At 31.9% G+C, this 109,649-nt stretch overlaps 5 protein-coding genes and 1 long non-coding RNA gene across 19 annotated transcripts; 4 read left to right on the forward strand and 2 right to left on the reverse strand.

Moving 5' to 3' along the window:
* Window positions 1-14,011: 14,011 nt before the first annotated feature.
* LOC148275728 (uncharacterized) lies at window positions 14,012-21,673 on the forward strand. The gene is made up of 2 exons (XM_088235284.1): window positions 14,012-14,598; window positions 20,792-21,673. The coding sequence occupies exons 1-2, from the start codon at window positions 14,153-14,155 to the stop codon at window positions 21,468-21,470; spliced, it is 1,125 nt and encodes a 374-aa protein (XP_088091410.1). The 5' UTR covers window positions 14,012-14,152; the 3' UTR covers window positions 21,471-21,673.
* Window positions 21,674-27,359: 5,686 nt separating this feature from the next.
* LOC148275729 (uncharacterized) lies at window positions 27,360-29,567 on the forward strand. Its single transcript, XM_088235286.1, has 3 exons — window positions 27,360-27,758; window positions 28,201-28,301; window positions 29,049-29,567. Exons 1-2 carry the CDS (start codon window positions 27,417-27,419, stop codon window positions 28,261-28,263), a joined length of 405 nt encoding a protein of 134 aa, XP_088091412.1. The 5' UTR covers window positions 27,360-27,416; the 3' UTR covers window positions 28,264-28,301; window positions 29,049-29,567.
* A 13,975-nt stretch (window positions 29,568-43,542) lies between these two features.
* LOC148275730 (uncharacterized) lies at window positions 43,543-50,220 on the forward strand. The gene is made up of 2 exons (XM_088235285.1): window positions 43,543-43,798; window positions 48,968-50,220. Exons 1-2 carry the CDS (start codon window positions 43,747-43,749, stop codon window positions 49,399-49,401), a joined length of 486 nt encoding a protein of 161 aa, XP_088091411.1. The 5' UTR covers window positions 43,543-43,746; the 3' UTR covers window positions 49,402-50,220.
* Window positions 49,022-83,871, reverse strand: LOC148275731 (putative multidrug resistance-associated protein lethal(2)03659). Of its 13 annotated transcripts, none has more exons than XR_015823951.1 (24): window positions 83,748-83,871; window positions 81,301-81,417; window positions 79,522-79,607; window positions 77,173-77,317; window positions 76,453-76,660; window positions 74,907-75,129; window positions 74,667-74,835; window positions 74,387-74,589; window positions 73,984-74,305; window positions 72,206-72,348; window positions 71,980-72,132; window positions 71,206-71,399; window positions 70,994-71,125; window positions 70,571-70,740; window positions 70,281-70,484; window positions 69,930-70,156; window positions 69,062-69,212; window positions 68,739-68,966; window positions 64,546-64,663; window positions 64,041-64,467; window positions 62,430-62,599; window positions 59,315-59,414; window positions 56,337-56,468; window positions 49,022-55,662 (listed from the first exon to the last, which is right to left on the reverse strand). XR_015823951.1 is itself a non-coding variant. In XM_088235275.1 (24 exons), exons 2-24 carry the CDS (start codon window positions 81,372-81,374, stop codon window positions 55,627-55,629), a joined length of 3,987 nt encoding a protein of 1,328 aa, XP_088091401.1. In that variant the 5' UTR covers window positions 81,375-81,417; window positions 83,748-83,871; the 3' UTR covers window positions 49,022-55,626. The 13 variants fall into 13 exon arrangements, 11 of the variants coding, with proteins under 11 accessions (XP_088091401.1, XP_088091399.1, XP_088091400.1 ...); XM_088235275.1 differs by having other exon boundaries at window positions 70,285-70,484; window positions 71,980-72,120; window positions 74,679-74,835; XM_088235273.1 differs by having other exon boundaries at window positions 70,285-70,484; window positions 74,679-74,835.
* Window positions 63,484-68,643, forward strand: LOC148275732 (uncharacterized). The gene is made up of 2 exons (XR_015823952.1): window positions 63,484-64,987; window positions 67,693-68,643. It is a non-coding gene; the product is annotated as an uncharacterized LOC148275732 (long non-coding RNA).
* Window positions 83,872-87,307: 3,436 nt separating the features above from the next.
* Window positions 87,308-107,476, reverse strand: LOC148275733 (ATP-binding cassette sub-family C member 4-like). Of its 2 annotated transcripts, XM_088235287.1 has the most exons (24): window positions 107,271-107,476; window positions 105,421-105,506; window positions 105,045-105,189; window positions 103,078-103,285; window positions 102,327-102,549; window positions 102,087-102,243; window positions 101,776-101,978; window positions 101,279-101,696; window positions 101,052-101,194; window positions 100,345-100,497; window positions 99,453-99,646; window positions 99,008-99,184; window positions 97,574-97,764; window positions 96,356-96,783; window positions 95,860-96,086; window positions 95,094-95,244; window positions 94,273-94,503; window positions 93,011-93,128; window positions 91,090-91,329; window positions 90,774-90,960; window positions 89,320-89,492; window positions 89,100-89,199; window positions 87,543-87,683; window positions 87,308-87,434 (listed from the first exon to the last, which is right to left on the reverse strand). In XM_088235287.1, exons 1-24 carry the CDS (start codon window positions 107,345-107,347, stop codon window positions 87,405-87,407), a joined length of 4,401 nt encoding a protein of 1,466 aa, XP_088091413.1. In that variant the 5' UTR covers window positions 107,348-107,476; the 3' UTR covers window positions 87,308-87,404. The 2 variants fall into 2 exon arrangements, with proteins under 2 accessions (XP_088091413.1, XP_088091414.1); XM_088235288.1 differs by lacking the exons at window positions 87,308-87,434; window positions 87,543-87,683; window positions 89,100-89,199; ... (4 more) ...; window positions 94,273-94,503; window positions 95,094-95,244 and having other exon boundaries at window positions 96,052-96,127.
* Between the last annotated feature and the right edge of the window lie 2,173 nt (window positions 107,477-109,649).

A 109,649-nucleotide genomic window follows, 5' to 3' on the forward strand; every position in this document is an offset into this window, starting at 1 on the left:
CTGGACTGCTACCTGGAATGATGATCGGTACATCATCTAACCTTAACTCAAAGCCCTTATCACTATTGCCTACTTTACAAGGCATCAGGGCCGCGATTACGATGAGAAGTTAAGGACGTCATACCTTTACCATGATGGTATAGTTGAAGTATAATCTCGATTACGAAAATACACCGATATTTTGTCTTTGAGTTTTGAGGTAGGTATGTACCGATGGCTCTAGTACCCCACGGTAGACACATCTACGCATTAAAAGTGAAAAAAATATATTCCACTGAGCAATTTTAGTTTTAATTACGATTTATTAAACATTTTATCATCCTGAGGTAGACAATTTTTATCTTAAAAGCCGATAGAGAAATAAGTCAATCTTGAAGTCAAATAAAGTTCTGACGTAACAGTCAGTTTTAAAAACGAACGGCTATATGCAAATATAGTGTAGCTAGATGCTGCCCTATTAACGTATAGCAGTACCTAGCCGTAAAAATATTGGCATTTAAAAAAATATACATTATTATGTTTTTTATATATATTTTCATGTCTTTCTGAGACCACATATAGAGATTTCAATGGAGCCGGCTTTGTTTGAGATACAGTCGAACTCGGTTATAACGATCACGGAAATAGCGAGATCTCGGATGTAACGAGGAAACATTAGTTGACATTTTAGTTTATGGTTTTCTCCATACAATTCACTGCTATAACGAGCTACTTCTCGGACATACCGAACAAAAATATTGTCAAAAATTACACAAAAAATCTTCAATTGTTGAAAACATTCTCGAAATAAAAACCTAAGTGGTAAAATTTAAACGGTCAACGTAAATGATAAATACACTGGGATAAAAGCATTGGGATCGGATTATGTTTATGATAGCTATGTAAGTGTCTAGGTACCTAATTGGATTTTTCGCCGACAATATTGAAAAATGAACACACATGGTTTTTAAAAAATCCAAGCTTTGTGAACTTAGTAAGTGCCGGTTGGGCACATTGCTACAATTTACAGCTGCTTTTGTAGTGTTATTTTGGGGGTTTTTACAGGGTTTTTAGATTTTTTAATGTTCCATGCTTATTTTAATACACAATAAACATTACAAGTGGGTGATGTCAAATGAGTTCTAGAACAGATCAGTTGAAACTTAACCCCTGAATTATAAACATGTCTACTAACAAGAGGAAGTGTCTCTCAATTCGTGAAAAAGTAACAATTATTCGTGAAATCGAACGTGGCGCAAAAAATGTGGAATTGTGTACAAAGTTTTCTCTATCTTCATCCACAGTGTCAACATTGTGGAAAAATAAGGATATTTATTTGTCTGCATTTGAAAAGAATATCACGGACACGAAAAAAAATTAGAAAGTGCGATCGTACTAATGTCGATGACGCATTGCTCTAATGGTTTTGTACCCGAAGAAACGCAGGATTTTCCATCAATGGACCATATTTACTTGTTTACTTAGTGACAATGTGCAATAGCGATTGTATAAAAAAAAACATTTCTCCGGTATAACGAAAAACGAGCAAATTCAATCGCTCCCATCTTCCTCGTTATAACCAAGTTCGACTGTATTTGGAAAGCCGATTATACTCGTACCGTCTTAGGAACTGTCAAATGTATAAAAATCAAGTTCAAGCTAATATTTTTTGTTTTAATTGAGATTTATATAAATTTTAATCGTTTTGATGTAGCTGTTTTTTATCACACTATTTAAAATATAAATAAGAACTATTTAAAAATTTTAATAAGTACGGAACACGGACTAAAGTTTTGGCCTCACTTATTGGTTGAATTCGAATTTCAGAGGTTTTTGACGTCAAATTTATATATCATGTGTATGTATGTACATATCCTTCACTAGGAGTAGTACGTATGCGTCCATGGGTGTAGGAAATGAAATATAAATAAAAATATTAAAAATATATTCAATGAAAGCGCCCACCTCTTTCTTGACACTGTCTTCATTTTAAAATAATACATTATAATATATGCCACTATGCCTGCAAAACTAAGAATGGGAATACCATCCTTATCAAACTTCTGTTATAAGGATGATATTCCCACCCATATTCTACTATTATGCCTAGGCGTAACTTTATACCAAGTTTATGAGTAAAGCCCATTATGTATGTGTAAATTATGTAAAGTTGTAAGATCATGGTATTGTCCCAAAATGAGTTTTTTTTATTATTTTATACTAATTGGGAATATTTTAAATATGAGTATAAAAAAAATATATTTCTACGAACAAGTATTATTATAAATATGTGTGAATATTTTTGCCTCGTATTCGCGAGTATATTCGCACTGGATATTTAGTATGCGAGTTACTAAGGTATCCTCCGATGGTCTGCTCTCTGCTCTTCATACAGAGTACTGATATTATTGTTCTCGGGTTGCATCAGTAACTCTGATTTATGAACGCATTGTTTAGAACGTTTAAGTAAGCAAAAAATCTGCATCCTGTATTTTTAATATGTACTACCTAGATATCATATCATTAATTACAGTGAAACGACATATTCATAAGATTCTCATTAAAATACCATATTATACACATATTGTATTGTATGTACCTAGGTACAATACAAAGTAAATTATTTATTAAATTATTTTTATGTATATTTATCCGCATCTGCTGGTGGTGCATAGAACAATGCGACATATCTTGATAATTTGTTACACGGTGGTAAAGTGATGAATCTTATGCGTTTTTTATTTTAAAAAAAATCTAAGGAAGTTGCATTATTTGTTACCTCGCTTATAATGTACAAGGTTTCTATTTACTTTGATAGGATAGTTATTATTTTTTTACATCAAAAAACAATAATTTACTTCGATGAAAAACTTTTATTTGATTTATGAATGTCTTGATATTTTTGTGTTTTTTTTTTTTTTGGAATTATTATTTAATTTAGTACTCACTGTTATTTGGCATATTATTTATTACTCTCATTTCTTACTACAGTATAAAGTGAGTTTCTAGAAACCATATCTCAATTATCATTTCAATTGTGTTTTTATTTATTTTTTTCTATTAATTTCTATGATATTATTATTTTGTATATTCAATTATGTAGGAATCTAAATTTGTATATTTTATATTTTAATTTCTGACTATTTTTTTATAATTGTCCTCTTTGTAATTTTATTATTTATACTCTGTTTTTCTGGATTGTTATTTTATCGCATCACATGTCATTACACGTTCATTTAATTGATTTTACTATGTATTTTTATTGTTAATTATTATAACTTGACACGGGCATAGCCTTAAAAGCATTAGTTCATTAATATACAAACGAGTGTAATTTTGAATGAATAAATAAATTTAGTTAATAAAATATGCTTATAATATGTAAAGATCGGGTGGGACGTTTCGGCTATGGCCTGTTTTAGGAGCTTCTCTGCATTCGCTCTGCTCTAGTGACGAGGAATCCACAGAAAATGCGTCAGAAGGCGGACTGTTTTCATTCGTCAACGGACCTTCCGATCCACTTGAAGAGTGTTCGGCGTTTGATGTCCTGCTATCATTGATACTATTTTTGCCTTTACTATGTCTATCGCGTATAAAATCTATATCTATCGTGTGTCAAAGAATTCAGAGTACTGAATATTATTCAACAGTATATATTGAGAACGATAGTGGTTACACACATAAATAGAGACATTTACTCAAGCGTCAACCACAACCATAATACAAGATACTCTAATAGGGATCTGATACTAAGTGAAGGGGTCAACACTGTTCTGGCATCGAGACAACACTATTACGTAGGCAAAAAGGTCCATAACCTTTTGCCAGAATCGTGGAAAGACGGGAGTGTTGTCAAGCTTGGAACGGGGTATGTACCCTGGTTAGCTGGGCAAAGTGAACATGGAATTGTATTTTGATAAAGAGTGTAAATAAATAAATAAATAAATAAATAAAGGTACCTTTCTTAACAAGTCCTTATGACTAATTACTACATGAACATCGTGTAAATCTTCATTTAGACTTCCGCATCGCGTCTCCAGTTTGATGATGTTACTCTACAAGATGTCTCCCATCTGTTGATGCATTGCCCCTTATTTAGTTTAGAGAGAATGTTATGCTTATGGTACCCACCCACCCAGAGACAGAGAAATGATGAAAATGAGGGAGAAAACCCACGTCCAACCCCAGCTGTTATAGTTCTAAGGGACAATTTGTTAGCCACGCTATCTTTTCGATTGTACTTTATTATATCTATGTATGTATATTGTTTGACGCCGCGCAAAGGTGGTTTACATCGCAGAAAGCGTGGGAAGACAAAAAATGACAGTTGGTGGGTCATGTGGCGAGACAAGTAGTCAACCTCGAGAATACTAAATTGAAGATCCTACGAAAATAAAAGGAAAGTAGGGAGACTCCGCAGCGATGAACAGATGACATCTTTGAACCCGTGGGACATGGGTGGAAACAGAGTGCCTAGAGAAACATGGAAAAATTCGGATGATGCCTATATCCATCAGAGAATAGTAGACTTATTGTGTCACAATTTCGTTTCTTAAATTCGTTCGTTCGTCATATATCCATCTCAACCTAACGCAATTAAAATCATATTTCGCTCTCGTTCCCTCTCATACGATACGAATGAAATTACGAAACGAATCAGTTACAGAATAAGACCCCAGATACGGGCTGGTAAAAAAAAGACGATATTGTCTGTCGGAAGCATGCTCGGAATATTCCAGGTGAGATCAAAAAAATTACATGTGATTTACATGAGTTTGTTGTTCGTCGTAACAATTGCAATTACAATTACAATTATTGTAATTGCGATTCTAGTTCTATTTTACATACACAACTGTATTTTTGATCTGCCTGAAAACGAAGTTAAATAATTTCAGTTAGAGGAATTTAACTGTCAATATTGATAGATACTTTAATATGGATGCAGAACCTCATACGAGTATATATATTAATGAAAATTGAGGCAAAAAATGGCCATGGTTATGTTTTACTTTTATTTTATTTGAAAACAATTCCGACTGTTACACTATTTGTGAATACAGAGTTAGAACGCTGTATTTTTTATTCCATTATTTTATTTTAATTTTAAACAATTTAGGTGACATGTTTAGGTAAGCTACAAAAAGTGACTTGATGGGATTTAGTTTATATACATTATATGCCGTATGTATTTTTATTGTTTTTAAATTTGTATTTTAATGTTTAATTAATAAAAAAGTAATTGCGGGCTTATTGGCATTAACCTTTGAACACGCTGTAACATTATATCCTGATGTTTTAACATAAATATTTATTTTTAAAATACATTTAATTTTTGTGCATAAGTGAAACGGCTGGGACCATTATTGATGTTGTTGATTTTAGTAAAAAATGCTTCAAAATGCTATTAAGTTTCAATTTTTTTACAACATATCGGTTTTCGTTTGTTTTTTAATATGCATTTGTAAAATGCAATCATATTTCAATAGCCGTGTTTATTTATTTATTGACTTTTTTAGTATGGAAATACCTACAGTCTTTCAATTTCAATACGTCCATTATTCAGACAAGAAAAAATATAGTATTTATATTATCGTCTTCTACCATATCGCCATCTGTAGAATAAAATCCAAACAAATATCTTAAATTGTCGATTCGTTTGGTACTACACGAAGATATAATCGATATAATAATAATATTGTGGTTCACTAGAAATAACATTTTTCTTACAATGTTTTAAGGATAGTGAGAAAAATAAAAACAAAACGAATTAAAAATATTATTGATAAAAAGTTCATTGTGTCAATTATGGAAATAAACTCATTTAATTTAGAAAATTTTATTAAAACTATGATATATGATATTTTTGTTCTCAAAGTCCAAAATCAAGTACAGTGGAACTCTAACTATCCGAACTGAGACTATCCAAATCGCTTTCAGAATTTCTTCAAAAATAGTTTTTTCTCATATTTTCAACATACTCGTACATAAATAATAGTAATTAATTAAAATAGACCCTTTTTCGGAAAAAATCCAACTATCCGAATGGCGTCCGGTCCCAATTTATTCGGATAATCGGAGTTCTACTGTATTTCAATTGCAAAAATAAACTTCTACCTACAAGTATTTAAAATCATTCAAATTTAATAACGTTTTATTAAAACATAAAAATGTTGCTATAGTGGCATAGGTAAAATAATAAATATCAACCCTGAAAGAAACTTAGAAAATTCTCTTTAAAAAATCTGATTTATTTATAATATATTATTGTAAAAGAAACTTCTTAAAAATATTGCTATAGTAAAAAAAATAAAAAGGTTGTCAAAATATATCTATTAAATTTGATTTTGCAGTAAAATTAAATTTCTAAAATATGTAAAAATCTGATTTATTCATAACATATTATTGTAAAAGAAACTTCTTTAAAATATTGCTATAATTAAAAAATAAAAAGGTTGTCAAAATATATCTATTAAATTTTGCAGTAAAATTAAATTTCTAAAATGTGTTTGACTCGTGTGGGATTCGAACCAACAACCGCCAATTAATCTATGAAATTGGTGCTCTAACCTATTGAGCTAACGAGCCACGAACTAATTTAGCGGTGCAGTTGTTACTTATACAAATCTATAATGTAAAAAAAAACAAAAAAAAAACAGTTTTGTTTATTTGGTTTATGTACCCACGTTAAACAATAAATTCGAAATTAACTCACACGTAGGGTTGCCAGGGCCCTGATTACAATGTAAAGCTAACAGAATCAATAATTGACTATAAATTAAAATCGGTTTTTTCTGTGGATGATACGAGGCTATTAAAATTAAGTTTTCTGTATGAAAAGCAAAATAAGCACACATTTTTTTCTTCTAAACATGTTTAATTTTAGGTTACAGACGAAGATACTTAAAATGCTCATGCAAATATATTCATTTTCGTACACAAATATCGGGTTTTCTTAATAGACAGTCGAAGAAAACTCTGTTAACTTTTTATTGTAATCGAGGCCCTAGAGTGATATTCCAAACGCTCTCGCGGCCGTAGAAAACACTTTAATCTTGCGTGTTTTGTATGTAAATATTTATTACTGTATTTCAAATCAACCCTATTCATACGTAACAAGTAATATAAGTATAATTTTAACAGCAAAAAAAGATTTGTTTCGAAACTAAAGATCGTTTTAAACATGAATATATTATGCTATAAATACGAGTATTTGGAAACAGGGAATCCGAAATCTAACAGCTAATGCGTTCAGTGGCTGCAAGACGTGTTGATGTACTACTGTATCCAGGCGGATGAATAATACAGTTCTGTGTGTGAAATAGAACCAGAACACTAGACGAGTTTTTGCGACTCGATTGCTATTCTCAGGAAAAAATCCCAACTAAGGAAACCGAGTGGGGATAATTCCGCCTCATTAAGTAGTGGCTCATTAATGTCCTGGGTTCTTTTCCTAGTAGGGTGGATGTGAAATATTGATTTTCAAATGTATTTTTAGCTGAAATATTTCATTATTTCTGGATTAGCACCTGAAGTGTAAGACTAATCACCTTACCATATATGTGCACCACTGGGCGCAGAAAGGGAAAAGATTATAATGAAGATGTATTACCTACATGTAAAATATAATAAACATGTATGGGTTAATTTATTTTGAATTCAATATTAAAAATAACAGATTACCAGTTACACTTGCATAGACATAAAAAAAACAAAATATTACTGGGCCAATTAAGTCTTTTAAACTATAAATTGTCAACAGCACGCCAGTTACAATAGTGATTAAAAAGAGAAAAAACGAAGTAAATATGTATATATTATATGGAGCGGTACAGTCACTGAGTTATCAGAATCATCACTGACGAATGCCTATAGAAGAGCACAAGACCGTTCCAGATGGAGGGAGACTGTCCACAGACGAGCCATGCCTGGAGTCAGGCGTAATCACCATCCTCAGACATGAGACACGGATTGAAGAGAATTATATACAAACACAAATATTAATGTCGAAAACATTAAAGCAAAAGACACATGCAAAAGATTATCTAGGGCAAAAATTATTGTTCACTCGGAAAACCATATAATACGAGTAACACTTCAATTATTGTTTTTACTCGGCTGTACACAGAATCCACAATTTTGCCAATACAATTACAACTATTTTTCGGACCAAATCTATACCTACTTACCCGTCCTTCCCATTTCCTAGCGGACTCCATGTAACAATAATACTACGTGTGAGTGCTGGTAACAACATTAAAAATCAAGTGCTTTACTGATATTTCCACAAGCGAGCTGTGCCTGCGTCATTTTAGACCGCCAGATATTCAGACAAGCTGTGCCAGCGTCTTTAAAGCGCCTGCTTCACCAGGGTTCCAGCACTCGTCACGCCTCATCCATCAGCAGGTTAATGGAGTTGCGCAACCTTCCTTCCCTAACAATACAATTCACTCTAAATTTTCCTCCTCTGAGGACGAGGCATTCTTCACACCTCGTCCACTCCCTAACATGTTGGCACAATTACGCTATGGAGGGAAGTGTGATGCCGTTCGCAGCAGATGCGACAAACGTGTAAAGAGCGGCATTCCTTTTCGGTGTGGTTTATATTCAGGCAGTTCAAACATCTATATGTTTGTATCATCATCTTTTTACGAGTATGATATGTATTTTAGCACCTATCTACTATCTACATCTGGTGTTTTTAAGAATAGCATTATCATCTTTTATTTAACACTTTTTTTCCGTTTTATGAATGGAGATTGTATTAGAAGTATGAGTGTAGATTATACAGATGCCTTATTCTTTACCCAATTTGTTTCGTTTCGTATCGTATAGGAGGAAACGAGAGCGAAATGCGATTTTGGTTGGGTTAGAGTAAAACGGACATATGACGAACGAACGAACTTAAGAAACGAAATTGTTACAGAATAAACCGCCTGTCATAATTACTTTCTATCTATAACCGTTCACCATTATCATACAAGTAAGCTGCATTTGCGAATTGTTATACCATCTTATAAGAAAGTTCTGCTCATATGCTTTACTAAAGATTTTCGGTACAATGTTCGACATAGTATAGTTCATTTCTTATATTTTGTCGGGTATCCCTTAAAAATATACGAGGTGTCTTAGCAATAACAAATTCTCCGAATTCACAAATCACCTTATTCATTTTTGATCATGACTTTAATAAAAGTATATGAGTTTAAATCCTACATACAAATTGTAAAAGGCTAAAAGTAGATAAAATATTAATATTTCTTTAGGAAAACTTTTAAAAAAATGTTCCTTTGATCAATAATCGAACCTTTAAATATAGTCCATTTTACGATGTAATAGTCACTATTAATCATTATTCCCTTTCCACTCCCAGTGGTGCATAGGGACTGCATTGGTACACCAATCTTAGCGTATATTGATTATTTTTGTTACATAAAGGTAGGATGATCAGTCTTACACTTCAGGTACCAGTCCAGGAACTATTAAGTATTCTAATGTGAAAACACCCTTTAAATAAATATTTCATTTCAACTATGTCGGGAATCGAACCCGAGACCTCTTGAAAAGTAGTCAAACGCACTGACCATCACCACGAGGTCGACAGTCACTATTAAACTCACGCCCTTCCCTTCATCCCATCCCTCTTTTCAACTATTTCTAACACGAAATAAAATATTTTCAAAACCTAATCAGTGAATTTAATGATTGCTTTTTTAAATTCATGGCATGTTGGTTTTATATTTTTATGCAACAACTATGGTGAAGGTGCATAGTGGGTTTTTCTATGTTGATTTAATTGGTGTCCTGACGAAAAGACGGATACGTCTCAAAACTGGTAGACATGGAAAAGTCGGCCAGTGGTTATCTACAAATATTTAATGACATTTAGGATAGAAAGTTTACTATTAATTATATCAATATATCCAAAACAATAACAGGACAGCGATTTTTTTTTATTGTGACTCGCCAGTGTGCAGTCATGCAACGACAGTTATCACAGACTGACAGACTGAATGTTGGTATTCCGACCTACCACGGGGCGATGCATATAATTGCCTATTATAATTCTATGGGGCAACGTGTCTGCGGGAATATTTCAATTTTAAAAAATGATTCCTGTGCTGTACGTTTTTGCCCCGGTATACAATTTTGTACGAGTTAATCCTACGTTTATATTTTTATGACGTAATGGACAAACCATACAATAGCAACATCAATGTTATGTTTGATTAATGGTTCACGGTTTTACGAGTGTTTGAACAGTAATAAGTAGGTATCACGGCTTAAGAAGCATTATACAAAAATAAGATGGATATTCCCGTGAGAGTTCCTTGTTTGTTTAATGTGTTATTAGTATTATTTTTGCCATCGAGTCGAACACACTCGTTCCGGGGTGGTATTTTAAATTTTCTAACCCCCTAGAGAGTGCTTGATTTGAGGATTTTTTGTTTCATGTACTACACTGATTATTAAAGGCAGTCGTAATACATTGCACATTTAATTACACAAATAAAAAAATGTTTGCTATTTTGTTAACAAAGTTTTTTCCTTCATGCTACCATAAAAAAAACATCGAATAAGTTGACGTCTTGTTTTTTCCTCTGGTGTCAATTTTATTTAATATTATCATTAAACATGCCTTATAGTAAATTCCACTTTTAAAGTCCTTGTTTGTTTTTTTCTGTTATATATATTTTATTGCTTGAATTTACTTGTGTGTCTTTTATGTTGATATGTTTTGCTTTCAATTTATATTATCTACTAACCATGTTTGCCTGATGTGAAAATATCCGTTGGGCGAAAATAAAACAAATAAAAAAACATGTTAAGGAATTCACTAAAGCATAATACACAAATAGCATACTTTAAGTGAAAACTGATCAGAACAAAAAAATATAGTACAAAATATATTGCAAAGTGAGTTCTTATACCCGTATGCAGAGACAAAACTTAAGGTGAGGAAAGTACATTCTAATTTCAAATGCAGAGAATAACCCGAAGGTGAAGACAATAGAATGTACTTTCCTCACCTTAAGGTTTGTCTCTGCATACGGGTATAATACACGATTTTCATTTATTTTAAAGCTTTCTTTAACTAAAAAAAATCAAAATCTAACTACACTTAACATGTTTGTGTTCCATTTCCCTAAGATTACCCAAACTTATCTACAAACAGTGTTACAATGGGAAGTAAATAGTGTTATCTTTAATTGTGTGTAAATTTTCTGTATGAAAAATAAAATATTAATGTACATTTATTTTTAAAACATTTTAGATTACATATTACCGACCCAAAAATGTTTGAACAAATTTACATTTTTTTACATAAGATACGATTTCACGTTATAGACAATTGAAGATAGTGAAATAGAAGAGGCTAAATTAGCAGTTCATAATGGAGTTCTGGTACCAACCCTAATGTATGGAAGCGAAGCATGGAGTTGGAAAAAAAGGGACGAAAGTAGACTGAATGCTGTTGAAATGCGATCCCTCAGGCGAATGTGCGGAAAAACAATGTATGATAGGTGCCCTAATGTCGAAATTAGAGCAGAATGCAAGGCTGAGTTAAGCATTATCGACAAAATTAAGAAAGGTCTTTTACGATGGTTCGGTCATGTGGAGCGAATGAATGATGAAAGAACGGCTAAAAAGATTTATGATGCGAATGTGTCTGGTTGTAGAAGTCGAGGAAGGCCGAGAAAGACATGGCATGATCAAGTACAACAAATTCTTGAAAGTGGTCATGTGAAAAGTCGGAATAATCGACGTGCGTGCATGAGAAGATGTATGAATGTGAAGGAAGCAAAGGAAGTGTGCCAGGACAGAGTGGTGTGGCGTTCTATCCTCTCTGCCTACCCCTCTGGGGAAATGGCGTGATGGTTAGTTAGTTAGAAGATAGTTCTCCTAATTTTCCATCGTAATCGGGGCCCTGTTACTAATGCAACTAAACAAGGGGCCAACTCCGGCTTTGTGATCTCTGCATTGTATTGTTGCCCGGGTAACCTCATCACTTTTAATTCATTTTTAACTAATTTCTAAAAATATGTAGATGACAGATATTTAATGTTATTTTTATTCGAAATATAAACTTACATTAGAAAAACGTAAATATCGTGAAAATAATAATATTAAAACCTTAGAATATATACATCTGATTAAAACCAAGGTAAATTTGAAAATGAGGTAAGTACCTATTTATAATTCGAATTTTCCATCCCAAAATTGTAATTACAATAATAAATATAAGTATGGAGTTTTATTCCACTTTTATTTTTTACTTTTACCAGTGACCGGGTTTTGTCGTGATCGGTCTCTGTCTGGTTAAAATTTATAAATAAAAGTAGAATAAAACTATAAACGTATTTTTATTATCATAATTAAAATGCAGTTCCACCAAGAAATGTCAGTAGAAAAACTCAACCCAAAATTGTAATTTTCAGTTTTCATTATAAATCGCACAATGAGGTCAAAGAAGACTGTTATCTATAGTATTTCAATTTACAATAAATTAAAATTGCAGTGCAATTTGATCAGTAATAATGCTGCCGTCATTTGAAACCTATATTTGTGGTGATGTACTCATGTGTCTGTGTCATATAATTGCTCGTCCCATCTCAACACAGGACTTTTAGTCCCATGGAGTTGGGACTTATTGTCTCAAATAAATAAATTTCAGACAATAAAGATATTGAATTTACCTTCCTACCATCTACTAAGAAAATACCTTCAAGTACAAATGTACATGTTTATGAAGACTCACGAGTGAGAAATAATAGAATATACATTTAATTCAACAAAAGCAGTGAAGAATATGAATTATCACAAAATAATAATCGTTTTAATCACAAACGTATGATAATATATATTATTAAAATACACGCTGATAAATTAAACATAGGTCATAAGTATATTATGCATCCATTATGAATGGTTACACTACGTTTGAGCCTTCAATATATTTTACACTATTCCGATCACGAGAAAGAGAAAAGCATTTAATGAGATTTACATTAGCGTGTAATCAATAATTCGAATCACGATTAGATATGCTGGTAATCCCTTTCATTTATATCAATTGCTGCAATATGATAGACATACATAATATGTAAATTAATAACAAATTGTTAAATATTTAGATAAATGCTTTATTTAGTACCGAATACAATAAACAAGTAACTTTTAAAGTTGTTTTAAAAAAAAAAAGAAAAATCACATTAAAGGTAGCTATTTAAAATCAAAACAAAAACGATGCCGATACAAATCTGAATCAAATTAAATTATGACTAAAATTTTTTTTTATGAATCTCTTTGAATTTTTAAACTTAATTTTCCTCGGTACGAAAGGTCGAATAGACTCATGCTATGACAATGTATGACGTATTGTAATGAAGTAGCATATTTAAATTAAATATTTTGTGACATCAGTATTACTCAAATTGAATTTACACTCTTATTTTATATAATTTATGAAAGATGTTGAAGTTCTATAATTGAGAATATATGTAAAGAACGTTAGTTATGCTCACTTAAAAAATGTATGTATTGTATGTATTCTTGTTGAACTTCCAAATAAATTTAAAAAAAAAAAAAAAAAAAAGTAAATTTTGCATGCATATTTTACAATATAAATTATAAACTAATAGTTTCTGAAATAAACAACAGTTAAATTATTATAATTATTGGTGCTTTTAATGGGCATAAAACACGATTAAATTTCGAACTTAAATCTAAATCAGATATGTTGGATGGGTGTTTCAAACAATGCATATTTATTTTACAAAATAATGATATCATATTTACAATTTTTGTATTCTCAAAAAGTAAGTATTACTTAACCGAATCACGTTTAGTATTACGCAATATCACTCTCATTTCATCTCATTATCATGTAACGCTAAAAATACCGTATACGATGCAACCTCGCTTTTCTTTCTATTCCAATGTCCGATGGAAGGGGTTAAGGCTTCGCGCCCATTCATACTTGCACCGGGGAATTCAGAAGGCGGCTTACTCATTTCTTGGCGTCCGATGCTTGGCTTCATCATTATGGGCAGCACGGTCGGCCTCTCCTGGTCACTGGCTAGAAGACCATCGGCCTTCCACTGCCGCGTTTTATACCCTGCACGCAACGCTTTCGCCTTAGTTCCGATCCAAAGTTGTTCAGCCAGACATCGCGATGAGAGTAACAGTGATGTTCTTAGTGATAGCGGGCGTGGGGAATAGTCTACAAGCGCGTCTAGATAATGACGCGATTGTGTTTGTGGACGATACGAAATATGAAGAAAAAGATCCCATCATAACTCCACCAGTTCTTCCTGTCTTGGAGCACCTTGAACGAGACCCTAGCACGCTTAGAAAAGAGGACAATGAAGTATTACCCGCAAGAGAAAGCACTCTTAAAAAGGGTGTTAATCCTCGATTCGGCGTGACCGGCGGATTCGGAGTAGTTCCTTCTGGGAACGGAGGTTTTACAGCGTCTTTTTCTCACGGGATATCAGGTCTCGGAGGGCACAGCCAGTCTGGGAGTCACAGCCTGACAGTTGGCGGTGCTCCTCAGGGATTCCAAGTATCCCAATCTTCCAGTCAAGCGTCCAGTTTCGGGAACAACCAAGGGTTCCTCGGGTAATTATAAAATTTAGAAAAATAAATAGTAAATAATACGTGCATTTATAAAATTTTATAAGACCTTTGAATGTTTTATTCTCTCAGTTAGTTCTGGAAAAATCTTATCTGAAAAAAAAACTTAAGTTATAATAATAGAAAAAAGCTGTCGAATATGCGTATTTGTAATCAATTCATTTTATTTATATATTTTTACATACCTATGTACTTGTACATAAGTTTAAAAAAATCTGTCTATGCTTTTTAAACATTATTTCCTAAAATAGTAAGTAATGAGTAAGATTGCATGCATTTTTGAAAAATAATTTTTGCCATCTGCTTTGTAGATAATAAAATAATATACATCTTATGTAAAAGACTGCAAATTTCGTTAATAACATACGAGATACGAGTATTAACGAGTCAAGTTCATGAAAAAATTTTACGTACATTAATTTCAAAAAAAATATGTCCGTCTTCAACATTCCTTGGAAATAATGTGAATGTGTGGGACAGAAGCAAGTCTTGTAAAGTTGTTATGCAAATTAAACATTTTTCACATATACAAGGAAAAAACTTGCATAAAGCGGTGTAACAAATATTACTTAGTTTTTATACACGATTCCTTTATTTATTTTTTCTTTTATAAAAAGAAGATGCCAGTTTAGTCGCACAACGATACTTTATTAAATTATTACGGACCTAAAAAATTTCTTTCACTTGTTGGTAGGTATGCAAGTACTTATTTTTTTCACTCAATATATTTTGCTGCGCTATCCGACTGATCTGCGATAAAATATATACCTCGTGAATAATTTATTGGACAAAACATCTGTTATGGCTTCCAAAATATAACAGGGAAATATCACTTTTAAAAATTAAAATAAAATAATAAGGGCCTATGAAATATTGTCAGGTGAAAAAAACATTTTTCGTACTTATTAACAGCAAAAAAAATATTTTAAAATTTACAATTTTAAATTCCCGCGAAAACGGTTCAATGCATTGACCACGCCCCTAATACGTGACGATTCAGTTAAATTTTGAACATTATAACTGTTTAAATTTAAATAGAACATCGTCACAATTGTCAAGGCCAAACATGTCGCGTTTTTGCAGAGACATATTTTTTAACCATTTTTAAAAAAATATTGTGTATGAAACTATTTCTCCCAATATCCATAATGATTTTGAAAATACAATTTATTTTTCTAAATTCATTCTACATATTTTTTTCGGTATTCGTCGTATGTGATATATCCCCATTATAATTCGTTAAAAAATACTTATAGTTATGTAGTTTTTCATGCGTTCGCCTACCATTCTTGTGGTTCTTGGTTCGATTCCTGAAAGAGTTTGGACGTGAAAATTTGATTTTTAAAGGCTTTTAAAACTGCAAAATTTCATTATTTCTGGACTGGCGCCTGCAGCGTAATACTGATTACTTTAACTTCACATAACAGATGATAAAACTATGCTTTATTGGGTTTACTAATGCAGCACCAATGGTTATGGAAATGGGAATAGTGATATAATCAATTTGATCCAAATTGCGAATTTTAATAAATGGACCCTTGACTAATAATCTAAAATTTAACCTTTAACCAGTTTTTATCTGCCATAAAAAAACGGAATCAAGGAATTAAAACATGCCTTTACATTTAGATGATTATTTCACTAAAAACGATTTCAATTCAATGAAAACATTACACTTATTTTCGTAACAATAAAAATCGTTTAAAACTGAAAATCAAAAAAACATGAACACCAAATCGAGAATTTTCTTTCAGCCGTTTCTTTTTCAAATTCAAACAATTCTATTAAAAATACTTGCATAATTTATATTATTCTTCACGAGTCACATCAGGGACGTGACTTTATGAAAAATAATAATAATGACAGGTGCTGAGGCGGAGGTGATTAGACAGCCACCTGCAAACTGACGTTGCGGACTCGATTCCCGCCAGTTGCAAGAAAAAAATCCAAGAAATATTTTTTTCTCAATTGGTCTGGGTGTTGTGTTATATTTCCATAACTTTCTTCGGTATCCTCTCTTTCCCACCTGCTGACAAGCGTCTAAAATTAAGGCTTAGCGAGTCATTCTTTTTTTTTTAAAGTCATAACTCATAACCTACTCACTTAAAAATATGAGTAATTCATTACAATATTATAATACTGCGTATGGCACATAGTTTGCGGTAAATTTAAATACGTTAAAATATCATAGTTCAAAGAATTGTTTATAAAATATATTGTTCAATCAAATTTTAAACTTTCAATTTTCTACATAATCCTTTATTATCATTCTTCAGGTCTTCCCTAAGGGAAAGAAAACGGTTGATTCAAATTAATAATTTCGTGTATTCTCTAATGTTCTGTTACTTCTGGAGTACCTCAAGGAACCCACCTTGCTCCATATTTAATGTTTTTATCAATGTTTTTCAAAATACAAAATTCTGGCTTTTTGCTGATAACAAGATACTTAAACTTATCGAAGCTTCCAATAATTGTCTTCTTTTCCAACAAGACATTGATTGTTTTAGTAAATAGTGCGACATCAACTATCTTCAACTAAACATTGACAAATGTAAAATTATATCTTTCTCGCGACGAAAAAAACCTATACAATTTAACTACAAACAAAAAAATATTTACCTTTCAATGGTTTCTTCAATAAAATGTCTCAGCATAATAGATAAGAAACTCTCTTGTCGTAATATTTATGATGTATTCATTATTATATTGCAAAAAAATCTCTCAAACTTCTTGGTTTTATCAATAGAATGACGATTCAAAAACAATAATACCATCAAAACTCTTAACTGATCACTCTTCGACCCTATCTAGAATATGCTTTTCCAACTTGGTCTCCATTTTATAGGACTCATACTGACCATATCGAGTCTGTCTAACACCTTCTAAGGAAAGTGGCATGGTTGCTTGGATTGAAAAAGAGTCATTATTCCTATTTTGAAACAGAGCAATCTCTCAATCTGTCTTCACTGGAGAAACATAGGACGGAGATGGACTGGACCTTATATGCATTTTCAAAATACTTAATGCTATAATTGATGTCCGATCTCTGTTGCGATCAATTTCATTTCATGTTTTTAACCCTGTCACCAGACTATGTAAATCACGAATTATTATTGAAATCCCCGATACCTAAAAAGTTGAGTGAAATAATCGAATTCGGCAAACCCCGGTGAACTTAAACAAAAAAAACTTTGATTTAATATTTATTTTTATGATTAACCAAAAGCCGGTATATATATGAATCGGGTTGTGGTCCCGTGGCTAGTGTTGCGGACTCAGAGGCCCGAGGTTCGAACCCCACTCTACCCCAACTTGGTTTCCATTTTCTAATAGTGAGTTATTTACAACTCGTGGAAAATGGCCGCCAAAATTGAAATATTTGGGAAAATTATAAGAACGTTAATACTTCTTTTCCTTAAAAAAAAAGCGGTTTTTGGTTAACCAGGTCAGGTTTACAGGTCACAGGTTTGACAGGTCATAAGCTCTGTAAATGCCTAGACTTCCATATTCCCTTCTCAAAAATGTTTTCCCTCTCTGTTGTAACAAATTTAGATCTAAATAACTCCATAGGGAGGAAATCCAGCTTATCTACAAACATTTGAACATGCTCAAAACATTTTTGATTTAGCTAACTGGTATAAGAAGAAGCATAAGAATTGAAAAATTGTTTTCAAGTTTCTGTCTACTAGGTAAATCGGTTCAGCCGGATGAATCTCACCTACGTAATAAAAGTTTCAGCTCTTTTACTTCACAACAGTCAACAGAATGGAAAAGTTTAGGAAATACGGATGTTTTAGCATGGACACAATGGTGAATGTAACAGCTGTAAAGTGTTGTAAGAGTATGTAAAGTGGCCACTTAAACCAGCCAATGACAGGTCATACGCCCTGTAAATGCCTAGACTTCCATATTCCCTTCTCAAAAATGTTTTCCCTCTCTGTTGCAACAAACTTCGATCTAAATATTTCACATCGACACTGTCAGAAATCAAACTAGGGACCTCAAGCGTGGTAGGCAAACACGCCAACTACTAAGCACATTATTTACGTACGAAAAATGCGTCTTATGGTAAAAAAAAACACAATTGTGTCATATGATTGTTTTAAATATATGATTCACGAGAGCTTAGTGACAAAATCAATAAATAATGACAAGTATTAATATTATATGACTCACAATTTTGATTCATATAAAAAAAAATCTGATAAAACGCCTCCTACATGCCCAAAATGCTAAAACATTTTCAAAATAATTATACCGAGAAAAAATAGCAGTGATTTCAATGGATCATTAATTGTATTTTTGACACAGATATCAATTAGTTTATTTGTTTTGGTTAAACAATGCAAGGTCGGCGGGAAACAGACACACCTCGCGATGAATAAATAAAATAACACAGATATAAATACACTAATGGTCGCAGTTTGAATTTTCCATTTGATGCGTGCTGCCTTCAAAATTATTTCCTAAGCAATAACAGCGCAATATTCTATAGGCAGCCAACTTGCTACTTATTACTTACATTAATTAACCCTGACCGTATAGAACCAACCTAAGGATCTGTTCGTTAACGATTTACCAAGGATCTAATATTCAAATTTATGTGGGTCAATTTGATGGGTGGGCAGTTTCTGACTCGTGACTGTAAAACCAAAAAAAAACTATCGTCTTGTGAAATGAAATTTATTTTATTATTTATTTATTTTTATTTCAAGACTTTATATTTTTTCTGTTCTATAGAATTTTACATAAAAACAAAAATTGAAAAACTTACTCGATTTTACCTGTAAAATATGTCATGAAATTTGGCAGATAATCATTTTTGTTTCGTTCATTGAGAGAGGTAGTATTTTATTTTATTTTATTTTACAACTATAAATTATGAATAACCACAGAAATACAAAATAAATCAAAATGAATAAATAATTAAGAAGTGTTACGTAATTATCTAAAGAATATATTTTATTAATGAACTTTTTATAAAAAAAACCGTATCTGTCAAATACAAAACGTTTACTAACTTACTAACTACTGACTACTAACTCTAACTAACTCTTCACTGGTGACATCCATCACCTACAAGTAAAATTGATTAATTGTTACTTGGTCAGTTCTATGGATCTTAAATTTAATAATAAAAGTGACCATGTGTGTTGGTCGGTTTTACTTGTCGAAAATCTGTGAGCTTCTATAAATAGTCACATATTTTAAAAATTAAATTCTTTTTAGAGTGTCGGATTGATTTGGCATTTTTACCAGCCAACCATTATGCTAATACGATGTCAAAAACTCAATAATCTCAATTTCGTCATTTTTGCAAATGGTCACTTTTACTTGTATAACCACGATGTCTAACCATTTGAATTTTTAATTGATTTTGTAATTATTCGGTTACAAAGAAAAAAACCGTTTTTACTTAGTCTTAAGACTTTATGTAGACAAGGAAACTAACATGCATTGAGTGATACTCTCTTGCGGTAACATTGGTTATAAAATTATTTTATTCACGCTTCAACCGATTTACACTCGTATCAAATATTGTATTTTTATATCTTACATTTTTTAAAGAAATCACTTTTAATAATAAGTGAACAGTTAAGCATTTGTTTTATATTAAAGTGACGGATTTTTTCAATATTATTTACAAACCAATGTTTAAATTACAAGAGCCTGAAGCAAAAGGCTTATTAACTTAGCTACTTCTAAGAGATGATCGATACACGCTTCATTTAATCTACCAATGCTATGCATTGCTATGCATGCCATGCACTGCCCTATGCATTACCACCTGTGCACAGGGGTATAATAATGAAATCAAAAAATGTATCATTAATTTGTCGATAAAACACAAGAACGTTATGAATACTCTGTACGTGACATTGGCAACTAAAGTCGTTCACCCGATGTCGTCAGTTTCGAGGATATAACAACACTCTTGAAGCAATAAGATTAATTATTGAATACACGTATTTTATATTATAATGATCCTTGTGCGAGCAACATTTTTCCTTGAACTCTGAAAATTAATAATAATTTTTCAATCATGAAATTGATTTAGTGGACTTCAGTATTAAAAATGGCTGTTTCATTTTATAGACATTATTTCTGAATCAGCTTTCAAATTAAAATTCGGCATTCATGTTTTACTTTTCGGTTACAATAGCACTTTTGATTTTAGGTCTTCTCTATCGGGTAGCCAAGCGAACAGCCAATCATCCAGTTTCACAGCTGGTCATCAAGGGATATCTTCAGCTTCATCGGGCGCATCTTCTTCCAGTGTGGCAGGAAGTGGCTTTGGTCAAGGCTTCTCCAACAGCAACGCCCAGAGTCAGAGTTCTGCAGCATCAGTAGGTTTCAATGGCATCTCTTCCGCCTTCGGACAAGGGTCCGGACAAACGGCCTCGTTTCCCGGAGGAAGCTTTTCTAATGGCCAAAGCTCTTCGGGAGCATTTGGAAACGGAGCGATTGGACAGGCCTCTGGAAACGGATTTACCTCAAATGGGTTTGGTCAAAATTCCAATAGATTCAACCCAAATTCAAACGGGTTCGGTCAAAACTCCATAGGCTTCTCCGGCAGTGCCGCTAACAGCCAGTCATTAGTAGGTTTTAATTCCGGCAGAGCACAGAACTTCGGATCGAACCAAAACAATCGAAGACCAAATAACTACAATCCATCGCGAAATAGGTTCGGATCTTCGATAGTTTTTCCCGGACCGTCCAATAATAATATTGGAAGAAATCTGCAGTTTCAGCGACCGCTGAGCAGATTAGTTCCTCCGAGTAATAACAGAGGGCAGCAATTCCGTCAGCCGAGGAGACAAACTGGAGAATATCACATAATCAGAGTAGAAATTTAGTATAATATCTTCATTTAATGTCTGTATTGGACTCGACAAATTACGAAGTACTTTCAAAATTATTTTAATTAAATTATTATACTAGATAGGAACCAAATTAATCAACGAATAGTGAAATGCGAAGTGATGTTATTTTGTGAGAAATTATTTATTAATATTTTATTTATAATCGTGTTGAAGTGTGCCATTCCCATGATTCATTAGGTATATCATTTTAAGATGTTAATAATAAATTTTGTTTTTTGGTTTACTTGCTATGATTTTATTTGTTTCAAAACCATTTTATTTTATAAAACCCAATTCCTAATTTGCATTAAATTGATTTTATTATAGTCTATATACATCAATGTTATGTAAAAATATAATGGGTTTTTTTTATTTAATTGTTTAAAAAATAATCCATACTATTATTTATTAATATTTTAAATGCGAAAGTGTGTCTGTCTGCTTGTTTGTGTTTCGTTCACGTCGCAACGGAGCGACCGAAAGAATTTATTTTTTGGATAAGGTTTAAGGATAGCTAGAGAGCTGAGAAGTGAAGCAGGCTACTTTTTAACCCGAAAAAATACTAGAGGAAAAATGAATTCTTCTTTCACGTCGCAACGGAGCTACTTTTTATAGCTTTTTGCATAGAGAAAGCCAGGGAGCTAACAAGTGTCACAAACTACTTCTCATACCAAAAAAATCCCTTCTTCGGGAAAATTCTTAGTGGAAAAAATCATTATTCTTGGAAAATTAATTCATATTAAAACAGAATAACGATGCTACTTCGCCATAGACTAACGGATCGTCGATTTTTTGCATAGCGATAGTTAGAGGACAGGCAATCGATCAGGCTACTTTTTATCCCAAAAAATATATCTTTCCATCTGAAATTTTCTAACTGTTAAACGACAAAACTAACTGATTAACTAATTTCTCCCTAATACCATCTGCACGCAAGCAAAGCCACCGATTAAATGTAGTTTGTTTTAAAAATTAATACATTTTAGAAAGCAGACACATATAAATCGAACGTAGTTATGCAGAAAGCAGCCAGTCCACAATTTTGAAAAAATGCGATATTAATGTTATCGGGTGCAGTAAGGTCAATTCCATGTTCTGCTAAAAACAGACAGACCGCTTTCAAACAAAAAAAGTAATAATTACCTTTTGAAAATAGTGTCGATCACAAAAATGGCATTTCTCAATTGGCAGAAAACACCCACAGCACTGAAAAAATCTTAGGGTACTTTAAAAGTCATTAAAACTGGTCAAATACATAATTAAATTTTTGTTTGTAATAAATATCTAAATTTAGTAAATGGGGTCTAGAATTTCAACCGTCCATGCGCTCAGTAGCTGCAAGACTTGTTGTTATCTAACTTCCAATTTTATAAATTTGCTTTTTATTTCGTTTTTTAAAATATCACTTAAACTCTAAACTTCTTTGTCAAATATTTTTTTTAAAAATAAAAATGTAAATAGGGGCTAGATTTCTTATTGTCCATGCGCTCTGTAGCTGCAAGACGTTCTGTTATCTAGCTCATATATATCATCATTGTAATATATCATAATTGGAGACGAGGAACTAGAATCCCAACCGTCCATGCGCTCTGTAGCTGCAAGACGTGTTGGGATATTTATTTATTGTACAGCGCCCTTGAGGTGATTTTCACAAAAATGGCGCTATATAAATTATCCAAACATTATTATTATAAAAAAAAGCTAATGTATTATTTGCGTATCATTTGTTAAAGTCAAAAACATTCTAGCTGTTGTGTAGATTTGATTATTCACTCGTATCACAAAAGTGCTATTATCTCAGTTTGACTTTTCTATGGCTTTTTTTTTTTTTTTTTATATATATGAAGTTGCATTATTCAATACCTTGCTTGCAATGTACAAGGTTAATATACACTTCAAAGCGACAGCCATTAACTTGTTTACTTAAAAATATTTACTTTACTGAAAAACTTTATTTCGTCACTTTATAAAAGGATCAGTAAGATGTCTCGGCTGTGACCTGTTTCAAGAGGTAAGGACAGAAAACTCGTCAGAAGAAGGCGGACCGTTGCCATTCGTCAACAGATCCTCCGATCCACCTGAACAGTGTTCGGCATTTGGTGTCCTGCTATCATTGATACCTTTTATTGCCTTCACTATATCTGTCATGTATAATGATACCTCTCTTGACAAGTCCCTGTGACTAATCACTACATGCACGTCGTGTAAATCCTCATTTAGACTTCTGCATCGCGCCTCCAGTTGCATTCTCTGCAGACTAAAAAAGGGGCAATGCATCAATAGATGGGAGACATCTTGGAGAGTAACATCATCGCATGGGCAAGTGTTGATCTCAGATATTTTGAATCTGTGTAAATAACTCATAAATCCGCCATGTCCTGTCAGGATTTGTGTGAGTTCGTATCCTGCACGCTGCAGTTTCCTAAATTCAAAAGCATGGTAAATAGATGGAAAAAACATTTTTGTTACCTTTCCTGTGGGTTCTGCTAAATAGCGATCATTCCAGAGCTGTAAAGTTCTGCTTCTTATTTTTCTCTTAGCAAAACTTATTGGGAAGTCAGCAAAATCAGGAACTGTTTTTTTTAATGTTGCTTCCCGAGCCTTTTCGTCAGCTCTTTCATTGCCAATTATTCCGCAGTGTCCTCGAATCCAGCCAATGTACACATTTTGCGATCGATTTTTTAATATCTGGATATCAGTTCGTATACTCATGACCATTGGGTTCACCGAATTACGATCCGCAATCGCGTGAATACATGATTTACAGTCTGTCAAAATCGTTATATGTTTCCATCTATTAGGCGGTTTTTTTAAAGCGTAAGCTATAGATTCTCTAATAGCGTATATTTCAGCCTGAAATACTGAGCAAAAGTGATCGAGTTTAAACTTCCTGGCAGGCAGTTCTCTTACGCCATCGTAGGGTACAAATGCTGCACCTACTTTGCCATTTAAAAGACTGCCATCAGTGAAGATCCTCAATTCGTTCTCTTTCATGTCAGGCAGCGTTTGGTCATTGAATCCATAGTCTATCTGGTATCGCTCCGCGGGATGAGGAAGGGAGAAAAAATTTCCGGTTCCCTGATAAAACCTGTCAGTTGGCAAGTCTTGCAGAGTGAGACTCTTCTTGACCTCATAAGCTTCTGCAAGCTCCTTGATTCTAAGGTCGAGTGGCATGAAGCCGCTAAGAACCTGAGCAGACACCAAGGAGAGACTTTTCTATGGCTGGCTGCTTTCTGCATAACTACGTTCAATTTTTCTCTGGCGTATAAAAAATATAAATTTAGTCCGATCTCCGTAGTGTAGTGGCTAAGACGCTTAACTCATCCACGGAAGGTTTCGGGTTCGATTTCCGTTGAGAACACAAAAATTTAATGTGATTTTAAGTCTGAATATTCTGTACTAATCCACCACTGTCATTAGGCTTCCTAACCTGTTGTGGTGCAAAAAATGTAGGTACTAGGCACTTACTCCGAGATGCCTTCTTACGTTGTTTGCTAAAATCTCTCATCAGAGTTCAAGGACATCTGTCCTATTCTATTTCATCTTTTTACTTCTGAGAAGCGTTGTTGTGAAAACAATAATCAAAAGATCCAAGGCAACACGACATTATTAAAGGTCGACCAATGTCAAGGTCAAGGGCATAAAATGGCAGCTTGTGTAGTCCTAAACATTGCTAAGCACCTACTATATAGCTACAGCCTACAGCATCCATTAGGAGAAACAAAAATGGCCATCTCACCGAGTAAAACAGGTATCTCTTGCTCACCAATACAATAGAATATTTAAAGACGTGCGTAGTAGAATTTTTAATAAGATAATTACCGTTGATAAATATTACAACGGAGATTATGAACATTTTAAGGGGATCTAGAGGTATTTACAGGGCTTATGATCTGTCATCGGCTGATTTAAATTATTGCTTTTCACACTTTGTAATATTCAACATTCATTCATTAGACGTTACATTATATTATGTAAGTAGAATAGATGAGGTCAATAACAGGTTATGGGGCAATTTTTTCAAATAAGTTTTTTTAATTTTATAAAAGGTAATATTATTTGTGAGCCCTCTTGTTTCTCCTGGATCCCAAACTTATTACCATGTTAAAAATTTATATCCTTTTTACAAAAAGTACCACAGTAGGTTAGCATTTTTTTATAACCCATTCAATTATAAACATTAATGATCTTTATCTCTGCATTAGTCTACTATAACAATAATTTGAATAATTTATTCCTCTTATGTTCAAAAAGCAAATTGAAAACACGAATCAACTGATGAATGTAAAACTAACTCCCTCTTTAAACACGAGTTTTCACTCTATAACAGAGGTAGAAACGTTATAATTAATTATATACGCACGAAACATTTGTAATTTAATACTTACTTTGTTTTTATTAAATTCAACCAATAAACAAATATTTTTAAAACTTGTATTTTATTCGTGTTTTTTTTTTCTTATTTATATTTCCTTATTTATTCAGCAGTGTATATCCCGTTCTAAGCCATACCTAAATATTTTGGTTTTGACGCAATTTTTAATGAGTTGTAAATATCCAAATATGCATTTTGACATATTCAAAACATTGTTGAATTAACTACCTGGTAAAAGAATAAGTATAAAAAATTGGAAAATTGTTTTCAGGCGTTGCCTAGTAGGGCAATTGGTTCAGTTGGATAAATCTCACCCACGTGATAAAGGTTTCAGCTCTTTTACTTCACAAAAGTCAACAGATGGAAGAGTTGAGGAAATGTGGATGTTCAAACATAGGCGAAATGATGAATGTTACACAGTGTGTAAAATGGCCACTTAAATCAGCCAATGACAGGTCATAATCCCTGTAAATGCGTAGACTCCCATATTCCCTTCTCAAAAATGTTTTACCTCTCTGTTCCAAACAAATTTAAACGTAAATATCTCACTGATATAAAATGGGAATCAAGTTGTTTTAGAGCGGGGTTCTCAGCAATCTCGAAACTCCGATAGGAACAAGATAAAACAAAACTATAGGAACACGCCAATGGTAAATATCTACAGTGTGTAAAAAAAAAACACTGCTCTGGTGTCATAATCTTAATTAAGTATACTTACAAAACTTCTTCTCTCTTCGGGCGCGTCCTTACGCACCCAGAGCCCTCTAAAATTAAGACACTTTACTCATGCTCAAATGCTCAGTCACGCCCAACGCGCATTTAGTCGTTCTTTAACCACGAACAGGGTTTTGATGTGAGCTTGACATTAAATTCAAAACCAAAATGCCTGATTGTGTCGTGAAAGCGTGTAAAACCGTTCGGATAAACGTAAAAAAATCGTGTAAACGATAAAATAATACAATAGAAACACGTCACTAATGTATGTAAGGTAAATATCTATAGTGTGCATAAAAATCACTGCTCTAGTGTTATCGACACTCATCTCTACCGTGGAACTACAACCCGGTTCAACTAGATTTGAACGTTTTAAGTTCATCAAACATACCCAAAAATATGTCATTTTTGCGTTTTTTGTTTGTTTCTTAAAACATAAATAAAAATACTTTATTGTTAAAAAAAGGTAATATATAAATTTCTAATCCGTTTACTGATTCTAGTCTTCATCTAAAAACTTATGTAACAGGCTTATATTAACAATAAATAGTTATATGCGCGTGATGTTATATTGTTCATGTTACATTTATATTGTTCGTGTTAGTATGGATTTACGTTTACAAACCAATTTTAAGATAAAAAAAAATAGCTAAAGGTACTCGAGGTATTAAATTACTGTGTATTCTATTATTTGTATTCGTTATTTTTTGTGGTGATGCAACAAAACTAGTTTTCTCGCGTCCAGAAGATAAACACATATCTCATATAAATACAGCGATTCCAGGTAGCAGCCCGCCAGTCGCAGTCGCCTTGATTGGGAGGAGGCAAAATACGAGTACATTACAACCACAATGTTATCTTTTAAATACATTACTATCGGTCTTTGCCTGGGCATCGCGATTGCCCAAGACAGTGACGGCTTCGCCCCCGATACCCCGAGAAACGACGGAGCTGACACAGGACCGACAGATAAAGGAAATATCTACTCTATTAACATCCTGCCCTTGGTTCGACCGAGCGGACCTGGAGGGATCCAAGGGCAGGAAAGCAATGACGTAGATCCTGCTGTTTCTAGTGGAAAAGTTCCAGCGTTGTTCTTCTTCCAGAGGGTAAATAGTGATGGACGTCTTCCAGATGGTATTTACTACAGGCCACCTGAAGGAGAAGGAACTCCTCCGCCAGTACTTCAAAAGGTACATATGTAGATATATGTGAATGGTATATTTGCATGTCTTATAAAATATCGGTTAAGCTGTCCGAATAAAAATTATCAAACATGGATATTTAAATCAATGTATGTATTTTTTTACTTTTACTTGACTCCTGAAATATTTTCACATTCTGGAGGCACACATTCCGGATTGAGGAGATTATTTTGACAGAAAATCTTTACACGACGCTGCGATACAAACGGAGATTCTGTAAAAAATCATGATAAACATAATGTCATTTCATTTACATTATTTGCGAGTATGTACGATGCTTCAACCCTCTTCGTTTGAAAATACTCTCAGATAGCAAAATAATTATAACGAGTAAAACAAAAAAACGTTAATACAGAATCCATGTTTGATTTCAAATCATAGCAGTTTATTTTTAGTATTAATATATTTATGTATCGAACCTTTTTTGCAGGAAATTACCAACGTACAAGCATTCGCCCTCGCTCCTGACGTGTACAGACCTTTGAGAGCGTAGGAGCTGATTGAAAACTGTTTTTGGAAGAAAAAACCATTGTAAGTTTAAATTTCATCGCATGTATTCGATTCATGCCGAGACGGGTTATTATGGGTTTTTTTGCATATAACTTATGCCAGCTTGCGAATCCATGTTACACAAAACATATACGAACACATACATATTCCTAGAAACGCCTTACTTTGATTCAAAATAATTGATAAGACGACTCTTTTATTCACATAAAAAAACAACGTTTATTACAATATCTCCATAATTGTATTTAATTATCGAATGTGTGGATGATTTCCTTATTTTTTCAGTTAACGCATTACGGTTGAAAATCAATCGTTGTAAAATGATTGATTTCTTTTACTTAATAGTAATAAATATTAATATTTAACCACTTGCCGACTTTTTTGTGTGCCGGTTTCGAGACGTATCCGTCTCTTCGTATATTTTTCAATTTTTGTCGAAACACAAGTTTGGTGCTTTTTATATATATATATTTTTTTTTTTTCATACATACATATTTATAAAATTCAGTAAATAGCTCAAAAATGTCACAAATATACCTATAAGACAGACTGTACTAGTTTTATAACCAAACATATTTTATTTTAAATTTGTTATTTCGATACTAAATATAAATCGAACTCACTAACTCCTCGGGTTCGTTTGACCATTCCTTATACAATGTTTTTGTGGATATTTTTTGTACATTTTTATATTTTTAGTACAAGTACTTGTCGATATTCGTTTTATGAATAATTTGTTGATGTAGATTTTGAATTGGTTTATTGCAGTTATGGCCAAAGATCATCGAAATTCTCAGTAAATCATCTTCCTGACTATAGTACATCTACCATCTATCATGGATAGAAGTTGAGAGGTCACATCAGCAGGCCTCTTGTCCCGGAAGACGCTTCATGTCACTGTCTACCCAACTCTGTTTTCCCACATAAGTACATCGAATCACTGTACATTCATCATTATACGTTGCAATGACACGTAACTGTAAAAAAAACAAAATTCTCTAACAAAACTTTCACGATTCACGCAAAAAAAAAATTAAAAACATGTTCATATAATATTAATCTTTATTTTTTAACTCTTTCTATCTGTGACTACTTTAACATATTAGTAACAAATGTAAATCAAATGAAAATGCTATAAATACGAATAATTTGATGGCTGAGCGGTATTTCAAAAGTAAAATTAAATGTGTTGTGTATTTTTATCGATTTTTGTTATAAAAATGTCTGACCTAATTTCTCTTTATTCAAAACAAATAAATGCAATATTTTTCGCATTGTTTTCAGATATTTTTTTGTTTCATTTCAAAATAAATAGAACAATGATACGATAGTAACAATTTATTTTTTTACTGACATAATTGATTTACAAGATAAATAATGAAACTAAATACCGCATGCATAAATTATACAGGATGTTCATTAAACCCAGTCACATCCGAAACCACGATGATCAGTATGAGAAAGAAGACATATTGGCACATTGAAATAAATTTTTAAAACGAATACAATTTTTTTAATTTTTTAAAAAAGCAAATGGTTGCTTACTTCTGCAGGGGAGAAACGAGGAGGGGGAGAGGAGAGTCTGATTTACCACCGACCGCGCGTCCACACCCCTCTCGCTTTTGTTTTTAAAATATTTTATTTGAAAAAAAAATCTTTGTTCTAAATATTTTTTAAAAAATGCTAACATGTCTTTTGCCCATTCTGATCATCGTGGTTTCGGATGTGACAGGGTTTAAAGAACACCTGTATAAACATATTTCGAACCGACATAGGGTCGCAGTGAGTCACATTTTGCTGGAGGGTGTGATTCTATAAAATGCTGCAAACGCCAAGTTGCATTCCACCGGCAACACTACTGACTAGTCCAACTCGTTAGCGTTCACGTCGCGAACCCCGGGCAAAGGGATCACACGCATAACGGTGTGATCGCAGCAGATAACGAGAGAATGATAGGCGAGTTTCTGGCGCCTCGAAACCAGAACCAACCAGCTAAGGGAAGGTAACCCCGACAGAAAAATCTACCAGAGAAGGCAACGGGAAACCACTCTGGTCATTTTTCCCAGAAATCACTATGGCGAATACATACAATAAGCATTTTTCCTGTATACGGAATATAAGAGTAGCGCAGGACCAAGATGCTTTCGCTGTAGTAATCGCCAACGTCGGGGGGGCCTGACAAGGCACCCCAAGAAGAAGGAGAAACATATTTTTAAAATCTTATTAAGGTGATCAATCTTACAGATCATGTTATATCAGTTCCTATGTTGTTACTTTGAAATATTAAAGTAAAATTATTTTTAAACGACCTTCTCAGGTAACAAAACCAGGACTTTATGCATGGTTGCCAAACGCCCCTATAACTGCACCACAAGGTGAATAAAACATTATCTTCCAGAAATGGAAAACCATTTTGAGAAAGGAACATGAGAGTCTGGGCATTTACGGGGCTAATCTGGCATCGGCTGTTTTGTCATAAGTTTTTTTTGACACCACAATGGGCCTGGAAGGCCGGCCCAATTACAGTGGTTAATTTTAACATAAAACACGTAGGCTTGAGAAAAATCATATTTTAATTTTTGTGTTCTCATCGGAAACTTCTGTACATGAGTCAAATGCCTTTGCCATAACACCACGGAAGCCGCATTTTGGTTTGAATATTATGTCGACCTTGATAATTCCCCTTGATTCGAATTCTTATCTAAAAATATTAGGATGTACTTCAAATTTTTTGCGAAATATATTATTATAATTATACTTCACGAATACTCTTCTTCTACGTCATATTAGTATATATGTTTTCCTTATTACAGTTACTCGCATTACTAATTATTTCGCAGTGCAAAATTCGACCTTGATCATGAACTATGTAGAACATTTATTTATGACCTTTCAGCGATATGCGACGTATCTTTTTTGTAGGAATTTTTAATAATAAACTGGTTTTAGCTCATAATATATGTACATGTGGAGTGCTATTCTGTACCTGAACCTTCCCTTCTTCCCTCAAGAGAGTGGTTAATTAATCGATTTTTGTTTTTTGCCTGCTACTACACTTTGCTTCATATATGGCTACACTGATGATGAACATCAAATAAATACTAAAACGTGAAACCAAACATAATGATTTATATTTAGAACATTATTGCGACCTCAAACATTACCCAAAACACGGATTGGTCAATTAGGTTGAAGTGACGAAACCGTTTTTTTTTTTTTTTTTAAGCCAATCAATAGGTTTAAGTAAGCCCTAACAGATTGGCATTAATGAGTCATACTTAATCTAAATAGTCTTAAAATCTATTTACATTTTAAAAAGGTATAATTAACAAAAGGTATAAATATGACATAATCTAGGCGGACATGGCAAGTACGTCATCGCGAGTCAGGAGTGACAACACCGCTTGATTCTTGAATGCCTGCCCTTGCTGTAGGAACACATCGACAGTACCGTTTAATGAGATTTCGTTCACTGTTCTGAGGGTCCTTGGCAGAGGGGAAAAGAATCCGATGTTGGTTTTATAATTTCCCACGGCAGACAGGATTGGTACGCAAGTTACGGCGAGGTACATTAAGGTTTATCTGAGCGAGGATATCATACATTTTATATATTTTATACATCATTTTCCGTTTAATCATCAGTGTGGTCATGTGTCGCGAATCTGCATTTTTTCCAGTTTTGAGTTAAATATACCTAGAAAGTTTATTTAAATCGAAGCACACACTACCAAAACAGCGAATTTGAAGTTGTGTAACAAAACCGAAATCTGACCACCTACCATTTCACCAATCTGACTTAACGGCAAGTGATGTATAAAACAGTTTAAAAAACGTAAAAAAACTAATACAGTTTAGTGAATTCAACCTAATTGACCAAACCGTGTTTTGGGGGTCGCTATAATGCTCTGTTAATGAAATCTATGAAATCATCTAATGAAAAATATTGAAAATCATTATATTTAGCTTTAAGTTTTCGTATTTATATAAATACCCATCTATCCAATGCCAAATTCGCAAATATTTATTTCGAGACTATGGCACTAAATAGGTACATGTCGAATCTAATAAATCTCATCGCCTCTGACAGAATGCTATCTACGAATGTAACACTTTTTTTTCCTAAATTCTTTATGCCCCTTTTAGTAAAAAAAAATACTTTAAAAAATATAAATGCTTGACTTGACAAACATATAGTTTTAAATTTTAATAAAATAAAATATAAATATTGTTCAAAAACATTTCAAACCCCATACAAAGTATACTCCACAAATAATGCATTACTAATAATGCCAAAATCAACAATTTGATAAAAATAAAGTCAAATGTCAAACAATTTAATTTTTCAATAAGTCATTTTAATTAATTGCTTTCGAAATAATATAATATATATTTAGCTATATGAAGCTAGTTTAGTAATTATATAAATAGATTTATGACTCCTGGGCCGGGATTATGATGGGAAGCTTAAGGCGTAATATCTTCACCATGACGGTAAAGTTAAAGATAATTTCTCGAGAGCGATTACGACGATACACTACCGATCCCCCACCTTCAACTTTTGGGTGCGTACAACGATATGTAACAAGAGGAAGCGTAAGTCACGGACGTCACGGTACACATATCTAAGCACTAAAATGACATAGCTTCAGTATGACGTCATAGTTGAAGAAAAATTCTGCCGAGTGATTACGAAGATACATTACCGATCCCCCCACCTTCAAGTTTTTATGTAAGTACATCTTTTGATACCGTAGGGTCTAGTACCCCCTGATATGCATATCTATGCATGAAAAGTGACAATATTTTTACTACACCGAACAATTTAATTCGTTCTGAGGTTGGTACTTTTTCTTAAAAGCCTATTAAAATATGAGAAAGAAAAAAGTAACCCTTGAAGTTGAATTAAATTCTGACATAACTGTCAGTTTTGAAAACGACCGCCTAGATGCACAGATGATGTGACTAGATGCTGCCCTATCAACACACAAGAGCATCTAACCGTAAAATGTTACCACTGAAACAAATAAATTTAGTTATTATATTTTTTCAATCTGTTTTTCTTTTTTTCTGAGTGTACGTATCGAGAGTGACCTTGTAATCGCTCGATAGATAAATACAGACAATCGTTAAGTATACCGTCTTGGTAATTGTCAAAAGTCATATAAAAATCATGTTCAAGCGAGCATTTTTTGATTGAATTGGGATTTATTGGAGTTTATAATCGTTTTGAAGTGGCCACTTTTTATCACAGAAGACTATTTAAAATATAAAAGAGAACTATGTCAAATTTTCATTAAGTATCACGGACTAAATTTTCGAGGTCATTCATTGGTTGGATTCGATCATATGATGTCGAGATGAGAAATCGGTAAAGCATACCGAGGTAAATGAAGATAGTACAAAAGTTAAGTATACCGTCCCGTTATGTACCGATGAAGATAGCTGTTGTAATAGCGGCCCAGTTTTAAACTTCAAACCTCAATATCTCAAAATGATGTTTTTGGACTTTCGCGACGTTTTCGCGGTCTTTTATTTTATTTTATTTTTTCTTTGCATTTTACGATAGGTATAATTATACCTATCGTAAACTTAATTAAGTTACAAATAAAAAAAACTATTACATAATCACAAAAAAACCCCACATAGGCATGGTCTATATGCTACTGGAAAATAAAAGCTACTGGAAAAATACGATAGATATCAAAAAATAATAAATAAGTGCTAATATTATAAGAACACAATTTTTTTGACAATTAAAATGAGAAATTTATAATATTCGGATTTTGTCCGACGATATGAAGCAAACTGTAATCACTTGCAAAAAATAAATTCCTCAAATTAATCACTGTCACTTCAGAATACCACCCTAGTGCCTCGATTATGAACGCTATCTTCATCTGTATATCGGTAGTCAGATGGCAGAAGGGACCATCTGTAATTTCCAAAAATGTTCAGGAGAGCTGAAATACGACTCAAATTTAAGACTTCAATCCCCAAACTAAAATATTTTAGTGTTGCTTTTCAATAATGAATTAACATTCTAAATTATGCTGTTTTTTTATTATTATTTTATGTGTATTTACTGAAATATTGATTAAAACTTTTGAAAACTGAAAAACAGAAAAAAATAAAGATGGTCCCTTCTGCCATCTGACTACCGATATATCGAGACAGTATACTTAACTTCTGTACGATCTGTATCTTACCTCGGAATGTTCTACCTACTTGTCATATCGACATCGCAAACAATTAGTCCGCGTTCCTTACGTCACACTAAGGCGAAAATTCCCGAAAACCTAGTCGAAAGTCGAAACCTTCCAAATTAGTTGAAAGCAGGTGGTTAATATTTTTTTAAATGACAATATAACTACCTATGAGTGACTCGTGTGCCATTCTCCTTACACACAAACTGAGAGAGTTGCGTCAGTTCAACTGAGCAGAACAGTGACATGAGATACGGCATAGAAAACGGTTTTTAACATTAAAATGGATATTTTAAACTAGTATTGATAAAGATAAAAATATTACTTATTGGTGAAAGGTTATACTATCGCTTTTCCTGATCGATGTGTCAGTATCTTAGCGTACATATAGGCATTTTAGTAATTTCGAGGAGAAAAGCAGCCTGTAAACGCTCGCAACAGACAAAAGTCCGTTCTATCAAACATATGCCAATCGGCTGCAGGTTGAGGGAACATATTTCGAACGCTCATGTTTACTCTAGTTATATACCTCAATGTCAAAATAACGTTTTTCAAAATATAACTAATACAAAACAATAATAAGCACCCATGGGAGAACACTCTGGAGTAATTTGATTAATTATTGAATGACATATCATTCCGAACTATTTTAAAACTTTTTTATGATAAAACGACGATAATCAACATTAAAATAAGTTAAAGTAATCAGAATTCTGTAATCCCAAACCATTATAAATAAGTCATCTTCTTCTTCACGTGTCATATCGGGTCCCCCCAACGTTGACGATCACTTGCTTCCCTATCCTGAGCAGTGCGAAACAGCTCCTCCACAGTTATATGTGGAGCCGGGAGATTCTTCGCACCCCTGGTCCATTTAAGGACCGCCCGGGACTCGGGGCCATTGTTTGGTTCTCTTCATAGTGATATCCTGGGAATTATTGACCGAAGTGGTTTCCCGTTGCCTTCTTCGGTGGAATTTTCTGTCGGGGTTACCTACCCTTAGCTGGAGGGGTCCCGTTTTATGGCGCCGGTCAAAAATAAGTCATACATTAATTAATTGTACCGACTGACTATAATTTATTTATGGACAAGCCAACTCAAGTATTGATAACCATTATATTTATTATAGTCATAATCCAAAGCGAAAATATTAATTGATTTATTATTAGTATTGAAATGACCTATGACGCATTAACAATCACTGATTCGTGAGATTCGTGATGAGGTACTTTATGATTACAATACCTACTCACAGGTGCTAAAAGGAAAAATGTTAATACCGTAAATCTGATTGATCATCATTATACTATATTACTCACGAAGAAGAAAAGCTGGTGTAATAAGATTAAGTTGTTAAAACGCCATAGATATAATTTATCGTAATGACGATTCTACATAAAATATTATTGTTAAATTATTTACAGGTACGCCAAAATGGTACGACAATAATCAAGGTCAATTAAATACGTTTTTAATATATTTCTATTTAAAAAATGCTGAACAAATCTCAACAAATAATACAGTTCTTTTTAAATATTTTATTTTGCTGTTAACCGGTGTCTACTAATAAATAACAATAATTTTTTCATAGATTCTTTATTCAATAAAATATACACATGGTTACAATATTTATTCATATTTTTTTCGTACAAACTATAATTAATAATAAAAATAAAGTGACCTCACTCGGGTTTCAATACAATTAACAATATACTTTTTTTCATAACATTTGAGAATACACAAAGAAAACTAACTTAAAAAACACGAAGATAATTAACAAATATTCAGACAGTTTTAAAAACAAGGTATTTATGTACATCTATATTATTTTTATTACAAAACACACAATGAAAATAGCATAAAACATTATAAAGAAAATAAAGTATTAAAGTATATTTTGTCCCGATAACTTTTCAATAATAGTTTGTCATCGGGTGCTCAGACATTAGTTTTAATTAATAATCAAATAAAAAGAGTACAGATATAATACTGTATACGGATAAAATAATGAACAGATAAAAATACTTTGAAGAAATATATTTTTTTTAAGTAAGAAAATAGAGTAAAATAACACAATTGAAATTAAAGAATAGCAATTTATTTGAATATATTTTAAATATTAGAAAAAAAAACACAAATATAAATAGTGTGTACTCATAAATGTAAAAAAGATAAAAATAAAACAAAGTAAATTGCAAATTTCAGTTCATATCTACAGAAAAAAAAAATAATAAGAAAATTAAAAGTACCTATTAAAATTAAGATCTAAAAAATGTAAATAAAATAAGAAAGAAATAAAAGAAAAGGTTGCCCTAAGAAAATAACAAAAATGTATTCAATGAGAGATAAAAAAAAAATTAAAAAATGTTTTACATGAATAATAAATCAATAGATGAACGTTCTGTCTATTAACCACTTACGTAATAAAAACGTAATTTTATTTTTACCATGACATGTTTTCATGTCAAGTGGCAACATATTCAATATTTTTGGAACAATATAATCCAACGTACGTTGTCCATATTTGTTTTTAAATTTTGGTACAACTAGGCCATCGACAGATGTAAATCTTGTTAGATAGCTGTGTTCTGATTTATTTTTATATATCGAGCTGAACATCTGTTGGATAATAATTTTGCTGCATAAAATACCCTTAACTGGTCAAACATTTAATTTATTAGACATAAATGGAGTATTATTTCTCTGATTGTATACATAATTGGGTGCAATCATTGTTTGTGTATTTTCATTTTGTTTTCTTCAACAAGTGCATTTACAAAAGTATAAATGGAGAAAACGAAATAATTTAAATAACAAAATAAGCTTTCAAAAAAACAAAAAAATAAGATTTTTTCTAATGTTTCTCTTTTTAATTCCTGGGTGTTTCAGTCAACATGACAACAAGATAATGTTTTTTGTTTTATATGTCAGTCCAGGAAAAGTATAAATTGTGATGAAAAAACATTTTAAAAATATATTTCAAGACAAGGAATCGAATCTAAGACCTTATGAGTGGTAGACAAACTACATGGTTCGTCGGTATAGTAAATGAAATAGAAACGAAATTTATCATAAATGTATAAAATACTATCCATTAAATGATTGGTAAATATTAAAAGGAAAGTAACAAAAAAAAAATATATATTCTAGTTTTAATAAAAATACTATGTTGATAACATCCGCAAGATTCGTTGTAATTATTGAGAATCAGATTTCTCATATTGAAGCTATGTGGAAATATTTTTAATAAATAAAATTTATTGTAACATCTTATCAGCAGTAACCTTTAAACTGTAAGTAAATTATATTATGTTTTCATTATTTAAAATATAAATTTATTAAGTCATCTTGTTTATACAAATAAACATGCAGTAAAAGCCTATCTTAAATCTAATGCGCAAGAGTTTTTGAAACGCAATACTGCGGCGGAAATTTATTTTTAATTCGCCACATATATTTATCTAACATCCATTAGGTTATATTGTAGTTATTATCGTGTCATAATTGAATCTATAATTATTTCTTTTTATTTACAAAAAAGTTAAAAATCGGTAGGTATGATGCGTAAATATTGGACATTCAAAAAAATCTAACAAAACCTTCAACGGCAGGTGCCGTGGAGCAGTTGCTTTGACGGCCAACGGCGAAACTGGCGTCGTGGGTTTGATTTCCACCAGTTGAAAGAAAAAAATCCGAGAAAGTTTTTTCCTATTGTTCTGGGTGCTGTAGCATATTTTTCATAACTTCCTTCCATATCCTCTCTTTTCGACCGGCTGACAATCCCCTAAAATAGAGACTTAGCGAGTAATTTAAGGTAAACTGAAGGTTGCTCGTACTATTTGCTACCCCACATGTCTGACGTGTATTTAATGTGTTCTCTTAAATCCGCGCCTCATGTCCGAGGATGGTGATCACGCCCGACTCCAGGCATGGCTCGTCTGTGGACAGTCTCCCTCCGTCTGGAACAGTGTTGTGCTGTTCTGTAGGCAAAGTCAGCGATAGTTCTAATATTTCTGTGACCAAAGGCTTCATCTTGGCGTTTGACATCCACACGACCTTGTCCTTTCGACACTTCCCAAGAAAATAGTTTTCTCCAAACTATCAGAATTCCCTCTGGAGATATATCAAAAGAACTGCAGGATTCCATTCTGGCACATGGATGTTAGTCTTTCTCTAATGTCTAGCTCCTGGAGTATAAATGTATTCATTGTGGTACTGATACGTAAAATAAAGAAACCATATTTTTTTAATAAAAAGATATAACCGGTTACCTAATTTAGTTAGACCTAAATGGTTACATTCATTATCTTTTTGCTGGTACGTTAACCTAGAATGACTATCGCTATGCAATAACCAAATGAATATTTAGTTCGGTGTATACTCTAGACTCTAGCTCTAGAGTATGCATATTGTTCTACGTAAATAGTATATAATGTACAAGTGCATACACACGTTGTAAATGACCATCAAACACTTGTCTCCTTTACGAGCGATTTCCGTGTTAACAATGATTGTCTAATATGTTACTGCGAATTGAAGATTTATTATTTAGATTGTTGAAAATCACGTTAACGGGCAGGCAATTAAAGTTTATTATAAAGGCTCGATTTACATATTGCACCATATTTTTAGTTCAAACATTTTTGATTACCACAACTGGTCTAAAATGAAGAACCGATAAAAAACATTTTTTTCATTTTCAAGTTTGTACGTACATCAATGAGGGGATTTCAGCTGTATTACTGAAGTTTGTGAACAAAAAAGACATCAGATATTACAATGGATTAATTTAATAAGGATGATAAAATAATAGGGATAACGTGTAGTAAATATCACACAATGTGCAAACGGTGATCATCTTAATAACGTAGCCAATGGTTGTTTATACGCCCTTTGAATGACCTTCTAAATTCATGATTTAGATTTAGTATCTTTCTGCAAAATAAACCTATAACTATTTATATTGTATTGTTCAACAATGAAGTCATGACGTTAGAGCTTATTTTTTATATATATTTAATATTTTACTTTCCCTTCCTTTTCCAAATGTTAAAATTATCTGTCCTGAAATACGAATTGTTCGTTACACTCTTTCCACATCTGATAGTGCATAGGTTACTGCACGGGTACACGAATTGTGGCTTATCTCTTTATTTCATTGCATGAAGTCGAGATGATCAGTTATTATGATTCACTTACGTATATGGACTTTTATTGGTTTACAAGATCAAGTAAATTCAAGTTTAATATACTTAAGTAGAAATTATTCTCACTCATACATTTGTGTTCCATATATAATTCTCGTTTCTTCGTCGTCCATACGATTTCTTCTTCCGGCACATTTGCCCACGTGACCGCAGTTCACCTCATTCTGTCTACCATATTTTATTCTCCTTTCTTCTGTCATTCCATTTATCGATGGAAAACTGCCTTATGCACATAGAGCAAACCAATTACTTTTAATAAGATATTTTTGCAACATTGTTTTTCACATAACGTTTTTTTGTTTTCACACTTCCCAAAAAAATTTACATATTTTTTTGTGAAGTAAATACAAAAATATGACAGTTTTTAGATTTTTTTTTCAAAAGTGATTATTTTTTAAATTACTTCTTCTTTATCGTTTTGCTTCATCCTGAGGGTTGTTGATTCTAGACATTAATTGAGGACCCCGTGAATTCCTTAATTTAATCGATCCATCTTATATGCGACCGAATTCCTGGTCGCTCGTTAATTTTATAAATTCATATCGACAGTTAAATTAGCAAAGCGGCGACATTATTGAGTTTTTTTGTTAAAATCAAAAACTTTGTTCCAAAAACAGAAAAAATCTAATGTATGAAGGCTATGTAAACACTAAAATATCTTAAATGCAACTACTATGGGGAACAGGAAATCAAAATTACATAAACAGACTGCAGAGACACCAAAATAAAATTCTAAAGTTAGTATATGACCTCCCCTATCTGACAGCAACTAAAGAACTCTTTAAACAAACTAAGCAATTAAATGTAACTGAACTCTTTAAACTAGAATCTTTAAAATTTATTCATAAATTAGCCACCAATGTAATTGTAGACAATAGCAACATGTATATAATACTCGGTTCACCAGTGTAGATGGACTAGCTCTCCCTAAATTCAATAATAAATACGGGAAAAGAACACTAGAGTACAATATACCAAAAATGTATAAAATGCTTCCATTAAATATTTAAAAAAAAACAAAAAAAAATACCAGGCTTAAGAGAAAGACGTATGCTGAAAATCTGGCTTTTAGAACGTGGTTTTTTATATTTTTTTTTTTTTGTGTTTTTCTTATTTATTTGCACAAATTTTAAGTTTTCTACGTGTTACATATTTTTAATGCACACGGGAATACATATTTTCTTTTTTTTTCCATAGTAATAAGAGTTTTTTATATGTTATTTAATTACTCGTATAAGCACCTGCTGACGAACTGCATTTTATGCTGTTCAGTAGGACTTGAAAATTTATATTTTAATTATTGTATGTTTTTTTTTTGATAAATAAATAAACTCAAACTTGGAAAAAAATGTAGTAAACATAGCACTATACGATAATATCATATAAACCTTCTAAAACGAGACAAGGACAGTCGAGACTAATAAACTAGGGACTGAAATTATACAATAAACTACCAGACAAAACAAACCGAAGACTAAGACAAACTTTTCAAAGGGTGTTTAAAAATATTATTATCAACTGTTGTTATGAGTACGAATAAAAAAATAAAATTATTTTTATAAAATGAATGTAATTATTTTCAGCAAAAAAAATACGTATTGTTTGTAACAGGGGAGAATCCTTTTTATGAACGTTGTGATATAGCTTAACTTACAACTAAAATATTAGTACTTAAAGAATGTCGTAATCATTTTTCATAATCGTAAAAAGGTTAACATGTTGACTTTTTTTTTCAAAACAAAGGAAGTATAAAACATTAGGTATGAGTGAAAACTTTGTTGAAAAACCTAATTTATTTGAGAAGGTACTTTTTTAAAATCCGAAACCGTGATATTATTTTCTAAATAATATATATAAGTTACTGGGGAATACAGCGTAAGAACGAAGCAGTAATTGCAAAATGACCAAATAAGAGCAATCTGTAAGCATCTTCAGTAGCTTCTTATGTTGGAACATTGAAACAGCGTATGAAACATTTTTTGCAAAAATAAATAATAAATTAATTTTTATAAATTACTTTTATATTGCTCAAGTAATGACTTTTTGTGATGTTACGGTTTAAAAAAATGTGTTTATAAAAAAATGGTACCCACTTACACAAACATTAAATATCGTACGTCGGCATTTAGAAAGAGACCTTCGGCTATATTTGGCTTTGTAGAGCTTCGTCTTTGTCATACACGTATTACGTGTATGGCAAAGACGAAGCTCGAAAATAAAAACTATCAAACTAAAAATTAAATGAACTATCGGAAGTTTCGATAATTAAATAACTGTAAGCATTTTTATAACTGATAGCTTATGGATGCTAAACGTTAGAGAAGAACATATTACAACGGAGATAAAGAACATTTCAGAAAAGGTAATATAGATGTCTAGGCATCTACAGGGCTTATGACCTGTCATTGGCTGGTTTAAGTGGCCTAATGAAGTTAAAGAGAAGAAGTCTAATGATCGTTTATTTTTGTTCGAATTACAAATTAATACGGAATTTTTAGATTCACAAGTTGTTGGGAACAAAAAAAACCTAATTGGAGGGTAATAATGGAGTTACAAAAAACACCTCACAATTAAAGAGGTGGGTACGTTAATATTTAATCAATTTTGGGAATCCCAAATAAGCTATTATTTAAATAAATCCCCATTTAAAAGTTATTAGATTAGGTACAATATTTTAGCAGGTAGCCCTGCTTTGATTCGAATTTAAATCGTGCAAAAGAGACGACGCTCTACAATGTAAAGTTTGATGAAATTGCCGACAGACTCTTTTTAAGTGCCGATGTGCGATAAAATGCCGGGACTCAAAGGATATTTTTACGCGAGGCGACTGGTTTATGATTTTAAAATGATCTGATGTGATACTAATACAGTACCATATACACCATATATAAATAAGGTAATTTGTTAGTAATTACGCCTATGTATTATATATTTTTAAAATAAATACATTCATTTAACATATTTACGTACACATTCAGCCTTACTAAAAAAAAAACTAAACTGATGGCTTTAAATTAATTATCAAAATATTTAAACATTATTTATATATTTTGTCAACACTATTTTAAGTATATCCAAATTTTTGTAGGCAAGGCAGGATTTTACTGTATAGGGAGTTATTAAGATTAATTTTATTAATATTCATTTATTGCAATTGGGAGGGAAAACATTTTTGAGAAATAATTCAACCAGAGGAATCTCACCCACGACAATAAAGATTTTAGCTCTTTCACTTCACAAAACTCAACGGATGAAACAGTTAAGAAAATGTGAATGGTTACACATGGGCAGAATAGTGAATGTTACAAAGTGTGTAAGGTGGCCACTAACCAGCCAATAACCTGTCATAAGCACTGTAAATGCCTATACCTAGACTATTACCTTCTCAGTATATTTTATTTTTAAACTTTACAGGTTGACTTTAAAGCTGGAGAGTGAAAAGATGACCAAATACATACATAAAAATTAACAAAGTGGAATTTTTAAAATAAATATAAAAAAAAATGTTTTTGACCCCTTTTTTTTCCTTATTTAGTTCATCAACTCATTAGTTATTATTTGTTAATTACACGTTGATAAAAAAGCTTGAGTAGCTTTGAAACCGGTCAGTAGAAAAAAAAATAAGTCGCCAAAAACACAGTTGTTTCATATTTATTTTATTAATAATAATTCATAAGAATAACCACAAAGTTAGTGCTTTAAATATAAATTTTATGTTTAATACTTATTTAAAAGTGGGATTTGCGAGCTTTTGCACCAGCAGTTTCCACGTAATCTCCGCGATGTCTGTACAAAACCTGTGTTGCGGTCATCGCCATTGGCATTCTCATACCGGACGGGTTGCCTCTCGTTAGTACTGCAGGGACCTTCGCGAGTGTCAGACTCAAGCCACCAGCCACCAGCCCCCAGCGACCAGTAACCAGCCCCCGTTTCCGGTCTCCCGTCTGCCCTGCAGGGTCCTGCCAACCGAGGTGACGGAGAGAACCTTAACACTCACGGACTTGGACGAACGAAGCGCAAAAGAGCTTCCAACACGCCAGTAATTCGTCAGCAGAAATGCGTCGCTTCCTGGTGCTAACAGCAGTTTTGACGCTGTGGAGCTTATGCGGTATTTATAACGTTTACAAAAATATTTTTTTTAAATAACTATATCTACAAAGCAAGTAGATAGGAGTCCTCACCCCCCAAAATATGTGATGAGACCGGTGGCCTCCGTGATGTAGTGGTTGGACGCTTGACTCACACACGGAAGGTTCCGGGTTCGATTCCTGGTGAGAACACAGAAATTTAAAAAAAAAACTTAAGCCTAGGTGTTCACTGCTGTAAACCTCTTTACCTGTTGCGGTGCAAACTATTTTTTTTAAAAGGCCTTAATGTTTTATTTCGTACAATACACCAAGCCTCATGAAAGCTCTCTCCTGCAAAGTTAGTCATTTCTGACATCTATCATTTTGCTTTGTATGTACAGATATGATAGTAATTGATTTTTTTCAGCCCTTCCTTTTCTGTCAATATTAACCATTTTATCGATTTTATTATTAGATTACTAAATAGAGGGCAACGAAATTTTTTAATTTTCTATCTACAGTTCACGTTCATTATTGCATTTTTGCCTGGTGATTTTGACTAACAATCCGTCTTAAAAATAACCATCAACAAAAATTACAAGAAATTATATTTTTAAAACCTTTAAAGTTTTATGGGTTTTCTAAAATGTTTTTTTATTTTAAATTAAAAATACTCGTTTTCTTAATTTGTTGGTACTTAATTCTTGGAAGTTCTTAAAGTAAAAGATAAAACATTTTTATGTGAAAAAAAATATCTTTAATTACTTCAAAATTTGCATTTTTTGTAATATTAATTATTCCGGGTTCCGCTTTTTCTCTTTTTCTTTTTCCTTTTTTTCTTTCAAAGCACATTGAAAGAAATCAGAAAGTTCAGTGTTTTTTTTTCATTTGTTAATAGACTATTAAACTAAGCCTTTTTTTAGTTTTGTATTTCTGAAATAACTCCGCGTGTGACGTCAGAGGTTCTTTTCTATCAGTTTTTCGGATTGGTTCGTTTACGGTAAGCAAACCGGATATTCTTCACAGCTCTCATATCATTGGTTGGTAATTTGAGCCAGTGACGTCATTCAAAAGCAGTGCGTTTTCATTCTCAAGAAACATTTTCAAGAAACTTTGTCATACAATTAAATGCTCTAATTTTTGTCGCAATCATTTTTTGTATCCAATTTCCCGTAGGGCTGAAGTCCTCATGAAGGCAAAAAAAGTCATTTCGAAAATTAAAAACACGTTACTATACATGTTTAAGATAGCTACTGAACACAACTGTGGCCGAATAATTAACTTTTTATTAAATTAAATAATGTTTAAAAACAATTATTTTACATTTCCATTTGCTTAATTAAATTTGGAGAGGTGGGTAAAGGCCTACCACTACACTACGAGGCAGTTTTATCTCCACTAGATTTAACTTTTAAGGATTTTTACCCGAGAGCCGCCTTCGAGTCAAAAACACTCGTTCGTGACTCTGATTCTTTTTCACTGTGATTTTCATCCTTCCAAATACAAAAATATCTACCGAAAATTAACAATATTTTATATTAAAGTACTGGATCTTACCCTTTAGAGAGTTAATTAAGATTGTTTGATAAATAGCAAAAATTAAAACCATTTTTAAGAAGGAAATGTGAATTCAATAAAGATAATATGATGCCAATGAGACACGCAACAAGCTACAAGCCTTGTAGATGCCTTAACTTCCATATTCCATATTTAAGAAAACAATGTTTTCTGGTAAAATATAAGTAAATACGTTATAAATTTATACAATAAGTAAAATATTTCCTGTTTCGAACCCGGATAGCAAAATTTTAAAATACTAAAACTATTATCCATCACCCAAAATATTGGCGGTAAAAAACCACACGAAAATTGATCAAATACCTTCATACCATCATCATATTATTATACTCCATGAGATCATCTTTTGTCGTAAAAAATCCTTCTCTTATGATGACCACAAGTCATCGCCGCAGCATTAAAATGGCAAAAAATATTGTACCATAAGAATTTATTCTTTCAAGGTTAATTTATGAACAATCTGTCTTGGGTTTAAAACAAAAATTGATCAAAAAAGAGATAAATAAATTGTCTGGTGACGAAAATCACCGAATTTAATTAGCTTAATCATTAAATTTTTACACTTCAAACTGTTATTTTTTTACTCAAATACACAGTGTGTAAAGTGGCCACTTAAACCAGCCAATGACAGCTCATAAGCCCTGTAAATGCCAGCCAATGACAAGTCATAAGCCCTGTAAATGCCTAGACTTCCATATTCCCTTCTCAAAAATGTTTTCCCTCTCTGTTAAAATCAATTTAAATATGAACAACTCCCTAGGGAGGAAATCCAGCCAGTCTGCAAGCATTTGGACATAATCAAACATTGTTGAACTATATCTATTTAAATTTATTTCAACAGAGAGGGAAAACATTGTTGAGAAGGGAATATGGAAGTCTGGGCACTTACAAGGCTCATATTCCCTTCTCAACAATGTTTTCCCTCTCTGTTGAAATAAATTTAAATATGAATAACTCCATAGGGAGGAAATCCAGCCAGTCTGCAAGCATTTGGATATAATCAAACATTGTTGAATTATATCTATTTAAATTTATTTCAACAGAGAGGGAAAACATTGTTGAGAAGGGAATATGGAAGTCTGGGCATTTACAAGGCTCATATTCTCTTCTCAACAATGTTTTCCCTCTCTGTTGAAATAAATTTAAATATGAATAACTCCCTAGGGAGGAAATCCAGCCAGTCTGCAAGCATTTGGACATACTAAAACATTGTTAAATTATATATCCGATTTAATGCAAAACATAGTACCGGGTTGTGGTCCCGTGGCTAGTGTCGCTGACTCACAAATAAGACGTCCTAGGTTCGCCCCTCATTCTTCCAGAACTTGGTTCCTATTTTTTAAGAAAATTATTTAAAAATTAGTTGAAAATGGCCTTTAAAATTTAAATATGTGGGTAATCATAAAAATGCCAGTATTTCTTTAAAAAAATATATTTCAACAGAAATTTGAGTTTGTCCAAATTTTTGTTGACAAGGACCGGATTCAACTCCCTGGGGAGTTTTTAATATTAACAATAAAATTAAGACAAACTTTTGAACATACTCATACTTAAAAACTTTTGAACATACTCAAACTATTGTTGAAAAAACAGCTAAATAATTGAAAGTGTTAATAAACCTCTCAAAGTCAGTGGCCGCTTCACCATATACATTTATCACAATCATTGATTGATCCTTAAAATGAATGTAATATTAAAACTGATTTGCCAGATGTAATGGAATGAGCAAATGCAATATGTGTTACGAGAGGTCACGCAGCGGATTGGGTTATCTCAATTTACCGTTTTCAAAGAGATTGCAGTTCTTATTCACCCAAACCAAGAACTATTCAAATCATATAACTGTATAGCAATTTGAAACTTAATCGTAAATATTTATAACCCAGTAGTAATATTATTTTATAATTCAATCGGCCTCGTGGTGTAGTGGTCAGCGCGTTTACCAACGATGCAAGAGGAATAGGATTCGATTCCCAACATAGTTAACTTGAAATATTTATTTAAAAAAGTGTTTTTACACTAGAATATTTTATTTTTTTATAAAAAGAAATGTTAGCGTTTTTATGATTTACCCAAATATTTAATTTTGCGGGCCAGTTTCAACGAGTTGTAAATAACTTACTATTAGAAAATGGGAATCAAGTTGGGGTAGAATAGGATTCGAACCACAGACATTTGATACGTGAGTCCGAGACACTAGCCACAGGACCACAACCCGATTCATAGTCCCTAGACTGGTACCTGAAGCCTTTAAGAGTAATCATCTTACTTTCATGTGACAAAAAATATGTAGTGCCCTATGCACCATTAGGTGTGGAAAGGGAATGATAATAATTCTGAACATAACTAAATGTATGCATGTTATTTCATTGTGCTAATCATTTTACATATAAAAATATCAAGAAAAATATTGTTTCCCGGTAGATTGAAGAATAAATTAGACAGAATTATCACAGACAGAATTATAAAAACAATATTTTTTCCTCATATAGATTGCCGCTCTACAGTTATATTTTAGCCAATGACGGAAATCTAAATAAATTAGAAGTACAGAAGAATTCCATTTATCCGAACTCTGGTCATCCGGATTGCCAAATATGAAGATTGCTATCAGGAAATAAAAAAAAAAATATGTAAAATAGTTTAATTTTATTGTGCTAGTAACTTTGCTGGACATGTTAAAGTAAGTTTTTTTGTTTAAGTGTTTCCAATTCGCTGTATTATTTCAAAAGCAATGAAATCTGGCGCTAATTAATCCGGGTAATTGGAGTCTTACTGTTCTTCAAAATTGAGCCGCGAGAGTAGTTTTAAAGAAAGGTAGATATAATAAAATTGAAAAAATGGTAAAAATGAACTCTATTGGATATCTGTAAAAAAGAGGCTAATATTATATGAATAACACAGTATTAATTTTAAAAAGTCATTAGCATGTAACTAAAAACAAAGATAGAATAAGGCAAACAGAAGAAACATAAGAAAAACAGAATTTCAAAATTGAATTATGTATAAAGATTTTAAAATGTATGATGAGATGCCTGAATGTATGAAGAATGACAAAAGTTTGACTGAATTTAAAAATAAACGTTTTGTTTTCTCTAAGATGATACGTGTAATTAAAATTAATGTAAAAATTACTCTGTATACAAATTGAGCTAACTGAAAAAATAAATTAAAATTTAAAAACCACTTTTTGGCATTTCTTAGAGTCAATTTTACCAAAAAAAGGTTAGTTAAAAAAGTTTAAAGTTAAATATTTTTGGCGTTTTCCTCAAAATGGACAAAATGAGTTGCATAGAAAAGCTAAGATAAAACCTATCATATTTTTCGATTTTGACAAAAACGCAACAAGTGTTTTTTAACTTCAGCCTTAAAAAAAAAACATTTAACTTGTTGTAGTGTGCTACTGGCCCTAAGATTAAAAAAAATATTTTTGAAAACAAATTTAAATAATAATAATAACAAATGTAAAAAACGTTATTTAAATATAATAATAAATGTGTAATTCTTTTGATTCAATGATTCTATTTAACAATAAAAAAATCATAAAATCAAAATCACGCAAAAAAAATAAAATATTTTACTAACTGGATATATTTTTTTTTCATTTTAATGAAGTTTATTGAATGTTTTAGATGCTCGTCCCGCCAGGCAACTCCTTCCGCCAGTGAAGGGATATGTTCCTGTATATATCAGGAACGGAGACACTCCTTTAGAAGATATCAACTTAGACCTGGCCGAAGCATTCCATGCTATTCCTTCTGGCAGAAGTGCAGGCAGAGCAAGCTTGAAGGGAGGAAGATCAGAAAATTCAAAAGAATACACTAAACTAGCGAAAGTCGATTCAGCACCTCTTTCAGATGATAAGAATGGAAAAAAAGCACAGCCAATAGATATACCAGATACGCCAGAAATTGCAAGTGTAAAACACCAAGATAAAAAAGTAGAATTAAAATCTGAATTTGTACCAAACGAAGTAACAAAAGAACTAAATGACATTAAATTTGCGAAAAATGATAGTCCAATGCTTATAATCCCGGAGTTTGAACCTGAATATATCCAAAAGTGATATCTAAATCAAAACATGTACTCCCATTACTTATATACACCTATTTATTTATTTTTAGTACAGTTATGAATGAAAATATCAAATTTTATTATATTAGTAAAACGAAGAGTTCGTTACATTAGTTTAATAGAGTGATTGAATTTTAGAGTAATAACACGCCAATGACTAATAGAGTCGCCCATACGGACAAAAACAATTATATGATCATCAACCACGAAATTAGTTACAGTTTAGAGCAATACATCGGGCCGGGCCGTATGTACTCAGCTCGAGAACTGCAAGCGCAAACCGAAACAGTCCGTTACACGTTTGTTGTTAAACTAAAAACCAAATAAAAAAAAAATGAACGCTTTTGTTCTACGCAATAGAGCTAAAGGGAAGGGCTTCTCTAGTGAATTATTGCTCTGAGGATTGAATGGTTTAAAAATATTGATTGATTTGGTGTTTATTTTGTAGAACTCCATATTTAAACTTATAGTATTAGAAATCAAAAACTGATTTGAGTCTACTGAACACTTTATTTTATTTTTACAAATATAAAAAATATAAAAACTAAAATTTCGTGACATTTTCAAACGAATGTCATACGAACGACATTCCTTTGAAAATGCCCTAACAAGGCGAAACAATTGTCACGAAATTTTTGTTTTTATATTTGTAAAAATAAAATAATGTGTTCAGTAGACTAAATCAGTGTTCGATTTCTAATACTATAAGGTTTAAAAATATATTATATCATTCGTTTTTGGCATGAAGCTCTCCTAATGTATGCCCGTGAGAGCATATTTAAGACGGATGTGAACTGCTTAGCACGCAAAATATTTTTTTTTTAAATTTAAGATGTTATTAAGAGAAATAAATTAAATAAAAAAAAGTTTTCAAATTTATTTTGTTTTACCTACGAACTTATTTTTGTCTTCTTACAAATTCAAACACAATCTTTATTCTTGCAATAATTATCATCTCAGAAGACTTCTTTAATATTTGTGTATAACCATGTGAGTTTTTTTTACGCTAACCGCACTACGCCTACTGTTTTTTTTTTAACATTATTAATAAAAATCTCATAACAATGAAAAAATTTGATGCAAAAAAGCAAGACGAGTAAGCGTATTAAAGTAATTCAAACAGTAATAAAGAAATATCACTTTTTTAAAAACATTTTTAAAGTAACAATAAAAATATGAAATACTTGGGAGTAAAAAATATTTTTTTCTACTTATTAGTAACTAGCACAAAAAATATTTTTTAATTTGAAATTTTGAATTCCAGCAAAAACGGTCTTTGCGTTGGCCACGCCCCTAACACGTCACGATTCATGTTCATATTCATATTTTAACATTGTTTCTAACCGTTCAAACGTTTATGGAACATCGTTACGAATCTTGACGTCACAATTGTCAATGAAAAACATGTCATATTTTTTATAATTTATTTTTTAATGTTATGTATAAAAATATTTCTCCACAATATTCATATTGATTTTGAAAATACAATTAATTATCCTAAATCCATTTCATATATTTTTATTGGTATTCGTAGTATGTGATATTTCCCTATTATGATATCGGATACAATGATTTATCCTAGAAATATCGATTGCTTTCAGACACATTTTTTTATCAGTAGAATTTTATGACTTTTCAATATTTTTTAAAATGGCGAAATTGACATACTTCTAGTAAAAGGGTATTTTTTTTTTACTAAAGAAAAGGATATTTGCATTTCATTGTTAAGCTAAATAGTTGATTTCTCTTTTACACTTCCAATTCTTATGTTAAACTATTACATATAAAATGATTAATTCATATGGTATGTAAGTTATGCAATGATTTACCTGTCTATTTTTAAAATCCGAAATACCATAGAAAACTAGACAGAAAATAAAATCTTCAGTATGATTTCTAATTCAGATGTTGGTCAATATTACTAAGAAGATACGAAGATAGTGATTACCTTATTAGTGGTTCAAATAATGCTTTCTCATTTTCTAACGTTTCCTATGTTTCTCGTTCAAAGTTTCACTGTGAAATTTGCCCTTAATAATTTATTGCAGAGCGTCTATTCGAAGCGATGCATGACAATTAAAAATATAAAGAAATAACACGTTTATCATTCAATTCCTATCAATTTAATATAATATAAAATTCTAACAAGTTTTATGATAGTATTTTTTGAAGTGATTTATTACTTACATGAATTTTGCATGTTTTATTTGAATTTTTTTTTTCTTGCCTATTTTCGTAAACTTCGTGACAAACATAAATAATACTTTATGAATATACTTTGATTCAAATTTTATTTATTTTTTATTTATTTAACTTTTTGTACATAATGTTATTTGTACATTGGCGGGCTTATTGCCAAATGGCAATTTCTTCCAACCAACCAATAAAATAAAAGTTATATTTTTATAATTCAAGTTACAGAACATATTCAATAGAAAAAAAAAGATTAAAAATTTAAAGATATATAAAAATAGAAATAAACGTATTAGTTTATAAATTACCTTAAATCGAAACTATTACTCAATGGGAAAAAAGAGGAAAGAGGAAAGAGGAAAAAGGAAAGGAGGAGAGATTAAGGAAGAGAAAGGAGATGTTTCTTCAGACGTGATTTAAACAGAGATAATGTAGTAACATCTTTGATGGTGGATGGGAGATGATTCCACAGTCGAGCCGCATGGACACTATATGAGTTAGAGAAGAAAGAGGAATTGTGTATGGGTATTAAGAGAGTGCCTTGAGAATGAGAACGAAGAGGTAAACCATGAACTGATAAGCGTTGAAATTTTTCACACAGGTATATAGGAGCGTTAGGACTATGAAGTACATTGAACAGAAGTGAGAGGGAGTGATAGTCTCTCCGCTGTCTAATTTTGAGCCATTTCAGTTGCCTACGATAATCAGAAATGTGGTCATATTTTCTAAGACCAAAAATGTACCTTATGCATGTATTCTGAAGTCGTTCAAGTTTATCGAGTTGCTCACAGCTTAAATCAGTCATGGAAACATCAGCGTAATCTAGAATGGGTAGTAGTAATGCTTGTACAAGAGTACATTTAGTACTAATGGGTAAGAATTTTTGCAACCTTCTAAGTGAGTGTAGACTGAAAAATATTTTGCGGCTTAATTCATTAGTATGAGCTCGCCAGCAGAGATGTTCATCCATTAGTACTCCTAGATTTTTTACGGATTTCCTGTACTGAATATTGGTACCATTGACAATAAGAGGATTAAGTGAAGGTATGTCTAGTTTACTAAGCAATCTTTGACTACCTGCAAACATAATTTGTGTTTTAGACGGATTTATTAGTAAACCATACTCTTTTGTCCATGTTGACACGCAATTTAGTGTTTTGGACATCGATTCTATTGCTTTGCTGGTGTTTTCAGGTCTGCAATGAAGATATAATTGTAAATCATCTGCATAGAGATGATATGAACAATTGAGACAATCTGCAATCGGATTAATAAACAGGGAAAATAGTAATGGTGATAAAACTCCACCTTGAGGTACTCCAGCGGCAATATCGACCCATTCCGATTGATGATCTGGTGTTTTGATGCACTGTTGTCTAGCTCGTAAATACGATCCGAACCATTTTATAACCGGTTGTGTCATATTTAGTGTTTTAAGTCTAGCCAACAAAAGATCGAAATCCACAGAGTTGAAAGCGCTACTGAAGTCGAGTAATGTTATCAAGGTTATCATTTTGTTATTCATTGCGTATCTAATGTCATCTGTAACCTTGATTAAAGCGGTAGTTGTACTATGGCCCGCACGAAAACCTGATTGATTGGGATCAAGAAGATTATTTGACAATAGATAATTATTTAGCTGATTATATACAACTCGTTCAATGACTTTGGAAAAAATTGGAAGAATAGATATAGGTCTGTAATCTTTGACAGAAACTGGTAAAGAAATTTTGGGAAGTGGTATAATAAATGCTTTTTTCCAAGCTTCAGGAAAATCTCCAGTATTTAAAGAAAAGTTTATAATGTGAGTAATAACCGGTAAGATAATAGGAAAAATAAAGTGTATCAATCTCATACTCAGCTGATCACTGCCCATAGATTTGGTTTTTATAGAAAGTAAAATACGTTGAATATCAGTTTCTTGAACGGAAGAAAATAAAAACGGTGGATACTATATAATTTTACTAAAATAACAGAGATGAATAACATTTTAGAGAAGGTAATATAGAAGTCTAGGCATCTACAGGGCCATTTTACACACTGTGTAACATTCATCATTCTGCCCATATTCGAACACCTATATTCCTTCGATTTTTTAATCTGTCGATGTTTGTGAAATTAAACAGCTGAAACCTTTATTTATGCGGGTGAGATTCATCTAATTGAATTATTTCACCTAAAACATCTGAATTATTATTTTTTCAATTTTTATACTTCTTCATGGACCAGGTGGATTTATCAACAATATTTTGAGTTTGTCTAAATTTTTGTAGACAATGACTTGTTCACGAACTTACACAATTTTCAACGACTTTCAATTCTGCAGGTAAACAATCTAAAATATAAAAATGTTTATACCTAATTTTAATTAAATGAAAAGTAATTATTGAATCTAAGTGTGAAAAAATATTCAAACGGATGTATCAGATATTATTTGAAATACAAAAACTCAAGAAAATGCTTAATTGGTTATAAAGCATGGAAACAGAGCGAGTAGTTTTTGTTTTCGTAAAATTGCGTTTTTAATTTTAATGTTGTGTTCTCACCGGGAATCAAACCTGGAACCTTCCGCGCATGAGTTAAGACCACGGAGGCCGCCAAAGATATTTTTTTTCACGCATTTTGATTTCATAAAACAAATAAGTACATCATATAAAGTACTTCTTAAAATGAATAAACATGCTAACCATTATATTATTATGTACTGTGGAGGTGCAGTATTACTACGGAAAATAATATTTAAAGTCTAGGTATACCTTCGCTTGAGCATAGATTAGTCATAATATCAATAGCTATTTACTGTGCATCTTTTAAATGCTTTATGAGGCTCACTCGGGAATTAACTTCTTCTTTCTTTTTGTGGTTTGTGGAGTTTTTTTCCACTCAACTAGAGGCAATATGCTAGAAATTTGATTACAGCTTTGTCTTAAATCAACCGACAATGTGGCATTAATTGTTTCCATTATTTTATGAACGCTTTCTGCCGGTAATGATTTTATGTTATTTGATTGAATATTCAGTACAATGCCAGCTGCTAATATTCGTACCAACAAAATAACAGACGTCCCTTGTTGCAGATTAAATATGGTTCTTATAAAATCTTCCCCCAACATCTTTATCTCATTAATCGCTTTTGGGTTATCTTCTGTTATGACAAATAAACAATGAAGGATTGCAGCCACCATTTCATTACCAAAAGCCTCAATATCTAAACATCTTGTCAAGATCGATTAGTTTACTATTATTGACGAAATTTTAAAAATACATCATCGTATTTTTTATCAGATAAAAACAAAACATTTAAATATAAATGAAATACCAAAGACTTCAAATACATTGAGTTACCAATGACTTTTATGCGTTTAAAAATATAAACATCTTGAAATAAATACCATAATAACACTATAAGTAAAAACATGCGTTCCTTGGTTATATTATAATTATTTATCGTAGTTATAATTTTAAAAAAATAATTAAGTCTTTATTTATTATAACAATTTTTTTAGATGCAATAAGCCAAATAATTGACTGAACATAATTTGCAATCATTATCTATTCTTATTTTAAATATTGTTTAATTATCTACTTTGAATGTATTCGTATAAAAATTACAAAAGTAACTTCTGTTTAGATATGATACGCAGATAAAAATAATATTATTTCGTGAAATTCGATTACTAAAAGATACATTATGTGAACATATCAATACTTTTACATTTTTATATAAAATAAATTTATTTTTGAAAACTAACCCAATATACTAATCTCTTAAATTTCAAAGTAGATTGTAGTACTTAATTCAGGATTGTTAAAATTATTGATTATATTTGTTGATAACAAACAAATTGGTAAGATTATATTTTTTTAAATAGAATAAGCATCTAATCACATTATTTTGATATATCGCCATTCGGTTCACTTGTTCAGTGTATTTATTGTGACCATTGTAAATATCTTCATAAATTTTGTATAGGATTCAAATTTTTTACAGCTAAATTGTATTAACTACTTAAAATGTATTATATCACAAGTCAGAGTGAAGAGACTTTTCATCTGCCATCTGAAAAAAAAGACTGGAATAAATGTTTTAAAGTGAATTAAAGCTACATCTTAGAATGCATATATTGATACACATTATGATGTAATATAGGTTTGTATACATTTATGTATAAAATACTATTTAGTGCATTTTACATTATACAAAATTAAATGTACTTCACTGTTTTTTATAAGATATAATAATAGTGAAGGTACAGAATTAAATAAGATATTAAAACAACAACTAATTTAATATCAAATATTTGTTGAACAATACTGAATTTAACCCATCGACGACAAATTTTATCAAGATAGAAAGATATTTCAAAACAGATAATATTTTTAAGAAGAGAATATGAAAATTGGTGGTTTTGTAATTAAAAAAATACCAAAAACAATACATTGATTTTCAAAATTTGCATACATACCACGAATAGAATTGATAGGTATTTTAGAGGTGCAAACGTAGGCAGAATGTAAATTCTACACATACAAAGCATATTAAACCAAGTGATCACATTTATTTTATATGTGCAGAATTTATGACCACAATGACAAATCATAAGATATATAGTTACCATATTCCATTTTCAAGTCAGTTGTCCGTTTATATTTTAATTTCATCACTTAAAATAAAAAAATCAAAATATCACTTTTCAGTAGAGAATAATAAAAAAATATATAAAAAAACCGTACCCTTTCCTCTTCTAATACATTTAGTTCCTTTGCGCTTTTTTCTGCCATATTAGAAAACACGCTGTTTTTGTTTTTCAGAAGGTTATTTGGAGAGTCAAATTCAATGATTTTTCCAGCATCCATTACGATAACCTGCAAATTAATGATTTTTGTTTATATAGATAGTATATATGCCTATAAAACAATGAATGGCGAATACATAAAATAAAAATAGTGAAGCTAAAAACCACATTATTAAATTTACATTAGGTATATTTCTGTTAAAAGATGACTTAATTTATACCGAGTAATATATATCGCCGAATTCTTCAACAATTTTGCAGCATTTTGTTTGAACACGCGGTGGAGAAAAAAACCCTGCATGAACTAATGTTCAGTGCATCTCTTTTCAGTAGTGTGTAACTCAATGTTCAGTGGTGGTCACTCACACTAACAGAGATACACACCCATCAGTTTAACATCATTATGAGACTCTTTGAGTTCCAACAACGATGTGATTTCCCGACAAATGGTTAGAACTTTTTTAGCACAGAGGCAATACTCCTATGAAGGACAAAAACTATAAAATGTAATGCCAGAACGGTGGATTTGTAAGACCCGCAAGCTAAAGAGGTTTCTGACTGCTTTCCTCGGTGATATTAGTCGCGGAGAGTTTGAGAGGTTGATGATGGCTGTTATGTGGCAAACATATGTTCTAAGTTAAATTGCGTTTTTTAAATTATTGTTTGTAAATTAAGTTTTGGAGATCTTCATTGTTTTTACTTTGTAACCACCTTTTGTGAAAAGACTCTTCATAATTTGTTTTTTCCTTGTATGTTTTGTAAATTGTTTTTATATTTGTACTGTCTTAGAACGGAGTTATTTACCCTAGTTAGACAGTCAAAGCAACTTTATATTAATGTGTTTTTTTTTTAATTTATAAGAATTGACATATTATCATGTTTAGTCATCTTTCAACAAATTCAATAACAAGCCGTTAGAAAACCAGTAAATAATATTTAAGTCAACGAGTTATTGCAATAATTATTAATAAATTAATATGATAGTCAACATATTAAGTTCCGTATAAACATATTCAAACAGATGTAAAAAAACATTTTAGAGTAGGAAATTTGAAAATTTCGGCATTTAAAGGGCATGTGGCCACTTTATACACTGTGTAACATTCAGCATTCTGCCTATATTTGAACATCCATATTTCTTCGATTCTTCCAACTCTTGACTTTAGTGAAGTTAAAGAGTTGAAACCTTTATTGATGCGGGTGGGATTCATCTGACATAATTATTTTACCACATACTAAGCAACGTCTGAAAACATTTTTTAATGTTTATACTTCTTCTTGGACCAGGTGGTTTAGTCAACTCCTTATTGTTTTATTGACATCAAATCGGGGATTAAGGGTCATAAGGGCGAAACTACAAAAACACAGTTTTGAGATAAATGATAAAACAGTTTTCAATAAATAATACTGTCTTTTAAGGGTAACAAATAAAGAAAATAAAAAAAAAGTCAATAGAGCATAAAATATTTTAGAGACAAAAAATATGAAACTACGCTTTCGTCTATATGACCCTAAATTGCGCTTAGATTAGTAAATAACCAAATTGATGTAAAAGGTGTTTTATTCTTCTGACTTTAAACAAAACGCTTCATTTGTAGTTTCACACAAATTTATCTAGGTAACTACTTATCGGATGAGTTTCATCTTTTTGTCACTAACAGGATATTTTGTTTGTATTAGTACTTAACACAAAACAGCATTTTTTGTAGTTTCGCCCTTATGACCCTAAGCCCCCGAAATATAAAACTATTAAAATTCTTTCAAATAACATAGTACCGACTGAAGAACCTTTCCGGGCCTGAGGGTATCAAGGGTCCCCCAGGTTTCAATAACTTTTTTGTTTATCATCACATTCTGGTATTTTTTCTTTTTTTTCTTTGCATTTCACAAAAGGTATACATAAGTCACAAATGCAAAAAAAAACTTTTACATCGACACAAAAAAACCCACAAAGGCATGGCCTGTGTGTGGGTATACATTTTATTTTAAATTAAAATAAAGTCTACTGGAAGAATACGATAGATATCAAAAAGTTACAAAATGAATACTAATATTAGAGCACAATTACGTATGATAAAATTATTATAAAAGATAAAATCATAATAAAAGTATATTCTATTCATTAAAAAAAGAAGCTATTTAAATATTCCTTTTCACCCATAATTTCAACAAAAATTTAAATCGAAACAGATTCAAATAATTAATCTCCATCATATTGCCCTTGTGAAATGCATTTGACAGTTTTGGAGCTATGAAAAATGAGTGTCTTTGCCCGAGTCAGGATTCACAATAAGAAATTTCAAGTAAACTATTCAATCTTTGACTAGATCTATTAAATTTGATGAATTGATTTCATTTTTAGCACAATCTTACCCCATAATGTTAGGAATGTATCAAAATTATAAAAATATTTTTCTGCAGAATTCTTTTAAAAATAATTCGCATTTGTATTTGCTTTCCCCTCGAGCAAACATTAGGATTCGTGGCTTTACAGTTAAATATTATTTCATATCTTGGTAAGTTTACACATGTGCTTTTTACTATTTGCCTTTTTCCCAGCCGTAACCACAAAAATCCGGATTTCGTGCTTGAGATATCATTCCCTCTCCTAACTCCCCGCTGTGCCTCTACGCTAGCGGGTGGCGCGACAAAGGACGATAAGACCAGTGTTGTTGTCACAGTGAGAGTAGCGCGATGGCATACAGCATCCTCTCGCAACAGTATTTTATTTTTAAAATGAATGAATTTCCCATAAAACTAGAAATATTATGAAACAGTTGTATAACACTACCATGACTATAACAACGATTTTTATTTTAGCTGGGGTAATTTACATGTTTTATATTTTTAACAAGCTAAATCCGTAAATATTTGAAGTAAATAAATAACATATTGCTAGGTAAATCATTCACTCACCTTATCCGAATCCATGATGGTGTTGAGTCTGTGTGCTATCGTTATAACAGTGCACTCGGAAAAAACAGTACAAATAGCTTTTTGTATCGATGCATCAGTCCTAAAAGTAAACATTATACCTAATGTAGGTTAAACTGATACATGAAGAAAAATACTTTAAAATATCCATAAAAACAGTAGTTTACATCTGCCTAATATTTTGTTTTATGTAATTCAAATAGATTACTATACACTACACTACTATATAATGCACTAGTAATTCAAATAGATTACTATAAACTACACTACTATATAATGCACTAGTAATTCAAATAGATTACTATACACTACACTACTATATAATGCACTAGTAATTCAAATAGATTACTATACACTACACTACTATATAATGCACTAGTAATTCAAATAGATTAAGTCTAAGAAGGAATCGTGTGCTAGAAATACCACACAGTAAAACGAGGCTAGCTCAGAGACATGCATATTTTATAGGCCCAAAAAATTTTTATTATTTTTTTACTGATAATATTTCGTTAATCCCAAACATTCAAAATTTTCTTTCTTTTGAAAAACACGCACTATATTAAATTCAAACTAAAGATATTGACTCTTTTAATATATATTGTTAATCTTTAATAATTAAGAATATTTTAATGTTATGTTTCTTTTTGTTTTCTTTTTTAATTACCAAAAAATAAAAAAATTACCTCCTAATCTTTTACAGAATATTTTCTTGTCTCTTTTTTAAATTATACAAAAATATTATTAAGGTCCGTGGTTCGAATCCTACTCTACCCCAACTTGATTACCATTTTCTAATAGTGAGTTATTTACAACTCGTTGAAAATGGCCCTCAAAATTAAATATTTGGTTAAATCATTAGAACGCAAATATTTCTTTTTTTATTAAAAAAAATATATAAAATAATACCTGTCTATTATAGGAGCAAAAAATTGTATACCGACGAACAGGCCATGCCTTTGTGGGATTTTTCGTTTACTATTCTTACATTAATATGTATTTCATTGCCATGTGATTATTCTTTTTTTCAATACTCTGTTTTACCTTGCATGTACTCGAAAATTGTAAAAAAAAAAAAAAATTTTAATAAGAAATTTAAAAATTTAAAAATGTATTGACATCTCTGGCAACACACACAGGCTGTCCACACAACAAAACTCCTGGTAAGTTAAATTTAATCTAAATTTGTTGCAACAGAGAGGAAAACATTTTTAAAAGGGAAAAATGCCTAGACTTTCATATTCCCTTAAATGTTTTCCCTCTCAGTTGAAATAAATTTAGTTCTAAATAACTCCCTAGGGAGGAAATCCAGGCTGTCTGCAAACATTTGGATATACTCAAAACATTGTTAATTAAGTCTAATTATTTATCTTTACGCGAAAAACATTCACTACACATGTACATTTAGTAAGACAGTTTTTATCACTAATCATCATCTAACCCTTATCCACACCTGAGGGTGTATAGGGCAGTGCATTGCTAAATTAAATGTAGCATATCTTGATCATCTGTTACAGAAAAATAAGGTGATCAGTTTTACGCTTCGAGTGCCAGTCCAGGGACAGTGAAAGATTGGGATTATCAATTTCGAAAGTTAGCTCCAGTTTGCAACAAAACAATGGGCTGTTCTCTTTTTATTGCAGGTTTATTCCAATTTATATTTTTAACATTCTTCTTTCATCATGACAATAAGGACATTTCCACGTTATTTATGAGCAAATCATACACGTCCGTTGTCAAACCAAACTATAATGAGCGCCAGCAAAGTGTTGTTGTTGTTGATTCAAAATTATTAAATACAGTAAATTAATTATTAAATATATACATATATCAAAAATAAATAGATGTTTTTAATGAAAAATGGGTCTGACTTCAGACTTCAGATACCCCTACGTTAAAAAATGTTTAGCAGCTGTATCAAGCATTCTTTTGGCGATGATTTATTGCTGATTTTCTTTTCTGTAACTTTAAACCGAATTATTTTGCAAAACATTTGAACCTTAAGATAAAAGAGAACATGAGATTTTTGGAACATGAGATTTCATTACAGGTTACAGTTGATATCAGAAGGAACTGCAGAAAAAATATCTGAATCTCAGCTATTAAAATGAGATATCACACTATTACGAACGTATTTTAATTGAGTTATTTAGAAACTTGTGCGTACGAAATCAAACTAATTTTACACAGAAATGTACGTGAGTTAACAAAACATAACAATTGCTGAATTATTTCATTCCTACAACAAATAATCTTTGATACGATTTTTTAAAGTATTTTGATGTGTTATATTTAAGAAAATAAATAAGGTACAATAAATAGTAAACCATTTCATTTTTTTGAAATTCTTAATTGATTTTTATACATTGTTCTTTTAAAGTATTTGGGGTTGCGGTTATAATTTTGTGCGGATATTCTTTGACTGAATCCGTTGATCTGTGTTAAAATATGCGGGGAAATAAGAGATGCGTTGCGCGGAGATGGAAAATGCGGAAATGAACAGTATGCGGCCAAACAAACCACAGTAGACAAAAATCCTACCTTTAGGAAGACAGGAAAGGGAATCAGAGACAGGAATCCGGATGTTATCTCCAAGTCCTGGCTTCTGGGTAGTATTTTCCCTTTTGATGAGAACGGCAAAACTAAAGTTATTTGCAAAATATAAAGATGAATGTGGCGGAGCGGCTGGCAGACGATGTAAAAATGTTCAGACGCGGGCAGATGAAATTCTAACATGCGGAAGTTGGCAGAAATAAACAAGAATAAAAGAAAATGTGTAATTGTTGATGTTGGTTGCTATGGATATGGAAAATTGTTCCCATAGCAACCGTAGCTACCCATGGCCAAAGAGACAAGTGAAATAACAAACATTAAAAGTTGGGAGATCACAGGATGGGTAGGATAGGTGGACCTTCATCCACTGGTGGTCCGTCCAGCCACAAACCACTCAATCCCATCAACCACTCGCGCAATCAGTATCCTTTTTTACACGGTACTGTGTGAAACGTATCCCCGTGTAAAAGTGGATAATCTATCATTAATTAATTATTTTTAAGTTAGTTGAAATGTCGTTTCAATAAAAAAATCATACGCTTACTCATCGTCCACATTTGCCGTAGCTTCGTCCAAAACAATGATTTTGTGTTCTTGGAGAATAGCTCTGGCAAGGCAAATCAGCTGCCTCTCTCCAACACTAAAGTTAGCTCCTCCGCCCGCTATACTGCAGTCCAGTCCTCCGAGGTGAGACACTGCTTTTTTCAACTCTACCTGGAAAATTTTTTTTTTTAAATGTATACTTAATAAACTTTCACTTGTCTTTATTCAATTTCAATAAATACAACACATTTGATGTAAAATTTTAATTTACTGACTTAAGAAGTTTTTACATAAAATTCATTACAGAATAACACTTTAATCCACTTAGTTTAATAGACTAACAACCAGTTTCATCCATCTTGCGTGAATGAACTTTCAACAAGTAAATTTTTTAATAATCAATTTAAATGTTTTCTCCTGGCGAAGTGTCCAAAATACGGTAGGATTCGATTGTAACATAAATTGACAGTCGACCCAATCTTTAGTTCATTCAGTATGGACACATTAGAATGCATCGCCGCGCCATCTATGGAATCTAGAGCATTCTTCCCAGCACCACATTTCGAACGAATCAATCTTTTTTCTCTCCGACTCTCTCAATGTCCATCTTTCTACTCCGAATAGGAATATGAAGAGAAACAGAGTTCTAACAAGACGATCCATCGTATTTTTAGAAAAGCGTCCATCCTTCCATATCTTAAACGGTCTACCCAATTCAACTTTAGCCAATTCAAAGTACAGTTGTTAAAATAAGCGTAATATATTATTATCATTAATTAATGTAATCAATTTTTATTTTGTTAAATAAACATATTTTAAATTACATTTCGATTAATTATTGTTGACTGTCAATTCTTAAATTTACCTATGATATTAATTTTGATTAGCAGTGCCTATCCAAAAAAGAAAAAAACTTTTGTGCTTGAAAGGGGACATTACACTTAAAATTTTATAACAATAAATAATATGTTGAAATAAAATGATTATATATTACGTTACAAAAAAATTATAATTTTTACTAAATAATATTTGAGGACAAATTAATAATGTTTAATGAGTTTACGAAATACACATATAAGTAAATAGTACAATTGTATGCGCTACTTACCGGCTTTTTTATATCTAAAGTTTCGAGACATGCCCGTCTCTTTGTCAGGACACCAATTACACTAACATGCAAATCCCACTATACGCTTTCACAATAGTACAAAACGAACGTGCTGATATATCACATACCATTAGTAGCTAACACTTAAGTGATTTTTTAAATTTGCATGTTAGTCTAATTAGTGTCCTGACGAAGAAACGGGTACATCTCGAAACCGGTTGACAGAAAAATCAGTGGTTACTGCTTTAAATATTAATTCTAATTTATTATGTTCTTTTGTAGTTTGTTTGAAACACATATTTTTTTAGGTTCTAGTGAAAGGTTTTTGAAATATTTACATAAGAAAACATAGTTATTTTGCAATAATTAAGTATTAATTTTTTTTTATTCAATTTTTTTTGTGGTTGTCTTTAATTCTTTGAATAACACTATTTATTTTTTATATATTTTCTGCCCAGAGTAAAAGTATTATTTACTTTTAACAAATTATTATAATCTCCTAACCTGATCTAATGCTTTCCATATTCTAACATCCTGAAAATGATCGAACGGATCCAAGTTGCTCCTCATCGTTCCAGTGAAGAGCACAGGCTCCTGTGGTATCACAGATATTTTACTCCGTAAAGTGTGCAATCCTAAACACGCGGTATCTACTCCATCAACATAAATCTTTCCATCAACATGAGCCAATCTTAGGAGTGCATTAATGAGAGAACTTTTCCCAGCGCCTGTTCTTCCAACTACGCCTATCTTCTCTTGGGGAGAAATGGAAAATGAAAGATCACGCAACGAAAATGTTTCACAATTATGGTATTGTAAATTCACATTTTCAAATTCTATTCTTCCTTCGCTTGGCCAATCTTTTGAAATTTTGCAATCAGAATCCAATATTAAGGGAGCTTCATTTTCTACGTTGATATATTCTTGAATTCTGCAACCAAGTTTCAATACATATTTTTTGAATTGGTAGTAAATGATTGAAAAAATTATTGATTGCTTTTTGTGTTACCTCTCAACGCTTGTCATGTGGTTTTCAAGTTCAGCTGCTTGCCTGATTCCCCATTGAAATACAGTTGTTAGTCCAATGATTTGAGTAACAGCTAGACCAATGTTTGTATCGATGGCATCTATAATATTGTTCAAATTTTATCAATAACTAACTAAAGTACGCATTAAATAAGTATATAATATGTATCGGACATCGCCGCTCGTATGGCAAAAAAGGCGGAATGCGGCGGAATGTGCCGATCGTTTTAAACATCATCAAACCTAGCGGCCCTTGTTGGGGCTCATAAACGGAGGCGGTTTCTACACGAGAAAAAATGTTCGACTGAGCGCTGAGAAATCTTTAGACCTCGATGGCAGCTGAAGCTCCGCAAATCGTCGCTAGGGCCACACGCGGCGCTTCAACCAGAGCGGCTGGCACTCGACGCACGGCGCCACGGCGCACAGTGTTTCGTTTCATACAAGCTAGAAACTAAAAATTCTGAATGTACTTTTAACTCACGTATGCGATTCATTTAATCCTAAAAAGAGGTTTTTTTATTAAATATGTAATAATAATTCGTTTTATAAAAAAATATGTCATATTTTGTTATTTAATAAACGAAATAAATTTTCTGGAAATTGATATCTGCATCCAATAATGTATTTAAGGATCATAAATAATTGAAATTATTACTTTAATTCTATTGACTGATAAATCGGTCAACCTATAAAATAAATCATTGAAAATTATATTAGATACTTAGGCATAAAATAAAGATTTCACCCGAGAGAACTAATCTGCCTTCACTTGTTTTGTCAGAATAACCATTTTACAGCTGATTTTATTATGTTAAACATGACAACTGAAAGGGTTTAAATAAACTTAAAAGTTTGGCATTGTAAGGAACACAGCAGTGAGGCAACGGACACAGCAACCCTTGGTATCTACTGTCATCCAAGGCGTTTTGGCTGGCAAGGCCATGTACTACGTATGCCTTCCGAGAGTCTTAACCATGCTTGCCTATGTTACAAGGCATCAGGTTCTTGGCGTCCTGGTCGTCCGCTGTTGACAATTTGTGGGCAGTTTGCGTCAGAGTTGCGGTACGTGGACTTAACTTGGGAGGATGTACGGGAGGTCGATCGCTTGGCCGGAGGCAGATTATGGAATCCATATGCTCCACATAGGGAGCGGATATGGTATGATGATGATAAAACTTAAAGGTTTTTAAATAAAATATTGGTTACAAGTGATTTTCAAATAGATGTATTTTGAGAAATATAAAAAGAGCATGTAATGTAGATAAACCAAAGGAATAAAATTATTGTCGAGAAACTCTATTAATACTAATAGAGTTCATTTCACTGGGTTTGGCGCCACAAATATAATAGGACATGGTTGACTTATTTTCAGCCAAAACGTTGCAAATTTTACCATCTACCATTGTTAAAAGCATTTTAAATTTTATGGACAATACTACACCTCCAATATTAACGTTAAAATTTTCAAGTTTTTCAATTGCATCTTGAAGTTTTTCGATTTCAGACTTAGTAAGAATATCAGTTTCTTTGGCGAAAATAAATTTAATAGGATGACAATAAGAGGTTGAGGAAGGGCTTAAATTTTGCCAAATTACTATATTAGGGTCATCATTAAGCCTTAGTTGTATTGGAACGAATGACATAATAAATAAAAATTCATCTATTGCATGCTCTGTGTGAAATTTCTGTTTATAATTACTATGTCTCGAGCTTCCATCTCCACCCCACTTGCATATAAGAGTCAGTACAGAACCTGAAGGAACTCTTTCTTTTAAGACTTCTGATTCTACATTTAGCAATCGTTGCACCGTATGATTTAAAATCGCTTGTAGCTGGATTTCTGCACTAGTTTCCGTTATTTTGACAAATTCCTCGCTCAGGCAACATGCTTTTTTTGCTTTTCTTAAACTATAAAATGCCGGATATATGTTGTGGCCGGTTTTTATTGCATTTTTACGCATAACTTTGTAGGAATGCGAAGATAATTTACAGTCAACGTATAAACTTAGCGCTTCCTCAATTGTCAATGCCCGCTGTTTGTTTACTTGTTGACGTTCCCTACGTATTTTTTCTACTTCATTGGGAGTAGCTTTCAAAATTTTCTTAAGGAGATCGGCAACTGTGCGTTTTCCTGATGCTCGAATAGATACATGCGTGTCAAACGAAAGTTCTTCAGAAGTCTTCGTACTCACTAAATCACGCACTTTTGTCCTTTTGCACTGATCACTGCATGCCCCAAAATCCTTTGCGGGCCTTCCAGTAGACGTAGATGGTTCATTCATGTCTACTGAAGGACTTTGTCGAAAGTTTTCACACATCAAAATATTTTCACTACCGTCGAGCCACTCAAATTTTTTTTTAACAAATCTATCTAGTTTACAGCCAGATTCGGTCCATTTTCTGCTTATATTTAATCAAATAAGCTTAATTTGATTTTTCAACAGTTTTTCACCACTTGCACCGAGTTTACCGACTTCAAATTTACTAACAATATTATTTAACACTCCTTTGAAGCCTTTCTTTCGTCGTCAAACTCTTCCACATCACGTACAATTCTTGCCTGGAAATCTCGTATCTGGTACCTGTAAAATAACAAAATAAGATAGATGCAACTTCGTGCGGTAAAATATTGAAACTGTAATGAATTGACAATAAATTGGTCTATTGAAAAATAAAAATAATATTTTGCTACTTTGATATACTCTCCGAGATAAATTCTCGAGAAGTTAGAAATTGATATTTTTTTAACTACCGAAAAATACATAAGTTAAATTATTGTTTTTTTAAATACTTAAATAAAATACATTAAAATATTAGAAAAAAAACTATACAACATACCTTCCAAAATAGCTTCCATTTTTTTTTTAATCGAAATTAAAAACTTTAAACTTGATAAACAACCTTTACACGTCGGACGCCAAAATGCAAATAAATGTAATTAGGCTTTCAAAAACCAATTATCCGACTTTCATATTCTGGTATGAATCAACCTAAGCATTAATCACCCCAATTAGGCTTACAATCGTCACACTAACTATCTGGTAATGCCCCCATGACGTCATCGTTTAAGAATTCAAAAGTGACTTTTTATCTTGTAGCTTGTATGGGTCAAAACACTGTGCGGCGGTAGTCTCGATTTTGTAATCTAATAAGCTGCCCCTTTAATAAAGACGGTTAATTATGTCACTTGCGGGGGCAGACGTTAGAATATCGAGACTCTGGCCATAAATATGTATATGATTATGAGGTACTAGGCCTCACTGAATCCCACTAAAACGTGTGTCACCCTTTTAATCGGGATGTAGGATCTTTTCCCGTGTTATTTAAGTATTAATTGGGACACGGGAATGATGCCTACATACTTCATTTTAATGTGAAATATATACAGAGGGTGTCATATGACTTTAAAAGTACTGATGTAAAAATAATATATAAAAATGTCCAGCCAATGAGAGAGCGTCCTACGCGTTAATCCGGGGCAGCCCGACCCCTTCTCGCCCTCTCCTGCGGCTTAGGTATGCTGTCCCTCACCCTGTCCGACAGCGACACGGTGCAAAAAATTTAATAAAACCTTTGTGTTTTTTTATGAATAAAGATGTGTATAAATCAAGACTAAGCGTGTTTTATTGAAAGTACGCCCTCTTCGCCTTCGACTCCGCCGCCTGCCCTTCTTCGAGGATATCACCGCCGACCCAGCCAGAGAATCCTATCTCATCCGAGATAGCCGGACTAAAGCAGCTACAGAGCCACCCCTATCTACAGTTCAATTATACACACGGCGAGGTGTCGTGTATACAATATTTTAACATAATATTATAAAAAACAACCGACGATAAAAAGTATTTCTTCCATTGGCCGTTTATTTGTCACTTGTCTCGTACCATCTGTCCATAATTTTAGTATTTTCTAAAATTATTTGTAAAGGATCTACACTAATATATTTATTTCTGTTTTCCAGAGCTTGATTTAATGCATTCTTCAGAACACTGTCTACATTGTTCTTATGTTCATTATGTATCAAATAAAAAACCCACGCTTAAAAGTACCATTTATATGCCGAAGAATTGATATCCGCTATTAGAGAATGAAGCAGCTGTATTTTACATCTATTTTTAATATTTATTTTACATAAATTTTATTTATGTATATTTTACGTAAAAAATAAAACTATCTTACCACTCCCAAGTAAGAAAATCACAATGATGAGTGTAACCAATAGAGATATTATTAAATCCACCCAGTAGGCAAAAGCTCTGGAAGTTCCCATAAACATGTAAGTGGCAGAGGAATATAAGTCATGATAGCCGTCAAACTTGCGAATCACGTGTTCCTCAGTCTGCATAGCTCGTATAGTCACGACTCCTTGCAAGGAAGCGCTCAGGTGAGAGAACACAGGACTTCTAGCTATAACCAATACCCACAAATTGTATTAGAATTAATGAAAAAAAAATCGCCTGTGCATCATTACAAAAAGTACATTAGTAATTAATTATACATACCAATTGCTTCTATTCGTTTTACACTGGTGGATGTCACTATATAATATTTTCTCATATAATACACGATTGATATTAGAAGTATTATTGGTATTATCGAGTAAACATTGACTACTGCCACAATAATAAAGATTCCTAAAGTTTGCAAAACAATCTGAAAAAAGGTGTTTGCTTTACATTAAAAAATATTTGGCTTCATGTTGAACCTAACCAACGAAACGGTATTGAATGCATTCATGAACCGGAAATTATTTTAAAAATTCCACCCTTTGTTAAATGTTTTAATTTAGAGTTTTTATCTTCTAAAAGGCGTGACAAATGTTAGAGAACGAAGGTGCAAATTTGTCAAGTAAGTGAAACATATGTTTTTCATAACTATTTGATATATTTAGTTTGGTCAATATGATTTATTATTAAATAACAATAGGATTCCATAAAGAAATTTCAATAAAATATATCAGTCAATCCCCAAGAAGGATTAAAATGTTTTTATACTGTAAAAATACTTTATATAAAATATGTATTCACTGACCAGTGTTATTGTTTAATAATATATTGAGTTGATTTTTGTACTGTTTTTGTAATATAGTTTATATTTTCAATAGAGATGAAGTTGTTGAGACTATAGAAATCTGTGCATTTACAAACCTTATGATCTTTCGTTAGCTGGATTATGTGATTACTTTTTACATCCCTATAAAAGGTAAATGATTTATGTTTTCACATGATAGATCATAAGTTGCGTAAACGCCTAGACTCCCATATTCTCAAAAGGTTCATCTTAGAAAAAAGATCACATTTTTGGAAGAAAATTTAAGCACAATAAGAATAATATTGAAGAAACTTAAGGTGTGTGGAATGAAAAACTAACCTGCAGAACATCAAATATTAAGATCAACAGCAAATTATCTACGCAGTCCATGTCTTGTGAAAATCTATTTAGTATGCGTCCCGTAGGGTTAGTATGGAAAAACGTCATTGTCGCTCGTGTTATGGAGTGGACCATTTGGTCGTGAAGAGTCAGAGAAGCTTTCATCGCCATGTTGTAGAATATTATAGAGCGGAACAAAGTTGTCAAAATTAATGCTACAACGATACCTGAAACAACAGAGTATGTTTTTTTTAAATGGGCCAGCGTCTTATGTAGATCCAGGGACCGTTAACGATTTTATGGTAACATTAAGCAATAATAATACCATAAATTTCAATTAAAGTTTTGTACCTACTTCCGCATACAATTAGAAAATCACCACGACCCCAAGAATGCTCTGCACTTAAAGTTTCCTTCATAATATTAATTTGGTATGAATAATTACTTAAAGTTGTAAAATCGGATGACTCATTATTTCCCATTTTTTTCATTATATTACTTAAACTGGAATAATTCGGATGATTCTTTATGTAAAAATTTTCTTCAATTTTGACCCTGAAAATAAAAAAAATGTTCGACGATAAATTAATTTAGTTTTACCCTGGTGAACTTTACGCATGTTTCTTAGTGAATATTTTTACCAATATTTATTTGAAAAGTCAAAACCGGATGAAAATAATTGTGTCGAAATAAACAATACTCCTAAAATAATGTTTTTTATAGCAGTGCCACTCGCCTGCATATAGTCTTTATAAATGTTCATATCAATCGTTCCTGTATTTTGCTTTTCTTTGTTTTCGCTACTCTGCACCTTAAAATATAAAATAGGGAATTTAATGAAAAAGCAAATACTTACAAAACAAAAATAATAACTGCTCTTGCATTGAAGTACTTTTGTGCACATGCTAGGATCAGATGATACACATATATATTTTTTAAATCAGAGTTATGCCGTGAATTTCTCCATATGAAGTTTTTCGATAAATTAAAACATAAAAAAACCTAGCTGTAAATATTTTATCAGCCCTAAATAAATTGAATTACGCCACACATTTTTTTCTTGCCTTTTTAGAATCTTTCTCCGGGTGTTCAGTCTTTTTTTCGTCTTTGACATTATTTTCTTCATTGTTATATTCCAATATAACATTTTCTATATTATTCCTTGGTTCAATAACCCCATTGTTTAAATTAAAAATCTAGAAATTAAAAAAAAATAAAATGACGAAACATTTTCATCGATAACATTCGGATACTTTTTATTTGTGGCGATACAAACATGATCCGGGTTACCGATATATTGTAACTGATGCGTGATAAGGACGACTGTTTTATCCTTCAAGAAGTCTACAATACATTCCTGAACTAGTTGTCTCGCTACTCCGCCGTCTACTGCTGATAGGGGATCATCCAAGAGGTAGATATCTGCCATCCTGTACACTGCCCTAGCCAAGCTGATCCGAGACCTTTGGCCTAAAAACAGATATAATTCATTTTATTTGAAGATTCCAAAATCAGGGAGCTCTTGTTTCATTCGAAAATGTGTATTAAAATTTCAACGCTTATCAGTTCATGGTTTACCTCTTCGTTCTCATTCTCAAGGCACTCTCTTAACACCCATACACAATTCCTCTTTCTTCTCTAACTCATATAGTGTACATGCGGCTCGACTGTGGAATCATCTCCCATCCACCATCAAAGATGTTACTACATTATCTCTGTTTAAATCACGTCTGAAGAAACATCTCCTTTCTCTTCCTTAATCTCTCCTCCTTTCCTTTTTCCTCTTTCCGCTTTTTTCCTTTTCCCCATAGAGTAATAGTTTTGATTTAAGGTAATTTATAAACAAATACGTTTATTTCTATTTTTAACTTTTTAATTTTTTTTTTCTTTCTATTGAATATGTTCTGTTACTTGAATTATAAAAATAAAAATTTTATTTTATTGGTTGGTTGGAAGAAATTGCCATTTGGCAATAAGCCCGCCAATGTACAAATAGCATTATGTACAAAAAGTTAAATAATAAATAAATAAATATTAATAAGCATTTTACCTCCACTAAGAGTTGCGCCTCTTTCTCCTAACGATGTAGCATCTCCATCAGGAAATGTTTGGAAATCTTTTTCCAGGGCACATACTGCGCAAACTCTTCTATATCTCTCTTTGTTCATTGGCGAACCGAACAATATATTTTCTTCAATTGATCCTAAAAAAGACTATTTTTAGTCATTAATTTATTAAGAACGAAAGAAAAATTCTTTCAAGAGAGAAATCGAAACCTGGAAAAAGCCACGGCTCTTGAGAGGCGTAAGATATTTTCCCATTTGTTATAATTTGTCCACTGCGGCAGGGTAGTTCTTTTAAAATTGCATACAATAGTGTGCTTTTTCCCGATCCAACTGGTCCACAAATCACCACAAAACTGAAAAAAAAGTCATATTTTAATAAAACCGATCACCTTGATTACATTTTATTAATAGTTTTAATAAATAGATGTCAAAAATGTCCTTAATAACCTACAAGATAAAACATCCGTGGGCCTAGATAACCTTCCAAAAATGTGCTTCAAATATAAGCAAACACGTGTCTTTTCTTATGTAAAGCTTATTTGACACTAGAAGACAACCGAGTGACTGGAAGAAAGCTGTAGGCACTCCAATTTACAAGAAAGGTAACAGACTGGACCCGAGTAAGTACATACCAGTAAGCTTGACAAGTATACTGTGTAAATCCATGGAAAAGTTAATTTTTCAAAAATTTTGAATCTTCTTACTGGAAAATAATATAATTAACAATGAGCAACACGGATTCATGCCAGGAAGATCCACAATATCTAATCTCCTCGAGTGTTTGAATGAATGGACCATGGAACATAATGAAAATAACCCAATTAATACTATCTATCTAGACTTTGAAAAGGCTTTTAATAGTACCAACTAAAAGATTGTTAGCCAAACTGTACCACATAGGAATCCGGGTAAAGGTTTACGACTGGATTGAAGACTTCCTTACAGGACGAACCTACCAAGTTGGTGATGGACTATCGCGTGAAGAACCAGTACTAAGCAGCGTTCCGCAGGGATCCGTACTTGGTACGGTTCTCTTCATACTCTTTATTATAGATTTACCAGCAATCATACAATCAAAGTTCAAAATTTTTGAAGATAATACAAAGCTGTATGCAAACTCTCTTACTCACTCAACTCAACTACAGCAAGACCTGGACAGTATTCATGAATGGACCAAGAAATGGCTTCTAACACTCAATGTTAATAAATCTACAGTTCTTCACATCGGCTCGAAAAACCCCAAATTTAAATATAGTCTAAATGATGTAGATTTGAAAACTGTGAAACAACAAAAAGACCTTGGAATAACAATAACAGATGATCTAAAATGGGAATGTCACATATTAAACATTACAAAAAAATCCAATTCAATTATCTACTTGATAAAAAAAGCCTTCTCATTTATAACACCGAATATGCTACTAAAAATATACAATACGTATATCAGATCTACTCTCGAATACGGGTTTTAGATATGAAATCCTTATTTTGTTAAGGATATCAACTTGTTGGAAAGATTCCAAAGACGAGCTACAAAGTTGTCGCCGACTCTAAAACGGCTTCCATACGTTGAGTGACTGAAAATTCTCGGTCTCACAACGCTGTAGGAATGGCGAGAAAGGGGTGACCTGATAGAGACATGCAAGATACTCAACAATTACTATAGCTGCCTGAATTCGGATCCCATGTTCAAGCTTAAACAAAATGCTCGTCTTCGAGGCCACAGTCTTAGGCTGGAGAAAACGAGATTCAATCTAAATCCACGGAAGCATTTACTGAGCAATAGGGTTGTTGATGGTTGGAATAAACTGCCACAAGAGCTGATCTTAATGTGTAGTCTCAATGGGTTCAAAAACGGACTAGGTTTTTTTTGGAAAAATTAAAGTGCGCCAACAACTAACTTTTGTTTAAATAGATTTAAGCATATCGGCTAAAGCTTAAAAGCTGCTCCCCTAGAAATAATAATAATAATAAAATACGATTATAACCTTCCTTTTACTATCTCCAACTTTATGTCTTTGAGTGTATATTTCTGATGCGAAGATTCCCATTTGAAGCTAAAATTAGATACAAGTGCAGCGAACTCAGTTAAATCTTTAACCGTATCCATCGCATTTCCTTTTCTCCCACGATTTTCGTGATTGTCATTCGAATTAATAAGCGGGAGCGCAGATTCTTCGATATCTTCCAAAATTTTCTTAGCGTCCTTGATAATATAAGGCACACCGTTTGCCTTACAGCATTCATCTCTCAACAGAAAGTCTTCTAGTCGCCTGAAAGTCGCTGACATTTCTTGGAACTGTACGATGGCTATCAATAAAATAAAATAAACGAATTAGCCAAAATATGTCTGAGCAATTACGCAAAAATAAAAAATATTGTTCAACTCACCTAATTGAAACCACGACGTCATTGTTTGCTTTAAAATTTCGTAACAGCAAATAGTGATGAAGAACTTTTCGGCTGTTATCTTATTACCCAATGCCACAAATGCCAAAATACTTATAAACAAACTTAGTCTGCAGATTATATTTTTTAAAGCGACTGATAAACCCTTTAAATGAGACGTTAATCTTATTTTTTTTATTTCATTCCTAGAAATTAATTAAACAATTAGTTCATTATTTTTGTTTTCTTGCTAAATTGTATTAATTTGTTAAAAAAAAAACACAATATAACTTGCTTTCTTCCTAAATTCAGTAATTTGTTAAATCTCTCTTCCCAAGCGAACATCTTTATGACTTGTATTCCGGATATAACCTCATTTGTGAGTTGAAGTCTTTTGTCGGTTAATTTCGCCGTTTTTGTTCTAAGTTTGGATACTGTTTTGCCCATCCACACTGGAAACATGGACATTGTATGTAATTGTCGTTTTAATCTAAATTACTGTATTATTTCGAAATTAACTCACATTGAAACGGTATAAATGAGATCATAAAGAGGACCCCGAATAATGCGGATACTCCAATCTCTCTCCAAATAAAGTAAGTCAAAATAACACCTTGTATTGGAGACACTATGAGGTATAATAAAAGAACGGTTCCCAAATCAAACCGTCGCATATCGTTCGATATCAAGTTGACGATTTGACCGACGGTAGTTTGGATGAAAGCAGTTTGGGAAAGCCGCAATGACTAAAAGATAAATAAAAACATTAGCTGAAAAATTATAGCTTAAGGTAATATTAAAAATAAAAACATTTAAAAATGCTAATAAATTCTGCAATTTAAACGAAAGTCTTATAAAAACAATTGTTATGCCTAAAAATTAAAATAATTAAACTCTTATGCTTGATGGGAAATTTACACGTCCATATTTCTGTTTTATTCGAGTATTATTACTCGGATCCGATTTTTGGTGGAGCGAATGTGAAATATTTGTTACAAAGGTGATTCTAATCTACAATATTTCCCTATACCAGGACCGGCACCTAAATCGGAAGACTGTCATTTTTGACTTCACATAAAATCAGATAAAAAGTGGTTGGAATCGTCGCGCGTCGTAGAAAACATTGTCATATTTTATGGTTCATTTTGTGATCCAGTGCCAGAAATTGAAGAACATTCAGATTATATTAAAGGTAGGTATCCATTCCATGTTCCTATCCTTCTATCCTTTCTCAAATATTTCCCAATCACAAAACTGAATGAAATTTGTTTTTCATTTAGAGTCAAATGAAGTACCAGTGAGTGTTCTGCGCATCACCGGGTGAGGATTGGGAAATGATGATTGCGCATTTACAGGGTTTACGACCTTTCACTTACACGCTGTGTAACATTCTACTAGAGATCTTTCTGTTTGAAGAAATATGCGTTTAAATACAGATAGGCAATATCATCAATTTACATTAAGGAATAACACTAGCTACGTTTTCCACGGAAAGTGGAATACAAACTCTGTTAGCTTATGCAAAATCAGTCATCTTACGCTTAGATCACCTAAATCTACGGTAATAAGAAAAGTCATTATACACCCGTACGCAACCAGTGCACTATATTTTGTAAAATGTTTTTTTGCAGTCGCAGACCCAACGGCATGTAATGCTCTCCATGCAAAAGTGCAAAACTGTGAGAATGATGTTTCGAAAAAAACTTAAAACCCACCATTTCTCTAAGTAATTTGCATAAATAAATCCGTACCATGTGATTATAAAATAAATAGGTTCATTTGAATTTCATATTTTGATTAATTGAATTACGAAAATGGAGATTTATAAGTTATCCATCAGAGTAATAATAATAATAATGCACACAGTGTAAAATTATCACAAAAGTAATGAAAACAACTACTTTCACTAACTTCCATATTCCGTTTGTAAAAATGTCCTAAATCTCTGTCATACTTGTATAACGATCGTAATAAACTCCCTAACAGTAAATATTCAGTACTTGTCTAAAAAAATTCGGACATACTAAGAATACTATTCGTTTAAATATTTGTATTATTATTGTACCTACCTTCCGGAAGGTGAGCGAGCCCAGGGCAACCCTGAATTTGAGGCCCAGGTGGGAGAAGGCCATGGCGCAGGGGTGGGTGGCCATAACGTAAAGCCAGTGGCTGGCCACCAGCCCCAGGGCGGCCCAGAGAGGCCCGCGGCCCGCAGCCCTTCCACTCGCGGAATCATAGTAAGAAATCAACCTTCCGAGTAGCAATGGTTGAGCTACCCTGGAATCAAAAATCATCAATGGGATAAAAATATTTTAAATAAAATTTGTATATGTAACATAATCATTATCATAACTATCCGCAGCCCACTGCATTTGAACACTAAATGCAGCGTGTCTTGACTATTTGTTTCATGGAGCATTGTGATTAATAAAAAATGTTTTCTTACGCGAGGTAAAATTAATGCATTTAATTGAATGGCGAAGTTTCTTTAAAATGTATGAAAACATGAATAAAAATACTTTGAACGAAGTCAGTAGTTCTCCGAAATCAACCAATGGTAAAGTTAGTGATACATTTCTGGTTGCCGGGAAGCTTCCAATCAGGACAACTCACCGTAGAGAACTCACGACGTCACAGGCGGAGTAATATCAAAATCACAACACTTAAAAAATCATAGCGCTGATAATACGATATGTAAAAATATTAAAAAAATAAAAAAAGTTTTTAAAAAACCACCGAACTTTCTCACTAACTTTAAATTAATTTTAAAATCAACATAAATATCGTACCTTATTACACATTCTTTCACGAGGAAAAAAAACAGGTAGAGGAATAATTCTAGTTTAAAATATTTTATTATAAGTTTGTATAGACTGGGGTTATTTTTTTGTCTCTCTTTATCCCAAGCGTCAGTAAATTTTGAACCCAGTTGAGCTGAAAATGTAATTTTCAAATTAATACTTTTATAATGTAATTTTCTAGCATTCTTACCAGATGATGTTAAAGCAATGTATTATATTAAAAATTTACATTTTACATTTTTATGATTGAACTTAAATTAATATACCTAACAGTTTCCCTTTTTTTTCAATGCGTTCAAAATAATGCGCCTCATAAATTAGTCAAATTATTGTTATTATAAACAAAATACGCATTTATATGCTTCTTATGCCTTTTTATCCATATACCATATACGTATTTAGACCTAAAAAGATATTCAAACACGGGTTTTTATGTTCAATTCCGTCACAAATGTCAGCAGATAACCTCAATTGATGTAATTGAATATTGATTTTATTTGTATCAAAGTCAATATTATTAGCTGAGCTAATAAAACAAAAATTTAATGTGGATTATAACGATAACTTCTCTGAGATAATACTAGATAGGTACTATAAATAATTTTTGTTAGAAGAAAAAAAAAGTTGTGTATGGTGCATAATTAATACAGTCAAAATAAATATGAATATGTATATATTATTATTGAAGAGCTCTTTAAAAAATATTTGTACACGTAAAAATGATTTGATAAATAATAAAAAATACATTGTCATGAATCGAACTTAGAACCACAAGCCAAAGAAGCCCAACCTCCAAGCGTTAACCTCTACGTCACGGGGCAGCCAAAACAACAATTTTAACATGTATTATACTTTCTTACTTATCTACCCTTTGTTACGTTTTAGGAGGATTTTAAAATTTATTTAATCATAGCAAAAAAAAAAAAAAAAATTTAGCGTACAGTGAATAGTGACACAACCAGGAACGACCCATGCCCATAAAATATATAAATTGATAAATGAGGTAAAATCATTATCCTCTTTTCATATTTCTATGCATCCTCGTCTTAATTATCTAGTTACATGTACATAATATTTATTTTATAGTTTTCATCATCATCGGTGGCGCTACAGCCCGTCGTGGGCCCTGGCCTCCTCCAGAATCTGTCTCCATTCCTCCCTGCACCCTGCGGCTCTTCTCCAGTTCGTCAGACCAATTGCTCTAATGTCACTTTCCACATTATACAGCCATCTTAATTTTGGTCTGCCTTTCGGAGTGGTATAAAGAATCTTTTTTGGGGTACGGTTATCATTCATTCTGTGCACATGGCCCAACCATAATCTTCTTATTTTGATGAATTGTTCAATGTTGGGTTCGCCATTCAGTGCCTCTAATTCGTAATTAAGCCGTGTGCTCCACATTCCGTTATGGTTGAAAGCACTAAATATCTTCCTTAATATTTTTCTTTCAAATACTTATACCACATTTTCGTCTCTTTTGGTCATAACCCAGCATTCGGCACCATATACAATGACCGGTCTGAAAAGACTTTTGTAAATAATGGTTTTAGTTTTTTTAGTGAGCAAATTGTATCCCAGATGTTTAAACAAGCCATAATAACATATATTTGCTGCCGATAGCCGTGTTCTAATCTCGGTACTGTAATTGTTAGCATTAGTCATTTCAATACCTAAATATTTAAAGGAGTTGACATTGTCTATGTTGTGTGACCCAACGTAAATTGCCTGATGTACATAGATTATTTGTGACTTTCTTGCTAACATATATTTAGTCTTAGGTGTATTTATTTTAAGACCCATGTCACTTGCAGCCATTACTAGCTTTAGGAATCATATTTTAATCCCGGGACAGTTCTGGAGATTAAGTCTAGGTCATCTGCATAGGCTAATATCTGGGTGGTCTTTCTAAAAATAGTTCCTGTTGTTTCTACTCCTGCGTCTCTTATGGAGTTTTCAAGAGCAATATTAAACAACAGGCATGCCAGTGCATCACCTTGCCTTAGGCCGTTGTACATCTAGAATAGATCTGATTTGCTGTTTTGGACCTTCACCAAGCATTGTGTTTTAGACATTGTCATCTTAATAAGTCTTATTAGCTTTTTAGGAATCCCCAATTCAACCATTGCCTCTTACAATTTCGACCTCTTGATCCTGGCATTTATAGTTTTACGTATATTAATATTTCTATAATTTGCGACTCATATTATATATAGGTATTATACAATATGTGAAAATCTATTATTGGTTCTCTGTACATGCGATACTTTACATGAACTATAACGTAGGACTGTTGATTTATTAAATATGAAATAAAATACAATCATATACTTGGTTTACCTGAATCATGCTCCAGCAGGGGTTTAAATACATCATTTATATTTAAAGACCTCTTAAAACCGAGTTTAAAAATACCTATCGTCCATCTGAAAAATACAAGTTACATAGGTATTCCAGTCATCATTATTCATTACATAATATTATTATGTACTTCGGCTGTTATCTTTTAACACAAGACAAATATAAGACAGCAAACATCATCGTCTTAATAAAAAAGTAATATAATGTGACATTAAGTCTAAAGATAGTCTTGATATTTTTATGTTCGGGATTCTCTGCAAACCTTTTATGAGAAAATGATCGAGAAACGTTCATAGGATGATATTATTTGTGATTATTCGTACGACTGGATTCTTTAGCACATAATGAACGTTTCAATGATTATAAAATTACTTATATCAAAAGACCAAACTCCTACATGTTATCTAGTTTCTCGATTTATTACAAGACTCAAAAGAAACACACATGTTTTTAATAAAGATGTTTCAATATTTTCTGTCCACTCTTCTCTGAATATTTCGTTAAATACACCGGGACCTCTTTTTAGACGGTTTAGAAAAAAACATAGCACAATTTTAAAAATAAATAAAAAATAATTTTACAACGCGTAATATTAATATAGTTATACTATCCATTTTTTAAATTACTTACTTCATCACTCTTTTATGTATTAGGCGTATAATAAACGATAAACAAAAAATATTCCCTGCTGCGAAAAATATAATTGAGGAACAATTAATAGTAAACAATTTCATCCTATACATCATTGTTACATTTTTGCTAGGTATACTTTTTTTACACGGTACCGTGTAGAACGTATCCACCGTGTAAACATAGGCTCCGGTGAACATAACTTTCCATGGCACTTCCAACCCAACTGCTCTTCTTAGAACCCCTTTTTTGCACCAGTTTTTCATATTTGCCCACATATATATTATGTCATCTCTATTTGTTGTTTATTCTTTTATTTGGTTTTTTCTGTAAATATTGCTTGTATGCTTTTCATGTTTATTGCTAATTTCTTCGTTTATGATTCATATTGTAAATGATTGTAGTTTTTTCACATTTATAGATCACACAGGGTGTTGTACCTACATACAACTTGAACTTGCGTTGTGCGAACAAGTATCCCGAAAATAAATCTGATCCACTTACCTTATTTTGACTGATCAGTAAAAAATGCGATATAGCAGCAAACCCGCGCCAACAAATGCTTTTAATAAATACATATTTCGAAAATCTTAGGCCAACTGTTCGGTGTTTTACAAGTGTCCTTTTTTTCAGGCGTTATTTTAGCCGTATTATTTATTTTAATAATAAGAATACGGGACCCATACATAGCAAAATAAATTAGCCCATCGCATTCTTTAAGCTTATTACCTATGTTTTTTACTAAACTGTTTTGATATTTTAATTTAAATGAACATGGATGTTTTGTACATTTGTACAATAAGAAAAAAAGGTTTTTGAATTATACTGATAACAGAAATGTAATATAAGCGATGAGTTCACTCCACCTTTAAAATCTCAGTTACTTCACTTCACATGCAATGGGTTCAAATTCGATGTTTTATATTTTTAACTTAAATCCTTTAATTCATATTATATGTACACACTGTAAATTGAGCACTAAGAGTTGCTCTATAACTGTGTATTCGTAATGTTCAGAATTCTCCCAAGTTTAGAGAATCCACATCTACGAGTATACATTTTTTTAAAGTCCAAAAACTCCAAAATATTATATATCAAAAGTTGACATCGCTTCAAGTATCTACATACCCAAGAGTTAGAGCAGTGAAAAAATTACACGTCTCTCGCGGATGCGGGGGTCTCTCAGTTTTGTCAATTGGCATTTCAGTTGAAGTATTATGCCACAGTATAATTAAATAAGAAATCCTGAAAAAAAAAACTTTTTTTTTAATTTAAAGTTTTATGTTTTAAAGTAAGTAAGTTTAAAACGCATATCTGGTGGAATCCGTTAATATTTATTTTTCAGTACAATGTTTAACATTGTCTAATTATTAGACTTCCTACGAGATTTGCTATTTTGCCCTCGTTTGGTTCAACTTACAAATGAAAGGAAATATTTTCTTACATCAACGTATTTTAATTAAGAACTGAAGAAGCTTAATCACTAAAAGGTCAGACGCATGTAGTATCCGTAAAGGTGACCAAGTACACAAACCTGACATGATAAAATTGGTGTCAAGAATTCAATATCAAGGAAGCCACTTTTTTGTTTTGTTTTTAACTTTGCTTTAAAAACAAATTGCAGTATTCCCTATGAAACTTTTTAGTATATAGATATATATATATATATTATTTAGTGAAAATGTTTTATAAACAGATACATTTTTAAAATATATAAACAATACATATAATACAAAAAACGAAACGAAATACTACACCAAAAAAGAGACAATCTCTTGTTCTTAATGTGGGATTGTGTGTTAACTAAAACACAATTAAAATGCAGATAATTATAGGTTATATTTATAATACAACATTATTTTTAAATACATATAATGTGATGATAAGACTGATGAATAAAATAAAATAAAGTTTTGAGACGCTCATTAAAATAATATACATTCACATAAAATTGTACTAAAAAAGTAAATTGACAATTTTAATAGCTCCCTAAGGGGTAAAATCCAATTATCTTCTTCAAGCATCTGGATATAGGTACCTACCCAACTTTTGAACTTAATAAAATAAATCTAAAATCTATCTAATCTATCTAATCTATCTAATCTATCTAATCTATCTAATCTATCTAATCTATATTCATGGGCACTGCAGATTGAACAATAACCTTGCTAGAATGAACCTTTCCAAAACTTCTAGATGTAGGTTCTACAGTGCAGACGAGGAAACATCTATACACATTATTTGTGAATGTGATGCTTTACATCATATAAAAAGACTCATCTTCGGGGGACCACTGGTTAAATCTGAGGATGTTAAAGAGCTTGCCCCTACCTAATAGCCCGATACTTTACGGATCTCGGCTTGAAGGGGGAGAACTATTCACTGGGATCCGTCACAATATCTATCTTTACGAATAACAAGAATAACAAGAATAAGAGTAATTAGAATCTATCTCCATAAACAAATCTCAATGAAGTTATTTTCAAGCCCTCTTGTAAATTGCGCTTGTGACTAAACTAAACTCAATAGAGGGTCACTAAACCAGCATAAAAAACATGTAAAGATAATAGGAAAGGGTCTCTGAGATGGTTTGGTCACGTAGAACGAATGGACGACGAAAGAATGGTAAGACAAGTATATTTGGCGAAAATGAACGGCAACGTGAGACGAGGACGACCAAGGAAGACGTGACATGATCAGATAAACCAAAATCTTAAGTCTGGTCATGTCAAAAGCAGACAGAACCGAAGGGCATGTATGACAAGATGTATGAATGCGGAAGAGGCTAGGATTGTATGCCAGGATAGACGTGTGTGGCGGTCCATTCTCTCTGCCTACCCCTACGGGGAAACGGCGTGATGGTAGTAGTAGTAGTAGTAGTAGTAAAGATAATAATTAGATTTATGCTTTATTTACTATTTACAAATAGTTATTCTCCAATATCGTTCTTAAATGCTCTCCAGGGCCCGTATTATTTTATTCATAAAAGTCAAACCGAGTTTTATGTATAAAAATTGTAATATTCACGTAATTTGTTTTTAACATTTTCAACTATAGATTACCGACGAAGATACAAATATACACATTTTCATATAAAAAAATCGATTTTACTTTGTAGACAATTTAAGTTTTCCCATTGTAATAGGGGCCCTGGCGAATATATTCTGTTAATAAATCAATATAATCTTACACTCTATTAAACAATACAAAATATTCCATTGTTCCGAATTCCCATTTTAATTTAAGTAATTCCCAATAATTTGCATGTTTGTAAACATTACCTATTGACGTACCTACAAACAACAGTTTATTTTAGCATCGTAAATCGTAACACATAACCATTCTTTACTTGGTTCTAAGAATAGACAATAACTCCCCCAAGAGAAATTATTAAAGCAATACTATTTAATTACGTGTGATGAATACCTACCTATCTCTATGTACATCTAAATGGTCGAGTTTTGGCTATTTTTGTGTATAAAATTGTGCGCCTGTTTCCCTTACCTACGCCTACGTGGATTCACAGAGAAATAGAAGAGATTTGAAATATTTTACGGCACTTAAATATAAATTACCTCCTAATTCACCAAACTTTAATATCACATTATCACCGCGCCAGCGAGTACACTTGATTCAACAATGATATTACATGATATAAATGAAAAGCGAACACATCGCGGCAATGTACAATGTGGTCATGAATAATACATACACACATAATATATTATGTGGTGTGTGTAGTGTGTGTAGTGTGTGGGTATAAGTCAATACATGCAGATAACGCACAGTGAGCAAATCACAGCCCATCTGTGGCCCGATAAAACTGGTCATTCCTCGTCCGCCGCACACGGAGATTTTATCAACAGACATTAAATCAAATTAAATACACTTAACCATTGCGTAATCTGTAATCACTACTGATTGAACTGTTTTTATCAATTGTGAATTCTGATTAAATACAGTTGAATATTTCTAATCTTTTCAATGTTCTCACTACCCATTAAATTCATTGAAGTTTTATCTTTTATTTTATTGATTTATCGTAAACTGATTTTTTAAACAGATACAATACATACAAATATACAATACATTCCCGGAAGTTACAAAACCTAATCTATGACAACAAACAATAAACTACAAATTATAAAGCATACCGTGACTTAAATTCTGCTGATGGAGAACCTAATAGATTTTTATATGGTTTGTGATAGAGGTTTTGAGTTGTTTTCATTTGTTTAGATGTCTTTCAATTTTTTTTAATAACTGTTTTAGATTTATATTGAATAACGTGGATATGCTATTTCATACAAAACTCGAGAGTCATTGTATGGTTTGCTACAACGTCCGTCCTGCCACTAGGAATTTTTATTTTATTGCATTCCGGCTCAATTCCAGACTCCGAATGAGGTTTTTTCATGATGCATAAATTCAGGATATGTTCCATATATTTTCAAATGAATACGTCGGATTTACAGGACATGTCGTTTTGCTACCATCCTTAACATTCATATTTTTCTATTCTTACCGACTCATACTATTAAATAACCTAAAATTGGATGGAGAAAATTTTTGTTCGGCTAACAATCTACATATATGTATTAACGGTCTATTACTAGGTTCTCATTACATCGATTAAATTTCTAATATTTTCCAAGCAATGTAGGTAATTGTTAACAGTATACAAGCTATTTCTTGCACCATTGTAGGCAGGGTAAGAAGGCCTATGAAAAAATGTGACGAATGATTAGCTGACAGAAAGAAAAATATATTTTAACGTCCCTAAAAGCTTTTTTTGGCACGGCCACGGTTGAAAAAATCTTCTGTGCGTCGCGTCGCGTTGTCCGCTCCAGAGTCAGAGGCATATTATGTTAGAAGTTAGAGTTGGAGACGTATTATACAAACATATCCTGTATATTATACGGCCAGTTGGCCAGCTGCTATCCCGAATTCTCAAAACTTCCAGTTAGATTTCGATTTAACCACTATGAGCCGATTGCACCAAAAAAGTTGAGCTTTCGTTAAAATTTTATGTTTTATACGACTTTTTTCATGCATCTAATTTTGTCCATTTCCTCAAAAACCCAACAATTTATTTATATTTCTCTTTTTAACTATTTTTTTATTTAATAATATTTTTGATTCCACTAGCCCAAAGAACATTTATTTTATTTTATTTGTATTCTATTTTATTTTTTATAGGTATATACGCCCAATGGGCAGTTTTAAGGACATATTTAAACAAAGAAAATTATTTATATTTAACTACCTGTTACAATTTTATTATAAGTTATATACACCTACCAGTCAATAAATCTACATTTATAGTTAACAAGATGTAGAATTTAAAATATCGAAGAACTAAAAAAAGACAATGCAATCGTTTCTTTTACCACTATTTTAATGAATAATTATGTATATAGTGGCGTAAAACGCCTAAGTAATTGGAATTAGGCAATTAACTCAACAAACAAACATAAAATTAGGACGTGTATTTGACGATATTTATTTAACTGTTTTTACAATTACAAAAATAATTCAAAAACTTTATCGCTACCAAGCAATAGCACAATTACCTGCATTTTATTTTTTAATTATTATTAGTTTTTCATAATATATGTATATACTCGTACAATATGTCCCGGGTCCCGGGCTCAAATTACCGGCCGTTGTCATATGAAAACATGTTTAAAAATTACATAAAATGTCTAAGCCTCCACTTTAGAGCCCCGTCAGCAGATATGAAAGAAAGGATATGGAAGGAAGTTATAAATGATACACCACAACACTCAGACCAGTTGAGAAAAAATCTTTGTTGGATTTTTTTCTTGCAACTGGCGGGAATCAAAACCACGAAGCCAATTTCACAGTCGGCCGTTTAACCAACGCACCACGGCGCCTGCTCGTTAAAAATCCTGGTATTTTTATGGAGTAAGAAACGCTCGACTGGTTATTACTCGTATATATCCAGAGAAGCCTTCCTTTCCTCTCCTGGGTCCTTTTCCTTCTTAACCAATCCCACATTCTATGCATCCACTTCCTCATCATGTAATATAATTATATAGCAGAAATATTTTTTATTAATACATATGTATATACAAGCTCTATTTGCCCACTAAAACGTCTGTAATTAGTAGTACATACATTGCATATTTATGATTTCATTTTTTTTTAATTATTACGAAATTTGTCAAATTTTTTACCAGTCTGTATTTGGTTGGCTGGAAGACATTACTCTGAGCAATAAGTCCGCCAAAATGCAAAAAATTTTGTGCTTAAAGTTTAAAATAAAAAATGCATGTTGTACCTATACTTTTCGGTTACGTAACTGCCATCATGTAATTTTTCCATAGAGGTAGGCAGAGAGTATGGAATGCCACACGCATCCTTCTTGTCATACAATCTTTCTTATCTTATTTCATCCTCCTGTCGTACGAATATGCCATTCAATTATCCAGAAATTACATTACATACAGTTATTTCAAAGAGCGTTATTAGATTTTTTAATATCGAAATAGGACAGTTGGTTACAGCACTAATGTTGCATTCAGAAATAAAACAAAATGTTTATCTGATAAGATGTTATAATACTGAATAATGAGTGAATAAATAAATCATAAAATTCATTAAAATCATTTCAACTGACGTAATTCTACAGTTTATTTATAACAATGTTGACCCTCAAATTACCTATATTTAAGATAAATTAAACTACTTATGGACCTAATCATATATATGTGGTTAAATTTACTGTCTGAGCGGAATAAGAATACAGTTTTATGTACGTGAAACTGAACTAGAACCCTGGGCGAGGTGTTTCCGACTTGATGGCTACTCTCAGGAGATGGAGCATTGCTCAGTGGATTAGATATTATTATAATACGTAAACTTACATAGCGCCATTTTTGTGAAAATCACCTCAAGGGTATTGCGAGGAACAATCAACATTAGCTTTAACCTTTTTCTTCCTGTGTGAAAATATAATGTTGAGATTCAACTTACGAGTAAGAATATGCGTCCACATTTATGTACTTTATAAGAATTATTATTAATTTTTAGTTTGATCGTAAATTTTTAGTTTCACTACAATTCCTAAGTCACAACCCCGAGCCAATCACGTAAAATAAAAGACGTGATAAGTGAAAATCAATCATATTTATTAACAACAATTATAAAAAGATAATTAAAACTAGGTAATAAAATATTATTATTAAAACTTTTACATCAATAAATATTCACACTTTTTTCAGCAGCTCGTCATAACTCTGAAACAAGTGAATGTATTAAACTACTTAGTAAATATTATATTAATTAGAAACTTTAAAAAAAACATAACGGTAATTATTTTTTTTATTTATAGTGAAAATAAATACCTTCTTAGCAACATTCAAAAATGCTTCCATGCGGACGTTTCCATATTCTTGGGCCATCTTCTTGAAGATTCCACCATCTCGGCAAAGTAAAATATAGGGGTGATCATATTCCACCATTTTTCCTGTATCCATAACCAGCACCTTAAATGTATTTTGAACATAATTAATTCACAACAAAGTACTTATGGTTTACAATAATTTAAAAAAACCTTCAAGTTTGTTAGTGAATATTCTTGGTGGAAGTTCATTGTAATCTAATATATATAAAGGCAATGTTCGCATGTATGTCCTCTATAGACTAAATAGCTACTTGACCGATTTACGTGTTGTTTTTTTGGAAATGACGAGTTTTGGCGAGAGCATGTTTACAGGTCTTAAAATCTTTAATTTGTAAAGTAAAAAAAAGTTGGGAGCGCAAAATTTTTATTCATCGACCCACGGGGTTGAGTTGCATTCGGCGAGAATGCAAATACCCAAAAAATGGGAGGATGTTATTTTTTTGTGTTTAAAAAAAGTTTGTATTTAATACAACATACATACATTTGTTTTTGTGGATCCCAGTCGGATTCTTTCTTTAAATTCATTTTAATTTCTACACATTTATATCTTTTTATTGGATTTTTGGTAATAATGAAATAATATTAACCGACATTCAATACATTTTTAAAAAACGTATTCCTACATCAAGCCCTCCCGTATTAGCAAAAAGAGCAGAGTTTAACATTTATAAAAATAATTCTAAATTTGAAAACTTATTATAATGAGTTATGGAATTCCTACATAGGTACCTTCTATTTGAAAATGAAGAGTTACATGATCTTTTTTACGTTTATTGAAACGGTTTTCATACGCTTTCAAGACACAATCAAACAAGCTTACGTCAAAACCCGGCAGCCAGCCGGTTAAAGAACGACTAAATACGCGTTAGGCATGACTGATCGTTTGGGCATGAGTTAAGTGTCATAGTTTTAGAAGGTGTATTATGTATATTAATAGATCAATGGTTTTATTTAAGAGAACTGAACCTATTTATATGGTTACGTAAAGCATTATGAAGTTTTCTTCATACAAACGCATTCCCGTATTTTCTACCTGAATTACGGCATTTTAGCATTGATTTTTTACACACTATAGATATTAACCATATGCGTGTTCTTATTCTTTTTTTTATATGAATTGTTTATTATTGAAACTAGACTTTATCTGCTGTCTTCGGCACACGGTACACAAATACGATAACCATTTTTGAAAAACGCACAAAAGAACAAAAAGGAAAATTTCAATCTGACACATTATCTGAAAAAAATAACGAAATTGGTTTAGTTTTGAGGTGCCGGAAATCGGGACAGCGAAACGCCGATTTTGTCTATTTTAGTTAGGGACCGTACGACACGCAGTTGTCTTTTTCGCACAGACAGTGAAAGAGAAATAATGTTCAAATACCTGTATGTATAAAACATACATTATGGCAATTATTTAAAAATGCAGTTACAAATAAGCATGTTAATTAATTGCACAATTTGGACCATTAATCAATAATGACTAATATATTATTACCTTATCAGAATCCATCACAGTCTGCAATCTGTGGGCAATTGTAATAACAGTGCAGTCAGCAAATTGGGTTCTTATTGTTTGTTGAATTAGAGAATCTGTCCTAAATTTAAGAAAAAAAAATTAATAATCAATAAGTAAATGTAGTAATCTGCAGTATTTTACAAAATCAGTACAAAGTATTCGTATATACACAGAGCATAAAATACTAGTCAATACTAACTTTTGATCTACATTAGCGGTAGCTTCATCAAGAATAAGGATGTGATTGTTCCGAGTAATAGCTCGGGCCAGACAAAACAGTTGTCTCTGACCCACACTGAAATTGATTCCACCTTCCGACATTACAGCGCTTAATCCACCCGCTAGTTCCTTAATAACAATTTTAAGCTGAACCTAAAAATTTACAAAATTATGTGTAAAAACTCTTATTTAAATTTTAAAAAATCTAATGACTGACAAAGCTCTTTCAAAAGTGAAATGTTTTCAAATATCACATTGCTTGTATCAGTCATTAATCATATAACTAGTGGTCACTTAAAGAGGATTCGAGTAGGATAGGACGGATTGGAAACCAAAAAACGAAAGCCAGAGACAGAAGCCAATGGAGGGCACATCTGGGGTGGTATTCTGGATCTTCTCTACCCCTTAGAGAGTGATTAATTTGAATTTTTTTTTTATTATTTGCTTCATATACTGGCCACACTGATGATAACGCCAAATGGTGTATAAAACTGCTTCAAAAATGGAAAAAAAACTAATACGGTTTAATTAATTCAACCTAATTAAGTGTTTTGGGTGATGCCTAAGATCGCAATAATTTAAAAATAATAAATTGAAATTTTCATATTTATTTGCACGTTTTCGTATTTGTTTGACGTTTGATCATCGCTGTGGCCATTCTATGAAGCAAATAAAAAAATTAAAATGTTCAAATTAATCACTCCCTAGGGGGTACAGAAGATTCAGAATACCACCCCTGGAGGAGGCTAAATCCCAACCTGGGATATAGCGCTGCCATGGAGTAGAAGAAATAATCAAGTAGGAAACTTTTTGTCCAGAGATAATGCAGAACTATAAATAATACTATAGTGAAACATTAATGAAACGGTTTTCTTACTGACGAAATTTCAACAACCCCAAAAGTTTTGCTATATAGAAATGAGCGTGTATAAGTGAAAGATTTCACTTTCATGTTTATGCGAAGTTTATTACTAACTTAATTGACTATAAAAAAGGAAAAATACAATGAAATGGAGGCCAAAAATACATATTTACGTTAAATGTTAAAATTCACTAACAAACGTCAGCGTCGTGTCGAAACAACCGAAATCAGCGCCGAACAAAGAGAATCATAATTAAGTTTATCAGTTGTTTGTGACGTGTTGCGTTACTGCGTTAGCAGGCCTGGCACCTGGTGATGAAAGGTCAAGAATCGGGTTGTGGTCCCGTGGCTAGTGTCTCGGACTCACGGATCAAAGGTCCGTGGTTCGAATCCCACTCTACCCCAACTTGATATCCATTTTCTAATAGTGAGTTATTTACAACTCGTTGAAAATGGCCCTCAATATTAAATTTTCGCGTAAATTATAAGAACGCAAATATTTCTTTTTCCCTTTAAAAAAAAAAAAAGTGTTGCAAGTGCCCATAATACTAATACGACATTTATTTATTTACTTGTTCTAATGAGTTCCAAAGAATTTCATCGGTGTATTCATTGAATGGATCCAGATTATCTCGAACTGTTCCAGAGAACAAGACAGGTTCCTGAGGAATTATAGCAAGTTTACTTCGCAGCGCCAGGAGACCTAATGTATCAGTTCTGCATTCATCAATTTCTATAAAGCCTTGGATAAACTCCAACCTGGAAGGAAAATGCAATACCCGCATATTAATCTAGAAAAGATAAAAAATATTTAATAGCATTGTAAATTAGTTATCAGGAGAGACCTAGAAGTAATAATAACTTATAATAGATATAATTAATACAAACCGGAAAAGAGCATTGATAATTGAACTCTTTCCAGCTCCGGTGCGCCCCACTATACCAACTTTCTCGTGCTTACGTATCACAAAGGACAAGTCCCGGATGGCCGGAGGCTTAGTGGCCGAGTACCGTAGGGAAACATTGTGGAACTCTACCCTCCCATCACTAGGCCAGTTCACTGGGAGATGTTCATCCTCAGGTACTGTGGAGGGAGGTTCGTGTTCAATATCTGTGTAATCCAATATTCTGAAAATAATATCAAATATGTAGCCACATCAAGTCAATCAAGGAGTCAGTGATTTTTATACATATCCATTGTCCATGGAGCATTTTAATTGTGGAACATTACCCTACAAAGTACAAACTGTATCAATTATTGTTCAAAACATGGTTTTTATGATAAGTAAATCATAAAAATCATTATGGATATTTAGTTTTGTTAGGTTAGGTTAGGTAAAAGGTGTAATTTTTTTATTACAAATAAAACCCTTAATTTTATTAAGACAAGTAAAAACATTGATAAAACATATTCTTAGAGCAATTTTGAAATAAAACCTTAAAAAATGCAAAAAAAAATTAATTTACGTGAACGAATCAAATCACTCATAAATAATGACAATATACATGTAAACATATTTTTTCAATGCGAACAAAAATTTTTAACATTTTAAATTAAATAACTTTTGCATCCGGTTTTAGTTCCACCACAAGGTCAAATAATGGTTTTATATTTCAAAAATCTAATTGATAGTAATACAAATTACTTCTCCGATAAACGCTTTTAAAAAATATATAGGCCAGTCCATGAGTAACGTCAAAAACTTAAAATATAATCAATTTACTGTCAAGTTGTTTAAACTTTTCCCATTAAAATGCTCTCAATTTCTTCGTCTTTCAAATTTCGAGACATCGTAAATTATGTGGAATTGCGAAATGTTGAAATCATGAAAATATTTCGGGAACAGGGTGTACTTACTAAACGCGGCGCTTTGCTCAGTCGCACAAGAAACATTACGCGATTGATGTGTTTTCTTTCTCAAAAGTGATATACTTAATACTGTATTGGGCTCTCTCGGTTTTGTTTTCTTAGAGAGTGGTAAATTTGGGGATTTTCATTTTTTTAATACAACACTTTGCATCATACATCACTTGGCCACACTGATAATTAAAAGTCAAATGGTCTTATGGTCTATAAAACTGTTAAAAAAAACTAATACGGGTAGGTTTTTTCAACATAATTAAGTGTTTTAGGTAATGCTTAAGGTCGCAATAATATTCTTAATGAAAAACATGTTTGATTTCACATGCTCATATTTATTTGACGTTTACATCATTAGTGTGGCCAAATATGAAGAAAAATGTCAACACATGCAGAAAATTCAAATCCGTAAATTAATCCCTCTCTAGGGGGTAGAGAAGATTCAGAATACCACCCCAGATATGCTATATTCACATGCTCTTTATTTTAAAGTTTAATCGAACACTTGTAGTATTCCTGTCTCTTATGTTCATTTCAAAAAAAAATATTTAAAAAGGGAAAAATAATGATTAAAAAAGCCTGTACATTTATTAAAAAAATCATTTCCTCATTTCGGTTTAAAAAAGTCCATATAAAGATTACAGAAAATAGAAGTGGGTTATTAAAAAAATAAGACAGTTATTTTAATGTTTTTTACACAATATAGAGTCGTGTAGACTGTATTATACTTCTGTGATCGCCACATATGAGTTGATATTTTTTTTTAAAGTGATTTTTAAATATAGATGGATTTTTGAAACATATAGAATATATAATATTTTGTATCATAATTATAAATTTTGTTTTTACAAGTATTTATTATATAAAAAATAAACTTATATAGCGTTACTAGCAATGGTAAATATACTTTAGAAACCATCATATTTAACATGACTCATTGTGGAATACCTTTCTACGGAAATCATTTCATTCTCCATCTGCGCACTCATTCTTATTCCATATTGCAATATTGACATCAGGTTCATAGCTTGGCATATTACTAATCCTACACTGCCCCCGAGAATACCTACAAAAAAACCAGAAACATTTCAATGATTCATAAACTATTATATCCTTCTTTGATGACGATACAATATTGTTCGCCAACCCAATTATTAGTCTCCAGTAAAGTAAAGACGACCGTAATCTGATTTTTCAGTGGACCAAAGAATGTTCCTTAACTCTGAACCCCGAGAAATGCACCATCCCACACATTGACCCTGGAAATCCCAATTTAATATATACTATGAGTGGAAATCAAGTACAAATGGTGACTTGACAAAGGGATCTCGTGTTGTAATTACTTGTGGTCTTGAATGGGAATCACATATTATCGAAATTGTCAAACGCACCAATTCCCTTCTATTCCTTATAAGGAAAACATTCTCTCACATTACCCTGGACTTGTTCCTCAAAATTTATAAAACTTATGTTCGTTCACTCCTAGAGTATGCCTACCAAATCTAGAGTCCCTATTTTATGTAAAATAGAGTTGTTGGAGAAAGTCTAGAGAACAGCAACTAAATAATTTAGTAGTTTGGAAGAATACATAAATTTATAATGATTTATGATTACATTTTCTATTTTTAAAACACAGTGCATTAGACTTACATGTATCAGCTTAATGGCTGGTAGTTTATATAATGATAATAATAATAATAATGCAGAATACAATAAAAGATTTCAATCAATCTTAAAATATTCGTGACTGGAAATTGAATTTAATCCGTATAAATAATATAATGTTGACAGATTTTAGAATTACACAAATCTTTGCTCAAATTGAATCCTGGTTGACATTACCATGTAACAATTTTTGTTATTTAAGTACATTTTTTTTAGTAAACTTTGAGTATAATATTACCAAGAGTTATGTAATGTATTCAAAATATTATTTTACGTAATGTATTAAAAAATAAAATTGTCTAGCTTAGAAAATATAATTTTACTCAAAAGGTAAGATGTTATAATTGCAAGAATATAGTTTATGAGGTAAAAATATTAAGGTTATTTTTCTTTTTCAAAACTTTACCATACTATGAATTCAAATCCTCTTCCAATCAGTAAAATGAGGATATACCTACCAGACACAAACAACTATTCGGACATCTTTTACCTCATGGGTACTGCTATATTCAATTCAAAATAATTATTGTTCATTTTCAACTTACTGTTTGAGGAGAAAACAAAACTAAAGACGACAATTGCAATAAAAAAGATGCACACTGTATCCAGCCAAAATCCAAATGCTCTAGATGTGGCAATATTCATGAATTCCACAGACGTGTGAACATTTTGCAAACAATCAAACTCTTTTTCTAAGGACCTCTGATTCCCAAAAGCTCGAATAGTAGTTATCCCACGCAATGATGCACTCAAGTGGGATAATGTCGGACTCCGGGCTGCAAATAATGATAAGTACTTAATAAAATACTTCCAATTATAAATGACTTAATCCATTTATCTATGTATATTGTTGTGCTGAAAAAATGTGGGAATTGTTGATAAGTAAATGACAAACATCAATGTTATTCAAATTCTAATACTAATTATTTCTTCTTCTTCTTTCTTCAGAGGGTTGCTCCTCCTGTGAGGTGGATTCCCAGGTGTCCTTCCATCTTTTGGGAGGCCTTCCGCGAGGAGCAGTCCTGTGAGGCGAATTATGTAGTGCAATGTAAGGGGTCTGGTGGTGTCCATTCTTTAGACATGACCGTACCAAATAAATAAAACTAACTTGTGACTGTTCTTATTCACAAATGCTATAAAATTAATATATTTGTAACTTGATATTATATTTTTGGTAAAATTTTTTACTATGCTTGGTTTGTAACATTTGTGTCCCATAACAGGAAGAATGTATGACCAAGTGTACGGAGTATGTAATTTGATAGTATGCTAAAATAGATTATGCAAAGTTCCATTCTTTCTGCATTTTCCTTTTTTTTTGTTAAATAAAAGTTTGACTAAGAATTATTTTAGTCATATTACTTACTTGTTCCTACTAATCGATAGATACTCCTTGATGTTGATATATAGTATATTCGCAGAATTATGAATACTCCAATTGTTAATAAAATAGGTACAAGAAGCCAATAGTTAATTATAACTGATATGAGATAAGTCCCTAAAATCTGCATAGCAATCTAAAACAAATACAATGATATTATATTATTATTGTTAAGCATGTTGAAGTAATTTGTATAAAAACATTATTCGTTGCCTGAATTCAGAACTATTATAAATCAATTTTTTTTATAAAAATGAGTTTTTTTATGTATTTATGTCTGCCAACATATTATGTACGCATTTACACTTTGCAGAAGTTCAATAAGTGTACTAACAATGTTTTATGGATAATTCCATTTTTTTGCAGAAGTATTTTAAGTTAAAAATTTATTAAACTTTCAAGTATTTTACAGTAAATCGCTCTCCTATTTTTTTTTTGTAAAATGCAGTTAAAGTAGTTCTGCATCCAGCCAACATATTATGTATAAAAAATATTAAATGTGTTTGTAATACTTGAAATTGATATTTGATAATGACATATATATTTTTATATCAGTAATGAAAAAAACATTAAATTTTTGTATCATGTCCAGTGAAAATTCTTTTCATCCTGCTTGCATGAAATGTTTTAACAGATTTACCAGAGTAAGAATATTTTTTATTTACGAAAACAAGGTAAAGATATTAAAAATTGCAGCGTAAATGATAATTATTCCAAATAAAATAAATATAATGAACAATAAACAACTAACTTGAAGAACATCTATTATGTTTGCAGGTAACACTTCATCTACAGAATGCAAATCTTTGGAAAATCTGTTGAGTATACGACCGGAAGGATTTTTATTAAAAAACTGCATTGTTCCATGGCAGATGGAATCAAACATATCGCTGTGGAGAGTTACAGACGCCCTCATAGCAGACCAAAAGAACATAGAAGATCGGGACAAAGTTACTATTATTAAAAGTATTATCATAACTGAAAAAAAAACACACATCAAAATTAAATTGAACACGAAGCTATTTTGTAAAATATGTCATATGTTCAAGGAATCAATAAAAAACAAAATAGATAATTTAATTTGGTCAATAGATAAAATGATACTAAAAATAAACAAACTGGGGAAACTGACAGGCAAATAGATCGAGCAATCTTATGTAACTGCCCCAAGTCAAATTAAAAATAATTATATAGGTATTCTTAAATATTTTTAAAAAATACAACAGAAAAAATGTGTTTGAACTTACTAGTATATATAATGATATAATATGAGCGTGGAACACTCTGCAAACAGTCTTCTGTAGTGGTATTCTTATTTAAATATCTCAGAGAGCTATTTTGCAGTCCATTACCAAATAAATTGGTAGTTTCTAACAAAATATCCTTTATCAATTCAGTTGTATTTGATACGTCAGCTAAAGATGTGAGATTTTCAAATCCACCATCAAATACATTATCAAATGATGTTGGCATAATTCTCTCTACAAAACTTGTAGTTAAAGTTTTGGTTATTTTCTCAATACTTGTAGGCGTAGAAGATACATTGTAATCGGTTAAATATTCCGAAGTGTATGGCATTATACTAGTAATGTTAACAATACTGATTGAATTTACCAAACTTATATCCTCTATCATATTTTGATTGTGCCTGTTACTTATTTCTTCCGAGTTGACCCTAAAATTAAAATAAATATAAAAAAAACAGCACAGTTATTAACACATGAAATAATGCTGTTCGTATTTGGTGCAGATATCTAGAAAATAATGCATATGGCATAGAATTACAATATTCCAGATAGCGCGTAGAACCAAGTTTGCATACATCGTACTGTGTCCAAAATTCTATCATATGCCCCCTCTATCCGTCATCCTACTTGCGCGCATGTGTGAAGTGGCCCCGTAATGTTGTCAGACCATGAGCAATATATTATCATAACACAAATAAAAGTTAATTTTGTGTTATGTTATGTTTTACCACAAAAATATTTTACTGACTGGGCCGTTGAAAAAACAGGTACTTTTATTAGGTAAACGTAAAAAAATAAATTAAATAATAATTTAGTAACTAAGTAAATTAATACCGTTTAATATTATACTAAGGCTTATTAATAGAAAGTTGGGTAAAACATTAAACTACTCTGGCAATACCAACAAAATGTCCGCCTTGTTTTGTTTAGCAAACTGACAGACCGTAAAATAATTGAATTCTTCAATAATATTATTTGTGAATTCACTACTTACACATGAAATATGATCCCGCCGTTTTCCCTTTTAATTCCAGCAGTATTTTGATACAAACGACACAAAACGGCATAATTGAATTCAAATTGGCATGCAGTGTCCACATTTGCTTTTTAGAGAAGAAATCACAGAAAACCCATTCAAGCCTGGGACATTGACAGATATCAAAAGTATGTATCAACAAACAATAATGAATATAAATTAACCGGCATAATGTGACATACCAATGACTAGTCCAGTAGTCTGCAGAGGATGCTAAAGCTTGTGCAGACATAGCAGCCAACAAAACTAATGACACTAAGAACATAGATTTTGTTGCTGTTAAATATCCACAATACACATAGCCACCCACTGAACCTGAAGTCTGAAACTCGTCATCTTGTTTATCTTCAACATGATCGTCATCAGAGTCATCCTTGATTAAAAAAATAATAAGAGTAATAATCCAACAACACTTCATACCCAAATATTTTATATATAATAATAATTATAATGGTTTATTAACAATAAAATACAATTTCTTTGTCTACTACATACATTATTAAGTAATAGATTTCTCTGGATTATGTCTAGTCTGCCTTACTAGGTACAACCTGTTTTAAGGCAGTCATTTTTATGCAAAATAAACTAATTGAAAATGTTAATTCAACATGTATATTTTTTTGTTCTTTTTGTTCGTCATTTGAAGATGGCTCCTGCAATGGTAGCCGAAACATCGGAACAAAATCAACTTACAAGATACATATTGATAACAGTGACTGAAAATCTACTCACCTATTCAATGATGATTTATCTTAGCTTACAAAACAGTGAAAAAGTTCAATTGTCACCATCTATTATTATTGGTAAATGCTTGTCAATGTTAATTAAAATGTAATTTATTTAATTATGTTCACTCCAGTCTTGAGTCAATCATTAAGCGAATACATAATAAATTTAATTGAATGTTGTGGCCATACACTTGATGTAAACTGTGCGGATGATTCTGATATTAGTTGACAATATCGAGCTTTTTGATACAGGAGCCGATAAAATTCTATCTAGCGCGAAGATTCTATCAATGTTCAAAAACAGATTGGTTCAGGTTCTATGCATGCAACAATACACCAGTGACCTGTGGTGTAAATATAACCAACGATGTGTTGGGGATATGAGAGTGTGCTACAACAATGGTTACAGAGCCTTTCTGCACAAGCTTTTCTGACATTGCATGTTGTATGTTGAATGTTTGCTCCTATTTGACTTCCTCACTGGAGGGATGGCCTGCTGCGACACCAAATAGCAGATCTGAGAGAAAGACTGGGGGAAAGCCCAAATATTTCAATCGGCCAATTGGTGGAACACTGCTGGGAATCGAGGTTGTGGCAGTATTGGACCAGGACTCTTAAGTGACATACTTTTATATTTAAATTATTATTCTTTACTTTTTAGTTTTATTATCTTTAAATCCGTTTAGGGAGGCTTATTTTCTGTTAATCGTAAATAACTCTGTTTAAAAAAGGGAAGCACGCAAACTGTGGAGTGGGGAGAAAGCTTTGGATCTGTAATCTATGAGTCCAAAGAACCACAACCCATCTCTTACAATAAAAATAAATAGTTTACAATAAAAATAAATAATTTGAAAAAAACGAGATGCTTACGGATCTCATTTCACTTACAGAGTTCACACTACTTAACCTATCTCGGTTTTGATACTTCTTTTCAATTTCTTCAATTTCATCATGTTGGTTATGAACATGATGTGAAGAAAGCAATTTCTGAAAGTCAGGGTTCGATTTTTCCAACTCAGCGTAGGTTCCTTCCGCCACCATAAAGCCATTATTTAAAATAATAATCTGAAAATAATTGAAAATGAAATTGTAAAAATACTTTAATAAGATAAGATAATAGAAATGTTTGAGATATTTGGCCCCTCTGTGGTAAAAAGTGGAAAAATAGAAAAACTGATTTCAGTATGTTTTTCGATTATGAGAAATTTATTTCAAAATACAATTAGGAAATCAGCAGAAATAAGATAATTTACATGACAATTTGTACAAAATGAAATACACGGAACAAATGATACTCTAAAGCACAAATGGATAAAATTTAAATTATGTTTACTTTATCAACTTCTTTTAGATACTGCAACTGATGGGTGACAAGAAGGCGAGTTTTTCCATTTAGATAATCCAGCATACAATCATCAAATAATTGGCGCCCAACATGAGCATCCACAGCCGACAGCGGATCATCTAACAAATATATATCAGCACGGCGATACACAGCTCTAGCTAAATTCACTCTAGCTCGTTGTCCTAAAGAATAATTTTTCATATAACAACAGATAAACTAAAATGAAGCTAAAATCAAAACAGATTTTTTTTTTGGGAAAAACAAGTTATAAAAGAATATAAAACATAAAAAATAGAACATACATCGCATAGTTAAAGTTTTTCATAAATAAAATCAGAGAACATGTTACACAGTAAAGAGAAAAAATAATGTAATATATAAGACAAGAGAAAAAAAGAGCAAACAGTAATGAGGAGAGGAGGAGAGGAGGTACTACGTTTGGTAAGGAAAGTAAACTATGAAAGAATGAAGAGTCTTCTTACGAGTCAAAATAAGGATATGATTTACGATCCAGAAGCTTAAAGAATCTATTATGTATCCTATCTAGTTGTGATAAATAAATTGTACTCGTATATCGAGGATTCCAAACAACAGAAGCAAACTCAAGATGGCTGGGAATGTATGCATTATATAAAATTTTGAGTGATGCAGTTGTTTTGAATGGTTGAGTGGTGCGTATAATAAAGCCCAGATTTCTGTAAGCCTTATTTATGGACGCCTGAATATGGGAATCAAATAAGAGTTTTTCATCCATAATCACACTTAAATCTCTCAGCTCGTTTTTCCGGATAAGAGAATTACCGTTTCATGGTTGAAAATAATTTTATTTTTGTTTCTAGTGAACAAAATTACATTCTTACAAAAAATCCAAGTCACAAACCTCCACTTAGGTTGCATCCATCTTCACCTACAAATGTTTTTTCTCCATATGGTAAAGAATTGAAATCTCGATCCAATGCACATTTTTGAACAACTTTGTTGAATCTGACTTTTTCCATTTTAGATCCAAACAGAATATTTTCTTTGATAGTAGCTGAAAACATTATGTTGAAGTATTTTACTGCCCTCATAAGGAAGAAGGCAGCTTTTTGACAAAAATCACAAAATGAGTTAAATATGAAGTAATGTTTTACAACAAATTTCAAGCCATTCGAAAAAAAAATTCAGTTAGGAAAACTATAATATTGTGTTTTTAAAAGTTTTTAGTTAAAAACAATATATCTATAAAATATATATATATATATATATATATCTAAAATCAAAATATATATCTATAAGTAAAAACACAGTGTAGATATGGCTCACACTGGTTTTATACTTAGAAACAATTGACATACTGTGTTTTCACTTAAAATTACTTGCAGTTTTTAATATTTTTTATAAAGTTGATAAACACCAAAAAGTGTCATATCTCAAAATATTACTTTGGCAAATAACTGCCTTTTTGCTGATGGCGGCAGTATAATGTTCTTCTCATTTTAGCAGTCTGATTGCTTAGCTGGAAGACAATATGCATAACAATATAAAATTATCTAATTAGTAACAAAACATTTTGATGCATCATTCTGGAAAGAATAGAGAACTTACCATTAAAAAGCCACGGGTCTTGTGACGCATAAGAGATTTCACCATAAACTTCTAAAGCGCCTCTGTGTAAAGGAAGCTCTTTTAAAATAGTATTAAGTAATGAACTCTTGCCGCCCCCTACAGGACCCACAATTGCTACAAAACTAAAATCAAATAAATCATCATAAAATGTTAATCTTATATTTTTTTAATAATTACAAAAATTTCAATCAAAAACAATTGATCACCTTCCTGTTTTGATATTCAGTGTAATATTGCTAAGGTTATATTCTGAATTTGTTGGAATCCATTTGACAAATGCTTGTTCTATAGTTATAGCATTTTCTAAGACAATATCCAAATAATTTGTCGATTTATTCCATTCCTCTTTAACAAGCCCATTGATATCCCCTGCGTTCAAAGCTGAATCTGATGGATTATTAAATTTAAGGATAATTTCTTTTACATTATCGCCAGTGTAAAATGGAATCATAGTTTCATTTCCTTCAGGTTCGTTAATAAATAATTTACTGAGTTCAGATTTCTTAGTGTATGTGTCTCTCGGTCTACCAATAGATGCAGTAATTGGTTTCACAGTATCCTCATATAATAAGAATCTATTAATACGTTTTGCTGATACAAAAAAGTCGGCAAAATACGAAATAGCTAAAATAAATCAAAATAAATTACTACTCCAAGTATTTTATTTTATTTTACACAAATACCTTAATAAGTTTAACATTACCTCTTGGAAAAAATACAGTCATGCTCTGGCTTAGTAACGAATAGAAACTTGTAACAACAAACATTTTCTGGGCAGTAATTTGATTTCCCAAAGCAACATAGCACATGATGCTGCAAAATAAGGAAAATCTCGGATGGAATAATGAAAAAGACACTATTATTCCTCTGATGTAAGATGTGCCTGCTATCCATTTCATTTCTTTCCTGAAATTAATAAAAAACTTTTTTTATTTTTATTTATTTTAATCCATTGCGCATCACAATTGTTAAATAAATATCAAATAATAATATGTATAAATATAAACGTCTTACTTTCTCACAATTTGTATTAGTTTATGAAAAGATTTTTCCCAAGCGTACATTTTAATTACTTTTATCCCATTGAGAATTTCACTCATCCTCTGCATTCTTTCATCTGTCATGTTAGCTGATTTAGAACGGAATGAAGAAATTTTCGTTCCAAGCCACACTAGAAATAATATTTTTCAAATGTAATTAAGTTAAAACTCTATATAAAAATACTTTAAGAAAAGAGACAAGAATAATATTTACATTGTAAGGGCACAACACTCAGTAAGACAAATACTCCGACAACTGAAGCAACACCAATCTCTCGCCAAATAAGGATGGTCACTATCAGTGTTTGCATTGGGCCGACAAATAAATAATTTGACATAGAAGTCACTGTCTGCAATCTGTTCACATCATTGGATAACAAGTTCACTACTTGTCCAACAGTAGTTTGTCCTGATGAAGTTTTAGATAGTTTCAACGACTGAAAATAAAAACTCATATGAAAATGTCTTTTACTGCAATCGGTTTGAAGTACAATAGAAAGAAATTGATTTAAAGTCAATTAAAAAAATAAATGACTAAAACAGAAAATCTGTATACATATTTATATCTTTATTTATGTACATAATATACATATGCTATCCTATAGGCAAAATTATTTATTGACATTCTAAGATTTTCACTTGGTTAAAACCACTTTAATATGTTTTTTTTTTTAAATAGGTAAGATAAATTATCATATAATTTTATGATTTTCTCTAAGTATTATTATATAAACATGTGTTGGCGGCCTCCGTAGTGTAGTGGTCAAGACGCTTGACTCACGCACGGAAGGTTCCGTGTTCGATTCCCGGTGAGAACACAAAAATTAAAATGGGATTTTTCTCAAGCCTGGGTGTTCTGTGATGTAATTCACCACTGTAATTGGGCCTCCTGGCTTGTTGTGGTGCAAAATAAAAATAAAATAAAATAAAATAAAATGTGTGAAAGCACTAAATTGAGAAATTACCTTTCTGTATATTAAAGAGCAGCATCCAACTTTTATTTTTAGTCCCAAATGCATGAGAGCCATGGCTACACTTTGAGCGATTACAACATTGATCCACGCAGTCATGACAAGACCAAATGCAAATAAATTCATCTGGGCTTTTGTGGTACGGATATGTGATTCAGAGAAGTAGGAAATGAATTTCCCTAATAAAATTGGTTGACATATTCTGAGAACACATAATCAAAGTATACATATGTATGTTAAATATATATTTTTTAATTAATATGCTGATTCTTTCAACATCATTCCCTTTCTGCACCTAATGGTACATAGGGTATTGTGTTAGTAAACCAATTGCAGCATATCTTGATTTAAAAAAAATGGTGACATGAAGGTAAGTTGATTAGTCTTATGCTTCAGGTACCAGTCCAGGAACTATGAAATATTCTAGTGTAAAAACACCCATTTAAATCAATATTTCATATCAACCATGTTGGGAATCGAACCCAGGACCTCTATCATGGTAAGCAAACACGCTGACCATAAACCACGAGGCCAACATTTATACATTCTGTAATTTGTTTATAATTTATAATAATTTGAAGATACATAATAAGTTGATATTTATTGTTTTTAATGAACCAAAATGTATTTACAAGTAATTCAAATATATCCAGTCAAGGAAGGAATCATATGTTAGAAATGCCACATTGTAAAACGAGGCTAGCACAGAGATATGCATATTTAATAGCCCCAAAAATATTTCATTCTTTTTTTACTGATAATATTTCATAGATCCCAAACTTTCAAAATATTCCTTCTTTTAAAAAAACACGCACTATTCTGGATTCAAACTAAAGATATTAACTCTTTTTTTTCTATGATATGTTTTGTTTTCTCTAGGTCGCAGAGTTTTTAGGAGGAGATGGATATTCCTCGATCGATCTAGTGGAATTGACTTCATTAGGATGAAGTCCATGAGGATTATTTTTTGATGATTAGCATTTTGAATAATTAAGTATAATTCAAAATAATGTAACTTTTTTGTCTTAGCTTAATATATAATTCCCATATGTGAGCAGTCTCGAACCTACCATTGGTTCAGTTGGCACAAAGAACCGGACACTTGCTTACAAGGGGGGGAGAATAATATTCTCATATTAATTTACAAATGTTCTCGTCCCTTTTCAGAAAATGACGGGGCGCTAAATCCCATTAGATCTGGCGCTGTATATAAGTATTTTTAGTTTACACTGTGAAAAAAAAAGCAATCTCTGGTGTTTGGAGAGCGACTTTATTTAATAAATATTTAAAATAAATGTAAACATATTTTCGATTCCGTTTATTTATTATCTAGTGAGACATGGTGCCTTACCGAAATAGATAAAAAAAGACCAGAGGCCTTTGAGATGTGGTGCTACAGAAGAATATTAGGAATTTCCTGGAGAGACCACATCACTAATGGTGAGGTTCTCAGCAGAATTGAAGAAGGGAGGCACCTAATCAAAACCATCTAAGAGGCGAGCCCACTAGATCGGCCACATTATACGCTATGAGGGTCTCTTGCATGACATAATAGAGGGAATGGCTGAGGGGACAAATTACAGAAAGCGTCCCCGACGGGAGTATTTGAAGCATTGCGAGGATTTGAACTGCGCCTCACATGACGAGCTGAAGAGAGCTGCAGAGAATAGAGACCAGTGGAGGACTTTGCTGCAAACCAATCCCCAGGATTGAGACGGCGAAGAAAGATTATCTAGTGGAATTTTTATATGGCATTTGTGTATTACAAAAAAAACTGATTTACATATTTTATTTCCTTGTTTTATATGGGGAAGTTATTGAAATTTAGTATGCCTAAATACACGTAATTTTGCTAGAACTCTTTAGTATTGAAAATGAATTGTTAGGTATATGAGTGTGAAAATATTTTCAATAAAAAAAATGAATGCATGATATTTAATAATTTAAGTTTATCTTAATACCTGATTCCACAATCTAATATTAATGTGAGTAGGGCATACAATAAAATCTGCCACTTGTAATGAAGAAATATGACTTTTGGTAAACTGGGGGTTCCAGCTTTTAACTGTTCATTCCATAGTTGAGAAAATGCATCACCTAATCGCCCTAAAATATATTTTTTTGTTAAAATAAAAGCGGTTTGAAATAAAATCAGAAGTTCCACAGGGGTTTTATTTAGACCCCTTGCAATCTCTATTTTAATTTTATGAAAATAATATATTTAAAGATTTTTTCCACCCTAATTATTAATTCTTTCAAAAAAACTTTTGATTAGAAAAGTTGTTGAATTATTTTCAGTTATGTATTTTTCAATAGACAAAAAAATGTATAATTAACCTGATGAATGTTCATCGAGAGCATCATATATATCAGAAGAATTCAAATCTCTATTAAATCCAGTTTTAAAGAGTGGTATAGTCCATCTGAAATTAAATTAAAGCTTTTTTATGAAATTTAACAATAACTGTTTTTATTAAAGTTGTTGCTTGGGAAGGACACTTATGATAATAATTTCATTATTTTGATTACTTGTTCCATGGAAAAGAAAAAAACTTCACCTTGCCCAAAAAAACTTATTTTTTTAGTTTTATAATTACAAGCTGAAAACAAATATTAATGTATTTTATTGAGTGTTAATTACTAATTTAATATTTTAAGATCCGTGTTTGTGAGTCGGAAATGTTTCAGACTGCTTTTCAGAGTGCAACTTCACAATCAATTGTTCTGATGCGAGTTTATTCAGCCATAAACGATTATTTTTAATATGTGAGTTTTATCTCCAATTCTGGCTAATTTAGCTGCTCTTCACAAAATATGAAAAAAATATGTTTACATTATTGTGGCATTTGAAATTTTTTCACTAAAAATTTCAAAATTATTTCATCTTCCTTTGGTAAACAAGATACCTGAATACTATATAATTGATTTATATATCTAAATTAAGCCGCTAAGAATAAAATAACCATATCTCTAATAATTATGGCAACCTTTTTATCTTTTGGTGGTTAACGCATTGAATAACCATAAGAATCTGAATCATAAAGGTACATTGGGATTTAGACAATACTACAATTTTCAGTTTCATATAGAACGTACTCTAAGCACCTGTGGCAAAGTTTAATAAAATAAATTCTGACAAACATATATGCGAGGGGGTACCCAAAAGAAACCGGACTAATACTGTGGTAGGTAAAGTTTTTATAAAACCGGATTTTGCTGGTAGGATCGTGTAAAAATTCACACAGCAGTTGGCATGTGGATTGAGAAAAGGTGGCAGTAAACTTTTCTCAGTCAGCATGCCAAGTGTTAACACTGGAGAAGGTCCAGTTTGGCTGGTGTGAATTTTTTTTACTGTTGTTTTGTATGCTTGTCATTTTTTCGATGGATAATCAAGAGCGCGGCCGGGAGGTTTTGCATCCTGCTCAGGAAAACTGGCACAGAAACTCTTGAAATGTTAACAACCTTCGAAAAACACGATGTTTTGGGTAAAATTCAAGTGTTTAAATGATTTTCCCATTTTAAAATAAAGTAACAATTAAAGATCAACCCCACCCTGGACCTCCTTCAATGACCCGAACTGATGAAAATGTTGCTAAAATTGGCCAAATCATTGGAAGACTGACGACTGACCATCAAATAAGTTGTGGAGCTATCTGGGGAGATTTGAAGCCCAGTGCAGTGATTTTTAAATGAAGATTTAGGGATGAGAAAGGTGGGTGCCAAATTAGCTCTCACACAGCCCCCTGTGCGGACCAATTTTTGACCAAAAAAGGAATGACCGCTGTGCCCCACTCCCCCAATTCCCTCGATCTAGTCATTTGCGACTTATTTTTATTGTCTTTAATGAAAAGAGACACGAAAGGATAGTGTTTTGCCGACGTTGCTGAGGTGAAGAAAAAAACGATGGAGGCGCGGTCAAGCATCACGGAAGACAAATTAAAATAATGTTTGCAATGATGGAATAGAAGCTTGGGCAAATACATTAGCCCAATGGAGAGTACTTTAAAGGTTATTAAAGGTTTTTTATAAAATAATAAAATAAATAAATATTTCAAATATTAGTCCAGTTTCTTTAAGGTCCCTCGTATGTTATAAATAAAAATAATATAATTTCAGTAGTTGCATTTTTACATTTTTAGAAATATCAATATTACATTCCAAAAAACTCAATCATTCAACACACTTACGCGTAAGTAATTTTCGAAAAAATATTCGCACCGGCATGTGGATTTTTTATATCGGTTTTCTTTTTACCTAAATTCATTTTTTAAAATTAAAACAAAAATAAAAACTTTATGGATATTTTGTAACACAGTCTACATTAATCTTTTTTTAATAACGCGAAACATAAATTCGTGTAACTATCACATATTTTTCATTCAGACTACGGCTGTGCAACTAAATTGAAGATACAAGTTACATAAAGAAAATCATACAAAATACAAATTAAGTATTATCTTATCTAATAATTTTATCAATACCTTGAATTCTATTAAAACGTGCGTAGGTATACAAAACTAATCGATACCTTAGTTCTATAGGGAAACAACTAAAAATACCTAATTTTGAGTAAACTGCATTTGAAAATATATCACAAATACCTCGCTCCAATGTAAAGGTATTTTAAAGCCATAACCCAACATGTAGGTAATTAATCAACCTATGACTTTGATATGAAATCAAATAAAAAGTAATCGCTCTCCTACTTATTTCGACCCAAACTTGTTAATTCCATTGAGAATCTTATTTCTATACAGAAACAATTCATTGCTTTTCAATAGAATTATATTGTTAGGTCTTTTCCTCTAACTAGTCGCATCTATGGAAACTGATTTTTGGAGCAATCTACAGAATTCATTTGAAATTCTACCAATTTTTAAACATCTCCTCATAGAATACGATATAAAAATAGTTTTATTTATGTAATTTTGAACAGTAGAGATTGGCAACGCTACCTTTCCCCCAGGTTTATGGCCTTTGATGGAGATAGTGAAACATTGTTCGCTTTCGGCACCTAATAGCGTATAAGGCACTGCATTGGTACATCAATTGTAGTGTATCCTTTTAATTTTTTGTTATAATACATGAATGTAAGATCATCAGTCTTACGCTTCAGGTGCCAGTCCAAGGACTATAAAATATTCTAGTGTAAAAATACCTTTATAAATAATTTAATATCAACCGTGTCGGGGATTGACCCCGAGACCTCTTGCATGGTAAGGTAAAGGCGCTGACCACTAAATCACGGGGAAACATTTTTTTAAAAAAGTATTTAACCAATTGCAACACAAAGCCGGCGAATCGTCGGCCAAGGTCAATTTGTCACTGACTCACAAAGCCGGCGATTCACCGGTTTGTGTTTGAAGTGATTTGTTTTACATTAAAACTGAATAACAATAGCTTTATTCATAAAAATGACGTAAATAAGTATATTTCGGTTACTGATTTCATAATAAAATGTAATAATCACAATTTATTTCACATTATTTATTAAAAAATATTAATTTAGTCTTAATGTTATTGTAATAAAAAATGTGTCAAAATTAAATAGTGTGTTGTATGAACAAATTATGTCATCTTTATTAGTGGTGCAATGGGTTAACCTAGGAAAAAGTTGCGTCAATGCTTCTGATGTAGATGCAGAAGCTAAGAAACCTTTATGTGTACTCTTATGCAGATTAAAGAATTAAAAATATATAACCCCAGAATAGGGAAGTTATATTTGAGAATTTTTGAAGCATTGGTGATATTATTTGAAGCTGTGAGTTTGTTTTGAAGGAAATCTCTCAAACAAAACCAAAACTTTTCCCACCCTAAGGAAAATAGTAATTGTTCGTTGAATGGAACGTAGCATTTTTTTTATGACTGTATGTTATCTAATGATAAATAATTTTTTAAAAACCTTTAAAATTGCAAAAATGAATTAATTAAAAGCTTGTAAAGTTTTCTACCTCAACATGATGTCAGTTATAAATTTATTTTTTGACAACCTCAAATAAGGTCTCTTCAGAAGGTATTCTAGAAGTTAAGAAAGAAAAACACATTTTAAAGAATCAGATTTCTTAACAGACAAACAGGATGTTCAAAAATATATTGATTCGTTTATGCTCTATGAACTACTTATCCAATAAATCCTGAAGTTTGATTTGTTTCTACGGAATTCCTAAAGGTTTAGTGTAGAGCAAGAGATTAAAGTGTCCAATAGAGAAACATGTAAAATGTTTCCCTATTAAACTAACAATGTGCTTATTTAATGCTTATTTCATATGGAACCATCCGACTTCAGACCAAAAATAAGGCAAATTCAACTTATTTCTTTAATGAAATATGGAAAGGGAGTGTTTCTTTACCGTCTAGCATCATTAACTCAAAACCTAAAAATTTCGAGTTATTCCCCTATAGAACTAGGGTATTGACTGGATATTAATGATTTTAAAATATTTTTAATGTAATTGATATCAGTAGATTAAAAAAACAATATTTTATCCACAATAAGGTTCTGATCCAAAAAACTGATAGAATATTTACATCTATAGTGTAACCAGCTCGTTGTAGGGGTGTGGTGT

The sequence above is a fragment of the Micrasema longulum genome, unplaced genomic scaffold (assembly GCF_059751315.1).
Source record: "Micrasema longulum isolate JH-2025_06_02 unplaced genomic scaffold, ASM5975131v1 h1tg001354l, whole genome shotgun sequence".
Lineage (NCBI taxonomy): Eukaryota > Metazoa > Arthropoda > Insecta > Trichoptera > Brachycentridae > Micrasema > Micrasema longulum.

Excerpts from the sequence above, each read along its gene's own strand:
- LOC148275733 (XM_088235287.1), bottom strand. The coding sequence starts at position 107,347 with ATGAATTTAGGTAAAAAGAAAACCGATATAAAAAATCCACATGCCGGT. Across the intron at positions 95,245-95,859 it reads ACATAATAGATGTTCTTCAA|ATTGCTATGCAGATTTTAGG; the intron begins GTTAGTTGTTTA and ends TATTTGTTTTAG. Across the intron at positions 94,504-95,093 it reads CTATCGATTAGTAGGAACAA|CCCGGAGTCCGACATTATCC; the intron begins GTAAGTAATATG and ends CATTATTTGCAG.
- LOC148275730 (XM_088235285.1), top strand. The coding sequence starts at position 43,747 with ATGCGTCGCTTCCTGGTGCTAACAGCAGTTTTGACGCTGTGGAGCTTA. Across the intron at positions 43,799-48,967 it reads GACGCTGTGGAGCTTATGCG|ATGCTCGTCCCGCCAGGCAA; the intron begins GTATTTATAACG and ends TGAATGTTTTAG.
- LOC148275728 (XM_088235284.1), top strand. The coding sequence starts at position 14,153 with ATGAGAGTAACAGTGATGTTCTTAGTGATAGCGGGCGTGGGGAATAGT. Across the intron at positions 14,599-20,791 it reads AACAACCAAGGGTTCCTCGG|GTCTTCTCTATCGGGTAGCC; the intron begins GTAATTATAAAA and ends TTTTGATTTTAG.
- LOC148275729 (XM_088235286.1), top strand. The coding sequence starts at position 27,417 with ATGTTATCTTTTAAATACATTACTATCGGTCTTTGCCTGGGCATCGCG. Across the intron at positions 27,759-28,200 it reads CTCCGCCAGTACTTCAAAAG|GAAATTACCAACGTACAAGC; the intron begins GTACATATGTAG and ends CCTTTTTTGCAG.
- LOC148275731 (XM_088235272.1), bottom strand. The coding sequence starts at position 81,374 with ATGCCAATTGACAAAACTGAGAGACCCCCGCATCCGCGAGAGACGTGT. Across the intron at positions 72,133-72,205 it reads AGAGCCGTGGCTTTTTCCAG|GATCAATTGAAGAAAATATA; the intron begins GTTTCGATTTCT and ends AGTCTTTTTTAG. Across the intron at positions 59,415-62,429 it reads ACGGCAAATGTGGACGATGA|GACTGATGCATCGATACAAA; the intron begins GTAAGCGTATGA and ends GTTTACTTTTAG.